Below are 144,179 nucleotides of genomic sequence, written 5' to 3'. Positions count from 1 at the left end.
ATTTTAACAAAGGAGATCTAGTCCCAAAGGTTAATGTGGCTGTCCATTGTGGAAGAAGTAATGCCGGTGACAGCATAATAATCAATAGTTTTCCAGGCCCCTCCTCCATCACCAATTTGGATTGTGTTTTGCTACCGATGTAAAGTTTAAAAAGAACCCTCCATAGAGCATCATGACTCCTTTTCCCACTGTGATCCCACTGGCACATGTCAGCCAACCTCGAGCACCGCAACTGTGAGGTTCTCAGGAATCCTGAGCAGATGCCTCTCTCCAGAGGTCATTTGCTGAACAGCACCTGTGCTCATTGGAAGGCTACACTCTGGCCCCACAGGCACTGGCCCTGGTGTGTGGGTCTTACACAATATTCAATCATGTATTTTATTATTTTAACCAAAGGAAGCATAGCACTGACATTTCAGTAAGTAAACAAAGGAACAAAACCAGACCTTGTCATGGACCTTAGCAGGTACTCCTACCCAAATGAAAAACAGATTGATTAACAAACGGCCTTTCCAAGACAAATCTAAGTCATTATGTGTCAAGACAAGCTACAGTGGTTCTACTTTCAACGACTCCACAGAATGACAAAGAGGTGTTCCAGCTAAAACAAAAACAAACAAAAACAAAAACCAGTTATGTGATTTTCACAGCATTTTCCCAATAGTCTTGTGTTTGAAATGAGCATTTAAAAAGAATTCTTTTATAGGTCTGTTATTGGTAACCAACAAATCATCCTCATTTAGAAATTACAGAGACTTTCAAAATGCATGAAAGAGCTACCACTGGAAGGGTCAGCTGTAAATAAGTCCCCTTAGGCATACAGCTATAATGAAGACTATTAATGGTGGCACTTTACGCTTTTGCGTTCTGTTCACTTATTCTAGACATATTTTAAAGGGCAAAGGGACCCTCACCTAAGAGCTCTGTAATCTTTTGGATTTGTAAAATTCATAATTATGTGACCAACCCTTTCTGAATTGTTCACACCTCACAATATGATGAATCTTTACATAATTAATAATTTTGGGTGCCAATGAAAACGAATGTTTAGCTGGTATGTACAGATTCCCTGGACTTGCTAAAATAATTTGCTTTACTCGTACATTGCTTCAAAATTGTTTGCATTTTTTTGCCCCACCTAAGTTTTTCCTCACCTGCTTTGCATGCGTTCTTCCAATATTTCTCATTAATATAAAAACCATAAAGAAAACTCTGTTTTATTAAAAATGCAAGGAATATTGAGATTGTTCTATTATTCTGAGGTCTGTTATTACACTCGCCAGTATTTACTTTTGAAAACATAATTGAGTTTATACTTACAGTATAATATAAATACAATCAATCATTTTCTCATTTGGAGACTTTATTTTAGGGTAAATATTAGCAATATACAATATATCTTTTGATAAAAGCCAGAACAATTAAGGCAGTAAAAATTCCAATTATATATTCTATTTTTATTTTTAATCTTCATATTTCATTTGTTTCTCTGATTAGCTATTTTCATTTCTCTTTATTTCATAGTTTTAAACATTTTAATGACATTGCTTGTCACAATAAAATCTTCATTTTCTCCATAACATTTACTTGTTCTACTTAAAAGTTTGATTTAGATGGTTTGTTTTAAAAGTGTTGTTGTTTTTCAATTTGTAGGTATCACTGCAGAGTGTACACTAAATTTTACAATATTAGTTGTCCCTGCACAAAATTACACTTCAGCTTAAATCTGCCCCCTGCCCAACTTGCACTTAACTCAATTTTGGATACCCTCATGTCATTAAAGATATTGATTTCCTGCACGATCCTCAAAATTTTGTATAAAGGGACTTTCTTTTACCCACTATTAATCTACTAAATTACACATATAATTCTACATTTGTCTCATGTTTTATGGTTTTCATATTAATATTACAGAAAGCATATGCTCAACATTCACAAGATTTTTTAAAAGGCCAAAGGACACGTGACAGGCAAATTTTAAGCCTCTTAAAGGGAAACTGTTAAGCTTAGAAGAGTATTGATACAGACTGACTTTCTGCACAATGGGTTCAACAAAGCTAATTAATTTACAAAGGAGATTTTCTATAGGGCCATAAATTAATCAGATTGAGACAATGACAACCCAGGAGCACAAGGAATGTGTCTGTGACATGTTAAGAAACCTTCCACACACTTGTGTTCAATGGCACAGTAACACACCCACAGACACACAGACAGACATACAGACACACCTGATAATGAATAATTCTAGGAAAAGCTGTCACATTTTCCATTTAACCTAAACAGAGGAAGGAAAAAAGGATCCTATATTCATTCCTATCTGCAAGTCTGGGAGATGGGGCAGGAGTGTTTGAGGGAGTGGGGTAGACTTGGCCTGAATTGAGGCTGCACAGAAGACAGAATTAAAACAAAACTTGAAAACACTGCGTCCATGAGGTGAGAAGAAAAGCAGGAGATGTCAGAGGTATCCATGACAAACCTGCTCTACTTTTTAGTTTTGCCAACAACACAGGAAACTCAGTTATTCTAAGAAATTATCTACTTATTGGTTCTCTGCATTTGTAAGTATGAGTGGTAAAATATTGTTATTTCAACTATTTCACAGTTAACATCAGAACCATTATCTATCATTTAGTAAATATGGACTTTTTATAACTATTATCACAGATAACAGGATAATGTGTAAGCACAGAAAAATGAAATACGCGATGCTAAATTTTGGTGTCTCCAGTCATCCAATACCTCTTTATCCTTTAGGCATCTAGCAAGCACCCTTTCTCTTTTCTGATCACCACATCCATGCAGATGTAGCTAAGCGCAGATTTGCATGTTTCTCCTCTCACAAGTGTCTCAGTTCCCACAGAAAACAAAATGTACACCATGCAGTTTAACATTAACCAAATGCAAAGTAGAGAGGTTAAGATAAAAAAAGAGTAAAAGACTCTTTTAATTTATTTTATTTTTGCCTTCAAGGAGTTTAAATACGAACACATAGAGAGAACTGGAAATAAACATGATTCTAAATTTTTTATTATTACTATGTATTTATTTTTTAAGCAGACAAGCATAAAACTAAGGAATTGCTTGAATGAGCAAGTCAGGAGCAAAAACACCTGGCACAGGAAAGTGAGAAAATAAAATGTGGGTCTTGAAAAGAAAATTTGCAATGGGTTAATTTCTGCTGGGGTTCAACATGTTATGCCCTAGCAAACAAATAAGAAACGTGCTGGGTCTCGCTTGATTTATCAGATTCCTTTAATTTACTAAGACTACATATTAAACTAAATTGTTAGCAGCTGGTTGTCTACCAAAACTTAGCTAAACTCCTGGGAGCTATTGCATAGCTGCCTTCTTTAAGCCTGTCTCAGTGTGCACCAAATTGATGTTGGAAAGAAAAGGAAAACTCTTCCCAAAGTGCCTTATTTCAGCCATTCAAATTCATCTTCAGAAACCCAGGGGGCATTTCCGCTGAACACTGTATTCTGTATTGCTTAAAGGAAGGGAAGTTTCCTCCCCAAACTTCTTTGTGCTCCCTTCACTCTGGCAGCAATTTTCTTGAATTCCTGGGCCTATGCCCACCATATAGTTGGGCATCCTTGCTCACGGAAGACCACAGCAAATCCCAGGCTTGGATATTGAATCTTTTCTTCTAGAAGAATTCCAGTTTTCTTAATATAGCCATTATCCAGATTTCCTGTTAGCATATGTCTAAATGTCACCCTGATAGCTTGCAACTAGACGTAAAAATAATTTTTCTTAAAACAAGCAACAACAAATGAGGTCACAGTCCAAGCTTAAGTAATAAATATTGAGAAAATCTACAACCTGAAACATATCTTAAGAATTAGACATAGATTTGGCCTTTTTTTGCCTCTCCTCTCCCCTCCCCTCCTCTCCCCCCTCCCCCTTCCCCTCCCCTTCCCCTCGCTTCCGCTCCGCCCCCCCCCCCCCTTTTTGGAAGAGGTCTCCTTTCCTGTTAATAAAATCACTTTATGTTATAAAATTTCGGTTCAGCTTGGCTCTGTCTCTCTTTTGCCCAGTTCAATAGATGACTAATGGAAAATCAAAGTTTAGGGCATGACTTTTCCCATTTGGCAACTTTCATTTCCTGATAATATTGGATAATTAACAAATTGTGTGTTGTAATGCTTTGTCACTTCAAGTGGGTTTGAGAAAAATACTTCTTGTGCCTACTGAGTAATGGCTTAAATGAAGAACACGCTCAAAAGAATGCTTTATCTCCACGTATAAAACATACTGAATATTTATGATTTTAATTGCTACACACCATGTGCATACTCGTTTGTACAATTATGTACATCTTTAAAAGGGGAAAGGATGGCTTTATGACTCTTTATAATACACGATGAGCAAGTCGTTGAAAATTGCTATTAACTCAAGATGAACATCTATAAAAATTCTTTGGAAAAAAGCACCGTAGTATTCTTTATATGGTAACTGGCATTTTTGTGTGTTTGTGACATAACTAGATACTATCGTGCATTTCCTGTGGATAAAAAGGGAACATTGACTATTTCTTAGAGGAGTCTGCTTTTTTGCAAAATGGATAATTCTAAACTGGGAGATGAGGCTCTATTTCTAAGTTGGTTGTTTACAAAAAACACATGCTAATGTAACAGTGTATGAGGAATTAAAGGAAAAAATGCCGAACACGCCTTGACGTGCAAAATGTATTTAGCTGTTTGCTTTAACTACACAGCTTTCATTCTCCAGTCTACCCTCCCCAAGACCAAGGGTGTTTGCGAGTGAGGCTAAAAATAGCCAGCCAAGCCTAACAACTAGCTTCTGATTGGCTCAGTACAAGGGCCACTCAGCCAATGAGAGCTTCTGGGAACAAAAGCTATTCTTTTGTGTGTGAGAGGCTCAATCCACGTCAAAACAGCTTCAGGCTGCAGAAATGATTTTGGTTGAGATTTAACAAGGTAATAATGCATTTCAGCCCTCTGAAAGGTTTGAAGCAGAACAAAGGGGGTAGTGAAATCTACAAAACAAATGGAGCTCTCAGGCTTTGATGGGATGAATCATCCCGGTGCCTGAGCTACACACATTTGCAAACCCAGACAAGCGAGTTAAGAGGTTTTTTTGCTTTCTGAGATTTTACCTTATTCTCCAAGCATTTTCTCTGCCCAAGGAAGCAACTATCAAAGGCGTTACATTCTGACTATGTACACATTTGTTATTATGCTGATTTAGTAATGAATCGAAAGCAACTTGTCCACGATTCCTTTAATGTCACGAAGAGAAAACAAAGATTTGTGTGCCTTAGATAGTACTAGGTAGTGAAGCTCCCGAAACTTTGGACTTTGGTTTCTGGGTATCAAAAACAGCCCATATTCTCAAAATAAATGCAGTTCTTGATTAGTGCTGTGAGAGCTCTAACGATAAGCAAAATAAAGAGCAACTTGATTGCAAGCAAAAAGGCATTGAGCTTTGGGAGGCTTTGGCCACATTAAAGGCATTACGCCTGTAGGGGTCGCTGTTGCACAGCAGAGGAACCTCTTCAGACCGTCTTTCCCCCTTTAATTTTAAATGAAAGGAGAAAATGGGCTTCGTAGGTGCCTTTCAGGTAGGACAAAAGGGAGTAGAGAGTCAGTGTTTGAAACCCTTAAGCATGGTTTATGGTCAATCACTATGGGACAAAGCATCCCATAACAATACAGATTACTTCACATTAGACTGAAATGCTGTACAGGGCAAAATGTTGCTACAGTAACCACTGGAAATGTTACATAACACATAGGAGCTCATAAACCGTTTCAAGACTTTAAACTGGCTTTATTGAACCGGTGATAATTCAAAGATGGCGAGACGTTTCATAGGCTCCAAGTTTTTAGGAAAGACACTTTAGAAAGACACACACTTTAACCTCTGTACAGGTTACCAAGTCCAGAATACTGTTGGCAAAGAAATACAGATAAGAATATTGTTTACATGTTCTCTTTCCAGAAAACTACAGGTTCAGCATATTTTTTTTTGTCTTGAATGTAGTTTTTAAAAATAAACCATTAGTGAATGAAACCTTAATTAAGCTTTATTCTTGGTGTGGCAAAAAAGACCTACAAAAATCAAATGTCTCAGTAAAATGGAACCATACTTTTATTGTGTGATTAGGTATAATCAAGGAGCAATATTTCTTTAAGAATTAACCTGTTTAAGGAAATGCAAAGTCTGTCATAAAATATGGCATTTGCTAATTATTGGTCCCAACTGCATTTATGAGTCTGTAATAAAACTTTTGCTGTAAAACAAGGATGGGTTGGGGGCGGGGAGGAAGGATTGCTGAGAGGAGTGTCATATTCACTTAACAAATACACTGAACGGTAGTTTCCTTTTATACATTTATTATTATTATGATGATGATTATTATTGTTTGCATTCAGTTTATAATAGTCTCCTTTGGTAAAAGGGAAAGAAAAATCTACCTAGGAATTATATTCCTAAGCAATTAAATCCTCAGGGGATTGTGTATATGTCGTTTTCAATAGGCAATGTCTGGAAAGAATGTGGGTTCTGTTCCCTTGAAGTACTTTTGTGAGTTTTATAGTCTTGGCTTGATACATTGGCCCAGAGCCAATTACAGGAATTCATCACCAACTGTGTAGCTACAACCACCCAGGAGGGAGTGTCCAGGGGTTAGTTTAGAAGCAGGATAGGGTGGGCTGTGAGAGCAATCCATGCCTTATCTCCTCTGCCTGTCAGCTGCTGAGTTGCTCAAGCCCCAGCCCTGACAGCTGCCCCTGTGCCATCCTCAGGGTGCTCAGTGAGAGGAGAAGAGATGGGAAGAAGAAAAACAAACATCCTCTCCCATCTGTTGCTGCAACTCTGAAACTAGAGTCGACAGCACCCAGGAGGCTACCTTCCTCACTTTCCTAGAGGCCTAAAGTATCCCTCACAGAACATCCCTCCCAGAAACATCAAAGCTGTTTCTTTCCACAACCGGTGTTCAGTAATATAAAGCCTTACATGAACTTCTGCATCAAATGTATGTTTTTTAAAACATACTTCCCATTACTCCGTTGTTTCTCTTCCATTTTGCACTCATGCTTTCCATTCTGGGGGTAACAGACTCTGTGTCTCAGGTTCATCCCTTCAGAGAAGAATGTGGTAAGGCAAGAAGCAGAAGACTGAAAGTTTCCTTGGCTTTAATTGCCAGGCCTACACCAACAATTTAGGAAAGGGTCTCAATGACAATTGGGCCCCTGAGCAGTGGGCCCACAGCCGTGTCCCCAGACGAATGCTGGAGCAGCAGGGATACTTGATATTCATTACTGAGTTCAACATTCAATATCGGAATTCCAGAGAAGTGAGGTGGATCCAGGGAGATGCGACCATACCCAGGTTCCCAACCATCCAAAGATCCCACCTTGAGAATGTTACCCAAGTACCTGAGAAATCTCTTGTATAGTGAGAAAATCACAAGTGACCACAACAGCCAGGACATGACAGCCTCTTCGCTGTGTTAAGCCTCCCAGTCTCTGGTGCTATTTTAGAAAGGCTAGAGAAATCCTTGGCAATATGGTAGAATTGGATCTTGGAGTTAAAAGTAGGTTAATTTAAGAAAAATAATACAAAGCCATCCCTTGCATAGCTGAGATTTAAATCACACAAAATCTGTATTTTATAATTTCCAACAATTGTGTTATTCACTACTTCATTTGATCCTCAGTACAATCCTATAATGGAGTTAAGTATTTATCATTTAGCATTAACAAAGCAAGCTGTTCTCATTTTTATGTTAGTCTTCACATCATTCTCTGGGATTTGTCATTATTATAATCTCTATTTAATGAACATTCTAAAGGGTTTATAAACACTAAGTTGAGGGATTTGACAAAGATCATTCAGGCTCTGTCTCCTATGCCAAAAAAAATAAAATAAAATTGATAATTGGGGTACTCTCTTGGGTAATTTTATTTTCAAACCCTCCTCTTTTTAAATCACCTGTATCACTCATGTTTTATTGTTCATTTTGGAAACAGAACCACAGGCTCTGGGAAGAGCACTGGCTTGGAAGTTAGATTTTGAGATTAACTGTTACATAAGCATTTAGGATTTAGTTAGTTACAGGTGCCAGGGAAAAATTGGTCATAGCTAGGAAGCTAAGAGATGAAGGCCAAAGGATACAAAGGACACACACAAAAAAACATAGCTACCTATTACATGAAAAGGTCACCAGGACCAGAAGCCTAGTAATTCTACAATCAGTAGAGTTACTTCTTTACAATTATTAGAATTACTCCTACAAAATTATGGAACTAATTCTGCAAAGAAGTCAATAATTATGACATTATGGATAGACAAGGAATCTAGAATCCCAAAAAGAACAGCTAGAATGGGAAATTGTAGGTAATAAATTGGAAGTCCAGAGAATACACACAGGGCCACAAAGTGAGCAGGAAATCTTGGTTAAAGTGGTCTCCTTAGTTAAGAATCCAGGACCTCACAGAAGGAATCAAGGCACCAATAATGGAGGAGGAGTCAACACTGAGGAAGGGAGCATTTCTTAGGAAATTGTGTCAAAGTGTAAATGACTGTGGATTCTCAGTCTTGGCTTAATTGTGTTAGCCCAGAGCCAGTTAAAGGAATTCATCACCAACTGTGTAGCCACAACAACCCAGGAGGGAGTGTCCAGTAGTTAGTTTAGAACCAGTGGAAGATTCCCTGGGCTGTGAGAGTTCAGTGCCTTATCTCCCTGTGTGTTATCTTCCTCTATCCCCTAGAGCAAAAATTACAAATGTGTGACACTCATGGTATTGTTCTTTCATTCAGATTTGTCAGCTGCCAGGCATCACCAGTGGATCAGAGTATCCTTTTGCGTGAAGCCCAGCAGCAGTCAGAGAATCCTTCTCAATAGTGCCTTAAGAAACTACAGCTAATCTATGGAAATTATCATTTGGGATCCATATAAAGCAAACAAGTTAATATAGCCTATTGGGGAATGAGAATTATGATTCTATAGAGTACACTAACTGTACATCCCAGATTTCCCAGAATGGTCCTGATTTATATCACTTGTTGCAAAGTAATTGGCAATAGCATCCCAATCACCCTCAGAAGTATCCCAGTGTAGACTATAATTTATATAGTCCCTCCATGTATAGGGCAAATAGGGAGGCATCCAAGCCTGAATTCTGACTAACCATGTAATCTTAAGGCAGTGTTAGTCAAGTTGGTGAAGAAAACATACATCCTGAGTATTTGGTCCCGTGGAGATAGCACCTGTCTTATGCACACCCATTATCTCTATATGGACTCTGAGTCTCGAATTTCCTTTTAAGGGAAATGAATACCTACATCCAAAACTAAAATGGAGTGAGCTTTATGTACTTTATCGAGACAAAAGGCTCTGAGATGTGGAAAAGAATATTTTATATAATATGTCTGGATGAACTTCAAGTGATATTACTGTTAGGTCTGTTGATGTATTCATTCTCTGAACAAACAGCTGCAGAAAAACTACGATAGAGGAGTAAATGTAGGGCATATGTACTGCCATTCCCAGTATCTTTCTCCCATGGCAGACATCACTAATTGATCATGGAACTGCTCCTCTCCCAGGAAAGGCTCAACATGCGACTCTGCCTCCACATGTGCTCCTGGCAGCCACACCAGTTAAATAGAATTGATGCTAGAATTGAAACCAATCTTCTGTCCATCCCTGGCCTCCTATATGTCAGACACTGTACTAGGAGGTGGGAATACAGAGAAGCCTAAGAAACTATCATAGCTTTAGAGAGGCTCCCTGTCTCTTGGAGAAGGCAAACACCTAAACCATTCATTGTAGTGCTAGAAGGACTCAGGATGCTTGTACAACAGATACCAATCACACCATTGTCTGCCATGATGGACCTACACAAAAAATGCAAGATGCAGTCCAAGGAAAACTTTGCAGTTAGAAGATATTTAAAACTCGAAGGATAACTAGAAATAATCAGACTAAGAAGAAGTGAGGGAGTTCAAAGCAGAAAAAAACAAACAAGCAACAACAACAACAGAATCAGCATATGCAAAGCCATGCATTGTAAAACAGGGTGAGTGGGAGTAGAATAAGGTGGGACATGGGTGTGGTGGGAGGGAGCATGACACGCTGGTATAGAATGGTTTGATTTTAAAGGGTTACTACAAAATACAAATTAGAGCTATGCCCACATTGAAAACAACCTGCTAGGAATTAAAATGTTCACCAATTAATTGAAAGTTCTGCATACGCATGAAACTGTTTTGGATGAAATAGTTTTAAAAAATAAATTAAATAGTCAAGAATTCATTAAGTCACTGAACCCCCACCCATCATGGCTTAATATAGCCACAATTCAGATTCCTTATTTCTTGTTCAGCCTTTTGTTTCTTTTTCTTTTTCAGTCTTTTGTTTCATTCTCCTCAAATTCTCATCTTAAATAAAGAACAAGTAGCCATGTTTTCCCTAATACATTAGTCAGGTTTTTATGTTTGTTGTGTTATGTTTTTCATCCTAAGGTCATGCCACCATATCTGTGTTTAAATCGAAAATATGTATTTGCTGAGGACAAAGTGAAAAATTGCTGTGGTATTTTAACATGTAGGAGATTTAATTCATTACTTCTAACCCTCAAATATTATTGGAGATGCAACTTGTCAATTTTATTAATCACAAACTCACAGGATCTCCAAATCAAACTTCAGAGTATTTTATAGAGCTGCATTCTTTTGAATCATTCTGTAGTTGTGCCTGCCTTTTCCAGTAACACTTGTTCAGCTTTGTTGATTGGACCTCCGCTAGTTTTAAACCCTATTTGCCATAATGTGTATCTATTTACCTTATACAGCTAGCTTTGGGTTCTAAGCTGCTGATTCCTCTAGTCTACCACTAGAATTATCCAGAAATATCTTCTAGAGCACCCAGGGAAGCTCTTTGCTATCCCCTTCCAATATCCCAAGTTCCATCCCAAATACCATGGGCTTTCCTCTTTGTTACCTAAAAATTGTGTCCTCAAGAAATTTTTAAAAAATTGTATATTATAAATTTTCTGAAATATTTGGGTGTATGCCTTTAAGGAGTTATTGTTTAGGTTCATATTTTGAACCTAAGTTTCATTGAAGCAAAAAAATGAATACATGTATACATGTGATATAGTTTATAAAACTAGAGGTAGTTTTTCTCAAGATAAATATTAAAATAAATCATAGTTTGTTTTTTTGTTTTTTGTTTTGTTTTGCGTTTTTTTGTTTTTCTGGCAAAAGGTGTCTTTTTTTTCTCTTCCAGTTATAGTTCTCGGATGGTTGTAACTGATTTGAAAACCTCAAAATATTTTGGGTTTGGTTCAGATAAGCATCTGTGACTTTGAATGTTATTCCAAACTCTTGAGTCCATAAATTAAAAATGTATGAGCAAATGGTTCACACCAGATTTTTGCTCTCAGATACAATCAGCAACAGCAACAAAGCATGCGAATGACAAATGCAACATAAATTTTATCTGACCTACAGGCAATCTCAGGCTTATGAGCAGGTTCTTTTCCAAGAGTTTATTTGTAAGTTGCTGAGAAACCAGAGTCAGTTACTCTTTGAAACGATGCTACACTGTGCGAGGTCCCTAGCCCCTCGGAGCCTGGAATGGAGTGCTAAGGCACCTAAATTTTGTCATGAATTCTGAACTGGAGAACGATGATGATGTAGTTATTGATTCAGTTCTAGATGCATTAGCTCGTTCAGCTACAACTCAGAGATAGACTCTACTTTCACTCAGAGTTTATGAAGACAAAGGTTCAAGTCACCTGCACACAGCACTCAGCTTGTAGAGGCAGAATTTGAATCCAGGCCCTCTGGCTAATGTTTTCAACCACGTTTCCAGAGAGGGCTAGGGTGGGAAAGGGAGAGATATGCAGAAGAAGCGGCTCAGATCAGATGTAGAAGTGAGGGGAGTTGAGACTGGCCAGCCATCCACGATGAGTTACTAATGGTTAACAGGGTAGAATTTCACCTCTTAGTCCTATTTCCTTGGTAAGCTTCTCTATTATTTTCATGTTCATATCCTCTTCTATTCTTTCTTCCTTTTCTTTTTCTTCTTACACCACTGCAGAGTCTACTGTTAAGGGTGAATTGTGTAATAGGAAACACAGGATTGGAGCTGAACTGAATACGGGTGATACACTATCTTTGTTTGCCTGTGCTTCAGGGGTTTCTGGGGACACAGGAGTTTTAGTGCTCAAACCAGGAAAGTCCCTGGCAAACTAGGACTAGGTTGGTCTCTTTAGTGTGTATATGACAGGAAGAAGTCTCTAGAGAGAGACCAGGAGGAAGGAAAATAAGGACCCAAAGTAACTCAGCAGCAGTGACCATGGACCATCTGTGAGCTGAACTTGGAGCAGCGGGTGGACGCTGAGCTTTAAACTCCAGGTTCATTGAAAACATGAAGCAAAAGTTTCTGTTTGAGCATTTCACCCCAGTCTTAAGTAATATTTAGACACATGAAATGTAGCCCCAACCTAGGTCACGAGGTTTTGAGAGAGTATAGTATAGGGCAGAGTGGGAAGCAGCTTTAATCTGATGAAAGCAACTGGAAAAACAACTCTGTTAAAAGTATCTTTGTCCCTACAGGAAAGAAATATTCAGATTATTCAATGGTATTTTATGTTGTTTTCCTTAGTTAGTGATTGAAGGGATAAGTACTGCCATCAACTTAAATTTCATGTGTAGATAATGAAGAGTTTTGTGATAATTACCAAATTATATCTTATTGAGAAACAGGTTGAAATGCCCTATAAAATTCTATGCTCTCTACTATGTCCTGGCTTACTCTATAAGTACAGATTTATTAACTATCATTTGAATTACTGTTCTTATTTTCTTAAAATTGTAATTGGTTGAGAGTTGCAAATATGCTCAAAATACTCAGTTGGAAATATTACACCACAGTAATACAGTCTGTCTAGGTAAAACTTTAAAAGCTCTTAAACAGAAATTTGAAATCACCATTATTCATGATTTTTATAATTAAAATTCTATATTATGTATAGCAAGTTGAGTATTCTACTTATTTCTTCTTTCTGGCATTAAAAAGAAAAAAGAAAAAAAAAAACAACAAAAAAATAAGATAATAAATCTATACAATCTATACAATACCCTCAACAGAAACCTTAGTTAATATATTAGCAATTCTTGATACACTAACAAACATCTCTAAAATGTCAGTGGCTTATGACATAAATGTTAGTTTTTGTTTGTATTACATGAGGATGAGGGTTGACTTCAGCTCTGTTTGGCTCAATTGGACTCAGCTGAGTCTTGCTCCTCATATCTTACCATTCAGGACCTAGACTGAAGAAGCAGCCAGTCTCTGGCACATGCCATTTTCATGGCAGAGAACAGCAAGTTAAATGTGGATTGAGTTTGATGCAAACACTTGGCGCCAATCACCTACACACTCCTTGGTTTTACTTTACTGTCACATTACTACCACACTCACAACCCTTCCAACACCCGACGTGTGGGGGATTTTCACACACCAAGCAATTCTGAGACACCAGCTGGGTGTCCAACGACATAACTCAATTCTGACACTATCTTCCTGGAGGTAGCTTCAGATCCCACAGGTTAAGGGCTCAGTCCCACAGGACTTCCCTGTTCTCCACTTCAGATGCCAATCGCAAGTGTAGGTTGTAACCTGTGCTTCTAATCAATCAACTAGCTATAAGCCAGAGGTTTCCACTATCCTCTTCAGATTCAGTTAATTTGCTAGAGCAGCTCACAGAACTTAGGAGAACAGTTTTCTTACAGTTTACCCATTTATTATATAAGAATCTGATAAAACATACTGATGAATATCTAGATGGAAGAGATATGTAGGGCAAGGTACGGGGGAAGGGACACTGAGCTCTCCTAGTACTTCCACGCGTTCACCAACCTTGAAGCTTTCCAAACCCTGTACTTTTGGGATTTTTATAGAGGCTTCTTCATGTAGGCATGATCAAACACTAACTCCATCTCCAGCCCCTCTCCCCTCTCTGGAGAATGGGAAGTGGGGATGGAAATTCCAAGCTTCTCATCATGGCTTGGCCTTTCTGGTGACCAGCTCCATCAAGAGTTATTCAGGGGTGGTCCGGATGGCTCAGTTGGTTAGAGCGTGAGCTCTGAACAACAGGGTTCCCAGTTTGATTTCTACATGGGCCATTGAGCTGTGCCCTCCACAACTAGAGTGAAGGACAACAACTTGGAGCTGATAGGTGCTAGAGAAACACACTGTTCCCCAATATTCTTCAATTAAAAAAAAAAAAAAAACACAAAAAAAACGTTATTCAGGAGCCCACCCATAGTCCCCTCATTGGAACAAAAGACATACCTATCCTGTCACCTAGCAAATTACAGGGAATTTACCTCTATATCAAGAACCCAGTTCAAATAACAAATATTGGACCAAAAGATGCTCTTATGTGTGCTCTCATCACTTAGAAAATTATAAGAGTTTTAGGAGTTCTGTGCCAGGAACTGGGGGCAGAGACCAACAATGTATACATTTTCTATTCTTTCACAGCCCATCTCTGACTTCCGCAGTTTTGGAGGCGCGGATGACAGCATCCGACTCAAACCCTGGCCATGCTATTCAGCCTTTCCACCTCAGGTCTTTCTCTATGATCTTGGTGGTCAATGCAGTCTGCACACAGTCCTTGCATAGCATTACCTCCAAGCTGGTGCTGCAGCTTCGGCCTTCGGTGGGTCATTCCAATACTTTACCAGGCAGACAGGCAGCTTCTAGATGGCATGGTATGTGATATCACCACTGGATTCCATTTCTATGGCTCACTTCTACGCCCCTTTCACTGTAAAGTGGACTGTCTTTCACTGCATTAATTTGGGCATAATTCCAACACTGTAGATCAAATACCCATTAAGCCTCCTAATAGTGGTGCCATTTGATGAATCAACTCAGGAGAAGATAGCCCACTTAAAATGCATGTCTAATCCTAGATATCCTCTTCCAGGAAGGAAGATGCCCAGTCTACTCAATGTTTAGCCAAGTGGCCAGTTCGCCTTCTCAAAGAATAATGCAATGACGGGACTCAGTGTTGGTCTCTATTGCTGATAGGTTGGGTATTTAAAGGTGGCAGTAGTTAGAATGGCCTTGGCAAGTCGGGATCTATGCTGTGGGGCCCAGGCTTGGCCTCCACATAAACCACTATGGCCACTCTGTGGATATGACTGCTGTGCCTTTTGGAGTGACCGATGATGAAGACTGGCTGATATCAACTGGTACACATTTTTTTTTCTTTTGAACATGGTTGCTCAATGTCTCTTCTGTGGTGAATGCTTTCTATTAGAAATTAATAGGTGGTAAAACAAATTTTACATTTGTGCCTGCTATCATATATCCATCAACATCCTTCCATGTCACCTTTTCACATCTGACATCATTTCACCTAATCGTCTGATCCTTTTCTATCCAGATCCCTGAGCAGTTGGCCAGGCTATTGGCCCCTTTCCATGAATCCTTATCTCTTTTTACCCAAGGCCACTTCTCATTTCTCACAAATTGGATGACCAAATACACCATTTGAAGTTCTTCTTGTTGGGAAAATTTCCTGTCATCAGTTTATTTTAAGGCCATTCTTGATTGTGGTTATAATATAGGAACCATCTATTCTTAGCTTATACTCATATACCAACCTGACATATCCATAAATCAAGTTCAGGTTTCTTCTTCTGCTTCAACTGGTGTTATAGGACCCTTGCACATGACCTTAGGTGCAGTGAGGGAGGGACATTGATTCAACCAGAGTGGATAACATGGGAGCCTGGATTTCCTGTATATGCAACGTACTCACATTTTCTGGCCTCACTCAGCAGGATCCAAGATGTATTATTTCTATTTTATAATAGACTGCTACTGGGCCCACTTGAATTGGGAAGTTCAGGGTACATGGTCACTTGTTTTACTTGACAGTCAAACAAACATTCTATCTCTTCAAGTGCCCAAGGGTATGCAAGGTGTTTTTTCTTAAAATATTTATAGTTCTCGTTTTAGACCGTATGGCCATGATCCAGAACCCCAGAAGCCAATATTGTGATTCTCTCACTAGCCCTTTGTATATACTTCAAATTGAACTTTTTCCCACAACTGACAACTCCAACAGTTCAAGGTCTGTTGGATCATATGGCCCAAGCAGCAGGGCTGCTTGCACTGCAGTGTGGACTGGGCACAGGCCTTTTCCTATTCCAAACCCCATGCATACCTGGCAGCCTTTTGTGTTACACAGTGTGTAGGCCAGGCACTAGTCTTAGATGTGGAATGAATTGTCTACAGAGCTTGAAAAGGCCTATCGACTTTTGTGCTTCCTTCTTTGTGGTAAGGATAAAAAAAATACATCAATTTGTCTTTTACTTTGAAAGGGATAACCTAGTACATTGCAGACACAGGACACGTAAAATCTTAATAAAAGTGACAGGTCCCTGACACCTTATAGGTTTTACTTCACTTTGGATCCTGTATGTCTTACCAAGGCTCTGAGCTCGTTAACCACTTATTTCTTAGTTGCCTTGATCAACTGGAGTGCAGTGGAACAGTGTGGCGTTCTGTGAGATGTCCCGATGGTTCTGTTTTCTTTAGATTATGACAGAGGGCAGGAGCGTTAACATAGCCAATAGAAAAAAAAAAAGTAAATGTATATTGTTAAGGGTTCCATGTAAGTGCAAACTTTCTCATCTTTTTTTTCTGATGGTATAAAGGACCCTCTTCAGGCGAAGCCTTCTTCATTGTCCCTCCAACCTTGCCAATCATTATGGTCATGGCAGCCTCCTGATTTCCAGCACTTAATCATTGCAATCTGGGCTCAGTTTCCTCAGGCTTCCCATCATCTCCACTTCTATGAACAAGCAAAGCTATGTGACAGTCTCTCCTCCCATCAGCCCTGATGCTAAGAAAAGAGCCATGACTGGGTAAATTAGTGATTCTGGTATAAGCCTGGTCAGCACATTCCCCATGGCCTTAGTGAAGTATGTGTCTTATGGGATCTTCCATGGAAAACATGATTGGATGCTCAGTTGGGTTTCCTGGCATGACATAATATATCCATTCCAACATACCCACTTCCCAGAGTCTTTTACTCCTTTTACACCTTCACCGTGTTCCATGACAATTCAGGCATTTCAACTTTCCCAAGACTTTCTCCAGGTTTCTAAGACACATTCCAGCAGTAAATTTTCCCATGACTTGGGGTCCTCACCCGGGCATTAAATCCAATGTTTCAAGAGAATGCCCCCATGTCAATAAACTCTTGCTTTTCCAGTCATAACGACCCCCTGTTGATCAAGTATGCAGCAAATCTAACCCCACAGATGATCTCCTGACTCCTGATGCTACATGCTAGCTAATTCTTGATGCTTCATGGGGTGATTACCTCTTTTCTTATTTATCAGCTCCAGTATGTTTCCATCCTACAACTGGGTTCTGCTAGGATTTAACCATACTTTTCAGCCTGGAAGCCAGGAGAGAAGGTTGGGCCAACTCCTGAGGGATATACTACCTTACATGAGAACAGCCTTTGAAGTGTCATCCTGCATGAGAGAACTGCTAGTTCTTAAATGGAGAAGAGTGGGCCAACGCTACAGGCCTCAGGTGGTAGATCATCAGGAAAATGCACCCAAACGGTCCCATTCTATGTTTTCATGCCCCAGCTTTTCCTAAGCAGAGCTCTGATCTTAGCATAAGAAAACTCCTCAACTGAACATCCAACCACCTTTGCAGTTCAGTGGCCCTAAATATCATATCCTGACCTTTGCAAAAGATAAAGAAGTTTATAAACTACCCAAGACAGCTTCTTGCTTTCACACTTACATTTGAGCTATTTGTTAACAACATTCAGTTTCTCATTATCATTTTAGGTCTAAAATATAACTTAATAATAATCACCCAATTTCATTGAATTTCTATGAGTTCTTTGCTCCGTGTTTTTCAAATGCCTGAATATTGACCTGGCTGGGGAATTCATATTCCACAAGTTCTCCAGTGTTCCACTGATGACAATTTTATCAGTTGGACTTCAGTTCTATGCCAGAAACTATCTATGAACAATACACCCCTTGGGAAGGGGTCCTCATTTTCTGTTCGGTGGCAAATGATCCAGTTGCAAAACTCAATCTTATTCACTGATATCACAGACCACTTGTGGTATCAATTGTGTCAGATGGTTCTTTGGGAAACAAGCCAAGGTTGAGTTAAAAGTGCAAAAAAAAAAAAAAGTATTAGGGAAAAATACAAGTGAAACAAAAAAGCAAAGAGGACAGGAACATCTAAGGAAAGCCTTCAAAATGTGATGAAGGTCTGGCTCCTGTGTAAGAAGGAAGGCCATATGATTAGATACGATGAACCCCACACCGCTGTGCAGCTCTGAGAAAATCTCAGCTAACCTCATGGAAGCTCCACTGAAAAGGCTGATTTTTGAGGATCCTATGCTGCCCTCAAAGTAAGACCCTCTTGTTACACTGCCACACTCATTGGTTGAGCACTGCCCAGGAAACGTGAGGCCTTGGCTCAAAGTTGAGGCATAGCTGGAAAGCACCTGCACCCCTGGAGGCTGTGTTCAAACTGTACTTCCTTTGACAGGGTTTTGTTTTGTTTTGAATGGAAATCTGAATAGCAAACCTCCATGGCTGGCTAAAGACTTCTGACTAATATAAACACATTTTAACAATTTATTCAAACAACTAAAACTTTTTGTCACAACACAAAATAACTCCAAAATGTATGAATTTAAAGAATACCACCAATACTCATTTTTTATAAACTTCTTTTCACAATTTACTATTTTTTTATCACTCTACCTCTACTCATATTGTCTTTTTAATATCCTACTTTTATCCCTGTTTTGTAAAAAATGTGCCTTCTATCTTTCCACATCTTTGAAATAAAATTATATATCATTATATTTCCTTTCCTCTCATATCTGTGGCATTATTTTTGTGTAAAATATAAGCTTTTGTTCATCTTTCTAGTGAGAGAAACCTAATAGCCAGCATAAAATAAGGTTTTTCTTACACACACACACACACACACACACACACACACACACCCCTAACTCCTGTAAGATACTGAATTATGAGAAATAAGAGAAATGTGCTATTTGGTATCTTACTTCAAGAAGCTCACAGTCAGCTAATCAAAGGGCAGAATTAGGTTGTCTTTTCTCACTCTTACTCCCTTCCATCTCCTGCTATCACAAAAATAACACTGCACTTTGTGGAATATGAAGACAGCATTCTCTTTCCAGCCTCCTTCTAGTTCCTGCTAAGAGAGATTAATTTGCCCGGATGTGAGGATGTTGATCTTCATGAAAGCTCATCTCTTGCCTAATTAGGAAAAGTTTTCTCATCCATATTACTAACTGGCTTCCGGCTTCTCCCTAATGATAAATAATTTCATGCTGGGTGAAATAAATTGTTCATTCAAATGTTACCAGAGCAAGCATTCCAATCAGGAAATATAGAACATGATAAAGAGCTTATCTTTTCTAAAGCTCTAACTATACATCTCATCTTAAAGTACAAATCTCCAATAGCCACATCATAACATTTAAAAACACATTTATTCAGAATTTCTTAAAGGTTTTCAAAGTGAATTCATTTTATATTCACTTTATATTCAGTGTATATTTTATGTTTGTTTGTTTTTTTTCAAGTAAACACTCAAAAAAATACTTCCAGGTGAATGATGCTGACTTTTTATGGGGACCCCAACCTATTTCCTAACAAAATTATACTCTTATCCAAATATACAATGGATCCAAATCACAAAACAAATTTATTTTTATAATTGTATATTTATATAGTTCTTTAGTAGTACATGCCAAACATTAGGCTAAATACTCCAAAATTTACATACCAGAAATATTAACTGGATCTAAGACTCTGAAATATGCAGTAGATGCCATTCATTCAATCCATTCTAAGAAAAAAAAAAAAAAAAAAAAAAAAACTAAACCAAAAACTGATGGTCTAGGATAAAAATGAACAATTAAGTTTAAGTTTGTACTAAGTAGGGAGCTATTAAATATGGCTAGTCATGAAAAACGCAAAAACCAGAGATCATACCCCTCAGATAAAGACACACTCATTCACTTTGTTTTATGAGATTAACTTTGCTTTACATATTTTACATAAAACAAATTAATGGGTACAAACTCTCCTCTTGATTTTCTCACCTACCCCAAACCTATCTCTTCTGCTATAACATGACTGATCTACTTTAGCTGGGAAACTGTGGGTTGCCTCAGTCGTCCTAGTGTGACTATCGCATTAGAACATTGAGGGTAAGGGGGATCGAATATATGGTGATGGAAGGAGAACTGACTCTGGGTGATGAACACACAATGGGATTTATAGATGATGTAATACAGAATTGTACACCTGAAATCTATGTAATTTTACTAACAATTGTCACCCCAATAAATTTAATTTAAAAAAAAAAGAACATTGTGCAATAAAAGACTATTCACTGCAAGCCCCTCTTTCCTTTGAAATATGAAATAAACTTCTTCCATTAAAGTCCTGAGGTGATCAATGGAGTCAGTAGAAATTTAACCAGATCTCTTCCCTTTACACATGTTGTTCATTGGCCAGCTTTTCATGCAACCAAAGATAGAGATGACACAAGATTTAGGCCAAACCATGAGTGGAAATAAGAAGAAAAAAGAATAACATTAGCATATGTTTGGAATGTCAGCTTCCTGAGAATAAAGGAATTTTAAATGTAGTGAGGTGACATAGTGCAGAGGTTAAGATGAAGGACATACTGACTACGAGGCTTTGTCTAGTTTACTTAACTGAGTTTCAAATTCCTCATCTATTTTTTATTTACTTATTTATTTCTCTTTCTTATTTTATTTTTGTTTTATTTTTCCTAATCTATTTAAAATACCAATAATACCTTCATTACAGGGTTGTTTTAAATATCAAATTAAATGATCTATCTAAGCACTGACACACAATTTTGCCCTTAACAAATGCTCGGTAAATTATTAACCATCAATATAGCATACAACTTCAGAATTTTACATTTATTAATGAAAAATATTTGGCAAGAAGTGAATCCTTGCTTTTCATGTTCTACCAAAATATACCAAATTCTAGAAAAGTTATTAAAAATGGATGAGGGCATGTAATCGCTTACCACAAATATGCTAAAAGAAAAATAGATTAGAGTCCTGGGGCCCATTTGGTAATTTAAATAATAATTAAGTAACATTAAGATCAACCAAATGAAATAAAAGTGTTTCTAAATTATTGTGTACAGTGATAGGAAATAAGAAGATAATTCCCTGAAGTCATGGAAACATCTGAATATTATTTTTATCTCCTAATTTTCCTATCTGAAGATGGCTATGAAAAGCTGTAACTATTTGAAATTCGTGGTGCACATACTTTATGGAAAATGTTTTGGAGTAAAAGCTAGTAAAAAGCCATATAGCCATATAAAGGGTTTGTGGGTGGGCTCGTCTGCTCACCCTAAACAGTCGAGTCTGACTTGATACCAGAGTTACTGAGGTGTGGGGACCTTGTCTTTGGTCAGGAGAAAAGCTCTGGCAGAAACTTGGGCCTTATTCACTGGATTCAAAGCTTGTGTCCCTAGAGACGTGGATGATCCTTTGACGTATTTAGAAGTTGCGGGGCCTGTCTCAATTTTTATGATGTAGCTTACTGTTATTACTGGCGTCTATGCATTTAAGGTCTAGCAACCTGATCTGATTTGCAATAAGAAGAAGCCTAAGTATAGAAGCCTTATTCTCACACCCCTAAATGCTAACTACATGTTGCAAACCCAGAGTTCACAGACTATGTCTGTTCTATTCATAATGTATTTCTGCCTGCTAACACCTAGGCTTTGAATAAGTAAATGGACTCTTTGCCGCTTTCCTTTGTTGGATTAGATGCCTAATCAAGATATTAAGACTTCAACTCAGTTGAATGTCTGTTGGCCCCTTTGCTTCTTCTGGTGGGATTTTTAGATTATTCTGGAACTCAATGCCCAGGTTTCTCTCTGGATCTGGCCCTTGGCCCCTTCCTTCCCTTTAAGCCCCGGGCTGCATGATACTTCCACCATTAATGAATGATTCCAATACATACTCTGACCATTTCCATTTGAAGTTAATGGCTCAACGTGTTTTGACTCCCTCTCTAATTTGTTATTCAAGAAGCACTCTACTTTATTCCATCTCTGCCCCCTCTACCATGGTAAAGGCTTTTGCAGTTTTACAACTAAGAAACGTTATAAACAAACTGCAAAAGCAGCAGAGAAAATTTATATCTTCCCAGAGCAAATATTAAATCAATCTCTATGCTTAGCTAAACCAAATAATTCCTGACTTTGCTTTTTGCCACCATAAACATAAAATCCATGAATAAAGATAAGTAAAGGGCTCAGCTATATTAATTTAACATGGGCCCATGGTTTGAAATATCTGGTTCTGACATAGACAGAAGAAGCAATTCATTGCTAAATTAGATGATTCTAACTCAGAATTTCCCTATAGGTCTTACTTTCTAAATATATTATTATTTTTATCATCATCATAATTATTATTTCCCTCTTCTGCTTATTTGCCTACTGTAGATCTTATTTGGAGAAGACTCTTTTCAAACTTTTTGCTTGTTTTTTTTTGTTGTTTTGTTGTTTTATTTGTGTTGTTTTCTGATAATTGAATTTTGAAAGCTCTTTATATATATGGATACAAGTTCTTTATCAGGTATGTGATTTGCAAGTATTTTCTCCCAATTTATGGCTGTCTTTTCATTCTTCCAAGAGAAGACAAGATCTTGGACCTCAGTGACTTTAGTATCCTTTCCACAGAAAAAAGTCTCTGACATTCATAGATCAAAATTTGTTTGCTTATTTTTTATTTTGATAAAGCCATATATATAGAGAGAGGGTGTCAAACAATGTATACACATTTTAAGAAAAGAGAAAACTGTGTTAAAATTGTAATACTCAATATATACCGATAACAAAAGAGGAATACAAGTCATGTGTATACATTTTTTTGGCACCCCTGTTGTATGTTTGTGTGTGTGTGTGTCTGTGTGTGTGTGTGTGTAATTTAACATAAATTTTACATAATTTTCTCATTGTATCTAAGAAATCTTTGCCTAAGATAACTTTTATACTTCTAGATTTTACACTTAGGTCTATGATCCATTTTTGTGTGAATTCTGTATTTCCTGTAAGATATAGACAATGTTCTCTTTTCCATATGGATATCCATTGTTCCAGCACTATTTATTGAAAAAAGAAAAACTATTCTTTCGCCACTGAATTGCTTTTGGACTTTGGTTAAAAATCAACTGAAGATACACAAGTGGGTCCACTTCTAGACTCTATTCTGTTATATTGATCTAAGTGTTTAATTTTATGCAAACCCCACACTGTCTTGATGACTGTAGATTTATAAGTCTTGAAGGCAGATAATGTAAATTCTAGATTACTACTCTTTTACAAAAGATTATTTTTAAAAAATGCTGTTCTTGATCTTTTTTCATTTCTGTATGAATTTCAGAATTATTTTATGGTAATGCCAGCTTCACAGAATGTTATGAAGTATTTCTCCTCTTCAATTATCTTGAAGATTTTTATGTAGAATTGGTATTTATCATTTCTTTTATAATTGTTTGGCATAATTCGTAAAGGAAGCCATCTGGGACTGGAGTTAACTTTAGACTTTGAGGATACTTGATCAAGGAAGAAAGAATTCAACGACTTAGAGATATTCTCTGAAGACAAGAGATAGGTACCAATTACAGGTATCGGTTTACCGTTTGAGTTTCAGTCAGCTCAACAGTCCAGGGTTTAGGAAATGCCTGATCTACAAGCTTGCATTCCCAAACAGTAAAACATCCAACCAACGGGCTCACTTCACACCAAAAGAGGTATAGCTATGGACGGCCTCATATATCACACAACTCAAAGTAACCCTAACTCATAGAGAGCTGGACATGTTTCTAAAGACCCAGCTAAAGCACAACTCAGAGGGAACAACCTGAATGTGTGACATCCTTCATAATTCAGTATTAAGTCAAACATTAAATCAGATGTCTCTATACTGCTCTGTGTCCCAAACAGCAAGAATATATGGGATTTTAAATCCAAGGTATGGAAACAAGGTGGCCCCACTTACCATCACAGTTGCAGAGGAGACTACTAGTATCTAGTGGGTAGAGGCCAGTGATACTAACAACCTAAAAGGCACAGGACAACCCTCCTACCACAAAGTTTCATCCAGCCCTAAATGCCAATCGTGCTCAAGTTAACAAATGCGGCTTTCAAGGGTATACATTTACCAGGGAACAAGCAAACTACTTTGCTACCAGGGCACTTAGGACTGCTTGTGGAAAAAAAACAAAAAAGTTACTATCATCATACAGGAGTAATTGACCCTCATTGGTAGAAGAAGGTAGAGCTGCTTTTATGCAATGAGATAAGAAAGAAGGTGAGTGGGACATGGGCACCTTCTTATACTCCCTGTCCTACTATAATTATGAATGGACTTGAGCAACCACTCCTGGTAATAAAGGTATGAATGCCAAGGGCTTAGATCTATCAGAAATGAAGGTTTAGGTCAAACTAACCAGGTAAACCAGCAAGAACTACTGAAGTGATAGCTGAGAGTGAGAAAAATGTAGAATAGGTAGTGGAGGAGAGACTGGATGAACACCAGTTTCTGCCCCAAGACCAACTGCAGCAAGAGGGGTGTGTGGGGGTGTAGTTTATCCCATTAACCTCCTTCCTCAGGGAAAGAGGCCCCTGAGGACCACTGAGGAGTTGTTCCCCAGCACAGAGAGAAGTGGCACAAGGTGTGGACCTTAATAGCTATGAAGGTGCTTGGGGCAGATTTCCCTTCAAGACAGAACTTGCCACAAGTTGTGCACCTAGCTGACTGCCTCTGGCTGCCATGTTGCTGGTTTCGCTTTCTCTCTACTTAATATAAAGTGCTATGCATATGTTTAAAGTTGGAAAAACAGAACACTGATTTAATATTAACGTGAATTATAACAGATCACTGGTAGCGGCTTGTCAGATGTCTATGATTCCTGTTGGCATACAGTTTCCTTAATGTTCCTTTTCCCTCCACGAAAGCAACTCATTTGCATTTCAATTTATATTTCTTTTTGCACACTCAGCAACTGAAAGGAGATGCATATTTAATTGTAACTTTTACGTGTAGAATTTTATTGGTTAACAAGGGAGATGAAATTAATAAAACAACCTTATTTGGAGGAATATATTACCTGCATTTTGCTTACAATTCCCATAGGCCTGACATGCTTTGCCTCTTTTCATAATGGTTCTTTATTCGACATCTGTTTAATCTTGATCATTGAATATCTCCTAGCTGTTTCTTACTCTTTCATTATGTGGCAGCTTACCAAACCTGATTTATGATTCATATTTTATGCACTTGGATATATATCTTTAAATTTTGGAAATCCCCTTTACACATTTCTTATTTAAAAATTAATATTTTTTGTTGTTGATGATATTTCAGGACATCAGTTTGAAGAGTGATCTTTCCTTTTTAATAATTTTAAAAAGTTTCCTTATCTTCCTCCCTCCCTCTCTCCCTGCCCTCCCTTATGATATTTATTTAGCTTTTGCCTAAAATGCTTACATTCTTTTTTCCTTGTCGTGTAGGTCTGTGGAGACTTACGGCTATTAGTTTCAGAGCTTTGATTACCTCTTTGCTCAGGTACATTTATATAATTGTTTGTGTGGTTTTTAAAATTTTCTTTCTATAGTAATTAAAAGTAAAACCTTAAGAAGCAGATCATGCGCAGTATGAAAAAAATAGAATCATCCCCCATGAATTTTACCACGAAGTGGCAGAAAATTGAAAAATATATATAACGGACATATATATACAGAGGGTGCCAAAAATATGTATACACATTTTAAGAAAGGAAGAAAAACTGTATTAAAATTGTAATACTCAATATATACCAATAACAAAAGATGAATACAAGTCATGTGTATACATTTTTTGGCACCCTCGGTATATACCATCTGAAAAAGACTAGGGACATTAGCTTTGGAAGTGATTTAGCCCGATTAACACAGCATTACAAAATAGTTCTAGTGAATATTTTAGTGAATCGATGAGTAAATAAACACTTGCACTTTATAAGATAGAGATATTAACAAAGTTGCCACAAATTAAGAATCCTATACAAATGTTACAGATAACGTTAATCAATGATAAGTTAATTTGTTGACCTGAGTAATATTGTATATTTTAATAAGTTTTTAGGGTGTATTTTTTTTCCTCTGCTGACAATTCACCAGATTAGAGGATCAATATACCAAAAGGGTTTTTTAAAAAATAAATAACCTTGGGAATGAGAATTAACACAAGTATTATTTATCACTGTCTGATTTCAGAATGAAACCCATCTATATCCACATAACTTAATTATTAGGACTGAGCTTACCTGTGTCAACTTGACTTAAGTGTTTGTTCCAGGACAATTCTCACTACAAAGATAAGAATATAATGAATAAATATGTCGCTTTTGGCTTCAGGAAATTTGTGCAAACCAGGTAGTGGAAATAGTTTGCTCATCTAGGCAAACAACTCTCCTGTCAGGACAACAGCTCGCTCCCCTGGCCAACAGCTCACATTGCAAACAGCATTTTATTAATACTAACTGGGTTTGCTTCAAGATCCTTGCCCCATTGGGTCTACCAAGTCTCTACCATATACTTTGTCCAATCCCAATTAATTTCTCATCTCGAAAGATTCACCTTAAGCCAGTAGTGACCAGATCGTAGACCTGACAGATACCCTGCTCTGACCTTCCCCTTCAGAGACAGAGCTAAGACTAAGTGATGTTCTCCTTTACTGTCGTTAGTCTGATAAATTTAGCTTTGCTTGATTTACATATTTTCTGTGTTTTAGGGGGTAGTTGATCGTAAGAGCCATAGCACCTCCCAGTGGTCCCCCACTGCTATCCACACCAGTCACATATTGTCATCAGCTCCATCAAACTTTACTGGTTCCAATTGGATTAACATTTTTTAAAAATAAACACACATTAAAATTAAGATAAGAAAAATTCTCCTCTACAAAAATTTTCTCATTCTTCTGAATAAAGGTTACTTTATTTATGTAACCAGATGCTTAAAGTACAAACCTCGTTAATTCTACACTTACCTGAATACATGTGGATAAAAACAAAATGTGGTCAATAGTCATATCTGGACTGAATAACCTTAGATAAATTATCTAACCTTCCTAAGTCTCAGCTACCTCAACTGTAAAATAACGGGAATAAAAATTTTTGAAAATTGCTAATACATATTTAGAGCTTACTACATCTGACGTGAAAACTGAAATTAACACACTTTCCTGTTTTTGTGCGAAACAATACTGGCAGCAGGCAAAAATAACAGCGACATGGTCCAGGAAATAATTGTTCCTGGAAGATACACCAACTAAAACAACTCATTTAACAAGACTAACTGCTTTTGCATCAATACTTGTACCAAACCCCTTGCCTCACTGTGCCCAATAATTCATACCTCTCATCATGTCATAAACTGCTCAATCCCAATCAATCACCTGCTTTGTAAAACTCCTCCCAAATTCAATCATCAGTACAAATTCTAATACCATATACAGAGGGTACCAAAAATGTATACACATTTAAAGAAAGGAAAAAAAAGAACTATTAAAATTGTAATACTCAATATATACTGATAACAAAAGATGAATACAAGTCACGTCTGACTTCTGCAATTACAAGAGGTGCTCAAAGTGGTTACCATCAGCATCCAGGCACTTCTGATTACGGCGAACTATTGCTTGAGCAACATTGACCAATGTGTCCACTTGTATACAGTTTTTTGGCACTCCCATACACATACACACACATATACACACACATATGCAATATATACATGCATACATACATATGGTATTATATGGATTTTTTATATATGATGTATATGTATTTTTTCTCCTGACTTCTTTCTTCTGAAACTCTCCTCAGACTGTAGAATGATATTCCCTTTACTGCAGTAGGTTTAATAGATTGAGTTCTGCTTGCTCAACTGGCTTTTGGGAGGTCCTTTTGGGGTTTGACAGACAGCAAAGTATCTGTCTCCTAAATATCATATGTGCATTAATTTCTCCTAAGTGTCATATATGCATTAATTTATTTAATCCTCAAAATAGCCCTATGAGATAAGTAGTATTATTATCCATATTTTACAAAAGAAGAAACTGAGATCTCTAGAATTTACATAACTTAGGAAAGTGCTTTTGTGAGGATTAAATATAATAATTAAAAAGCACAACATAAGTGCTAGCACAAAGTAAGGTTTTTGAAATCTGACTATTATTTTTTCTGTCACATTAATAATATAAGGATAAAAATAATCACCTCATCAAAGAGATCCCTACGATGAATACTTTAGTGCTGGGAGAATTGAATACATTTTTCAAATCCTCAAAATGTGTGGCCCTAGAGAAGCTAGAAATTCGGCAATTTTCAGCAAATGTTCATTTCTGACTCTTAGGTGAAAAATAATTACAACATATGTTAGTTAGTTTTCTAATAATATCTTCTTTATTTAAAAAAAAGTGAGACTTTTCTTTATTTTTTTATATATCTTTCTAATCCTTGGTCTAGAATGAGCACATGATACTTAGATAAGTGTTGTTTTGTTGTCAGAGTTGAGAAGCTGAGGGCTATTGGCCACATGTCATCTACATAAGGACTCAGCCATCTTCTCTAGAAGTCCATGTAGCAAATATTTTAGGCTTTGCCCTCCAGGTGGTTTCTGTCAGAATGACTCAACTGTGCCATTGTAGCACAAAAGCAGCTGTAGATTATGTGTAGATAAATGTATATGGGTGTGTTATAATAAAACTTTATTTACAAAAAGATTTGGCAGGCAGTGTTTAGTCTGCAGGCTGTAGTTTGCCAGCAACTCTTGTACATGCAAGTTTGAAAGCATCCATAGAGTCCTGTAGAAAAGATCCATACAGGATTTTTTCCTCTTTGATTTCATACTCAGGAGTGACAACCCCAAGAGGTGCTCATTCACAGAGACAGCATTGCTTCTCCATTTGCATGCCAAATCACTAACTCTTCTGGGCTATCATGACATTTAATATTGCACGTTGGTGGCTTCTGTGACAAAATAAAGATATTATAAGTAAACCCTGCCTGGGAAACAACTCAGCTGCTGTAGTGTGTGAGGTCTGACAATCTGGATGGCACAATGCTGGCGTCGCCTGGCTGTCCTTCAGAGAAGGGGGTGTCTTATGAGCTTAGACAACAATTTCACTAGGGATAAAAAAGGACTTTGTCAAATTCAGCACCCAATCCAGTTTCATTATTAAAAAAAAGAAAAGAAAAAGAAACACAACTGTTTGGTGATAAGCTTTGTTTACACTTGGTGAAATGTTGCTTCCTTTCCTGAGAGAGGAAAAAAAAAAAAGACAAAAAAGCTCATAAAAATTTCAAAAAGTATTTGACTTCAAATAGTTCTTGCAAAACTACATTTGGATGAGTTAAGTGTGGAGGAATCAAAACCATATGTATTATATTTCTTTTAAAATAAACACTGATTTAAGAATTGAGGAAAAATTCTTGGAAAAGTAGGCTTTAGTCTTCAGAGACTCCAAATAGTCAAAAACAATGTTAAGAAATTTGATAAACCCAAAACTGGGTTTACCCATTCTTAATTATAGTGTTTTCATTGTATAACATGTAAAAATAAACAGTCTCAGGAGTGGCCTACATTCGGTTATTTTAGAAGAGTGTGGGGAATTTTTATATATCTCTAGAGTAACCATTGCTCAAATCCTGGATTTGAGGTAAATCACAGCATAATATTTGAAATGCTAAAATGTTAAGCATGTCTCACTCATCATATTTTATTTTCAAATGTTCAGTCTTTACCCAAAATCAGAATTAACAAAATGTTGCTTGAGAAAGATTTATACACAATTCTCAGAAAGTGATGTACTCTGATGTAAATCTATACATTTAAGTATTCATCAAAAAAATGAGAACTTGGTACTCTTAATTAAATGACATTGCTGAATTGGGATTAATACTCATCACAAACAATCAAAGCCAAGTTTTCATAACCACAGTCTTAATTCAAATCAGATCAATTCAACTAGCCATTAATTCATTCCCTGCCATGATGCAGGAACTTTGCTAGGCACTTGAAGATTCAAAAACGTGAAGAAATGGTCTCTTAGAGGAACAAAAGGTGAAATGTAGTCAGACAAACTATTACAATACAATGTAATATTTGTTGTAACACATGGAAATGTAAATCCGAAAGGGTACCTCAGACTTTCCAGCTCATTCATACCAATCTGGGAGAAGGAGGAGGTTTCACGGCAGGGTTCAGTGGCTGTGGGGGCAGCCTCTTAACCTTCTTACTTCCTGTATGCTGCCTCACCTGTTTCTATTTGTTCCCCACGTGCTATGCCCCTGCCTCCAAAACTGTCCTCCCAGTTCAAGAGAATCAGCACTGACCTAGGGAAAATTAAGAAGTGAGGGACTAGAAAGCACAAATTGGTAACCACAAGATTGCCATGGAGATATGAAAAACAGTTTGGGGAATATAATCAATAGTGTTGTAAAGATTTTGTAGGGTATCTGATGGACACTTGTCTTATTAGGGAGACCACTTCATGGACAGTGTAGATGCCTGACCACTGCACTGTACATCTGAAGCTGACACTGAATAATAATGAATGTCAACTATAATTTAATATATATATACACACACACACACATACACACACACACACACACACACACACATATATATATATAGTCACAGGATGTGGAGTACAGCATAAGGAATAGAGTCAGTGGAATTATAACAGCTATATACGATGTCAGAGGGGTAATAGATTGGAGGAGGGTTATCACTTTGTAAGGGGTGTAAATGTCCAACTATTACATTGTTTTGTACACCTGAAACAAATAAAAAATAAAATAAAGTGTCAAAAAGAAAAAAAAGAAGTGAGTGAAATTCTGTCTTGTGAACCCTCATTGTTCCCTTCTTTCCCCTTTCCCTTGAATTACATACACGCCTTTACAGATTATCTAAAAGATGCATGGGACTTAGAAATCACCACTCTGTCTTAACAACAAGTAAAAGGTGAAAAGACTGAAAAATCAAAACTTTTTTTTGGATCAGTAGGAGGGGAAAGGGCACAGGGCACTGCTCCCCCTAAGACTAGAGGGTCAGACTGGGGAACATAGGGAGTTACAGCTTACTAGACCAGAGGCTTCTTAGTGGAAACCACCTCAAGAACCAGTGCTGGGGTAGGAAAAACATACTGTAATTGGTGAATGGCTGGGGGCTCAGTGTGGACAAAGCTGAAAGTTAAAAACTCCTGGGGGACCCAGTCATACAGAACTCCCACGCATTGTGAGATTCACCTCCGGGAACTTGACCAGACTCCCACAGTAAATACTGGAGAAAAATCCACTCCAGCTTCTGGAAGGGAGAGGGGAAATGGAATCATTTTTAACTGTGCTAGAGCACTTTGATTTTGGTTTTTAAATAAGGCCTGCCTTCAAGGAAAACTAGTTAACCAGAAGAAATCATGAAGGATAAATAAAAACAAAAGCAACGTACAACAACAAAAAAATCCTATACCTCGGCATTTATTTTTAAACCAGAGAAAATCAAAGAAAAAATCACTGAAAGAAGCCAGAGGGGTTGGAAAGAGACACCTTGCTATAGAGGAACAAAGGTAAGAATTACATCTCACTTCTCAGGAACCATGCAAGGAAGAAGACAGAGGAGTGAAATATTTAAAGTGTTCAGGGTGGGGGGAATTACCAACCTAGAAATTTTATACCCTGCAAAATTATTCTTCAAAAATGAAGGAGAAATAAAGACTTCCCTAAGCAAACAAAAAGTGAGGAAATTTTTGTCGGTAGAACTGCCTTGCAAGAAATGATAAAAGAAACTCTTTAGTAAGAAGGAAAATAATGTATGTCTAAAACTTAGATGTACATAAAGTAAGGAAGAGTGTCAAAGGAAGGGCAAGTGAAGGTAAAATAACATTGGTGGTTGCTAGGGGTATAGAAGAGAGATGAATAGGCAGAACACGGGATTTTTAAGGAAGTGAAAACGCTATAATGTTCTAATGGTAGATATAAGTCATACATTTGTCTAAACCCATAGAATGTACAACCAAGAGTAAACCCTAATGTAAACAATGGACTTTGGGTGATTACAATGTGGCAATTGTAATGAATGTCCCACTCTGGTGGGAGATGTTGATTATGGGAGAGGCTATGCATGTGTGGGTACAGGAGGTACAGGGGAAATCTCTGTACCATCTCCTCAATTTGTCTGTGAACCTAACATTGCTCTAAAAAAATGAAATCTTGAGAAAGAAAAAAGCAGTATGGGACAGAGATATGAATACAATCTTTGTTGACTTTGTAGGTGTGAGTTTCACTAAGCTTCAGTTTCTAAATTAGTAAAATTAACATAAAATAAATAATAGCTAATACGAAAATATTTAGTTTGATAAGAGAATGGTCCTCAATAGGTGTTAGTTCTCTTGTCCACTGCTTTCCCCTCCATCTCATAGCCTGCTATGTGCCTGCTCATCTCTTCTTGTTCAAATAGAAACAATGAATCTTCAGTTATAGGTGTTTAAAATGGAAACTTACATTCAATTGTTCACAAAGTTTGAAAACTTTGTGTCTGTGCAATACATTTATTTTCTTTTTGTTGAAAAATAATTGTTCCAAAGGTCATCTTATCTCTCCCTAAAGTAAATAATACTCAGTGTGACTCCAGACTAAAGCCCTAATTAGGACAAAACAAAACAAAGAAACGTTAATTCTGTAAGGGCATAGGCTAGCTGAAGTATGTAACTGAAGAATGTGACTCACAGCCCTCCAATTATAAGCAGCAGCTGTGACCAAGGGCCCACACACTGTGTCATAGGTCCCAAAGGCCACACCCATTGAATTACTGAGCATTGTGGGGAGACAAGGGGGACACTCCATGGAAGACAAGGAATTCCTGGGACAGTCAACTTGCACACAAGGACTTCTGATGGTCTTGAACATTCCTTAGATTGTAGGATAGTTTAGGGTGCTGCTGCACAATCTCTCCTTTCTCTCCTTCACTGAGGGTCAGATCAGCATCGTGTTCAGACAGATCTCCCAGCCTCTTCTAGCTCCCTGTCCATTTTCTTTTACACAGTTTTGTTTCCTGATGAAATCCTTACAAATTTAATTATACCGTGGTATTTGTTTTTTAGGAGACTGGAATAACATGCTAAAAGGGCCCAATGAGAGATTTTTTTTCCACTCCAAAAATACTTATTGATGTCTCCACCTTCAAAAATCAAACTTACTAACAATCTTTACATGATAGTTTACATTTTCAAAATTAAACCAACATGCAAAGCAGGATCTAGCATGGGTGCTACAACTACACATGGGATGAAGTCCACTCTGCAAGTCCATTTCATATGTGGTCTCCTATCTATTTCCCTACCACCCACATACCTCACACTATAAAGTGAAGTAAATGTTCACCATTCCTCACTCACAACCTGCAAATGCTTTTGTCTTTGCCAGTTTTGCCTCTTGTGTTAAACTGATCTTCACACTTCCACCCCACCATTCAAGTCTTAGCTAAATGGCTTCTTAGTGCCAAGGCCTCCTCTCAATCTTTCAAGGAGTAGTACCACCAAAACAATTGCTTCATCTACAGCTGTGAGCATGGCTGAATAACAGAGCTAATTGTATCTCTGATCTGTGTGATTCTTTCTTGTGTTCTCCACAGGGCTTAAACAAAAGCCTGATACATTGCAAATGCTAAGTTTAATAAAAAAATGAATCAGTCAATGGTATGTAAAGAAAATGAAATGGATTTTGGAAATAAGACAATTTAGGTTTAAATCTCAGACCCCTCACTTACTGCTTGTGTGATTTGAGGTAAATCACTAATTTCTCTGAAGTTTGCAAAATGGGGATAATAGGATTCATATTACAGAAACTTTATGAGGATTAAATGAGACAGTCCATTTGTTTATATTCATCCCCAAATTGTGCATCTACTATGAGCCAAGCCCCATGTTAAGTCTTAAGGATATATCAATGATCGAGTTCAGTTAACTTAACCTCAGAAACTTTTAGTTTAGTTGTGTAGATAGACAGTAAAAAATTAAATGAATAAAGTACATATTGTCATAAATTTTATAAATAAAATTGATGCTGTGCTAGATAATGATGGCAAGGGAAGGGTACAAACGTTAGGATGATCAGAAACAGTGTCTTTGAGGAAGAACTGGACAGTACATAGAATATGCTCTGTATCAGTCAGGGTTCTATCAGAGTAACAAAACAAATGGAACACACACAAACACACTCACACACACACAATTATAGTGTGCTATTTATTATTCCTCACCAAAAAGAAATGCATGTATTTCATAATCAAACACAAAATCCTCTAACTGCAAACACACACACATATATATCAATAGTGTGTGAGTATGTATATATGTGTATTTCTATAAATATATATAGTATGAATATATATACTTATGTATAATCTACATGATTTACTACAAGGATTTGGCTTATGCGGTTGGCTACCTAGGCAAATCCAAAACCCATATGGTAGGCCGTAAACTCTAGTGCAAGCACTAAAGCTGCATTCACAGGTGATATTTTTTACATTTTCAGTGACATCTCTGTTCTCCTCTTAAAGCCTTTATGGTTGCACTGGGCCCACCCAAATTATCAAAGATAATCTCCTTTACTTAAATTCAACTGATTGTAGATGTTAATCACGTTTATCAAAAACCTTCAAAGCAACACCAAGATGAGTACTTAATTGAATAACTGAGTACAAAAAGGCTATCCAAGTTGACACATAAAATTGACTGTAGCATGTTCTAAGATGTTAATTCCTTTGCCATAACATGTGTAACTTAAAACATACTTTGGAGGACCTAGATGTATCATCAGCTTTCCAATGAAAATTATTCTCCCAGGGATTTTAGAACATCCCTCATATCAAAACCACAGTAAATAATGGTTTTAAAAAATAAATTTGTTGAATTTTTCTGAAATAAAACAACACATTAGTCAATCTTTCCTGTTGTGATATTTTATACCGTGACAGCTGAACAGCCTGAATTCTAGGCCATTCATTATTTTTAAATTAAAAAAAAAAAGTAGAAAATATTATATTGCTCTAAAACACCCAGCAGGCAGTACAACGATGAAATATCTTTAAATTATTAATAGGAAAAAACTATGTTTCCTTCCTTGTGGAACCTCATATTTTGGTTTCTAGATAAATATGTCTTTAATATTCATTTAATATTGATTAAATACCCACGTCTTCCATATTAAAACTAAATTGAAAGCATATTTATTTTGCAAGTAAATATTAAGCAACATGTGAGCTGAAAAGCCCAAGTTAAAAATCAGTATAGAAACTTTGTTAAATAAATCACATGGAAAATGGACTCAAAAATATCAATCCTTATTACTTTGTATTTCTCAAACATAAATACCCTCATTTTTTTCTTTACATGAAAATACAATTTGAAATTAATGGATGTTCATTTTCTTTTTTCTCTTCCCCCTGGGTTCTTAAATTCCAAATAGTAGAGTCTAACCTCTTGGTTTCATACATGTGAATGGACCGTGGTGTTTCTTGTGAGCTTTTCCCCTGCCAAACAAGGAACATCACTTCTGGCAGAGCTCCACAAAAGTGTCAGATATCATATTGATCAAAGAAGGCAGAGGAGCCCCTGGGCTCATTGCAATTTATTATTGATTAGGCTACTCTGTCACATTAACTGGAAACGAATGCTTTCACTAGATTTCAAAGTCGTTCTTCTTTGGGGTGTGAGGGAGTTTGGTTTAGTCCAACCATGGAAACATTTTCTGTGCATACCCAGCTCCTACTCTGACCACAGTGTTCCGTAGCCTGATGCAGACCGCTTACAGCGATCTTGAACATACCAGCTATAACCCCTAATTGGTACTTTGAGATCCAGTTTTTGCTTCTGACCACAGAATGGAAGGCTAGAATATTGCTGCAATTCAGAGTTATGCTCTCCTCCAAGGTGATTTGGCTTTCTTAACACCATTTGAACCCCTATGCTTGCCCTCAAAATTATTTTTAAAACACATTTTAAAATAAAAGTAGTCCCATTTTCTGCTGGAAGGAAAATATCTATCAAGTTAAGGAATATTGTGCTGAAATTTTAGAATTGCTGTAACTGTTATAATGATGAATAATAGTTCAGCAAAGATGAAAAAGCATAAATTTATATTTCATTGAATAATAAAATATATATTGATTTTTAAAAATTAGACTGGAAAAATTGTGCAAAACAGATGAGGAAACTAAGAAATGTGAAGAAACATATTAGTCAGGTATCCCTGCTAGGTGTGGAAATTTTTAATGCCTTATCAATTGCTCACGGCTTCTATTACCAGTCTTGCATGTTTGGTCAAAGCCATATGTTGTAATATTTTTTCCCTATGACACATGATGCACATTAACATATTAAAAGTTCTGAAGTGAAGAAACTTCTGCTTGTTGACTAAACTTATTTGATTACCTTTCTTTTTTTTCTTTTTTTTTTTTGCCAGTTAATATCCTGAGGAGCTAATGCTTTCTGGAATACATTTTAGGAAATACTACACTAGATTCTGCAGCAGATATAAAGGATGGCCAAAGAGAGGTGGGAGTTAAAACCAGGAAAAATATTGTCCCTAGGATTCGATGGAGAAAGTTTTGCAGAGGAGAAAGACAGTGGTGAAATACACTGAAAGATCAAAAAGAGGACTAAAGAAAAGGACATTAGTTTTTTATTGGGATAGGAACACTAGTGACAAGTAGTATAAAGTCGGTAAAACTAGCTCTCAGAGATACAAGTGATGAAAATGTATTAACAGCAATTTGGCTCCATTTAGCTGGTTGTCAAAGAAAACAGAGAAGTAGTTAAGAAAGATGACTGTATTAAGTGAATTGGGTATTGCTTGTTTTAGCAACAGTTGAAACTTTCTGTATTTGAATTTAGAAGGGGGAAGACTGATTGAGAGAAAAAAATTAGAGATCAGAAACAAAGCTCCCAGTAAAGAGATTAGATAAAAGTACAGGTTCATCTTCTCTCCTTTCCAAAGCCCAATATTCTTAAGATTGGTTTGGAGGACCCATTATTATTAACATACAATTCTTCCCAAATTGATCTGTAGATTCAATGCAATCCCCATCAAAATCCCAGCAGGCAGTTTTGTAGAAATTGGAGAGCTGATTTTAAAATTCATATGAAAGTACTAAGGACCTAGAATAGTCAAGAAAATTTTGAAAATGAACCAAGTTGCAGGAATAATACTACTAGATATCTAGACTTATTATAAAAGTATAGTAATCAAGACAGTGCAGTATTGGTGTCATCACAAGCAAATAAATAAATAAGTTAATATTCCAAAGATAGAAAAGAATTTGAATCTTTATATTGAAAAAGCTCCCTGGATATCCAGCACAACCCATTTTATGTAAAAATTGCAACATTTTAGACTATCCCAACCCTAATTCCTAATAGCTGAGCATAACATCCTGATCCTAACTTTTATTTGCCAATAACATCTGGGCGTTCTAAAATTTCCTATTTTTTTTCTATAAATTCTATCAGGAAATAGGATTATTCAAAATCAGAACACAAGTGTAAAACAAGTATAGAAACTGCTTTCCTTTCAGGAACGAAAAAAATAAATGACGTGTAGAGAAATGGCTGATATTCTAAGTATCTTCTCTCTCCCCCCAAACAGGGAAGATTTTATAGATGATTTCATGCTGGGTGACATGAATTTCAGTAAGAGTGTAAGACTCCCAGTTGCCAGTGAAAATGGAAATTCAGAGAAAAGAGATGTCCTGATATGGTCATCATTGGAAAAGAGCCGAGTCAATTATGCCAAATGCAAATACCTTGGACTAATCACAATGTGTTTCTTTTGTGACACACTATTTTGCTGGGCTGTTGTGGTACCACAGTTAAAGTGAATATTGCTTATTGCCCTGTGAAAAATGCAACCAATGGAATGGTTTGTTTTCTCAGGTCCTGGTTGTGTCTGGCTCTGCTTGACCATACTGGCAGAGTGCAGAGCAACTGGGCAGGGAGAGATGGCAGCTCAGGGCAGCCCTGCATCCTGCTGTCCTGGGAGCAGGAAGCAGCTCAGAGACAAGTCCTGGGCTCCACATACCAGCTCAGTGTGCACCGCCCAGAAATCAGGCTCAGCTGTGCTTTGAAATCAGGGCCTGGGTGGCTTCTTTGTCATTGTTTTTTAAGGCATCATATGTTCTAATAATTGCATGCAATACTGAAGAAAATTAATTTAGCACAAGTGTTTGGTATTCTCGTAATCCTTAACTGCCGGCATTTCCTAGAATTTGGATGACTCTTTATCACTGCTCTCCCTCATGGATGAGAGGATTTTTCAAACTCGATTATTGGGAAAGATGTGCAAATCTTCTCATTAAGACAGATGATGTTATTTTCAGTTACTGGATGGCACTGCCTCCTCAGAGCGTAAATTGTGTTCAAAAAGAAAAATATGTTCACTCAATTAAAAACTCCATAGGGTTCCTCATTATTGGAGTTCTCTTGTTAAATAATGTGTCATAAACTGACCTTCCTCAAAAGAAACTTGTTAATGAATCCATGAAATATTCATTCATTTTTATTCCATCAAGATACATTTATAGAGCACCAAAATTATGCTTGGTAATATGAGATGTTCTGGAGAAGGCACAAAAAAGATGAAGAAGAAATAGAAAAATCATAAAATATTTAAAATAACATTGACAAAGAGTGCTACAATAGAAGGATATAAAAAAAAAAAAAATGTTACAAGATCGCAAAAGGAGATCATTGGGAAAAGTTGCCCTGAGAAGAAGACACTTGAACTGCTTCCTGGGGGAAAAATATGAGTTTACTGAGATGGAGTAGAGTGTGTCACAAACAGAAAGACAAGTATGAACAAGAGTACAAGATTATAGTTTTGGTATTTTTAGAACAGCATGGAGTTAACTGAAGTGGAAACACAGGTGTACCTGGGTCAGGTGGGGAATTTAAAGGGACAGGATGCCAGAGAAGTCAATTTAGAATAATAATAAAAAACAAGCAATATATATATTTTACACTGAAAGTAAAAGGGAACCAAAGAAGGTTTCTAAGAAAAAGATTAACATAATTAAACAAATTAATAGCTTAGAAATATTACTATGGAAGGGTGAGAGAGATGGCCTGTAAAGAATGGTAAACAGCGGGTGAGAGACAAACAAAAAAATGTAAATCTCTGAATTAACATTTTATCTCCTCTAAATATTTATAATTCCTGAAAGATAAGAGCTTTGATTTTGAGAGGCAATCCCTGAGTCATTCTGAAGATCCAGAACTAATGATAAATGCACTTCTGGACTGTTCACTTGCTAAAGGAATATCCCCAGCATATATAGGGTTTGGAGAGAGCTGGTAGCCCAGAACCAAAGAGAGTAACATTTCTCCAATCATTCAAAGACAGTGGAAGAGAAATGTTTCCATAGTAAATGGTTAAAATTTTGGATGGCTAATCTATTTTGTGTTAGACCAAATGCATTCCAAGAATTTTTGTTGGTGGAATTGCATTATATGTTATGAAAACTTTGGCAAATCTCAGGTCTGATACTGTTTAGGCAAATACCTTCAAAGGCTAATTAGGAAAGATTGCTGCTGTTTTGCAGTACTATAGAAGTGGGAAAACGTCGTAGTATTCTTTAGGGAAAAATAATTAGATTTCAGCTGATGAGATTTATATTTATAGTTAAACTTTGCAAAGCTCTGTGCTGGAATATTCCTATATCCTGACTTGTCAATAAGCGCTGGCATGATCACTCTAAAGGTATGAACATACTTCCAATACATCCTATGTTGGCCCTTTGAACTCCCAAATTGGATTGACCAGGTGATTGACCCAGAACTGCTTTCACAGAGCTTGATCATTTAAATACTTGGGGGCCCCAATGCCTTGTGAAATGCAGATCTTGTTTAGTTTAGCCTTCTACTCAAACCAAACCCAAATTGCAGCATGTAAGAAAACCTCATATTTTTATTTTTCAATTTATTTTCAAGCGATTGCTCACTGAACATTCCCCAGAGGTTGTTGCTTTGTTTGTTCTTCTTGATGGAGATGACTGGATAAAGAAGATATGGTACATATACACAATGGAATACTATTCTGCCATAAGAAGAGATGAAATAGGAGCATTTGTGACAACATAGATGGATCTTGAGATTGTAATGCTAAGCAAAATAAGTCAGACAGAAAAAGTCGAGAACCATATGATTTCACTGATATGTGGGATATAAAACTGAAAGCAACAAAGGAAAAAGACAAACAAATGAAGAAACAAAACCTCATAGACACAGACAGTAATTTAGTGGTTACCAGAGGGTAAGGGAGGAGGAGGGTCGTAGATGAGGGTAAGGGGGATCAAATACATGGTGATGGAAGGAGAACTGACTCTGGGTGGTGAACACACAATGTGATATATAGATGATGTGTTACAGAATTGGACATTTGAAACTTATGCAACTTTACTAACCATTGTCACCCCAATAAACTTTAATTAAAAAATAATAATTCAATTAAAAATTAATACTCACAATGAGTTAGACACCATGCTGGACACTAATTCAAGACCTGCCAAGAAATCATCTGTAAATGCCAGTGGATATGTGACTGGTGTGCCATCTTCCATAATCCCTTAACTACAAGTCTGAAATCCAAAAAACACCAAATACAGGTTCGCCTGCAAGACTTGCCCTGAAATGATATGAATTAGGTTATTTATGCTCTTTATGCGATTTAATGGCAATATTCACACATTGTGCTGTATAGGTATTAACATGTTTAATTACAGGGTGCTGCCCCAGACAGACAGATACTCCTAATGATGTCACATGATATACGAGCATGGCATATGTGTTGTATTACCGTTCTTAAATATGTAAAATTCTGAATTTTGAAGCACATCTGACTTGGAAAATTTCATATAAGGGATTGTGGATCTATATTTCCCTCTTACAATATTGTTAAACCCTCTGACATGTGAAATCAGCTGTGTAAATAAAACTACTAGCGTTTCTCCCAAATCTTTATTTATACACTTCATTTAAACAGTAAAGGCTCCTCAGATCTCCTACACAGTTTACTTGGCAATATTAAAAGAAAACGTAAAAGAAAAAAGACTCATTATATTTTAAAATAAGTTTTGCTATACTCTTTAATGCTTTTTTTTTTCTGTAGTACAAGTCATTTTTTAGAAATCAGTCCTTTTCCCCTTTGTTACTTGTAGTTGGTACTATTATGCAGATTGCTGTGGAGGATTTCCGTGGAATTCCAGTGAGCTAGAGAAACCATGTTGAAAACCATCATTTAAAAGGACTATTTTAGGTGGTATATTAAATAGCACAAATGCAAGACAAAGCTCTACCCCTCATTTTTGTATATGGCACAGAACCAAGACCTTCTTTCATTCTTAACCGGGACCCAAGTTAAATTATTTCCTTATGTGCCTCGTGTTTTTCAGTTTTCAGTTCATCTTGTGCAGTCACACAAATGAATTCTAAAAGCTGGACTAAGTCTAACAAGAAAAAACACAACAGGATTCAAAAGAAGCTAATTAAATCCTTCAAGAGCTGTAAGGCCAGTGTTAAAAAATATGAAGAAATCGGTCTCCTTTTAATGTTTTAGTATATCTCTTCTATTATCTGTACAAATAGAGCTCTTCAGCCAGATATTAATCAAATGAAAAAGTACTTAGAGGTTCAATTCAAAGGTTCGATTTAACCATATTCTTTGTTTATACAAATTGGTCCATACAATATTCTTGTCTTTGGTATGGCACATCATGAGCCATTGGCTCAGGAATTTCCCATATTTCTTTGCAACCCCAGAATCAAAATATATTTGAAACATATCAAATATATGAGATGTGATCAAAAAACACAGTGAATGTTTAAATAAGAAATGTATTGCAGTACAAGACACATTGCCATTAATCCCCTTCAAAATATTCCTCCTCATGTCAAACACACTTATCTCCTCATTCTTGCCACTTTCTGAAGCAGTTCTGGAAGTCCTCTTTCGTGAGTGTCATTAGTTGCACTGTCATAGCTACTTCAACATCCTGAATCATTTTGACTTTGGGGAAGAACCCGAAGTCCCATGATGCGAGATCTGTTGAATAAGGCAGATGAGGACACACCATAATGTTTTTCTTTGACAGAAATTGCTGTAGCAGAAGTGATGTGTGACACACAGCATTGTCATGATGGAGGATGAAACCATTTGTCCATTTCTTAGGCCATTTACTATGCACAGTTTCTTAAATACCAGTAAAGACACAAAAGAGGACTTCTAGAACTGCTTCAGAAAGTGGCAAGAATGATGGGATAAGTGTGCTCAAAGCGAGAGAGAGTATTTTGAGGGGAGTAATGGCAGTGTGTCTTTTACTGTAATAATTTTTTTTAATTTAAACATTCACCATATTTTTTTATCACACCTTATATATTTTAGATATGCATTAGCTATAGATTGTTTGGGAGAGAGAGAGAGAGAGAGAGAGAGAGAGAGAGAGAGAGAGAGAGAGTTTGACTTCCCTGATACACGCAAACTATCTGACAGGAAGAACTACAGGCTAGGCAGACGTTAGAAAGGATTACAATTGTTAAATAAAGAGGGCTAGTTGTGGATGTGATGCTTTAAGAGGTGATTATCAAACTGTTTTCAACGGAACCTTAGTTCTTAAAGGATTCTTGAGAGGACCATTAACATTTGATTCTAATTTAATAGTTTCATTGTAATAAATTGTTAAGACACACATTCAAATGTGTTATATACTACATTTTAACACATTGTAGACCACCAGCATATTGACTTCTGCTGCCAGGTTAATTCATTTTGAGGAAGGCCTTAACAAAAAATCTTTCTTACCATCTCTGGGACTATATTTGGATTTGCAAACATGTGTCCTTGATTAAGACGCTTATAGCTCTGGGCTTTGTAACACATCTGTGCATGCCTGTATACACACACACACACACAAATACAAGGTTGCAGCCTCCCGATTGTAAGAGTCAAGATGTTCTATTTTTCTAAACAACCCAGTAAATTACAAAATATATTAAATGCCAAGGCTGATCTGACTTCAGCGGTCAACTAAATTGCTGTCTGAAAGTTTTGTGTTTGTCAACCAGGATTTTCATTTCTTTTTCATGTTGTGCAATTTAATGTTTATAAATGTATATGCATTGTTATTGTAAAAAAAGAAAAGAACAGATAAAGAACCATTACACAATAAAATGCAATTTTAATCTCTTTTTTATTAGATTTATTTTTTAAAAGAATATTTCACTGGGAAAATATTTGGGCCACACTACTGGAGATGAAGTGATTTTAAAAATTGTGCTTGAAGTAATGCTGCTTTGCAACTGATAAGTACTCAGGCAGTTGATTCAAATTGTTCTGTCTCTTAAATTTACTAGCATTGTGTACTTAGGTAAGGAATTTAAGATCATTTCTAACATGCTTCCTCAATAGCAAAATGAAGTTTATAATAGTTACCTCCATGGTCATTGCAGGGTTAAATTAGAACCCTGAACACTGTTCCTAGCTCACAGTAAGTCTTCAATATATGGTGCTTTTTTAAATAAAATATTTTGAAAGAATTAAATTATTTTTCAAACTAATTAATTAAAATGTATAAAACTTGGTTGTTTATGCTGTAAACAAACTATATTACTTAGGTTTTTCCACAGCATTTATTCAAACAGATATAAAGTAGTTAAGAGCTGGATTTTACTGGAATATGTTAAGATCAATTATATTTCACATTTTCTCAACTTTCCTAAATTGAATCTCCCAGTATACAGATGGCATTAAGCTTTCTCTGAGTAGTGAAATGCCAGGCTGGGGGTGGGGAGATGCACACTGTTATTGTGAGTGGGTGGATGAGTACTTGGATGAGGTCCAGGCTAGAAGGTAACCAGATGAAAGGGGAAAAAAAATGCACTATGGGATGCCCATGAAACGATTCTTTCAGGCAACCCTCAGAAAGCAGGAGTGGAAAGGACAGCCACTATGGGAGGTTCCCAATTAAATAAGCTCTCAGCACTGCTGACAATTAAATGATGGGCATCAACAAGTTTCCTGGAAACCAACCAGAGAATTTACTTTTACCTGCATTCAAAACCATGGCATCTCTACCTCTGGAACACAATTTGCAAAGCTGGCCTCTAGGGAAAACAAACAAATCCAAGGAACTGTCAATGGAAGTAATCATGTGCTTAAGGGAATATATATTTGATAATAAAATTGAAAAAGACTCTCCCATTTAAAATGGGATATCTACATCTACATTTACATCTATATCTATATTTACCTGTATCATCTATATAGATATACATATACATATCTATATCTACATCGTCTACATCTATCTACACACACACACACACACACACACACACACACACACACACACTTACAATAATCACAAGAGTTGTCTGGAGGCAAAATCGTGATATAAACAGAATTTGCTTCATCTTGCCCCTTAGGGAACCCTTGATAATGGCCTGCCGTGAGGCAAAACAAGTGAAATTTGACTGGTGTATGACTGTTTACAGAGCGATTGTATATCTGTTATCTCATTTAGTCCTCAAAAGAATTCCTAGGAGCTCCTGTGGAGTGAGAGGAAAGACTGGCTGGCAGAGAGTTATACAGAAGGTTCTGCATGTTTTACTCAGACATTTATATTACTGAGCACCATCAATGCTGACAGCATTCAGTGGAGAAATAGATGCCACGAAGACAAAGTATTTTTATAGATAGATCTATGAATTCCTTTTCTCATTTTAAAGGATGTTTTTAAAATGTTTTTCCCCCTCTAAGTCCATGTGATTGCATGCTTCCTGTAGATATTTTAATTATTTTTAATTTGTTAAATGCAAACATAAATTCACTTCCTATTGCATCTGATTACTGATGTGCAGCTTTTTTTTTTTTCTGGATTGAAATTTTTATTGGGGGAACTTGTTTCCCTCTCCCATTCCAGTTTTAAGCTTAACAAACAAAATACTATATATCAGAGGTTTTCCACTTCTTTATATTGTCAAAGATCATTTAGAATGCTCCGTTATAGAATTTACCATTACATCAGTTCATTTTGATATTTCATTTTTGGTGGTTCTGAGTGATGGGATCTGAACTGAGATTAAAAACAATTAACCTTGAGGTCAATGTAATGCAAATCAGAATTTTTCCAGGACTAGGCAAATGGCCACAACTTTTTGTTTATTTGGATTTAAATAATCTCTGACCATTCGTTTTATATCAAATTGATACAGTACAGGTGGAAATAACTGGTCTGATTAAAAACCTTTCATTCTTATTCAAAACTGTCATTCTGTAAGGACAAAAGATAAATATTCCCTGGCATTAAAAAAGGAAAAAAAGGAAAACTCTAGGGATGTTTTACCAGGATGCATGCATGCCAGGAGAATTAACCTTTATAAAGATGGGACTTACAAACAACCATCTCCCTGTGGGCCACCTTTCAAAGTTCCCCTTTCAATTGTCAGAATCATACCAGAATTGTATGGAAACTCTCTTTGTTCTCCACTGGCTGATGCAGCAATTGCAACATAATGGAATATTTAATGGGGGTTAAAAAATGCCAGCCAGCATGCAAACACACAAACCAACCAAGAACGACAACAACAAAATCCAGTCTGAGAATGTCAAATGCAATGTTTTTATGAAAAAATGTACCCATTTTGTCTGTTTGTTTTGCCTCTGTATTTTTTCTTAACTCATTTTATCTGTGATTACATGCCTATTTTCTAGAACTTTGACCCTATTTTTCACATTAGAAGCTTCACATGTTCCATTTACTATGCAACGACATTCAGATCACCACCAAACCCTGAGAAATAGATGTCATATAGACGAATGAAAAATTTATTGTAAAGGTGAGAACAAAGAAGACTGAGCACAGGCAGCTGAAATGATATATTCTATATCAGGGATTTTGGGAGAACTGAATTTGATATTTTGGTCATGAAGATGTCTGTGGAATCAGTTAGCATCCTAATGTTTCCAGATCATGTAAAGCATATAAGGGCAGAACTTGTTAAAGAAAACCCAAACTAGTTCTGTGGTACTGAGGGTAGTTAATTCTTTTCATTCTTGAAATCAGGCACAGCAATAAATAATGCACATGCTTTTCTTTTCTTTTTTAAAGCACAATTTAATTAAAAAAATGAGTTTTGTGTCATTGTCTAAATGAGGAATACGCTGTGTAACATACATAATATACATTATTAATTGCCCATTTTGGGATAAAATTAATTACATTTGGAGTTATTTTTCCCTTAAGTCAGCAGTAAGTATAATTAAACACATTTTAAATAAAGGTATATATTTTTTATTCATGCCCAGAGTGTTAGAAATTATAAAATATTAAGATATAAGTAAATTGGGAATAGCATGGCAAAACAGATAAAAGTACTGGAAATGCCCCGCTTGAATAAGCAAGCATTCATGAAAAGTGTGAATATAGACTCTTCTCCTGCATAGTAGGAGGAAACACCATGAAGGAAAAGGCTGGAGCTGAACCTGCTAACAGGTGTAAATAAAGGACTGATGGGGTAAAAGGATGGTTTTGGGCTTGGGGATGGGAACCAAGGTGAAGTATGGAGGGAGGTGTGAATGAGAATGTTTCACAGAACTAACTTGCCTATTTCCTATTTTCTGAGCACGCCTCGTGTTTTCCCACCTCTGCACCTTTGCTGGACACCATCCAGTAGATCGTGGATGTTTGCCTATTATCTCCTAGTGATCTCCCACGTGGAAATGCTATGCAGATGGCAAAATCAAGCTTAAATGCTACATTCCCCGCTTTCTAATCCCTCTAGCAATGAGCTCTACTATCTGCAATCTCTTATATAACACTTTATAAGACACCATAAAATAATTTGCCATTATTCTATACTAGGCAAGACCTTTACATATGCACATTAGCTCACTGAATTTTTGCCAAAAGACTTATAGATCCAGTATTCTCTGCTTAAAGATAAGGGAATATGACTAGAAAAGATAATAACATGTAGCTAGGAAGTGGAGGATTGGATTCAAACCAAGATCAACTCTTTTATTTTTATTGAATCCTTCTTTTATGTAACAATTTTCTGTGAATTCTGTTTCTTTACCAAATAAAACACGTTGAGTTGCAAGCAAAGAAATCCTTTCAAACTAAATTAAGCTTAAGGATGCTCTGATTGTAACGGGCATTATATCACAGAATTTAAGGGCAAGGAGGACAACGGAACATCATGAAGGAGTGATATGAAAGTTGACCAATCACAAAATGGATTGAGATCTCTAGCTCTTGGATTGTTCCTTGTATTTCTGCTACCCCTGCCACAATGTGATTTGGATGGGATCAACATCATTCCCTAATTCAGGGTTCAACCTGTTGGTCTAAGTCACCCAGGGTGATCTCCATCCGAGGTCTCAGACAATCAGTGCTTGTCTTTCCTGCCCACAGTGGTGATTTCTGGGTTCAGCATATGACTCAAGTGGGCCAAATCAAAACGAGACTGAAACCTTTTTTTACGATAGTAGGAAAGTGAGAAGTTCTCTTCTTTTGGTGGATGATTTCTGGATGTGAGTCCGAGAATGATTGTCAGTTTACTACCATGAAGAAAGAGGATCTAAGGTCAAAGTCGATAAATGAAACAGGGTAGTGACTCAGGGAAACAATGCTGGGCCCTGATCAAACTGCGTCTGAACTTTAAGTAGTAGGTGCATTATTATTCCAGAATATTCACTGCCTATTCTTCTAAGAATTATATGTACTTACCTCACTGACATCAGCCTTTGCCTTATAACCTGCTTTGTGAGTTGAAATAAATGCATGTGATTCCTGAGAAGCTTTAAAAGCCTGTGTCCCAATGTTTCTCTGTGTGTTATTCCATGAGATATCCTAGTTAAGAGCTGCTCCTCCAGCCTGCATACATAGACACTTGAGGTAGAGAAGTAGTTTGCTTCAAAGAAACCTTTGTTGTAAGCTACTGCAATTTTGGAATTCTTCCTATAGCATAGCCTAGTGAAAAGCGATTACGGCTGTCTCTGACCTTTGACATTAAATAAGTCAATGCATGCCCTTTATTGTTGAAACTAGGATGAGTTTTTCTGTTATTTTTCTATTGAAAATATCTTAACGGAAACACCCACTTTAGTCAGTTGAAGAATTTTATTAACCTAAGTGATATCAGGAAAGCCTTTTACCATGAAAACTTCCTAAAGATGCATCATTATATAATCTTGCCTCTGTAGTGACTGATACTTAATTGAGGGTGGTTGAGGCTCCAAGGATGGAAGTCACCACCTCTGCCAACTTCCACATGAAATGGAAAGATCCTTTTCAAGTTTTTTTATTTTTAATGATCTTAATGAAATCATGTAGAATGCGTTGAATATAATACATAGAATTTTACCATTTGTATGTCCTAGAATTTTTTTTCTTTCATGTAAAATATGTTCTCCCTCATAACAAATAAAATCAAAAGCCAAAGCACATGAATGGATCTCTTTGATGCTTATTTCAAAGCATTTCAGAAGAGTTAATTACAGCAATACTCTCAGAAATAGTTAAGTGCTATTATTTCTTTTCCATACATGGGGAGGTGAAAACGCTGAAAGTTTAAATACCTTTCTTGAAGACCACACAGCAAGTCACTGACAGAACTCAGTTTTCCTCACCCTGTTGACCTCTGCAATCTCAGTGTGGTCTGTAAACTTTTTACATCAGAACATTCACAGGAAGAGGAGACTTAATACCAAAACACTCTATCAACAGTAAACCACAGAATTTTTAGTGCTTACTGCCTGCCATTTATAGCCTGTTTTGAGACCACCTTTAGGATCAGCAAGATACCTGAATTAAGTTACTGCAAGTCCAGCAAGCCAGCGTCTGTTCTAAATGTCTTTGAGTCATCAGTGGAGACGGGAAAATGCCCTGCTCAAGTATCCCTCTGGAAACCTCCTCTTCCCTCCCTCTAATTCAATTGAATTGCCATAGCAGAGCTGAAAGAATGAGTTAGAGAAACAAAAAGACCTACTGATAAAAAAAAAAATCATTTTTTCCCCAAAAGAATGATTACCTCTACCAAAATAACAATAATAATAATAACAATAATAATAATAATAATAATAATAATAATAATTGCTATACCTGGTCAACATGACAAAAATTTTAGCAATTTTAATAACTATATCAGATATATTACCTGACCATTCTAATAGACTACGTAAATAGTAGAGCTATAGATATCAAGAAAAAAAATGGATGCAATAAAAAATGATGTTTCACCAGCCATTTACAGAGATACATCTCAAGTGTCAGGGTTGCAACTAAAACTTGTAACATTTCACACTAAGCTTTGAGCTCACCTTGCAGACTATGTGATTTCTTCTAGGCCTTATGGCAAAACATGACAATATGAATCTAAAAATGTATACTATTTTGCTTTGGCAACTTTTCCCGAGACTATGGATGTTCTCTACATAAGCATAATATGTGTAATGCTTAAATTGTCATAGTTATACATATATTTAAGCCAAAAGACTATTAGCTACAGTATTCTAAAATTTGAGATTTCACTCTTAAAAGAGAAAAATTCTCATTGTTGCTTTAGTTTAATTTTTGAACTATCGAAAATATGCCAAAATTGTACTACTGAGCCTACTTTTGACATGTCTCCCCCCAAAACAGATTCAATTCTACTTAATTAATTCAAGGAAAATAGAACCGTTCTTAGATACTTAGATCTTCCTAAGAGAAACTAGCAGTTTTTCAAGCTCTCATTAATCCCATGAAATATTTCATACAACGTTATTTGTGTCTTGCTTTATTATTCCCATTGCGTCAATTTAACAATTAACCTAAGTATATTTTGCCAACATCATCATAGGAGCCAAAGATAGGATACCTATCTGTATATAAAAACACCGAAGCCCGAACTTTCAAAAAGCAGTACTTTCTGCAAACCCACAAAAACAGTGTAAATATCAAGCCAAAGACGAACAGCTCAAATATCATTAATCTTTTTTGATGCCAACATCTGATAAGCAAAACTGGAATAATTGGCACAAATAATTACACTCTGCTATGTTATTAATTGTCAATTTTTATCATCTATATATTAAAAATCAATTATTATTCCTTCGTTCATTCACATGTGCAAATATTCCATACCATAAAAAAATTCTCAGTCTAAATATAAGTTCTTGCTGTTGACATGTCACTTTTGGAAGAGCTAGCTGTTACATAACACCTTATTCACTTCAACTAACTCATCCATTATTTATATATATTTTCTTAAAATAAAAATCCAAGCAAACAGCTCCAGCCTGTGGAAGTAATGACTAAGTAACAATGGCAAATTTTAGGAGAAGTAGGAGGCCTGCTGTCCCACAGCTTTGTCAATAGATGCTTATCTTAGATTTTGGTGAATTTGCAATGCTATGAACTTAGACTTTTGTTTACGTATTCTATGAAATGTATGGAATTGAGCAAATTATGAAATGGGCTTATGGTAAGAAGACAATACCCTCACAGGAGAAGCCAGGCAAAAACACTGGCATTTAAGTTTAAGTTGGAAAAAAAGTCTTGTGATATTTGTAAAATACATTGCCAAAACTCCATGTGTATTTTGTCAAAATATAATAGTGGCTTTGGCAAATGTGGATGCAGCTGGGGATATCGTTCTTTCAGTGCTTTTTAAATATTTACCACTTCAAAGAATGAGGCTTTCTAACATTTACCTTTCAACACAGCCCTGAAATGCTACTGTTTATATTTGAAAACAAAGATCATAACACATTCTCTTGGAAAAAAAAAAGTTATGATGCGAAATGCAATTTCAAAATAACATCCTGTGAACACTGAGGAATTGAAAAAGAGACATTGATTTTACACACACACACACACACACACACACACACACTTTATTGAAGTTACTGATTCTTTCAAAGCCTAAAGTGGATCTTATTTTTAAACATCTGCATTTTAAAGACATTTTTCATAATTCTCTAGGCAAGATGAAGGTGGATGAGGATAATAATGATAAATATCATTCATGTATGTATGCATTCATTCATCAAACATTAATTTATCTCATGCAATGTGTCAGGTTCTGAGAATACAAAATCAACTATCACATGATCCTTTGCCTTCACAATCCATTTGGGAGAGACACAACTCATTATAAACATTACAGCATGAAAAATGCTAACTCAGGCGTTTCTACAGATTGTTAAAAGAGACTGGAATAGGGACACCTTAATCAAATTTGAGTACTAGGGAAATATTCAAAGAAAGGTTGTTTTTATGCTGTTTTTTTAAGGAGTTACCTTTACGCATTAAAAGGGCCCAGCAGGATTAGCAGGAGAGAATTCCAGGCAGAGGGAATAGCATGGGAAGGCACAGAATAGCATAACATGGTAGGAGAGGTACAAAATGATGTTGCTGGAGTGGATAGAGATCAGGCTGAAAGACAAGCAGGAGCCAGATTAGGAAAGCTGTTGCATCCAAAACTAAGGGGGCAGACATTTGAGATAAGATTCGCATTTTAGAAAGGTTACTCAGGGAGAAAAGTCAGGAGATACACCATAAGAGGACCAGTCAGTCAGCAGGCACTTCTCTGTTATTCTGACTCTTTCTCCTATCACATCAGGCAACACACCCAGTTGACATCCTGTCTGCAAGAGAGAGTGTCTCTCTATTTATTCAGATTCTGCCTTTGACATACAAAACCACCTACATACACAGAAGTGCCCAGGGCCTCCTTTCTGAAATCCCCTTCATTAACATCAACCTAGAAGGTTAATTTTAGGAAACTGAGTTAAGGTATGCTAATACCGATGAAAGTGGTAAATGAGTTGATTAACACATTTCTGCCCTTGCCATGTTTCACAGATCAGAATTCATAGAGAAGAGAATTTGTCGTTCACTTTTTGGCCCACTAGAGTTGCGAATAAATGAAGAGAGAGACGTAGAAGAAAAGGATAGTAGGGAAATTAGAGAGCTTAGTATCGTGAAGTCTTCCAAGTGATGGAAAAGAAAGAGGGTGGAGTGGGGAAACTAAGAAGTGTGGGCCCTGAACACAGACGTAGGGCAGGTGTGGGGCAGGCTCCAAGGAATGCTTGAGTGGTGTGGTGGAAAGAGCTGGGAACTTTTCATTGTGATTTCTGTTTCAGAGTTATTTTTATTTTCTACCATGGGCAAATCATTCTCTTGGCCTATTTGTTTCTTCAGAAAAATGATATAAGATTAAAGAATTTCTGAAATCCCTTCATGTTCTAATATTCTAATGTTCAACTATTTTACAATTTTGTCTAACACTGTTCCTAACACATTTACTCTATTCTTGGCCTTTTTGTGAAAACCAAAACCAAAAACAAAAACAACTTATTTTATGGTCTTCTTCCGGAAAAGAACAGTAGTAGACAAAAAGCATTAAGCTCACTTAGTGACTATTTCAGTGATATATATGTATAAAATTGAGTTTGCTGTTAAAAGGAGAGCTGCTATATATAATAAATTGTTTGGTCTTTGTCTCAGGGTCCTGAGAGAGACCTTCTAAATCCTTGGAATTTCCTGAGTGATAGGAGGAGTATGTTTGTTTGTCATGGTTGGTTCTGGCCATTCCTGACTTTATGTAAATCAGATGACTCATTTTGGGACTCTAGATAGTTTCAGGATGGTAGCTAGTCATATCAAAAAGACCAATCAGGTACAGGGTTGGAGCTTTGAGCCATGTAATATCAGCCTGACCTCTGATCTCCAGGGAGTGCATAGGAGTTTGGGATTGAGTTCAATCCCATGGTCAAAGATTCAATCAATCATCCCTACGTAATGAACCCCCAATAAAAACTCTGGACTCTGATGCTCTTGGGTGAGCTTCCCTTGTTGGTAATTATCCATCCACAGGCCAGGAGGGTGACGTGTCCTGACAACATGGAAGCTTCACATTTGAGACCCTCCCACACTTTACACAATGTGTCTCTTTCTTTGGTTCAGATTTGTAGCTATTTGCTATAATAAAAGTGTAGTCATATATAGCATTTTCCTAAGTTCTGAGTCATTCCAGTGAATTATTGAATCTAAAGGGATAGTGGAAACCCCCAAATTAGTAACCAGTTGATCAAAGTATGGCTGGCCAGGACACCCCTAAGCTAGTAGTTGATATACGACATACGGGCAATCTTATCAGAATATTCCTTTAATCTGTGAAGTCTGCTCTAGATGTGGGTACTTAGCATTGGAATTGTATTGTAAGGGTTTGTTGAATATTTTTGCATATTTTCAAAATTAAATTTTAAAGAAACATTTGGTGACATATTTTCACAATTAAACTCTCTGGAGTGCCACTGCTCCATTACAGTAGCCATGAAATAGTTAAATGTGGATGCAACAGAAACACATAGCCTACTCAAAGGAAAGAATTAACATTATTGAGTTGCTGCTAAAAGAAAGGATTCAGTGAAGACAGATCTTTTGAAACGATCAAACAGGGAAAAAGGACCAAGAAAAACATAAAGGGGGAGGGGGCATCAAATTTCTTATGGTTTTTTAAGAGACTCAGTGATGCACAGTAAAAAGAAAAGAAAATAATAAACAAGAAAATTTGATACCAGGATTCATTATAATATTATGTAAGATCCAGAAGTTTAGCATATAGCTCACTAGAAAAACACCAATCATATTTGAAAAATCTGGTGAAAGAGAAGTGTGATAAGCTTTTATGAAAAGTATCACTTAGTTACTAATGCATAAAAAATGTTGAAATTTATCACAGTTAAATGTAATTGTGACCCACTTAAAAATGTGATATGGCTTTTTCCCAATGAGAGTATACTAATTTCTAGGAAAAAAAAATAATGCCAGGACAACTAATTGCTTTTTCACAGAGCTTATATTTTCAATAATGCAAAGAAGTTGGCATAATGCATATTGACTTTCATAAGACAGTTTGGATTTAGTTTAACTTAAGAAAATGTATTGAATCCTCATGTATCCTTTTCATATTTTCAAATGTTAGCTTGTTTACCTGGATAGCAATATCTTGTTAGCATTTAATTCAGAGGAGAGGGAAATCGTGTGATACGCAATTGAAATCATTGGAAAATAGAGGAGGAATACATAAAAAGATGAATCCTTAAAAGTACTATCAGATTCCTTTAGGGTTTCTTTCAGAGACTCTACACAAGGCCAAAGAAACAGAAAGCTCTTTGAAACAAAACATTCGGCACTCAGGTGACTTAGTTGTGCTAAAGCACCTGTCACTTCCAGAAGTCTGGTGATCACCCTGGTGTGAGGTGAGCGCAGCTAAGAGATTTGGCTAAACAATAACATTCCTCTGACACTGATGATTTGTGTAGCTACCATTACCTCTTTCTGGATGAGAGCCTTTGGAGTTGTGAAACCAGAGAACAATCTTTCATTCGTTCATTAATCTTCCTGACCTACTCTTATTCATCATTTAAGGTCCAGAAACCACATTGGCAAAATGAATTACTCTATTATCTAGGTCCCTATAGCTTTTTAAGTAAATATTTTAATATGGACATGCACCTACATATATATTTTTCTTTCTAAATGTCTTGCTAACCAGAATTTTGCACATTGATCATATGTGTGAGCATGTGTATAAAATACATATGTGCATGGAATCGTGCATAAATTCTATATATGTCAGGATTCTAACAGATAGAATCTGAAAGGCTAAGTTTCTGTAACAAAGAGAAACAGTGGCTTCAATAAAGTAGGAGTTTTTATCCTTTATACATAAGAGTCTCTAGCTGGGCAGTTGAGGCTGACGAAGCTGTTCTGTTGCACAGTCAGTCAGGGAATCTGTCATTAAGTTATTCTATCCTCTTGTTTTCCTGTCCTCTAGGATATTGCCTTTCCTACATTGTTAAAGCTAGGTCATCCCTGTCCATGTTACAGCTCACAGTAAAAATGAAAGGAAAAGTAGTAAAGAGTTTACTCTTTATTTTAATACCAATGCTTAGAAGTGGCACTAATTGCTTTACTAACTTACTACACTCAGTCATATGGCCACATCTACCTGCAAAGGAAACTGGGATATGTAGTCTTCAAAGGTGTAGCTATGTGCTTCCATTACTATGAAAGAAGGAAGATGGTTGTCAGGGGAAGTCCAGCCATTTGCCATGTTTACTGTATATATGACATAAAATAACAAAGGCTAATACAGCACAACTCCAAAGAGTAAAAAACAAAAAGGCACCTGAATGGTCTTTAGAAGTGTTTCTCAATTAGGGGCATTTTGCCCCACCATGGATATTCTGGCAATGTCTGGAGACATTTTCGGTTGTTGTAACTGGAGAGAGGTTGCTACTGGCATCTGGCACACAGAGGCTAAAGAGTGACTAATCATCCTACAATACAGAAAAGAACAGCCCACATTACAAAGAATTATCTGACTCCAAATGTCAAGTTGAGAAACTCTACATAACAAATTTCATCTCTCCAAAATATTGCATGCCATTTGGAACAAATTGGTAACATAAAAGTTATATGAGGACAACATGTAAGAGATATTTATGGTTCTTTTGCTGGTTTACCTGTTTCACCCCTGCTTGACTTTAAGCAACTTGAAATTAGGAATCTTGTTTTGTTGTTTTCATTACAATCACAAGGGCAATTTGTTCATGTTTCTGAATAGATAATGATGAACATAGAGCATCTTTTCTGTGCATTGCCCTATTCCAACTTCTGCGGTGATTGCTGTAAAACTCATGGACCCTGTTTTCAAGGTCCTTGCCATTGACAGCTGTTGTTTTTGCCATTTCTCCTTCCTTATTCTCTCCCCCCACCAGCGGTATCTCTACTCATTTCTATCACATTTGCAGAGATGTCTGTGTTTGAAGTTTGGGTCCTACACCTTGGGCCACCTCACCTGGAAAGCCTGTTAGTGACCCATAGCCATGCCACCACATTAGGAAGTACCTTACCTCAAATGTTTTCTGTCAAAGCACCCCAAACCAGGAAGCAGCTCTTAATCATTAACTTTTTAACAACTTGGCTCAGATGGAAACAGAATTAAGATTTACAGGACTATAAAGGAGGTGGTTATTATTTAACAATTCAAAATGAGAAATGGAAAGAAAATCCCAGGCTTTATAAGATCCTGTGGCATACCAGTATATTCAAAAAGCTGAAAGGAATGAATTAGGGTAATGTGCATTTGATGAATTTCATATGAACTTTTGACCTTCTCAAGGGTTGCAAAATTGCTTTTCTACCCCATGAGCCTTCAATTTTTTTCTTTGTCTTCTCTGTCTGTGTCCAGTTTTCTGTTTCTCTGTTTGTCTGTCTCTCTCTTTCTCTCTCTCCCGTTCCCTCCCTCTTTTCCTCTTCCCATTTTTCTTCCTCTCTCCCTCACTTCATTTCTAGGCTATCAATTCAGGCTTGCCTCTGTCTGACCTAGTGCCCTTTTGCAAACTTTCTTAATCTAGGTCAGAGATAATATAATATGAAAGCTTATCTCTCTCAATCATACATCCCCTAATTTGCCCAGAGACAAAATTCGATTTTCCAGCACTGCCTCAGTGTTCCCCACTGGGTAAAAAAGTATTATGATTATTATCGAGCACACTGTAAGGAATCACAAGAAAGGCTACATTGTGCATGGAGCTTATTGAATTGCAAACAGCTTTCTCAGAAATCAAGACGCCCCCCACCATGCAAATCAGATGCTTACATAATGCTAGCTCCTTAGAGGGTGACAAAGGAGTGATGGGATTAAGATGCCCCTTTGTGGTGTGGCAAAGCTGTTCTGTCTTCTTGCTTAAAGCAGAACATTTGAGGTATTAACTGGATCGGCACAAAATGTATCTAAAGCTATTGAATGCACCTATTTTTCTTGATAGAAATTATAACAAACCTCTTTCCAAGGGATTTAAAGCAGCTGGAAGCTACTATGACGTGTCTGCCTTTTTCCCTCCCTGTCCTCTGTCTTTCCATATCCTTCCCCACACTTTCCGTAATCCTTAGATATGCATATTTGAAAAAAAAACCAAAAACTGGTCACTGCATGAATGAAAAGAAATCCATCTCATTCTCACAGGATTTCATAATTTAGCATCATTTCATAATACCAATTGTGCACACATGTGCTACAGTGCTTTTTTTGTTTGTTACAGATGGCACACTGAATTAGGACCAGTGATCCAGCAGTCATTTTGCATAAAGCTAGATTCCAGTTTGACAGGCGCTATGCATCACCAAACATCCTTAAGAAAAATACTCTGCTGTGTTTACACGTGTCTTCCCAGCAGCTGATTTCTGAATATGGGTGCTGATGCATGGCATGTATTGGAGACTGGAATATACCTCCTATTGTGCAATTCAAATGAAGCCAACTGTATTTCCTACAAGATTAACCTACCTTCCTTTCTTTTCTCCTTTTGTCTTCTCTCCACTTTCTCCTCCCTATTTCCTCCCTTAATATTTTCCTCTTGATAACAGTTTTTTCCTTTCCTAATAATCTAGAGAATCCTTGAAAATAACACTGTAACTCAGTCTTTATACCTTCAGGTTCTGGCCTTAAATGGATGTTAGTAAATGTTTATTAAACAAACTGTTAAGGTTATATTTCTCATAGTTAAAGCATATTCATCTAAGATGATGGCATAATGCTAATGCACAGAAATTTTATCTTTGTCACTGTTATCAAAATCACCACTTGTGTCATCATCATTGACATAACATCATCATTACTATAATGAGTGCCTACTCTACACACAGAGCATTCATTATAGGTATTATTTTATTTAATTCTATAGTGACCTTATTACTGCCTCATCTATAAAATGGAGAGAATAACAGCTCCTTCTCCATAGCCTTCTGGTGAAGACTAAATGGAATGATATGCAGAAAGTGCTTATTATCTGAAAAGAAGTATTCTATAAGTGTCAGCTATTGATAGGGTGATTATTATTTTAATTTTCATCTATTGTTGAAGAAATAGGGACACAGAGGTTAGGTGCTTCGCCAAAAGTCACTCAGCTGATAAGTGACAGAAATTAGAAACACACTCTCAATTCTGGTTCCATTGATAAGGCCATACCAATACTGCTTTTCCATTACCAGAATCTCTAAAGTTCTTGACAAGTGTAGCAATAATAAATCAAATAACAAACAGTGACAAGTTTAGAGAGAGAAATATTTTTTTCTTAGAAATAAAGGTGGAGTTTGACCAAAATTTTAAGAGAAAATTAATAGTTCAAAAGTCTTTACCCTTACCACGAAAGCCTTCTTTATCACAGGTTGAAAGCTCAGGGCAATTATACTTATGTCAGAAATTTATCTATGCAGTTATTCTTTTTGCTCAAGCATTCCATTTTATAATTTTTATGCTTTGATGTCAAACAAAGCTTTGAATAGTGGATGAATCTCATTTCTATGGCAATATCTATAGGATGAAATCTGCTCTAAAGAAGAAATGCCAGCCTGCCTTTTTCTCTTCCTCCCTCTCTGTTCTTGCTTCGATGGTCTCTGATTTTGGTTAATGTTTGTTGGAGTTAATGATAAAATTTTATTTTCTTATATAGGCAAAATATATAGATGATTATAGGTTAAAGTGAATATTTAAGGATTTAAGTAAATATTTACATCAGGGATGAGGAAGTTAACACATTTAAAAATTATAATATATTTTTTTTTTCATTTAGAAGAAAGGGTTCACAAAAATGAAAATAAATAATTATTAAAAAATTACTACATATGAACACAACATTTCTGGATGATCATGTTTTAGTGACTCTCATAGCATCTCTTATAAGATGTAACTTATTTTCTGCACAGCTAAGAAAGAAAAAAAATTAGCCAATCAATTGATGCAAGGCCTTCTTATCATTTAGACTTTTTAACTTCAAATACCAAAAGAGCTTTATTAAACTTATTTAAACATTAATTTTGAGCATGGTTTTCTTGTGTCTACGTAAAAAGAAAAGATCAGCAAATTATATTGGTTAAGGTATTCTTAAAATGTCTTCCTATTCAGAATCTGAGTCTTCCCAATCACTTGTTGAGTCATAGCCATTGATGTCCATGTTTCCCTACGTGATATCATCCTCTATATCAAAAGAAATTGGTGATATAGCATTTCTTAAGAGAGTCTATATAAAAAATTAAAGCTATCGGTGCTCAATTTTTAAGCCATCTTGCCATTATGTAAGATCACTCTGTTTTTAATGCTGCTGTATACCTCTGTTTTATCACTCCTGCTGCCCCCACTATATTATGTATTGAGTATATAAAAAGTGTTCCACTAGTGTATGGTATCCAGGTTTTGGGTTTTGTTTTTCAAAATTACTAACAACCATTCTGAAAGTTTTGCTCATAGTACTTTTACTACTTAACCAGGCTCAGGCAACGATAATTATATCATTACTCAGGCAATAAGAAACAGGATTACCTGATCAACTACAGTTGAAAGAGATCAGTTGCAAGACATATCTTAATTTCAGTGTTAAAATAAGAAAAAAAATGTGTGTCTTAGAGTCAATGAAATAAATAGAGTAGTGAATAAATATGTGGAACAAAGTTCAACATTTCTAGGAGAAAAAAACACACAAAAAACAACTTAGAGCTAAACCAAAATTCTGCTTTCACTTAAGATGTAAAAAGCCACAAAAAATGTCCAGCTCCCTTTCATAATTAATCAACACCTTTCTATGCGACACATGGGACAAAGAAGTCTCACGGGAAATTAAAAAAAAATCAGTTGAAAACTAAAATATAAAATTAACAAAATTTTGTGGAATACAGCATTAAAATCATATATTATAAATGAAGAAAGATCTAAAAGCAATAACCAAAATTTGTACCCTAGTAAAATAGAGGAAGAGTCAAATAAACTTAAGAAAAGCCAAAAAAATAAAATAATAAACACAAAGACTTTTTCAAACAAACAAAAGCTTAGAGAACATATCTGCACTCTGAGAAATGTTAAAGCATGTACTTTAGGCAGAACATAATTAGGATGACATATGAAAATTTGAATTTACAGAAATAATTAATCCCGAATATTATATAAATTAAATTAAGTATAATAGACTTTTTCTTATTTTAATTGATTGAAAAGATAAGTAAGTAAAAAATAGTAACAATGCATTATGACTTTTTTAACATATACAGAAGTAAAATGCAGCACATAAGTAGCAAAATTAATGAAAGTGAGGAAATGAAAGTATACAGCTGTAAAATGAAGTGGAATAATATATTTTGCAGAGGGATAATATAATTTGAAGGTAGACTATATTATAAACCATAGGAAAATAACAAAAAAGGGGGAAAATTACAAAACTACATGATACTAATAGAAAATAATAGCAAGTTAGCAGACTTATATTCATTCATTTTAATAATTGCATTTAATATAAATGGCCTAAACCTCTCAACTGAAAAGCAGAGATTGTCTGCTTTTAAGAGCAAATGCTTCCCACAATAGTACACTTTATATGTAAAGATATTGGTAGTTTAAAAGTAAATGATGCAAAAATATATGCCAAACAAATACTGATCAAAAGGAAGAGTGAGTGGCTACATTAATACACAAAATAGAATACAGAAATATGTCCAGGCATAAAGAGGGACATTGTTAGGAAACAATTTTCCATGAGTCTCTGACATATCCTCACATCTTATGATAGTTTTTATTATGGACAATCCTTTTAAGGATGTTTGTGTAATAAACAGCCTTAAGAAGGAGATAGTGTCTCCCTCCACTTCCAGGGCATAGGGAAGATTTGTTTGCTGTCCAGGATAGTAAAGATAATGTCCTCCAGGAATAATATTGAGCACGTTTCCTAGCAGTCCTCTTTATAGTATTGAAGTTTCCTAAGTTAGGGTTCTTCAACTGGACACAAATCCACTGTGTGTATACTATCTACTTGGGTTTACCCTTGCCTTGCACTTATGAGATTTTAGGAAAAGAAAGAATTGATGTAAACATGAGGTTCATGCTATTTTCTGGACTGTGAGTAATAAAAGGCTTCGTCTCTGACAGGGGTCTTGTGTATCCTGCCAGAATCTGAAACTGTGGCATTGTGCTAGTAAAGAAATCAATTTGTCAAGAAGACATAAAAATCCTAACCATGTATTCACCTTATAGATCTTCAAAATATATAAAACATAAACTGACAGACTTAAAAGGAGAAAGAGGCAAATCAACCATTATTGTTGTTGACTGCAATTTCTTTTTACTCAGAAATAAAACAAGAAGACAGAAAATAAATAAGGATATAGAGGATATAAAATAATAACACTATAAACCAATTTGACCTAATGGACATTTTTAGAAAACACTACCCCCAAACAACAGAATACACATTCTTTTAATGTACACAGAGAATATCCACCAAGATAGACCATATTATGGGTTATAAAACAAACATCAATATATTAAAATAATTAAATCAGATAAAGTAATTTATCTGGCTACAATACAATTAAAATAGATATTGATAGCAGGAAGAATCTGAAAAATTCCCAAATATGTGGTTCTAAATAATTCAATTTTAAGTAATCTATGATTCAAAGGGGGGAATTACAAAATATTTTGCAATAAATAAAAATGAAAACATAACATTGAACTTGAGGGATGTGCTAAAGCAGTACATGGAGACAATTACAACAAATGATTACATTAGAAATGTCTCAAATCAATAGACTAGTTGATCATCTTAAAAACTACAAAAAGAAGAGACAATTATAACCAATGCCCTGGAAAGAAGGAAATCATGATGAGCAGAAATTAATGAAATGAAGAAAAATTAATAAATCTAAAAACTGGTTCTTTTAGAAGTTTAATCAATTGATAAAGCTTTAAGTAGAGTGCTGAAGATTAGCCCAACCAATTTTGAAACAGAAGAACAAATTTGGAGAAAACACAAAGCCTAATTTCAAGACTTACTATAAAGCTTCAATAAGACAGTGTGGTTTTAGTGATAGGATAGACATACTGAGTTATGAAACAAAATAAATAGTCCAAAATAGACCCACATGTCTATAGACAATTGATTTTTGACAAATTTAATGTTCCAAGGTAATTTGAGAAAGAAAGTATACTCTTTTTAACAAATTGTGCTGGGGGTGAAAAAAAAACAAAACAAAAAGAAACACCTCACCCTTTTCTTCCCACTGATCATATATAAAAAATAGATTAACTTAAAATAGATCATAGACTTAAATGTAAAACTTAGAAAATATAAAACTCCTAGAAGAAAATATAAGAGTAAACCTTTGTGATCTTGGGACAGGCAAATATTCTTATATAACACACAAAAGCACAAACCACAAAATAAAAATTTATCATCTGTATTTCACTAAAATTAAAACTTACTGCTCTCCAAAGAACTTTTAAAACACAATAATAAGACTCACAATCCAGTAACAGTGAACAAAAGTTTAAAATAGAAGTTACATACACACAGAAAAAAACTATAGATGTGAAATAAACACATGAAAAGATACTTAGCATCATTAATCATTAGGAAAATCCAAATTTAAGTCACAATGAGATATTTTTACTACATACCCACTAGCCTGGCTAAAATTACAAAAAAAAAAAAAACACAAACAAGAAGAAAAGAAAAATTACTGGTGAGGATGCAAAGCAGCTGCAACTCTCACAGATTGTTACTAGAAATGGAAAATGGTATTGCCACCTCACAAAACAGTTGGGCAGTGCAGTATAAAGTTAAATACATAGTTAATATATTAACCAACCATCCCACAACAAGATGTTTTTACAAGTGTTGAAAATACAAGGACCTGTACCTGAATGTCCATAACAGTTAGATGCATAAATACCAAACTGAAAACAATTTAAATTCTATCAACTAGTGAATGAATACAAAAAAGTGGTTCATCCATAGAACACTTCTAAGCAAAACAGAACAAGCTAATGATACATCAACAATATGATGCTCTTAGCATGAAGCTAAGTGAAAGAAGCCGGTCAAATGGTTACATACCCTATGTTTTCATTTTGTGCTATTCTGGAAGAAGCAAAATGATAACGACAAAAATCAAATGAGTGATTTGCAGGGGCTGAGCGTAGGTGGAACCTTCCTCACTACATAAGTAAACAAGATAACTTTTTAGGGAGATGGAAATATTATACAAATTGTGGCTGTGGTTGCACACAGTATAGAACTGTCAAATTCAACAAGCTACAACTAAAACACACAATTTTTGCTGTATATAAGTCACATCTTAACAATAATGAAAAAGAAAAGAAATCTAAACCAAAATAAAGGAAAATCAAAATGATATTGTTAGTGTGTTACATATTTCAGCTGTGACTACAAAAACATTTTGGGAAATAACTTGGCAATATATGTCAAGAGCTGTAAGTATGTTCCTACATTTCACCCATACATCTCCATTCTGATATTCAAAGAAAATAATATAGCATGTAAGAAAAATTATAGCCATAAATATGTTTACCACAGAATTATTTATAATAGTGGAAACAAAGAAGTTAACTTAAGATCTAACAACATGTGAATGACCAAGATTTAGAGAAACATCTTTGTTCAGACTTTCAATAAATAAGAAGCCTACTGAATAAAATAGAAAAGATCATGATGCAGTGTAGATTAAAGGAAGTAACATACCCAGTTTTATTTAAGGTCTTGTGATAAATGATGGCAAACCAAACACACACATACTTCTCATTCCCCAGAGTTGTTATAATTCAAAGTACAGAACTAGTAGTGAAACCTTATCAATGTGATCTCACATTTTTATTGCTTCTCTTTTCCCTCTTAACTTACTCTCAACCCCTATTTCCCTTGGACCCCACCCCTGTCCCAGTCACTGGCAACCACTATTCTAAATTTGAATTTTTTTTTTTTTTTTTTAAGATTCCACATATGAGAGATGCCATACTGTATTTGTCTTTCTCTGTTTGGCTTTCTTCACTTAGCATAATGCTCCCCAGACCCATGCATGTTGTCACGGGGGCAGTATTTCTTTTCTTTTTAAGGCTAAATGATAATCCATCGTTTGTACTAGGTGTGATCAAAAACTATGGTGAATACTGCTGCCAAATGCCATCCAATAGAAAGGCAGGAATCTTCAATATGCGAAGTGGTGCATCAAACCTTAGACAGTGTGTGACAAGTTTCACCTTGCTCAATGCTGTCAGTCAGGTGTGAGATATGGTTGAGAAAACGTTTGTTTTTAAAGTGTGCCATAAATCATCCTCCATCATGACAATGCTCCATGTCACACATCACTTCTGGTATATGGCAATTTCTGTCAAAAAAAACCATTATTGTGTGTCCCCATCCACCTTATTCAACGGATCTGGCACCGTGTGACTTTTGGCTCCTCCCCAAAGTCAAAATGACCATGAAAGGTAAATGTTTTGAATTGATTCAGGACATCGAGGCAGCCATGACAGTGCAACTAACGACACTCACGAAAGAGGACTTCCAGAACTGCCTCAGAAAGTGGTAAGAATGATGGGATAAGTATGTTCAAAACGAGAGAGAGTATTTTGAGGTGGATTAATGGCAATATGCCTTTTACTGTAATTTTTTAAATTAATTTAAACATTCACCATATTTTTTTACCACATCTCATACATACTATATTTTCTTTATCCATTCAGTGGTCACTGAGGTTGTCTCCATAACTTGGCTATTGTGAAAAATGCTACAATGAACGTGGTAGTACAAATACCTCTTCAAGATAGTGATTTAATTTATTTCAGATATATAACCAGAAGTGGAATTGCTGAATCATATGGTAGCTCAACTTCTAATTTCTTGAGAAACTTCCAAACTGTTTTCCATAGTGGTTGTACCACTTTACATTCCGCCAACATCACAAAAGAGTTCCCTTTTCTCCACATCCTCACCAGCATTTGTTATCTCTTATCTTTTGGATAATAGACATCATAACAGGTTTGAGGTGATATCTCATTGTGGTTTTGATTTGCATTTTCCTGATTAGTGACGTTGAGCACCTTTTCATGTACCTGTTGGCCATTTGTATGTCTTTTTGGAACAATGTTTATTTAGGTCCTTTGCCCATTTTTTAAAATTGGGTTATTCATTTTGTTGCTATTCATTGGTATGTTTTCCTTGTACAAGGTCTGACAATTAAGTTCGTGAACACATCCTAGAAAAAGTGCTGCATGCTTCATTGCTGAATATCACTAAGGTCACCTTCAAAGTACTCCTCTTGGGAAGCAATGCACTGACACCAGTGCCTAGTCCATCCTTCAAAGCAATTTTGGAGCGCTTTTTCTGGAATGGCCATCAGAGCTGTCGTCATGTTACCCTTGATGTCCTGAATGTCATCAAAATGTTTTCCTTTCAATATTTCCTTTATCTTCGGGTATAGAAAGAAATCATTGTGAGCAAGATCAAGTGAGTAGGGAGGGTGTTATAATACAGTTATTTGTTTACTGGCTAAAAACTCCCTCACCGACAGTGCCATGTGAGCTGGTGCATTGTCGTGATGCAAGAACCATGAACTGTTGGTAAAAACTTGAGATTGTCTAACTTTTTCATGCCGCCTTTTCAGCACTTGCAAATAGTCAACATGGTTACCTGTTTGTCCAGTTGGTACAAGTTCATAATGAATAATCCTTTTGATAGCAAAAAAGGTTAGCAACATCATTGCAACAAGTTCGCGACTTAATTGTCAGACCTGGTATATTCTGGATAGTAACCCTTTATCAGCCTGGCCCGAGCTCCTGGTTGTGTCTCCAACTTTTGTGCTTGTCCAAGCAGCTGTCTTTGCTTTCAATGGCTCTCAGTAGTCGAAGTTGTGCCAAGACCAGTCAGTGTCCCCTAAATAAATAAATAAATAATAAATAAATAAATAAATAAATAAATACTGTTTGAGTATTTGAAACACTATTGAAACGCTATTACATTATCCATTGACTAAAGATGGGCATTTTTATCTGTTCCCTTGAGCCCACGAGGCGTATAGGCACGGGGAAAGGAGGTGGTAGGAGAGACAGGGGTGGGGGGGAGGCATGGGAGTCAGAGTGTGACGTTCCTGTGCCCATTTAAAACTGCTTTTTTTGTTTGCCGTGGGACTCATGAATGCAAGATCCCTTGGATCCATCCCTCCGGCAGCAGTCTCAACAGCTGGGTGCAGTACAAAATACTTCCAGAGACATGTTGCTGATCTGGTTTTATCATTAGAGAGAGCCAGAGAGTGTGTGTGCATGTGTGTGTGTGTGTGGGGGGGATTGCCTCTAGCTCCCCCAGGCTCTGGGGTGGATTGCAGCCAACCCCTAGAAGTATACTACATTTGAAGCTGGATACTCAGGCAGTATGCAGTCAAACCCATTTCAGGGAACTACTGGGAGATGGTCTGCTCTCTCTGCCCTGAGCCTTGAGGGTATAACCTCGAGAGTGCTTGCAGACTCAGCTTACAGACTCATTAAGAACTTCTTGTTTGTTATAGTACTGTAGGTCTCGTGGACAAAAGCCATGAGGGTCTTGTCACCACTGTATTTCCAGCCCCCACCAAATGCAATACTGGCACATAATAGGTGTTCACATAATTGTTTAACAGATAATTGAACTGAATCAAGAATATCCTAAATAAGTGGAGAAAAGTTTGTCAAGACAGCCGTAGAAAAGGTGAATATATAGCTAGTTTATATTGTACAAATTAACTCCAGAACAGTAGTTTCTAGTGCAGGTATATATCAGAATTAAAAAAAAAAAAAAAAGCTTTTAAAAATACAGATCCTTGAGCTCTGCTGCATATCTACTGAGTTAGAATCTCTCGTCACAGATATTTAAACACAAATGCTTTGCGGGTTTTCTAACATGGTCAATTACCTCTGCTCTAAAATGAGTTTTCCTTACATGATTTGAAGTGTTTTGAACTTTCAATCTTAACTCAGTTATACAAAACTCTCTTTAGAAAATGCTTTAGAAAAAAAAATAAATAAATAAAAAAAAAGAAAAAGAAAAAAGAAAATGCTTTAGGATCATCTAGTTCAGATTTTTCATTACAAACACCCTCCCAATGACTTGGAAAAACTACTACGAATATGTAAAATTATTCCAGCATATTTCCTATGTAAAAATTCTACTAGTTTAATCTTTTTTTTCTTCTTTTTCTAACAATTACCATTTTATTCCCCCATCCTAGCCCCTTAAAGTATAAAAGATTTCAAGATTTAAAATGTGCCCTTGACATTCCAAAGCAAAAGGAACCAAGTAAATTCAGGTGATGACTTACAGAGTAATTGCCTTCCTTTCATACTAAGAAAAGTGGTCTCATGCCTTTTTCTCCTCGCTCGTACATATAAGATAGACAACTGTACTAACATTTAGCAACCTTAAATGTATGCCAGACACTAACATGCACATAATAAACATTTCTGTACTCAATAATCATCTTATAAATGATTCTGTGCTCAACATGCATATTAAAATCCCAACCAATGACATGTGTTCAAAAGTGCATAAATACTGAATATCTGCTATGTATGTTGGCCATTGATAAAACATTGACTAAAATGCTTTAAATGAAATCTAATGAAAACGCCATTTCATACCAAGCTCTTTCTACCAATAGCATGCTCTAACCCTCACTCTGAAAAGATATGACCTCTGGGTAGAAAAGAAAAAACATCACAGTTAGAATATGGTGGGAAAAAGAAGCTGTAAAGAAAGAGACTGAGGGCATTCATTTTAAAATGTGGATGTAAATGGTACTTTTCCACCTTCAATTTTAAATTAGGGCATATGTGTCTAGAGTTGACAATAGACTCTAGTAATAAAGGTAATTTACTACTATACAGAGCCATTTATTTTCATAGTAAACAAAGCTATTTTTCTCTGTAATTTTAAGACTGGTAAATGATCTTTTTTATTTATTCTTTAATCAATCAAGACAGGAATGTATAAAATAGACAGCGAAAGTGCTTCCCTTCAATACCCCTATTATTGAGTCAGCTAAATAATTTTCTAGTAATTGAAAATTTCTAAATAAATTTATAGTAGTTCTCTACACATATATAGAGACATGTATATGCATGTGTGTGTGTATCTGTGCATCGTGGGTATATATCTGTGCATGTATCTGTGTGTATCTATGTATATGTGTGTGTGTCTGTGTGTGTCTGTGTCTGTGTGTGTATCTGTTTATGTGTGTATATGTCTGTGTATGTGTCTCTGTGTGTGTCTGTGTATCTCTGTGTGTGTGTCTGAGTGTGTGTGTGTATCTGCGTATGTGTGTATATCTGTGTGTGTATCTCTGTGTGTATGTGTGTATCTCTGTATGTGTGTATCTCTGTATGTGTGTGTATCTCTGTGTGTGTATATATGTATATCTGTGTATGTGTGTATATTTGCTTATGTGTGTGTATTTGTGTCTGTGTGTATCTGTGTGTGTATCTGTGTATGTGTGTGTGAGTGTGTGTATCTGTGTATGTATGTGTATCTGTGTGTGTATCTGTGTCTAGGTGTGTATCTGTGTATGTGTGTGTATCTCTGTGTGTGTATATGTGTATCTGTGTATGTGTGTGTATCTGTGTATGTGTGTGTGTATATCTGTGTATGTATGTGTGTGTGTATCTGTGTATGCGTGTGTGTATATCTGTGTATGTATCTGTGTATGTATCTGTGTATGCATGTGTGTGTATCTGTGTATGTGTGTGTGTGTGTATCTGTGTATGTGTGTGTGTGTATCTGTGTATATGTGTGTGTGTGTGTGTGTGTATCTGTGTGTGTGTGTGAAAGGTATCCAATACAGAAATCCTGATGGCTTCAATAGATTTGGTGGTGCCTTTCTGGCAGTATGTAATAGAGATACTCACATCACTGAAGGGAGAACAGAGAAGCTCCTAATTGCCTATCACATTACTTTTGGACCTAAATGGATGTTACATTATTCAGGATTAAGAGATACATTTCCAAAGCACCAAGCAAGATGGATGTCTCAGAATCCCTCATTTACCCCCAAAACTGTTCACTGTTTGCCTTTTCATTGCTTTGTCATTGCCACGGTGAAGGATACCTTTGATGCACGATATTGTTTGCAGGATAATTTTTGCCACATAAAAAGGATTACTTTTTTTTCTGCCATTTTCCATTTTCATCACCAATTTCCAACTGTCATGAAAGTGAGCTCTGTTTTTACACAACATTCCATTCTTATTACCATCTTTGTCCCAAGAATGAAAGTCTGTAATGAGAGCAAAGCCATAGCTGGCATAGGAGGGCTGTTATAATTCACTCTCATGACAAAGATAGTAATGAGAAATGACAGTGGCACAAAATGAATCCTTTCCGATCCCAGCCCCTTGGATGATAATGAAAACAGAAGATGGCACCAACTTTATTCATCTTCATGACACCGATTGTGACAGGATTGAAAGCTGCAGCTACAAACCCATCTGAAGTTACAATTCCCTGGTCTCATTCCTATCATGTGTTTAACAAACAAAACAAAACAACGACAAAAAACCCCTCCATACTATCATTTCTCATGGGAATCCAGTTATGGGGAGGCTTTCAGAGATTGCAGAATTTCCTTTACTGTTTCCAAGTAAAAGCATTTCAGAGAGGATGAAATGCTTCCACCTTCTAAAATCATGTTTTCTTTTCTTTTTTTTTTTATTATGAAATCATCTTAGCAATGCCTGTAAAAGGAGGGATGGTAAAGAAGAGGGAGATAATATGGAAATAATGACTCTTTTGGAAGTTATAATTCAATCCTCTGACTCCCCTGAAAAAACATAAATTTAAGGTATAAAATATTCAACTAATGCAACTAATACAGACTCTAAAATGCTCTTGCCTATCTTTCCCCTCTCCTTCCCGCTCCTTTCCCTCTATCTTTTTGAACTATGATTATACCTGCATAAAATCTAAAAGGAATTCAGAGTTAAGTTGATCCAATCCCTGCATTTTACAGATGAGAAAATAAAAGGCTTTGAAAGGTGAAGCAGCTTATCCACCATCACCCAGATAGTGCCAAAATACTCATTCACAATTTTTCAATCTGATTTTTCTAGGATGTAAGTTGAAAATGCCAAAGAGAAAGATAGCAGGAAGTATATGTATTCTGCTCCATTTCTTTGCAGCCGCTCTATAAAGGGAAGATGACATTCCCTCATGGAATTCATTTTGGAGATACTATGTTTCCCTGAAAATAAGACCTAGCTGGGCCATCAGCTCTAATTCATCTTTTGGAGCAAAAATTAATATAAGATCCAGTATTATATTATGTGATTATATTACATTATATTACTATATTATATTATATTATATTATATTATATTATATTATTATATTATATATTAATTATATAAGACCGGGTCTTATAGTAAAATAAGTAAAAAAAAAAAAAAAGTAAAATAAGACCCGGTTTTATAGTAAAATAAGACCTGGTCTTATATTAATTTTTGCTCTAAAAGACACATTAGAGCTGATGGTCCAGCTAGGTCTTATTTTCGGGGAAACACAGTACCTGACTCTGTCTATGCCTTTGGGACAATCATGTTTCTGAGTTTCTATTATAAAACAAGTTTAGAAAATTACCAAGTGGTGCACTAAAAGGTCTACCTTAAATATGGTAAACAAAGTCATCACTTTATTCTTTTTTCTCCCCACTGTCTTCAAATGGGACTTTCTTTCACCTCCTTCTCACTGTTTCTAACTATTCTGTGGTCATCGGCTAGGCAGGGGTGCAAAGTAAAGTGACAAAAGCTTTACTCTCTTGCTGGGAATCTCTGTGCTATGCCATCTCATGGCACAGGCGATGGACCCTTTGTATGATTTCTTACAATGCGCCCTCCACTTCTGGCAGTAAAGCAAAATGGTCCATTTTCCCTCTTGGCAGACACCTGAGTCCTTTAAAAAATATTTAAGCCTGGCTGCTTTTCTAGGTATCCAGGCAGTTCACGTGAAAATGCATGGCACTGGCCCTGACATGCTCCAGGAGTGAGGCCAATTCACTGCATCCTGTAAATGGGGCCTGTTCTAGGCAATGTCCTGCATTCAGAATTCTTCAGGCAAGACACAAGCACCATTTTCTGCCTCTGCAAACTCCAGGGAACACATGCTATGCTAAGCTGAAGGCGTCCATTCTCTACAAGCATGGGCAGGTCTATGCACTTTTGCAGCTAACAAGCATTTGGCAAGGAACTGGGAGTGTGTCAGTGAAATGTCAATATCCCCTTTTGACAGATATTCTAATCTCTAGTTGGTTATTGGGAGATGCCCTTACTTGAATGGAGGGAAGAAAGAATAGGATAGTCAAACATATGTATATACACACACACACACACACACACACACACACACACACACATATCCATTAAATTTCTTCACTGACTTTGTTCTGCAACAGATCTCTAACCTTTGTTTACATTGGCTATTGGGAATCCAGCTATTGATCACTGGGGCAGTTTGGCCATTTGGGGATGAATCTGTTGCTTCTATTTAGGTAAGTGACACAACTTGTCCCTCATTGTCCCAACTTTCAGACTTTAGATAAAATTGTGAGACCCAACAAGACTTATTTCATTATTTATAGATCTCACATGGTTGTTGTAATAACTTTTTAATATTATGATTGCTTATTTTATATTTGCCACATGCTGATATAGTAACTCCTGAGTTATGGGCAGCTGAAGTATAGAGAGGGGGAGTACCTTCTTCTGATGCAAGAAATCAGTGCTCTAGCTAAGTCAAATATTTTAACAAATATAAAGTGAAAAATGTATGCGACAAAACACTGTAATTTTTAAGCAATCAAAAGATCTAGGAGTCCTAGATCTTTCCATGTTTTATGATTTCTGTGACATTATAGAGCGCAACTATAATCTACATTATAGCTACTCTACACTGAGGAGCCAGCATGGCTTCCATCCAGAGTTGGTCAAAGCTCTTGTTCTTGGGAAATTATTACCTTGTAAATACCTCTTTGTACATAATGAAGCATTCATGGTTCCAATGGCAGCCAGGATAACACCAGATCTGTGCAGCAGTGGTACTTAGACTGAATTTTTATAGTTCCCTTAAGATAACATGCTGAAATCTCTTCCAAAATTTTGTAAGTTCCTTGACCTACCCATAGGCTTTTGGGGGCTAAATTTTATAACTACCATTCTCCTTTTATGCCTTCCTTCAAACAGTTTCAGACAAATGAAGCAATTTCAGACAGATAAAATAGAAAAACAACATTCTATTAAACAACAACAGTAATTTTGATGGGAAAAATGCTCCAGATTTGTAGACCTGTCTCTTCCATTGATTAGTATAACATCTACCATGGTAACTATATTTTGAGACCTACTGTGTATAAGACTTTGGGTTCTGTAACCTCAGACAATTAGCTTTATTTCTTTAGGCTTTTGTTGACTTGTCTATAATATGAGCAAGATCAGCATTAGATTTGTAGTTTGCAATCTGTTCTAAGGACCTCTTGTGTTCTGTTGAGATACTCAGCAGCTCCAACAAAGAAAGAAAGGATAGGATTAGTGAATTGTAGCGGCTACTCTGCAGTTTCTTAATCAATGGAGGAGTTCTGCTTTTATCATTTTATACCTTGGGCTTCTACACAAGATTGACTTTTGAAAATGAAGTTCAACTCTAAAACTAGTGCAATAGAATTTTCTTCTGACTCTACTTAACTATGATTCTGTGAAATAGTACATGAATGCGAAATACCCAGTGCAGCAAAAGTTAACTCACCTTCCCTTCCAAGACATAGGGTAAGGTTGCAGCCATATGAAATTGCTTTGGTACTCAGCTTGACATCACTTGTTCAATTTTGTTTAGTGAGCAAGTAATACCACAAAACAGGATGTGCCCTTGCCATTCTCATCCCAGGCAAAAAAGGCTTTATCTGAAATGCATATCATGGGGCTCAGAGTAAACTTGAAAATTTGTATAAACTTGCCAAACAGGCAAGCAAGTATTCTTCAGACCTTACCATACTATGTTTTTACATAGTAAGAAGTCAGCTATGATGTAACTGTATAGTTGTTATGCCTCAATGGGAGTTATTTCTATGGTTTCTGATCTTAGCACCTTTAAGAAAGGAACGTTATTGTGCAATTTATTTTAGCTTAAAAATAACTGGGTGTTTTTCCAATAATGCAGGTAAAGACAAAAGTTGATTCAAACTACATAAAGTTAATATCAAAAGACAATGTTAGGAAAAAAGATTACGTGCATATAAAATATTTGATTCTATTTATAAACTTATGTTTGTAGTCAAATAAGATGTTTGCAAGGAAATAATTCATATTGGTTTTTAATTTTCATATTTTCCTGTTTGTAGTGTAGAGGATTTGCTAGAGAGTACATGAGATCTTCACATACTTTTGATATATTAATCTTACTTTTGGTGATTAAGGCATCAGTAAGATTAAGAAGATGACTCAAAAATTCCATTCCTGATGACTTGGAGTGAAGTCACAATTACAACTCTGTCTTCCTGTTTGGTTAAATACAGAGTTCCCACTACATTTGGATTGCTATAGCAAGTCAAGCTTAAGAAAAATGCATATACGAAAATCTGCTTGCAATTACTTTGCCTGACAGTGAGGCAAAATGTAATTAAAAGGTTTGAATTGTACAGGTGCTAAAAAGAGGCATATAACAAAATAAGCAAAGCATAATGTTAGGAACTCCGGTTGGGTTATTAACATGTTATAATCTTAATTATGACTTTCTAGTGTTATAATCCCAGGTCTATTGCTCATGAATGGAGCTTATAAAAGTAGGTTGTCAAAATCTTTATCAGAGAGTTATTTTAACATCATTTTGAAAGAAAATTTATTGTTTAATTATAAAGGTAATATAACTACAATCTAGAAAATATTGTAAAATGATGAAAATAAAAATAATTGTCTATGATTCCAATACTCAAACTACCATTATTATTATTATTTTGGTGGAGTTCCTTCCAGGCTTTCTTCATTTGCTTTCATTGATTTTTTGGTTGTTGTTTACAATTCTAATGTGTGCACATAACACTTACTACCCTGCCTTTTCATTTTATTGGACATATTTAATAGAGTTTTATATTTTCAAAATGCTCTAGTTTATATCTCAGGAAATTACTTGGTAAGAGAAATTGGTCATCTTGGCACTGAGTCTCAGACCTGGTCCAGAAGGTATTTTCACTTTGCTGTGAGGCTTGCAACACTAGGTCATTTTCATTCCCTGGAACCATTTTACGAGAAATGCTTTCCTTTATGCTGAATACTAAATATGGGACAAAGTCTCCATCAATTAAGGCTTGGAATGGAGCCAGACCTAAATCACTGGGGTAGAATCTTTGCATCTCAGCTTCACAGGGATCATGATATAAAGACACCAGATGATATAGGACACCATAATTGCTGCCCATGGAAGCCAAAGAAAGGCATTTGAATCCACCGAGATGAAAGCATTTCTTTCAAGGACACCTGAAGGCATGTTATGAAACCAAAAGCTACAATAAAATCAAAATTACCTAGAAGACTAACTGTAATACATAAACCATTGTACGAATGAGTGTTAACTTGAATTAAAAAACAAAAACAAAAACAAAAACAAAAAAACAGCATATAAGTAATCCAAACACTAAGCGCCCCTGCAGTTTCATTTTTTTGAGACTGAAAAAGGTAAATATGGAAACCTATAAAATTTGGCTTAAGTATGCATGGGAACGCTATCTTAGTAATGTCCAAATTATAAACTGTACTTCAAGTAATCCAAAAAAAGGCCAAAGTACATGAAAAGTTTCAGAAAGTTTGAGTATCTTCAAAACTTCCAACAGTTTCATTCAACATTCAGAAACCACATAGATTAACTATTAAGGAGGTTACAGATTCTACCACTTAGAAAGTTAAAGTCACAACAAAATTTGTGACAATATTTTCAAGGGTGTGGGGAAAAGTAGAACTCCTAGAGAACAGAATGAATGTTCACTTCAAAATCTTTTTAAAAAATCATAAACTGACCCTATAATTGTACTTCTTGAACTTCCCCCTGCCCCCAATCTGGCTTCCTTTTAATATTTCACTCTATCTTTAGTTTTCTAGAAGTTTGACTATGAGGTCAGACAATTAAGTTGTGCATGTTTAAGAAAGATATATGAGGTCTGACAATTAAGTTTGCGAACTCATCCTAGAAAAAGTGCTACCCACCTCATTGCTGAATATCACTATGGTCACCTTCGAAGTACTCCCCTTGGGAAGCTGTGCACTGATGCCAGCACCTAGTCCACCCTTCAAAGCAGTTTTAGAACTCTTTTTCTGGAATGGCCATCAGAGCTGTCATCGTAGTACACTTGATGTCCTGAATGTCATCAAAATGTCTTCCTTTCAATATTTCCTTTATCTTTGGGTAAAGAAGGAAGTATTTGGGGGCCAGATCAGGTGAGTAGGGAGGGTGTTCCAATACAGCTATTTGTTTGCTGGCTAAAAACTCCCTCACAGACAGTGCCGTGCAAGGTGGTACATTGTCGAGATGCAAGAGCCATGAATTGTTGGCGAAAAGTTTAGGTTATCTACCATATTTCCCCAAAATAAGACCTAGCCAGACCATCAGCTCTGATGCATCTTTTGGAGCAATAATTAATATAGGACCCGTACTTATATTACATTATATATTATATTTATTATGTTATATTATATTGTAAAGCCCCGGTCTTGTATTATATTAAAATAAGACCGGGTCTTATATTAATTTTTGCTCCAAAAGATGCATTAGAACTGATGGTCTGGCCAGGTCTTATTTTTGGGGAAACATGGTAACTTTTTCATGCAGCCTTTTCAGCACTTCCAAATAGTAAACTTGGTTAACTGGTTGTCCAGTTGGTACAAATTCATAATAAATAATCCTTCTGATATCAAAAAAGGTTAGCAACATCATTGCAACAAGTTCGCAAACTTGTCAGACCTCGTATGATGTCCTAAGTGTAGTTTTCTTTCTATTCATACCCTGTGAGGTTTGTAGATCCTCTTGAATCTATGGCTTGATATCTATTCATATCTAGGAAATTATCTGCCACTATTTCTTCAACTACTGATTAAGAATATGTTAAATATTTCCCTTCTGTCTTACATGTCTGTTTGCTTTTTGCTGTATATATTTTCTCTCTCTGCATTGCTTCAGATACTCTATGGTTCTATGATCTGACTTATTAATTTTTTCTCTTTTTTTTTTTTTTTTGCTATTTCTATTCTGCTAATAAACTTCTCTAGTAAATTCTTCATTCTAGTCACTATATTCTATACCTATGGAATTTCCTTTTGACAAGGTGTGTGTCTGCGTGTATTCTAGCTAGTCTATTAAAATTTTCCATTCTTTATTTTCTCTAATTAAACATCAGTTGTGTTATTTAGACATCTCTGATAACTCTCTGATAACCCATGAGTCTATTCCAATTGGCTGGTTTTCACTTGATTTTGTTCAATTGGTCCTTTTATTTCAGTATTCCTTTAATTTTTAATTTGATATAGAAATGGAAGATTAAAAAAATGTCTATCTATGGATAATGTAATTGTGTTCCAAAGAAGACTGATTATTTATTTATTTATTTATTTATTTACTTATTTATTTATCTATCTATTTATTTATTTTTGTAGAAGGCAGATAGAATATCAAAAGATTACCTTAATCCTTTCATTAGTCTATATTAGTTTTTATTGTCTTTTTAAGATGGTTATGTTTCCATTTTGTCCTTATTATTCTGTCATGGCTCTTCTGGGAACTTAGGGAAAAGTCCTAGGTATTTAGTAAGTCCTTCCGATTTGGTAGAACTCTTAGACTTTAATCTCTTAGAAGTAGACAAATACTGAAATCTCTGTTTTTTTCTTTCCTTTTTTTTTTTCCCTCTCCTAGCTGCTGTTTCCATTGGTTTTCTTGCATGCATAATTAGAAATCCATCAATATCTTTAAGAGAATCAGTAGGAGATTTGGGGATTCATCGGAAGCCTTCCTTTTGGGGATATTGTCATTCAATTAATACCCTCTCTGTCAGTCTCAAATTCTGTCTTCTGTCGCCTAAGCCCTTTCCTGTTTGGACTCTCACATACAAAAAATTCCAGCTAAATATGGAACTCACCTTATGTTCTTTCCTTCTTGCAATGATTGTTGTCCCTCCTGTCCCTAACTACTTTAGTTGTATTCTAGTCCCTTTAAACAGTTGTATTTTATATCTTATTCAGCCTTAGTAATTGTAACAGCAGTAAAGTTAGTCCAATATGTCACTCCTTCATAACTAGAATCAGAACTGCATTTCCAGAAAATAAAAAGTATTAAAGAAATAATTAGGGATATGGCAATTTTTTAACCACATGGATAATCTGTAACAGCCATTTTTCTATAGGTGAAACATTGGAAACAACCTATATATAGGTCTGACAGTAGGGGATTATTTAAATAAATTACAATTTATCCACTGTAAATCAGAATTGCTCTCACCATTAGGGGTAATTGAGATAATGAATTATAAGTGTGTATGTGTGTGTGTGTTCTTCCAGTGACATTTACTCCACAGGTACAAGGATGGATAGGTCAAGAGTCAGACTTAACTTGATAATACCTACTCTAAAACCCCAACCAAGGCCTATTTCTGTCTAACGTAAGATAAACAGAATGTGTTGAGCACATTGGATGGCTCACAGAATTCAGGTAGGACAGAGGAGTAGGGATGGGGGCTACACCGCTAGGGATAGCTTAAAAAAATCATATGCTCAACTGCTTCTGTGAAGACACACTGCTGACATCTCTCAGCAGAGACATTACTATTGGTCCCCTTGGTACCACTGATATTTGACACTGGAAGTTACTGGTAAAAACATCATGACATAGAAAACTAAAAACAGCTTTCACCGCTGTGGCACCCCATTTCTGAGAGATTCTAAATTGTTTCTTAATGACTACGACTCATTTCTCAAACAGGTACATCCTTCTAAAACCAAATATTTTCACAGAGTTCATGTAACAGTAGAGCCAGCATCATACGCATGGCTGTGAGTAATTTTTCATATAATTCAGTATTATACACGTATGTTATTTAGCTTTTGATTCTCTGAGCAAATTGAGCCTGGAACTGCGAAGATGCTTTCCACGCATCATTCCTGTCTTCCATCCTTTCTATTTGAAAGGCTGTTTCCTACAGACATGATTTGTCTGTGCATGATTCTGCATTAGCTCAGTATTTCCTTGCTCCTCAAGTGTTCAGGCCAAGCTGGGTCCAAACAGTGAGTTGTCAGATTTCCCCCTTAGTCTAAGTTTAGGCTTCTTAACTTGGTAAATGGGCCAGGTTTTTCTGAAATCTGTAGCCATGAACATTATCGCCTGGAAGTCTTCTACTTTCCTTTATTGTAGTTATTAAATTTAGCAGTCCCTTCACATATATTGTATAAATTATATAATGCTAAATGTCCCAACACTGTGATAGCTCATAAAGAATATAGAACACTCAATAACCATTTTAATAAGATTTTATAACATTTTTCGCAAATAATGAATAAATCAGATGTCTCTCGAGTTTCTTTAGTGATTCCATTTGTATTTCTACTTCTCGTTCTCCTTATACTTTCATGTGGCTTCCTAGAAGGATGAAACTGCCATCTTTGTTATTTTTAAAACCATGAAAATAGCCAGTTAATAAATGTTTATTGAGCTGAACTAGTAGATAGGCAATAATAATACTAAATAGCTGTCTGTAGGATAAGTCTAAAGGACCCACATTTATACTTCTAATCAAAAATTAATGTCATTGATTATGAAATAATGCATTTTTCTTAATTTGTAACCAACTTTAAGAAAGAAAGGACATGGATACCAAATATTCTGATTGTTGAGTGTTACTGACTACTGAGAATGTGGGAATAGGAAGGTGGTTTCCTCTACATAAATTTTATTTTGGGGATATACCTTTTTCTAACTATATAACAACAAATTATCAAGCTACAACCATTATGGTGCAATCTGGAAATTATTTACTCTGCCTCTAGTTTTGTGAAGTCTAATGGGAGCCAGAAAAAAGCAAATGAACAAAATCAATCAAATAAACATAGAGATCTCAGTAAGTTAAGACTTGCACAGAATTTAGGTGAAATCACAATCATACTATGGAAAATTCTGTGTTAATAACTTGTGCATTAAAAAGACATAGAAAACTATTGAGCAATGCTGGCTGAACCATTAGGCCAAAAAACAAATTGATATTTGTAGACTATCATATTTGCCCTCTGCAAGGAGGCAACACAGAAGACCAAATCTCTCAAGTTTATACTTCCACTAAGTGACTCTACTGTTGTCAATATTTGGAATTATCAGACTTTAAATTTAATCTCCCTGGTGAGTCTTTAGCAATATTTTATGTGGCTTTATTTGCATTTTTTTGATTACTAAAGAAATTGAGCTCCTTTTCATCTGTTTATTTGACTATCTTGTCTTCTGAAGTACTTGCTTAAAACTTGTATATATTTTTTCCATTTGGATATCTTTGTTAATCTAAGTGATGTGTAGGAGTTCTATGTATCCAAAATACAAGATCCTTGAAAGCTCTATGTATTGCAATATCTTCTTTCACTCTTGGGTTTATTTTTCTGCTTTCTAAATATCTTTACTAAGCTGAAGCCCTTAATTTTATTGAACAATTGCAAACATTTTATTTTATTATTCTTTTTGTATCTGTAAAGGGAAAACATACTATGGTTTTCCTTTACACTACACAGAATACTCTGAACACTTCTGTACTCTAGTCACCAGATGTGTGTGTGGAGTTCCCACACCAGATAATTCTGTGATACCAGCTGTGTGTCCTAGACTTTATAATTCAGTTCTCACTCTGCCTACTGGGAGACAGTGTCATATCCCACTTGTTAAGGATTCATCCTGTAAGACTTCCCCCACTTCAGATGCTAATTGCAAGTCCAGTTTGTTACCTATGCTTGTAATCTACCAGCTATAGATCAGAGGTTCCCATGAGATCCTCCTTGAGTTTGATTCATTTACTAGAGTAGCTCACAAAACCCAGGAAAACATTTTACTTACTAATTACTGGTATATTATAAAAGGATATGACTCAGGAATAGCCAGATGGGAGAGGTAGATAGAGCATGGGGTGTGTTGCTTCTATGCCCAATATAGGTAGACCACTCTCCCAGCACCTTCACATATTCACCAACCCAGAAGCTCATAGAATCCACTCCTTTTAGGGTTTTATGGAGGTCTCATTACACAGGCATGATTGAGTAAATCACTGACCACCGGTAACTGAACAACTCTTGGGAAGTGGGGGGTGCGGAGGATGGGACTAAAAGTTCCAACCCTCTAAGCATGTTTGGTTCCTCTGGCAACCAGCTCCCATCCTTAGAGGCTTTCAAAAGTCACCTCAATAACAAACTCAGGTGTGGTTGAAAGAGACTTGTTATGAATAGCAAAAGATGCTTCTTTCACCTTTATGTCTCTGAAGCCATTTCAGGAAATAAACGACAAAAACCAAATATTATAACAGAAGAAACCCTTACTGCTCTAAATCGCTTAGGGAATTAGAAGGGTTTGGGGAACTATGTGCCATGTTAGACCAAATACATATTTCTTATTATAAGTCACAATATCACAGTACCCTATTTAGGAAATTCTCCCTCCAAAGCTTTTAGTGTCTTATATCTTTTTTCAGGAACAATTATTATTTTACCTTGTATATTCAGAAATCTAAATATACCTGAAATAAAATTTTGTGAATGCTATAAGTGACAATTAAAAACCAAAACCAAAACAGATATCTAAATGGTCCAGAAACCTTTCTTGAAAAGAGATATGTAATGTTAGCTTTGTAAGAAATCAATTGCCCATATGTGTGTGGTTCTGTTTTTGGAGTCTGTATTTTTCCTTTGACTAGTTTATATATTTTTTGTACCAATATCACATTGTATTAATGAAACTTTATAAGCCTTATTAAAAACAAGACAACAGGCCCCAAATGGAGCTGCTTATGTTAAGCCCCCGTCACCAAACCCAGACTTAATTACCGTTTTGGTTCTGTCAGAAATGGAATCTTAACCCAGTCAATCAGGAACAAGCTGGATCAGCACTACTTACTAATCTGCCTGACAGACCTTACCATTCCCTATGAAAGGTAAACCTGCAATAACCAACCCACTTTTTTGCCTTGTATAACTTCCTTACTCCTGCTCCCTTCTGCCTATAATAGTGTCTCATTTTGTACAGTTCCTCAGAGCTCATTTCTATCTGCTAAATTGGATGTAGCCCAATTCGAAATAATGTTTGCTCAAATAAATTATTTAAAAATATATATACCTCGGTTTACCTTCTAACTGTACTTAGCGTCTAAGAAAGAACCGAAGGAGACCCCTCCCTCACAGACCCCAGGAGCAAAGAGCAACCATAAGTACATCCCTGCGGAGCTCTGAGCTCTCTGCTTTCTCACTGCCTCAGGAGGTGATGGGTAAGAACCTCTGGGATCCCACATAACTCCGCAGCTTTTGTGCCATTAGCTTTCAGAATTTGTTTGAGCTTTTCTTTTTCCAGACTGAAAACCATTGGAGTCAGACTGGGTCTGATTTGAAAACTGGAACTGGTCCAGGTCAGACTGGGTCCGTCCTAGAAACTGGACTGCTTCGGGTATCGAACTGGATCTGTCTTAAGCTGGATGGATCGGACAGATTGCTTATGACTGAAAATGGACTGGGTCCAGTGTGAGGCCTCAGGTGAATAAAATTTTGTTTTAAGGTGGAACAGGCAGATTCACTTTACTAAAGATAATCTCGAATTACAGTGGCCACAGCTGAGAACTTTTAACCTAGATACGTATATTCATTTGCAAGGTATCCTAGAGAAAAAGGCGTCTCAGCCAAGCACTCACTGTAAAAGGTACAGGGAAAATGTTTTTCTTCCTGTACCCTTTCCTGTTACCAGGGTGAGACCCATTGGGACACCCCACTCGCTCCGGAGCCCGCAGACTGGATCCTGGGAAAACTGGAAGAAGGACAGTAAAAGGTGAGCATTCTTAACAGATCTCTCTCTCTCCTTGGTGCAGTCGGAGAGGAAGGTAAAATTTCATGTCATCCCTTCCTTTCCAAATTCAGATTATAAGGAGAAAACAGTTTTAAGAATTACAACTTTGAATTGTGAGTCGTGAATTTGTTTCATTGGTTGTTCATCCTTTCTGTCCCAAGAACAGCTGTTGCCTTCTTGTCTTGTGACCTGTGAAATTGGCTCGGCAACTGTCAGGTTGGCAATTGTCAGTGTTTTACCCCCAAAATATGGCCAGGTCTTGGGGACCAGTACTCTGAACTACACTCCAGACATTGGGAATTATCCTGGTTATAATAATCATAGTCTTTGGTACACTATTCTCCCAAAAGCTTTACATGCATGTTTACAGCTGTTAACAACCAAGCAAATGATCTCCCTAAGAATATAACTTCAGGGGGGAAAAAAAAACAAAAACCACAAACAAACAAGGAGAAAGACCAACTTAAAGAATGTAAACCTTGACCTCATGACCTGTGAATGCCACACAGATTCTGCAAAAACTGTGAGAACTCCAGAGTGGTAGCTGGGAGTAGCACTTAATGCCTTTAATTTTTTATAATGTATTTCAGTTAGTGTGAAAGTCTTATCAAAAGTGGTGAATTGTTAACAACAAGACAACAGGCCAAAAATGGAGTCATTTCTGCTAAATTCTAAGTCATCAAACTGAGACTTACAGCTTTGGCTCTCCTGGAAATGTAATCTTAAACCAGTAATTCAGTAATTGCCTGCTCAGCTCTAGTTAGTTCATGTGTCCGATAGGCCCTACCATCCCCTAAATGAAAGTAACCTTGCAATAAACTGTTTTGTTTTTTCTTTACCTAGTATAACTTCCTTGTTCTGGTTTCTTTCTACCTATAAAAATCTTTCATTTTGTAGACTCAGAGCTTCTTTAGAAGATTAGATGATGCCCAATTCAAATTGATTTTTGCTGAAATAAACTCTTACAATTTTAATGTGCCTCAGTTTACCTTTTAACAGTCTTAATAATTGTTAAAGCAAGTCCTTCATCATTGTTATTATTTAAGAGTGCACTGGCTATTTTCCTTTCTTTATAAATTTTAGAACATGTCTGTCATGTTTCACACAGAGATTTGTTGGGATTTTGGCTGGAGTTATACTGAATTTTAATACCAATTTGAGTAAAACAGGTATCTTTACAATACTAAATCATTCAAACCATGAACATGTTATGTCCCTCCATTTATTTATGTGCTCTTTAATTTCTAATAATAATAATACTATTTTGTAGTTTTCAGTGAAGAGGACTTGCATATTTTTTGTCATACTTAGTTATTTGATGTTGTTTTAAATAGTGCCTCTTATCGTGTAAACATTGAATTATAACATACCTATAGAAAAGTAAAAAATTAATATGGGCACAGCTCTATGGATATTTACAACCCACCATACTCATATAACATGAAAGCAAATCAAGAAATAGAACATAACCAGCACCTCAGAAGCCCCCAGTAAACCCCACTCCAGGCACTATCATGAATTCTCAAACAAAATTTAGTTTTGCCCGTTCTTCAGGTTTATATAAGTAGAACAACACAGTATGTATTATTCCAGCATCTTTCCCCCAGGCCTGTTTGTAAGATTTATCCATGCTGTTGTTTGTTGGTATAGTTTGTTCATCCTCGTGCCAAGATAATATTCCGTTGAATGAATATACCATAATTTATTTATCCAAATTACTATTTATAGACATTTGGATTGTCTCTAATTTTTAGTTACTAAGAAGAGTGTTGTTATAAACATTGTTATAAACATATAAAAAATTGTTATAAACATATAAAAATTTTTAAATTTTTGCTGTTAGGAACAATGCCATCATATGTATTGTTGTACATGTCTTTTGACAGATACACACGTATCTGTATTTCTATTGGATATATACCTAGGAGTAGAATATTGTATCATAGCCTATGCATATACAGGAAACCCCCATATAACATGGAACTTCTATAACATGGTTTCGCTCTAACACGACTTGAGAATTAGAGAAATCCCTGAACAACACAGAGCATAATAAGAACTTCTTAAGAGCAAAAAATATCTCATTCAAAATTAGGGAATGAGATCACGGAATGTAATAAGAGCTTTTAAGAGCAAAAGATATCTCATTTGAAATTTTTCATTTGAGCCTGGATGTTGTATCAGGTTTGACTGCAGAATTTTAAAATTTATTAGTATTTTAAATCCATTTTATTCATGGAGTATTAAGTTCGAGGATGAAGATATCTTGTCAAAAAGAAAACTCCCTCAGTTAATGTTGCTTTGTAGTGAGGACAAAGAAAACATTACTTTATACATATTAATATGTTATACTTTTGGTGAAAATTGCTTTAATAAAGATATTTCTCTTAATTATAAAAATATAATAGTATATTTAAAAAATTTTTGGAACCTAACCCCCTTTTTTGTACTAGTTCTTTGTTTCATATAACACGGATTCGCATAACATGGCGTTTTTTAGGAACCTAACAACCGTGTATACGGAGGTTACCTGTATGCATCTTTAGCCCATACTTACAAACTGTTTTCAAAAGTTTCTATGACAATTTGCATTCCCATAGTGCATGAAATTTCTAATTACTCCTCATCCTTGCCAATTCAGCATTGTATGTCTTTTTCATCTTAGTCATTCTGGTGCATTTATGTGTAAAGTGGTATTTCACTGCAGTTTTAATTTTTATTTCCTTAAAGACTCGTAAAATTAAGCAATTTTTCATTAGTTTATTATTCATTTATTTTTCTTGTAAAGTGTCTATTCACGCCTTCTAACAATTGTCTATTCTATTGATTACTATTCAATCTATTGATCAATTTTCTATTCTCTTTGGTTACCTTTTAAATTGATTTGTAAAAGTTCTTCATACATTTAAAATATGAGTCACTTGTTAACCAAATATCGTGAAAATATCTCCTCCCACTCTGAGTTTCCTTCTTTTCTTTTTTAAGGATTTATTTTGACAGATTTTTAACTTTAATGTAGCCCAGTTTATCATTTTTTCTTTAGAGTTATTATTCACTGTTTAAGAAATTTACAACCACCTCAGGGTTATAAGATATCCTTTATGCTTTCTTTTGAAAGGATTATTATTTTACAATAGCTGTTTATTTTACTCTATCCCTGGAGTTAAGTCTTAACATAGAGGGGGGTTGGTATCACTCATTGCAAAGACCAAACTTTCCACTGCATTGCATTGTCAGTTTTATCATAAATCAGGTGGCTGTATATGTGTGGTTCTGTTCTCTCCTTCTAAAATCTGTATTTGCCTTTTTGCTTTTTTTTTCTTACCGAGATTCATTCTGGATATTTTCTGTTAGGTTCTCTTCCAACTCACTAATTTATTTTTCATTTATGTCTATTCAACTGCTAAACCCATCTCCAGAGTTCTTCATTTTAATTATTACATTTTAAAACTTCTATAATTTTATTTTTAAACATCTTTTCTTTAGCTTCCAATCCTCTTCTTAAATTTTCACTAATCCTATTCATCTCCTTGAACATAGTAAGTGATTTTTATTTGAAATCTGCATCTGACAACTGCAAAAGCCTTAAGCCTCTCTGTTTCTGGCACGTGCTGTCCATCTCTTTGTGTCTTGTCAATTTCCTTTGAGACCTGAACATTATGTATGAAAAATAATTAGAAGTCAAGAACAATGTGCAATTTCTCCAAAGACAATAGACTTTTCTTTCTGCCAGGTGTCTGACTCTAGAAATCTATGATCTCTTTAATCTGATTTCAGAGACTGAAGTGATTCCAAGCTAGGTTTCCATCTTTTCCAGAGACTGAAGTGATTCCAAGCTAGGTTTCCATCTCTTCCAAAGGTTTCCTAGTCAATCTTTGTGGAGTGAGTATCGCGTTCTGGTGCTATACCCATCCTCTTGGATCTGGTACCTCTTGAATTTTTATCCCTATCCCCATGAGGCACACAGTAGTACCATTCCTCAATGAGACAATTGTTTTGAATTAGTCCATAATTACTGGAAACAAAACTTTTTCTCAAGAACTTTTAAAGTAGTTTTCCAAACAAATCAAGTTTCTCCCTGAAATTAATCCTGTTGTTATGAATTCAGGCATTAACAAACATTTCCAGATCATTAGGCATCAAGTCCTTGATTTAGAGGCACTAGCTTCTAATTCTACCTCCCACTAGCTTCTTTCTTAAGATTGTGTGCAAATTTAGTTATTATGTACAGCTTTACAATGTCTTAAGCAGGGAAAATGTACACAATTTGACTCTGTGAATGGAAAGTACAGATAGCCTCGCATTCAAGGTAACAGAATGTAGGTGCCAGAAATGTCTGAGGTGATGGTATAGATCACACGTTCATGGGAGGCTTTGAGGTTTCAGAATAAGGATCAGGAACAATAATATTATACAGGAAGAGGGTGCCAAATAATGTATACATATTTTAAAAAAGGAAAAAACTGTATTAAAATTGTAATATTCAATATATACCGATAACAAAAGATGAATACAAGTCATGTGCATACATTTTTTTGGCACGCCCGGCTTTTTCAGGTCTGGATGACATAGAGGGAAAAGGAAGCGACTTGCCTTGCTGTGAATCTGTAATGTTTTGTGGGGAAATGGGAAGAGATGAACTGTTAGAATGATGTATAATCAGAATTCTGCCTCTGCGTTTTAGCCCTCAGTGGTGGCTTTTCCCATTATTTAGAAAACTAATGTTTATTGATATCTAATTGGCATACAATATCCTATTAGTTTCAGGTGTACATCATAGTGTTTTGATATTTATATACATTATAAAATGATCCCCACACTACATCTAGTTACCATCTGTCACCATACAAAATTGTTATAATATTATTGACTATATTCCCTATGCTGTATATCGCCATGACTTCATTATTTTATACCTGGAAGATTGTACATTTTAATCCTCTTCACCTATTTTGCCCACTCCCGCCTGTGGTAACCACTGAATTGTTTCATGTATCTATGACTCTCTTTCTGGTCTGTTATGTTTAGTTTAAATGCAGCATTAATCAAATAACCTTCCCAGAAGAGTTTGCTTTTTAAGGCTGACACTCCCTCAGCAGTTGGGAGCTAGCCTAAGAGAGAGGATAACAGGAGGTCCGGAGAGCTCTGAAACGGGAGTAACAAAGAGCTCATGAGCCCTGGTGTACTCTGTGGACATCTAGAAGTAACTGGTTGGAATGGAAGGGATTATGGAGGGGAGATGTCATGCGGGGCAGCTCGCGGGGTCTCTGCTCCTGCTCCCCACACAAGAACGCAGGATACGGCTAGGCCCAAAAGGAACACCCACGGAGCCATAGGTAGGGAAAGTCATACCACTATGGTCTCACTAGAGGCTGGGTTCACCTGCTGTCCGCTTTTCTGCCAACCGACCGATGACTCTCCTCCACTCTCCTCAACTCTGCTCCTCTATTCTCCTCGACTCTCCTCGACTCTCCTCCGTAGCCGCAGCAGTTATATTAGTGGCCAATGGCTCAATGGTTACAGCTGATGGCCAACCAACCACAGCTGAAGGCCATCTACCACCAGAGCCAGCACCTTTCCATATGAGGCCGAGAGCCTGGGAACTGCTCTTTGGGGCTCTGTCCCCACAGGAGAGCTCAGCCATACCTATTGATTTTGTTGCCTTAAAAGGAATATCCACATCAGTTCTGTTTTTCTTTGCTGAGCTAGTAGGCTAGGACAAAGCTGTTAACAATAAAGCAAATAGGTAGCAAGTACTATAAAAGAGGTAAATGATAAGCTCCAATGAAAGTAGGGGCATCGTGTCTGGCTTTGTTCCTAGGACAGCCTGCCATGCATCATGCTCACGGTAGCAGGTAAGAAGGAAAGAAGAAAGGAAGGGGGAATGAAGGGAAATTTGTTTGTGTGTTCAGGAGTTCCACTAATTTGAAAGCATCTGACCTAACATGTGTTATTGAAAAAGGACAACAGAAAAGAGAATCCATGAATTGCAGGTCTTTATTCTTGCTATTCAGCTCAACTAAACATGTCTGCCTATTACTATTAAAGAAGTTTTGTGTTGTGTTTTTTTCAAAAGTAGCTCTTCTATTACTTCAGGTCAGTCTGTGGTCCTTTTCTGGTCAGAGCAATAAATTGGTAACTTATATTTTGTCAAGTAACATAATAAAAGTAGTATTTTAGAACATACTTTTCTCTTCCGTACATTGAAGCATAGAACTCCCAGCTATCTAATGAGTGTTTTATACAATATTTGAGCTGACTTGAAGGTCTCAATATGCTCCCCCTTTCCTGCTTCCTTCCCAAGTCCCCCCATCCTGCCCACACACAGATACATACCTACCTTCCTACATCCTACCATTATGCTTTCTGGAAATTATATGGCTTTCTATCTAGGTGAGAATGCAAAACAGGCTTCAGACATTCCAGAAGATTTTATAAACTGCCATCTGCACATCTGGTATATAAGAGGCCTGTAGTACCTTTTAATCAGCAGCACACATATCTGTGCTTTGGGCACTTGTCAGAGAATTACACCACAAATTAACGGCAAATAACTAGGGCTTGTCAAAATTTACTTGAACATGGGATGATTTAAAGAGACAAGCTAACCAGCTACCCTTACATAGTTTCCAAGCTCTGACCCCTGTTAGGAAATACAATCAGGACACAACATTGCTGAATAATGTCATTCATCTTCCTGAAGTTAAAATCAGAATATGTGTAATAAAAGAGAATTCATCTTAACAAAGATTCTTTGTTATTATCAGTAGCCACCCTAAACACACACACACACAGACACACACTCACACACACACATGCACTTTTTAGAACTGTTTTATTTCGTAATAAAATTGAGGGGAAGGAACAGAGATTTTCCATGTACTTCCTGCACCAGCACCTACATCACCTCCTCCATTTTCAACATCCCTACCAGTGTTACAATTGATTAACCTCCATTGACATAGCATAGTCACCCAAAGGTCATAGTTTACATGGTTTACTCTCGGTGTTGTACATTACGTGTATTTGGACAAATGTAAAATGGCATATATCTGTCATTATGGTATCATACAGAATAAAAATGGACTGCCCATTTTTCCCTCCACAGCTCCCCGCCTCCCCAAACCCTGGCAACCACTAATCTTTTTGCCACCTCCATAGTTTTATCATATACTTACAAGCATACGTTATACAACCTTTTCAGAATGGCTTCTTGCACATAGTAATATTCATTTAAGGGTCCTGCATGTTTTTTTTGGCTCAAAAGATCATTTATCTTTAGTGCAATACTATTGTCTGAATGTGCCACAGTTTATTTATCCGTTCAGCTACTGGAAGATATCCTGGTTGCTTCCAAGTTTTGGCAATTATGAATAAAGCTGCTATAAACATCTATGTACAAGTTTTTGTGTGAATATTAAGTTTCAACTACTTTGGGCAAATACCAAGAAGTGCTATTGTTGGACCATATGGTAAGAGTATATATATATATATATATATATATATATATATATATATATATGCCAAACTGTCTTCCAAGGTAGTATTTTGCATCCCCACCAGCAATGAGTGAGAGTTCCTGTGGCTCCACGTGCTCTCTGGCATTTGGTATTGTCAGTGTTCTGGATTCTGGCCATTCTCATAGCTGTGTAGTGGTATCTCATTGTTGTTTTAATTTGCATTTCCCTGATGACATATGATGTAGAGCATCTTTTCATGTGCTTATTTGCCATCTGTATATCTTTTTTGGTGAGGTGTCTATTAATGCATTTGGCTCATTTTTAAATCAGATTGTTTTCCTATACTTGAATTTGAATTTTAAAAGTTCTTTAATACATTCTGGATAAGAGATTTTTTTTTAATCAAATAGGTCCTTGGTAAATATTTTCTCTCAGTCTGTGGTTTGTCTTTTCATTCTCTTGACAGTGTCTTTTGTAGCACAGTTTTAATTTTAATGAAATCCATCTTATCAAGTTATCTCTCTTTCACGGATCATGTGTTTGTTGCATCATGTGTTGTATCTAAAAAGTCATCACCAAACCCAGGATCATCTATATTTTTTTCTGTGTTATCTTATAGAAGTTTTATAGTTTTGCATTTTACATTTAGGTCAGTGACTTATTTTAAATTACATTTTATGAAGGGTGTAAGATGTGTCTATATTCATTCTTTTTGTGTGTAAATATCCAGTTTTAACAAAAATTTTTAAATCTTTTGGAAAACTGTTTTCACTTGTTGTCCAATTATCATGTAAAAAACATTTTATATAATGATCTATGAGATAAATTAATCCTAGAAATTAGAATAAAATATATAATCTTTCCAATGACTTTACCATGATTTATTTAGTGGACAACTAAATTATTTAATTATTTTTCCCCTGGGTTGTCAGGAAGCTCAGAGAATAATTTAGTGTTATATATCCATTTAGCAAAATTTAACTAAGCAATAACAACATAAAAAGGAAGGTACTATGCTGGGTGCTGCAGGGTATATAGAGTAAATGGCCCAATCCATACTTCAGTCAAGATTACTGTCCAGCATACTGCTATAGGGAGAAGAGAAGCTAAGGCAAGCTTACAGATAAGACTGAGTAGGATACTATTCGTTCCTAAGGACTGAATTAAGAGGAGGGCAAGAGGAAAAAGTAAACATCTAGATCTGGGACTCTACAGTCTGTATGAAGGACATTAGCATTTTGGCTTAGTTTTTGCTGTCGATTTGGAGGGGAGGAAAAATATTTCAGGTAGAAGAAGTAAATGACGTATATAGGGATTATTGAATGGCCTTGTTTGATTGGCGCAAAGGGTGCATGATATCGTGAAGTGTGAAATAAGCATGGAAAGGTATTTTGTATATTGTGCATGGCTTTGAATGATACAGTGAAGAATTTCAGTTATTAATTCCTGTCATTTTTTTTTTATACTTCTGGGGAAATGTAACCTGCTATGTTAATTTTTTTAAAAATCAATAATTTTTTGTTCTCTCTGTTTTTTAATTATGTAAGCTACCTTATTCATTTTGATGGCAGCTAAAAATAAACATCACAATGTATGAATGTTGGTAAGAAAAACAAAACCCCAATACCATTCATGTTTAAAATATAATTCAAAACAGTTATCTGATGTAAAATAGAAAGGGAATAAAATGACAACTAAATTTGTCTACATTCTCTATTAGCAAGGCAAAATGTAAATTATTTTTCCATATTTTATTTATTCATCATAAAAATCAATAGGCAGTTTTATGTCAATTTTATAGGTAGTACTTTGAAGCCCAGATAAATTAAATAACTTTACCAAAGACTCAGAGCTTATAAGTGTTCAAATTCAGATTGGAAGGCAGAACTCTAAAGCTCATTTTCTTCCCATGACACTGTGCCATGCCTGATATAACTTAGTGATCATTTCGTCCTAATTTTCACGTTTCAGTTGATTATTCTGACATAAATTAATGCACTTTCATATAAATGTAACTTCATTAATACAAATTCTGATTTAAAAAAATACACAAAACAAAATAAACTGGTAGAGAGGAAAATCTAGAACATGAAATCCACTTTTTGTTTTATTCACAAGAGTGTTTAATATAGATATTTGTCAACAAAGTCAGCTGGTGAAAATGGAAACTTGGACGATGGTTATATATTTACTATTTTATTTTTTGAAAAAATTTGAGACAATTCATTTTGAGAATAGGAGCTGTACAGTTTCTGTCCTATGCCTATGCCTGTCTCTATCCCTATGCCTAGCCCTATGTCTATCCCTACCCCTATGCCTATCTCTATCCCTATCCCAAGCCTATCCCTATCCCTGTCCTTATGCTTATCTCTATCCCTATCCCTATCCCTGTGCCTGTACCTATTGAGGCTGCTTTGTAATTGTTCTCTGCAAATGTTGATTGGCTGCAGTCATCCTGGAAATAGCCAAATGGCCCAATCTTGTTGGCTCAGACATCCTAGCATTTGATAAATTTCAGATTTCAGGGACACATACTAAGAAAGATGCAGGAATCCAAGGCTTTTTGGAGTTCAGAAAAGAAAGTCTGACTTTCTTTTGAAAGCTCCATGCTGTTCATCAAGATAAAGTAAGATCTTTGATGTTAGTTCTTCTCAGGGCTTATACCTATGACTGGAAAAAAGAATTAGTCTCTCTTGATGCAGTACATACATCACGACTGAAATACTCAGTTGTGTAAGAAAATCCCTTCTTTTGGTCACTTATTTACATTTCAACTAAGAAGAAAATAAGACTTGCTATAAGAAGTGTAGCTGGAAGAATCCCAGCCCTCCTCCATCACCGTCCAGTTCAACACTTTCAACAGCTATCAGTTAATACAGAAGAAAACTCACCTCTGTACCTTGACCTTTACTATTCTCTATGTTCTGTCTTCATCTGGTCATTCAAATATTATCCCCACTACAATTTTTTATGTACCCAGCACACCATCTAAATGGAAATATTTGACATTTACCAAAATATCCCTGTATCTTCTTGGTATGTCATTATAAATAAGACCAGCCAGGTCCCTGCTCTCATGGAACTTATGTTTCATCTTCTAGATATGCAACGCAGGTCTTGCAAGGCTTCATCAGCCTGGGACCACACTAGTTGCAATAATAATTATATCACCTACCCCTGCTAACGAGCTCACTGTTACAATCCCTTCAAAGTCTCCCTTAGTTCTGTCTGAGGAGTTTCAGAAGGTTCTCACTTAACTCATAAATTTCCTCTTTGCTATCACATGGCATTGACTATACTTTCTTTTGGCTTCTGTTGTTGACTCCCTCAAAGCTGTAAATTATTCACATGTCAAAGCAGCACTGTATTTCCCCAAATCCTCTGTGGTCCAAACAGAAACAGAATAATGTCTCTATTCCTCTACATCACACTTTTCCATCTAGGCATGAAAGTATGTGGCTTGCAAACACATGTCTCAAAGAACTCTCATAAAATAATACAGTTTCTTTCTTTCCTATTCATAGCTCCTATCTGCATATAGCTGAAGTAATTATTTTTTAATAGTAAGCAACAGGAATTTTCACAAGAAACATATGTTTCTGATTATGTTTGGACAATATTGAACACAGACATTTTCCTTAAAGTTGTCCTGTGATTTGGTTATGAATGGTCTGCTTATCTTTTAAATCTAGTATATTTATGTATCAGACAAATCATTTCACTTTTCTTAACTAATTTGAAAACAACCGTAGGAGAATAAAAACCAGAAAGACTTTCCTGTATTGAGAGAATTTAGTAGAAAACATATGATGTTATTTGAATAGAGTAGGCTCTTCACAAATTAAAATGGTCACTTACTGGATTTTTTTGAAATCCATGGGGGCCAGTCTTGGGGACCAGTCTTTTTTTAAAAGAGTCCAAACTGCCCTTCCCAGCCCCATCCTTGTCCATCTCAGCCTAAAGCAGTGTGAGAGCCTGCATCAGCTCCTCCCTGCCCATTCAGCCCTAACACCTCACAGACAGGTGGTACAAATTAAGTTCTGCTGATTCATTCTAACTGCCCTAGAAAGTACAAAATACAGCCGTAAGCAGAGGCGAGGCCATTGCTGGGATCCTTGTTTCAGTTTTTTACATACATAACTTTTCATCCTTTCTAGTCTTAGATTTTTTAGAAGAAAGAACCAGGTTTTGCTCATCACTATAATTCCCAGGATTCCTTGCACATAGTATACACTTGAACAGTGATGTTGAATTGGCTCCCTTTGACCATGTTATGCTTACTAAATCCAAGTATCCTAAATTAAACATTACCACATATAGTATTTTGTGTCTAATCCCAAATCACTTAGGAAGGCATATATACTCTTAAATAACTTAAAATATTATATTACTCAAAGCTAATTATTTTTTGTTTTATAAAGATTTTCCCACTCTTTAATCAAATGTATGTTGTGTAGACACTGCTTTTAAAGCAGCTGCTGAAAGCACTTAGATTATGTTACAAAGCCATCTGATAGAAAAACAATTATATTAGTGCAACTCACATGCTATTAGACAAGGAATGATTAAACCGTCAGTTCCTGGAGCTACTTCTGAGCTACTGCTGCTAGAGGGATACAAAGGAAATATCGCAGTGGCTATATTTTGCACAATAGGGGGATTCATTTTTGGTGGGAACTCTTCCAGGCAAATTAGATTTAAGATATCATTCTCATCAGAAATAATAAACCTAAAAGAGAATGCAGACAGCAAAGGAAATTGATATTCAGAATTCTCAGAGAAACAGAAAGCTGAAGCCTCACAGTCTTCGCAATGTTTTGCAGAATGTATTAGAAGGAAGCAAAGCTTCCAGCAGAAATAAAAACATACAACTTTTGCAGTCAAAGTTGGTACTTTGAGGCTAGGCATAAAAAAGCATTAGGCTTAGTAAGACATACCCTGAATCAACAAGTAGACATACCAAGGAACGTGTAAGTTGGGATAAAGTAAGCTTCATTCACAGAAAGATTCTCCCAACTTAAATGAAAACAGCCACTCTGGTCACATGTTACTCGCCTCTATTTATTGAAAGGGAATGGAGAATGGTCTCAGAAAACAAGGCATGTATTTTTGAGTATTCCCTATTGTAACTACATATATTCCTTATTCTAGTATATAAGTTTATTTTTCTTAACAAATGCTTTCGTTGCCTGCATAAAGTCCTACGCTGATAAACACCTCTGTTTATTATTATTAATGTATAACAGACTGAATGGAACTATGGAAATTTCTAGAGTTAATACATTAGTGTGGGTGGAGTTAAACCATTGCCCCTTAAAGAATAGGGTCTGAATGAGGCTTCTTTCTCTCTGAATATGACATATTTTAAATGAATATAGGTCAGAAAAGATTGTTTTGTAAAGAAACTGAAAAAGCAGCACACATAAAATTATTCCATAAGGTCAAAAATAAAAGAGTTATAAAAGATGTAGCCCAGAGGCAGTGTGCTACAGAGAAAGAAGACCTGAGAGGGACGCAAAAAAGAAAAAATGAATTATAGTCTCAGCTCATCTCTAACTAGTTCTTTGGCCTTGGTTAAATTTCTGAACCCAGAGAGAATCCTTACTTGTCCCTTAGTGGTCAGAACAAGCCACCATTGAAAGCCTATAAAGTTATCCTTTCACCTTAAAAATGATACTGCAGACCTTTCTTGGCTGCCATTGGTACCTGGGGACCATTTCTTCCCCCATTCTCTGGACTCAGTAGGGTGCATAGTTGATCCATACCCTATTGTGAGCACTGATCTTATTCAGTAAGCTGCTCCTGACTAATAGGGTACCACCTTAATCCCCCACTGAGCACCACCCCACATGAGGCTTAAGCCAGGTAAGATGTACCTTTGAAAGTAAAACAAAAAAATATTGTCTTTATATAGCTCCTCTAATCCTTTAGCTGCTCTTGTTTCCTGATTTGAACTTGTTAAAAAATATTTCAGATAGAAACACACTAGTGACACTTTGAAAAGGGCAATTGTTGAATTGATGACATAATTCTAAGAATATGGAATTAGCGATGGTCCCCAAGTGGGTAAACAAATATTATATAATTTTTTTCTTTACTTGCACATTAAAATGTGTTCAGCTGTGTGCTATGTAAAAGCAATTTTCCTTTCTAAAACAAAGCCTAGCTTTTTTCCAGAAGTAGGTCCTGGATATCACCACATTTGGATATTTTATCTATAAAACTATAAGTCTGGCATCCAGATATTTTAAAATATCTGTCTGTGAATACTTAAATGTGACAGCTTTCAGAAAAAAAATTTAAAAGCTTTGACATAAAACTATAGAATCAATAGTACATCTGAGGATGAAGGGACTAAAAGATGATCTAATCTAAACATCTGATATTATAAATGAGAGTATATAGATCCAGAAAAAAAAAAAAAAAAAAAAAAAATATATATATATATAATGTCCTTCCTGAAAGATTTTTTTATCACAAAAGCCTCAAAAGTGTTGTCCATCTCTTGACTTACTGTTACAAAAAAACCCTTCTAATATAATAATAGCATTTATTTCAAAGATCATTTGTTGTGTAAGCTCAATTAACTGTAATAGAATTGACAATTAGTAATTAAAACAACAACAACAAAGTACTGTAGCACTAAAGCTCCTTAATGAACCAAAGTTAGCTCATTAAATTTTGACACTAAAGCTTCTTCACTTTATCCATAGGTGATCCCTCAGCCCCTCCCTCAAAAAATATGTATAATTGTTTCAGACCCAGTGAAAATAATCTCACTTCTCAAGTTTGGCAAATTCTATCACATTCAAACAACAAATGAAAAAAGATTAATTAAGCACATACTATGGGATTGCATGTAGTGCATATGCAGAGGGGATAAAAACAGCTATCACTCCTGCTTTCGTGGAGTTTACAGCCTGGGAGAGGAATAGAGAGAACCCGAAGGAACAAGCACACTGCCAACAAGAGAAAGAATATCTGCAGAATGACAGAATGCAAGAGAACAGAAAATGGAAAAGTATATGCAAGATTCCAAGTAGCATCATCTTCTGGACTCATTTAGCTTATGTTCTCACTGCCCTGTACCCGTCATGCATTCCTGAGTACATATTTCCAATACAGTATCTTCTAGTATTTGATGTTCTAAATGGACTTGGCCATCAAGAAAATATTCAGTAATCTCTACCTGAAAAAGCCGAAGAATGTGGTCATGTTGTAGACATCTTTAACAGGGATCTCATCCTGAGCCAGGTCTGTTTCTAATGATAGAGGTTCAAGGATATTTAGTTATATCTGGGGAATAGTTGAGGGATCCCACAATGTTAACTTACTAGAAAATGTGTCATGTAAGGGAGCTCAAAACAAAGAAAGACGTAGCTAGGTACAACAAATTGACACAATAATGAGCCTTTACCTGGCAACTCAGGCACCAACTCTCATGTCACTTCGATATATATTCCATTGCTTGAAACAAGTCACATAGCCACATCTAACTTCAAGGGGTGAGAGAGTATAACACTACCTATACCCAGGAAGAGGAAAATCAGAAATATTTCAACATTCGTACTTTTCCAAATAAGGTGGAATGCAACTGAGTAATGAAGATAAAAGAATATATATGGAAATGGATACATTTGAGAGGAGCTTTGCACAAATTAGTGATACAAGTGATTAAATGAATGATCTGGACCGAAGATCCAACAAAACAGAACAAACAAATAAAACTTGAGGCAGTTATTTCAGCTAAACCATAAAACAAATCTCCACCCAAACATCATTTTAGGGTCCCCCACTATGTTGTACGATACCCTTTGGCCTTGGCACAGTGACTGCATGGGCAGCTCTCAATAAGTCCCAGGAAGAGCAGCAGTAAAGATTTTAATACTCAAAATAGCAGTATGGAGTGGCAACGGGACCCCCAGAACTTAGTGGAATGGCAGTATCAGGTAGGGGCTGGTGCTAAGGAGAGGGGAGAAGGCAGAGCCTGTTTTCTGCTCTAGGGGCAATGGCATGGTGATATCACCATCCAGCAAAAACAGTGGAGCCCATTGAAGGGCAGGGTACATGCACCCAGTGGAGAAATAGCTCCAGGGGTAGAAGATAAGTGGACTTGTCATTAGAGCTCAGGGGAAAATGCAGCGGCCACTGGAACAGTGTGAATACTGTGTTAGATGCCTCTGGATATACCGTGTTTCCCCAAAAATAAGACCTAGCCGGACAATCAGCTTTAATGAATCTTTTGAAGCAAAAATTAATATAAGACCTGGTCTTATTTTACTGTAAGACCAAGTCTTATATAATACGATATGGTATCATATCATATCATACTGGGTTGTATATTAATTTTTGCTCCAAAAGACATATTAGAGCTGATTGTCTGGCTAGGTCTTATTATCGGGGAAACAGGGTACGTAGAAATAATTGGCAAAAACTACAGGAGTGAAGGTGGGTCATAAGCAGAGCAGTAAAGGGGTTTATAAAACTCAGGTATCTCCAGCCTCATTGGCTTGAGGGCATTTGTGTTATAAATAGTTTTTTGGGTTTTTTAAAGGTTGAGGTACAAAGGAATATACTTCAGGTAACCAGAAAACCCCCAAACATAAAATCCCTCATTTTATGATGATGCTCTGAGTATATGTAAGGCATCAATGCAGTTGAGTAAACGTTTCAACTATTTTATCCTGACCTTTCCAGTGAGATGTGAAAATGCTGCCAATACAAGAAAAACCCTAACAATCAGTTTGTTGGAGATTACAATAATGAGAGAGGAAGGATTGAATCTTTTCCCGAGAATATAAATCAGTGCAAACTGGGTGTCAGTCTCCAGATTAGCACTTCAGAGAGGAAAGAGGAAGAGACAGCATAAAGTAACACAGTAAGAAAAAAACATGATCAGATTAATCCATTTGATATGTCAAAGAGAATTAAGAGGGGATCTCAAAATCACTGAGGCTGAAATCTTCAGTTACAGGAAGAACAGGTCTATCTTTATCACTAAGATGGAAACAAAGAACAGAGGGTGCTTGAAGAAAAATATTGTAATTTCAGTTTTGGAAAAAAAAAAATCATCCTTATCTGAAGCTAAGGACACCCATAAATTGAGATAATTGAAAACAGAAGGGAGGGATATCAAACAGCAAAGGTATTACTTTGAAATGATGAGCTCTGTTCCTTGGATACTTTCTGCTACCACAGATTCTGATATTAGAAAGTTGGGGGGTGGGGGAGTCTCCAATTTGCCGGACATGTAATTACACATGTCATTAAATATATAATAAACTCATCTACAAATTCAATATTACAGGATCTAATTTATATATGAAGAATAATGGAGTAAGGGAAGGAGAATAAGATATGGAGCAGAAGATACTAGAGATTTCACCATTGGCCAACCGTTGCATGTCCTCTGGCCAAGATTTCTGCCTCTGACCTTCAATTTCCAGGCCTATAAAATGGAAACAAATATGATACTATATCTTCCAGAGTTGTTAACTACTCAAAGGAAATCACATATTTTAAAATGCTTTCTTAGTGGAAATGTGCTATAAAGCCTTATTATTCTAAAATGTTCTTACATTATTTATTTTCCTAATAACTGCATTTAGTAGGAATGTCTACGGCACAGCCCAAAGAACATTCAGGAAGCCAAAGTGACATTGCCTGTCATTGTTAACAAAAATTATTCCTATTAAAGTGACCACTGAACAGAAGAAAGATAAGTTAGAAAAAGTGTTTATACCAGGTATCCATAGACAAATATAAGGTGAAATGTCTTAATTCTTGAGCCAAAATACAATCATAAAAGGGAGCTATAAGATTTTTGTTTTTTTACGGAATCTGACATATATTTAATTTTGGACTTTTACACTAAGCTTTAGTCATTTTGACACTTGAAGTTGAACATTTATATTTCAATAGATTTTTGTATATCCTTGATATGGATGAACACATCATATTTTACAACTGCATGTTTGCCAAATTTGCATTTTTTTTTTTTTTAACCAGACCATATGTTAGGTAATCACTATACTCTAGGATGAAATTCAGTAGAACAAGTGGTTTTGAGAACCACAAAGGACAAAATTAACCGTAAGGCCAATCTGGCAGATTGTATAGAAATTAACAACAACAACAACAATAATAATAACAATTTAATTAAAGCTAGTTGGTTTGGAAAATATATTGATTATATATTTCAAGCAAAACAAGATGTGATTGGAACACCTTGATCTATTATATTCCACCTACATTGAGATTCTTATTATGGTCCTGTTGAGTCTCATCTGCATTTCCCGATTCTCATCTTTTCTCACTTAACTCCAGCCATAATGGCCTGCATTAGGTCTTCTCTGTGCACTATACTCTTTGCTTTTGAGAGACATGAAGCATACTCTGTTCTTCCACCTTCACCGTAGTCACTCTGATTCTCCTCATCAGATCTCAAGGTCACCTGTCATTGACGTTATCCCTAACTCTCCAAACTTGGCTGGCTCCTGCTCTTTTCTCACGGTTTTCATGTTTCATCCTGGCACTTATTTTTATTCTTATCAATATCTAGCTTGCCCACACAATAATAAATTTCTTAAGGGTGGATACCATATATATTTTTCTCATTATTTTATCTCTAACACCTATAAAAGTGCCTGCATATTATAGGCAATTTGTACATATTTATTAAATGACGGACTTAATATTTAGCCTCTAAATGGCAGAGATCCCATACAGTTTTCATAAGTAAATCCATTCATTCATTCCCTCTAGAAAATCCAAGTGCTGAAATTTGTTACATAATATTTTTGTTGGCCATGTTGAACTAGTTACACAAAATCAGTAGTAAAAAGAAAATGACAAAGTTGATGTTCAAGGGAGCAGTTTAACTCAATTTGTAGAGCACATAAGGACAGTCTGCTCCATTCTCTGTTAATATTCACTCCCATTCCGTTACCTCTGGTGAGTGAGTATTCCTGTACATAAGCTGACGACAAAGTTCTCCAAGTGTTTCAACTCTGCTACTGTGTGTGTGTGTGTGTGTGTGTGTGTGTGTGTGTGTGAGTGACATCAATCAACCATCTGTATAAAGCTCTTGCAACAACTTCTAAAAACAATTTGTACTTAAAAAAGAAACAATTGGTACTTTAATTTGTGTGAAACTCAAAATTCTCACAGCAGTCAGCACATAAAAACTAATCGATACCTGTGTTCCCTCTGAAGATCTGCTCCCGAGTTTTATTATACTGTGGAGCCATTGTGGTCAGAGTAAAGTAAGATGTCCAGTTTATGGGCAGGCTCTAGACTGCAGGACACACCAGCCGCAGTGGTATAAGATCTCTTTTAGAGAAAGGAGTGATAATAATACAGATTCAGAACCATGTTGAAGTGTATGAATCATTAAGATTGTATAAGGAAGATAATCTTTGTAGGACTATGGAGTTTTTGAAAGGTCATAGATATGAAGCAAAGTTGAGAAACATTTCAACTGAGCCTAGTGCCTTGTAGTTTAAAAATAAATAAGGGACAGCAGCATGGTGAAGTAGGATTTACTTGGAATCACAAGATCTAATTGAATCTCTATATCCACTTCTTAATAGCTGCATGACTTTAAGTACATGTTTGACCTCTCTGGACTTTACTACCTTTATGTGTTTAATGGTGAATATAGAAATTACCTCACTGGGTTCTACTTAGAAAAAAAAGCTTAATGCCTACTCTTTTCTGAATCTTGTGCCAAATACATGTACCTGTAAATTTTATCTAAATTTCCTATAAAGTCATATTAACATCTTCAGCTTACAGTGAAGAGCAAAGAGGTCAAAGTCACACAACTGATAATTCTGAGAGTGAATGGTACTGAATGGGATCTTTTGGAGCCTCTGTTAAAACTCTGAGACCCTATTCCACAGCTCCTGAAGCTTCAGGCCAAATCTCATCAACCTTGAACTAAGAAATGATTGCCAGTGGTCTCTGACCTTGGCCAACAACATTGCTTGCTTTAATTTCTGTACCACTTTTTTTTTCACCGTTTGTCACAGGAAGCTCCCCTGTGGTTCCTTACCCATTGATTTCAAGTTCAGTTTCTCCAACATGAGGTAAATAGGGCAGGGGCCCTCTCCGAATATGGATATCAGAACCGTCATCATTACTGCCCTTATACTTGTATGTTGAAGAATTTGTAGCATTGATTTAAAAAAAAAAAAATTGCATGAAAGGTATGGATGTCCTTTGGATTTTGAGAGGCTGAGCTCTTTATATTTAAAAGTGCTTAAAGTTGAGGCTTGCACTCTTCACAATGCCTGCTCACCTGCGTATTCACTCTGTCTAGACCAGCAGAGATAACATATGTGACAGGAGAAGCATAGAGTAGGAGAACAATAAGTTAAATTTTCTCTGTGGCAAAGTAAAAAGTTATCATAAAACTCTGGCCCCAAAGCTTTTACATAGAAATTATTCAGAGCACACGTTAGACATTTGACTAACACTTTTAGCGGGAAAGTAGGGGTTTAGGAGGGAAGATTCTGGCCTGGATGTTAAGATACCTGGTTGTAAATCTTATTTCTACTACTTATAAGCAATGCCATTTTGTTCAGGGTCACAAAGCATTACCCTCCTTTCTTATTATGAAATATTTATAATGATATTTTTCTAAGTTCAAATGAAATAGGATAGAGAATAAAGCAAGGATATGATTCCCATATTATTGTTTCGGTTTTATGTAGTAAAGTCATTTTTTTTTACTATAAGTAGTATTTTCCAAAACATTCTGAAGAATACAAGTTTTGTAAGAAAAGTAAAGCAAGTTATTTTTATAAGGCTTTCTGTTCAAACATGTTTGGAAAATTCTCAATTAAAGTTATCCTCTTACCCCATTCTTCTCAGAGCCTCTAATGAGCTAAGGCAAATCTTCAGAAAGGGAGAATTCAATTCAATACTTTTTCAAGTTTATTTAACCTCTTGCCTTTTATCTTCCAGGATTAGTATTATCCAGAACACATTTTGGAGAATCGATAAATATAATACCATGTTGAGATTTGTATTATCAGGTAAAACTTTTTCTATACATTACAATTATCGTTACCAAACATTGAGAATTTTCTATGTGCCAAGAACTGAGCTAAATCTTTTAAACCTTGTAAGATGATTTAAATTACTTAACAATCATTTGAATTGCATGGCTTATCCCCACTCTATAAATGAGGGAAATGAAGCTTATCGAGGTTAAGTAACTTACCCAAACTAATGAGTCAAAAGGCCAAGATTTAAATCTAAACCAAGGTCCATGCCCTTGTTTACTACTGAGCATTTGTTTGAAAGACTAAATGGATGAGTCCTGGGAACATATACAAGACATATTTCAAACTGCACAGAGCAACGCTGTGAAAATTGACAGAATTTAGAAGGAGATTCTACCCCCTTTCTCTGGCAGTTCAATTCCTCTAAGCTTCCACTAGGAAAAGAGAAGTTGTCCAGCTCATTGGTCAGAGTCATGAACATTCCCTGAACCCACTCAGAACCGCTTCTGAGGCATTTTCTGCCCCCATTTCCAGGTTTGGACCAGTCTGGTCATCCAGCCAGACATAGCCTTCCTCTTCTCCATATTGTTTTGCCTGTCAATGTAATGAGCAGGTTGGAGCAGAGCCTGCCTTACAGTAGAGCTGCCTACATCTTTCTCTCTCCATTTCATCTTTTGCACACTTGTAATCAGGATGGGCAGGTAGGCTCTGTCTGTACCACATAGGAAGAGGGCTAGGACGAGAGATGCTCTGAGAGGCTTCAGGCACGTGCCATGTGTCTCAGTGCCATCCTGCCAGAGTTCAGAATTGTAGAACTAGGTTTGTTTTTTAATTTCAATATTCTTCTTCAGCAGAGAATTCCATGCAACAAAATCAAAGTTGGACCCTGCTTGATGAGGAACCACAGCAGAGTCAAAGTACAATGAAAAATAACTGAAACTTGAATAGAGAATATGGAGATAAAGATTAATCATTCAAGAATCCAGGGGTGCCAAAAAAAATGTACACAAGTGGACACTTTGGTCAACATTGCTCAAGCAGTAGTTTGCTGTAATCAGAAGTGTCTAACCACTTTGAGCACCTCTTGTGATTGCAGAAGTCAAACATGACTTGGATACATCTTTTGTTATCAGCATATATTGAGTATTACAATTTTAATAGTTTTTTCCTTTCTTAAAATGTATATACATTTTTTTGGCACCCTCTGTATTTGTGTAACTTAATTCAGCAATAACTTGAATACAGAATTTCAGAATTTTTGGAGCTATATATTTTATATAGTGTGATCTATTTTTATTTCACCCAAACTAATTTAATTATTTCTATAGTAAATTTTTAAAGAAATTGGTGTGACCCATAAAACAAAATGAGTTAATATTATCAAATCTCTTAAAACATACCAAATATATCTATATTTGAGCTTGTCATAAAATCAGACGTTTATCATTCAATCAAGTAAGAAAGACATTGAGTATAAAATTATTCCATTACTAAGGATGATACACTCCTGTCAAATAGCTTTAATCAGCAGTTTTCATACTTTAAAAGTAAAAAATAAACACTTTCTGTAAATAATATTTTACACAGCGCTACATATGTAAAGTGGAAAGAACGAGAACCTGTCTGTGAGAAGCAAGAGAAGAAGTCTGGAAAAGCTGTCTGCTCAGAACTTCCCTCTACTAACTTCTGCAAACCCTAAGGTCCAAAGCGAATCCCTAGGAGTTTACAGAGCACTGCCTGCCTAGAAGCCGTTTGTCCAGAGACTGCTTCAGGCACAAATTGGGGAAAGGTGATTTTTCTCTGTTATTTAAGTTGACAGGTAATACTAAGCACATGCATTAGGCCATGAAATAAAGAAATAATTTTATTGCTGCACAGGACCTTGATAATATACAGTGTAATAGCCACCAATTTTATAAATGAAGAAACAGGCACAGAGAATTTAATTGACTTGCCCAGTACCACACAGCTAACTAGTAGCAGAGTCAGGAATAAAATTCCTGCCTCCAAATATATGGTGATAGAAGGAGAACTGACTCTGGGTGGTGAACACACAATGGGATTTATAGATGATGTAATACAGAATTGTACACCTGAAATCTATATAGTTTTACTAACAATTGTCACCCCAATTAAAAAAAAAATTCCTGCCTCCTGACACAGTCCTAATACACTGCATGGACTTAACATAAACATATGGAGGTGATATGTTTTTTTCTAAAACACTTTAGCATAACAGGGAACATATAAAATATATTAAAAATTGATCAGGCCATTCCTTCAATAGGAGATAGAAGTATAATGTCTTCAGTGAGCTGTCAGTAATCAACGTATATTTATATTTCCTGAAGTCACTCCCTGGTGTTCAGCATGGGACAGCACTGAGAGGGTATCTACATGCCATTCCCTTGCCTCTAGTGGAGAAGCCACTGCCCAGCTGAACACTTTTGTCATTAGTCCTTTACCATCCAGCTCAGATCCTGATGAACCGCTGCCCAGCGGAAGATCCTTTAGCAGTTCCAAAGGTTTACATTTGTCATCATCAAAGTATTAAAAAAAAATGACTATTTAATATTCTCATGCTTGATCTGGTAGATCCATATTAAATTGTCACTTTTTAAATCAAAAGTAGCCAAATACTGGCAATGTTATAGGATGAGCCTATACATGGTAGCTATGTATTGGCAATTTCTACAGCTTGTTAGCTACAAAAGAGGTTTCACAACTCCGGAAGAGACAAAGTAGCAAACTTTAAATCACACCTCAATAGTTCTTACATGAGGGCATGTTGGGAATTTAAAAAGGTGCTCCACTGTATTGCTACACTTTATGTGTTCTTTACGTATTTGGCCTGTCCAGCACATAGAAATGTACCTGTAATTCTGCATTGTTTACAGATTTATTTCTGAGCTAGCTGTCTTCACTATATCCATACAATGAAAATGCTCTTTTTAAAAATTATTTTCTGAATACGATCTTATGATTGATCTTTTTGATCACTGATCTTCCTTCAGGAACCACTGTATCTGATATTCTCTCTTTTTTAATCTGAAAATATCTTCATTTATGGATATCTAATATACTGACTTATTTGACTGTTTAGAACTTTGTAGTATGCAAAATGACATCACACAGTACATGTAATGGTAGATATGTAATTTGATAATAAAGTCCTCAAGATGTAATTACTATAGAAGAGTTTCTGTAGGAGACTAGGATTGACAATACAAGATAAATTGTCACTTTCAAAGTTAGAATGAGCAAGGTTTATATAGACCATGCAGTTACAGTTCTAGACACGCTACTGTTTTTAATAGTGATGCAATGACAGTTTGGAATATCATTCAAGGTAACTGAGTGAAAATTAAACTGGGCTTTGAATAAATTAAAAAGAAATTGGGACATCCATTTATTAATATTTATCCTTTCCTGATAAAAAATGTGGAAAATCTAAGCCATTTTCTTAAGATAAACTTTGAAAACAAGTGATTCATCCTTTAAAACCTATTTCAAAGACTAACCAAACCTAATGTTAAAGCTGCTTTGTTTCAACTAATTCCCTCCAACTGCAATTTAAGATTCTTTTAGTAAATCTGTTCTTTTTCATATTTTAATTGGTGTTCACAAAGGATATTCTTAACATGGATTTCCAAGGACCAAAATTCCACTCAAGAAAGCTTGGAGGCCTGAATATTAAAGGAGAACTTCAAAGTAACAGTGAAAACAGCAAGATTGCATTTGCGTTTCAAGATTATAAGAAGAGAGAACAAATGGTCATAAACATCTGATGGGAGAATTATGGCATTCATCATGAACTTACATCATGAAATGTTTTTTTCTTTTTAAATATCTTTCCTCCATGTCTTTGGACAAAATTTGAACAATGCTGAGCCTCCAAATACAGTCTATTAAGTGTGCATTTTAAAGGCGTTTTGAATGCACAAGGTATTGAGATTCTACAACTTGACGAGAAAGGAGCTAACTTCCTCATGCCTTTAACACTCCTAAAATTTCTTGTGTCTTGTTTGTTGCTTCCCAACTCTAGATGGAATCCAGCCAGCTACTGGAATGTTTAGAAATTAAGGAAGTAGTTTAAAAAGACGGAAATTGAGGTTTTTTATCATAAAACAGGCAAAATTGAGGTTTCTGGAAAGAAGTGAAACTTCTATCTTTAAAACTGGTTCAAGAATTGGAATTCTAAAGAACAAGTGTTTCTGAAATTTTTACTCTATGCAATAGCAAACAAAATTTTCTAAAAGAAGTCTTCCTCGGTATTTTATCAAGAAAGTAATGCTCTTATTACCTCACAAGAATTCAGTCTCACATACAAAGTCATTATTTTGAACACTTATTATATCCAAGAAATGTATACATTGATTTTTAAAATCTTACCCTTCAAATAGCTCTAGGAAGCAGATATTCTCATACTCATTTAAATAAGAATTTATAGAACCATAGAAATTAAATGATCTGACCATAGTTACACAGAAAATGAGTGACTAAACCACAATTCAAATCCCAAATGAATGTTTCTCATTCCCACTCTGTGAAAGCAAGCATACTTGGATTCAATTATGTCCCCAGAAAAAAAAGACTCTTCTAATATTATATATTTAAAATAATTAGCCTGTGAGTAAGAGTGTATTAGTTTTGTCCCTTGAAATCTTTATTATTTAGGAGGCTCTGTTTTGCAATTAATGAGAGTATTTTCACTATCAATATTCCAAAACTTTAATTTAATTCTCATTATACTAATTTACATAGTAATTTTATTCCAATTTCTATTTTGCTTAATTTGACAAGAAAATTCTAGTACTAGTAAAATTTACATCAGAACTCATCTAGGAATACACTTCACCATATTGATAGTCTTAGGCATCCATTATTATGGTAAAGCATAGTGTTAAGCGAATACTAGAAATAAAATCTAGGACATATATCATAATGAAGAACGTAAGAAGCTTTGTTTATTTAGTGGTAGGAAAGATGAGTTGTATCAGTGATACTAAATGTTAGGAAGGAAAATAAGAGTATTGTAGTAACTTGAATAAATAAGCCCTAAAAATTATATTCTTATAAGAGTGTGTGTGCTCACAATAATAATCAATAGTCAACTCTGATAAGAGAATAGTAAAATGAGCATCTTAAATACTGTTATTGAGAATATAAATAGTTTTAGTGTCAATGAGAAAATAAACTACTCCCCTGTATATTTGCCAATAGTCTTAAAATATTTAAACTTTTTGCCCATATAACTGGATTTCTAGAAATCTCTTAGGATAAAAACAATCACAGATGCAGATAAAACTTATGTACAATGTTGTTGATCATGGTCTTATTTTATATAACAAAAAGTTAGAAATAGTTTTTATGCCCCACAATAGGGTAATGGCTAAAAATTATGCTAGTTTTACACATTAGATAATTATATAGCAATTGAAAGTTCTAGTTACACAAACATTTGATGGTATGATGAAGAGTAGATTTTAAAATTACTTACATAGGAACTCAATGATATGTGTACACATATACTATATAGAGAAAACAGGAAAAATCCCAAAATGTCAATAGTGGTTATCTCTAATAAAGCTTTTTTTTTTTTTATTCTTTGTTCTTGTCTATTTTTATTCCAAAAATTGTTGTGACTATGTATTGTATTTTTACCAAAATAAATCATCTTTAGAAATAGATAAGTTCTTGGAAAATTGTGCCCTTAGAGGTTTGGATGGAGGCCTCAGTACCTCGCTAGGGTGATTCCAAGGAAACCAACACCCACTGTGAATGTCCATCCCAATGTGGCTACAGCTGCTCAGGTCCACATTCAAGGTTCAAGGACATTGCTTTATCCCAGTCCGACAGTGCCTGAGCACTTTGCACCTGCCTCTGTTTGGAAAACTTCTATAAGAAATAATGCTATAGAAAGTGTGATGATTATTTTCTTTCTTATTTATCTCATAACAACTGGATGTAAGTATTGTGACTTAAGTAGAGCTAATGGACTGGACAGAGTGGTTCTAAGAGTTTTTAGTTTGCAATAAATACTTTATATACATTATCTCTTTGCACCTGCATAATAACACATTGTACAAATTAGGAAACTGAAGCTCTTGGAGACTATCTGATTTGCCCCTAGAACCATGGTAAGTGAGAGGAAGAGTAAGAAGTCTGTACTCTTTCTACTACATGTATTGGGGAATGCCTTTGAGTTTCATTATGTGCATAGTGTCAGAAATATAATCACCTTGATGCGTAACTTTTCAGAGTAACTGAACTGACAAGGACTCATGTATAGGGTAAAATGGGGTCAAGCTCTGCTTTCCTAAGACAGTCCTCACACTTTAGACAGAGAACATAGAATGAATGTGTTGTTGAACGTACGTGTGTAGTGGAAAGCATTCTGAACTCACTCATGCTTGAATAAATAGAGGCAGGCTCACTGCATTTTCTTTGTTTTACATACACAAATAAGAGTCTAAAATATAATTGAAATCTAAAATACATTCAGGCTTAAATTAGTAATTACTCAAACTCATTTGCATATTACCTCTACAAATCCAGATGGTCTTAATATAAAACTATATACAGAAATGGTTTTAATTTATTTATGTCCACAAATTTATGTTGGAAATACAGATAAATTCTACACCATTACATTCAAATAAGCTAAATAAAATACAAGAGTGACTGCAAAGGGGCAGATGATATTATATCTGTTAGAGTTATGCTTTGGAGAAATCTACTTTTCTGTACACAGTGGGACTCATTCCAGGTAGCAATTCAAAGCTGTATTTTTTTAGTTCAGAAAAATCACAACAAAATCTCTGTTTGCTAATTTTTTTGTTTTTGAAAAAATCAGTCCCATATATATTTATATATTTATATATTTATTATTTATCAAATAAATGAATATACAGCCCATTAAAGAGCCACTAGGTCTAAATCCACTATTTTAATCAATGCTGATAGGAGCACTTGGGCTGATTTCAAGGAAACTTCCTGTTATAATTGACAGCCTTCTCCAAATACTCCAGAATGTTATTTTAAAGGCCTTAGGAATTAAAATTAAAACAAATGCTTTAAGCCTTTTCAAAACTGTCCCAGAAAGTAAAAGCCAGTAAGTGCCTGCTCTCCAGAACATTATGGAGAGCTGCCTTTGGCTGAATTTGAGAATATCTCTTTAATGTGAGCAACTAGAAAAACTATGATTGAATAATGCTAAACAACCCTCCTCTGAAGATTCAAAATCAAACTTAGGGTTATTTAATCAGCAATACTAATTCTAAAACAGAAAATAGTCCTTATACATTTAAAGTCAGTATATATTACTTTTAAAATATAATTTGGCACACATAGCATTATGATTAAGTAAAATTAATTCTCCTTTAATACTGCTTTAACAGAACAAAGCAAAGCAAAACATTGTTGTCACACAGCACCCTAACCATTTGTCCCTACCATCCTTTCCTTAAGGAAAGAGGGTTGCGGGGTTGTCCCTCTTAGGGGTTGAGTTTTATAGGTTTCCTCTCTTGGTCCCAGTATGCTGGGTCTGCAGTCAAAGACGAGTAAGATTCCTCAAGGGAGGAACGACTTAAGCCAGACGGGACCCCAGGGACCCCCATGAGCTAATGTGAAACTAGGAGGATGCCCCTCCTCCAATGCTTTCTGGAAGCTGCTGACGCATGCTTCTGATGTCCGGCACCCTATTGTGCTAAGGAACGTTAACTGAGCGAACTTATCTCGCTTCCTGCTTAGCTCATGAGGTAATTGCTCTGAGAAACCTACTCCCCCAGGGGTTGTACACACCGCACCTTGATCATGTGGGGACAGCATGCACAGGTTGCTTTGGGACAATATGATTGGGTATTGGAAATATGCTAATTGTATCAGTGGTGTGAGAGTCTTGCAGACCCTGCCCAGAATCATGTGATGCCTATTGTAAAAAAAACAATAAATACCCACGACGACCCGATTCGGGGCTCCAGGCCCTTGAGGCTGTGAGTCCCTTGGTCCTCTGTGGTTTCTTTGCATTCAGTGTCTCTTGTCTCTTTATTTCTATAATAGAATTTAGCCCTTGCCGCCTCCCTCGCTTTCCCCACTGCTTGTGTTGTGCAGGTCGCAACAAAACATGACCTATCTCAATCAACTATTACTTTCATTAGCTTCTTTTCAAGAGCTATAGCTTAATAAATGTTACTTTTCTCCGATAAAATTCTAGACATTTACGTAAGTATAAATGGCGACATTTTTCTTAAAAGATTAACATAATTTAAATTTAATATGCTCAGTGTATATCAAATAAAGTTACCTTAAGAGTCTCACATTTTTTCCCATCTTATATTTTAATACACAAATAAATATATTTTAAACCTAATTTTTTTTTAAGAATTAGGTTTAAAATGTATTTATTTAAGAACTGACTGTAAAGTTCTGAATAATAGTGATAACTTTTCCCAACAAAATATTTGTAGAAGTGATTTGGAGTAGGAGGTCCAAATGGATTATTCTAGTCTAATCCGATGCTTCAGAGAAGAGTAAACTGAGGCTCCAAAGTTACGAAACTCAGAATATGGTTCTCAGATCCTGCCTCTCTATCTTTTCCCTCCAATGTTGATCTCCAGCTACACAATAAATACTAAAAAAAAGTTAAATTGACTTCATTTTTAAAAGTAAATGCCTTAAAACTTCAAAAGGGTAAGGTTTCTGTCTCTTTAATACCTCCGTCCCGCATAGGTATGAGCTGAAAAGAAAATTCCATAATGCAATTTCCATAATGCATTAGAGAGGCATGCCATAGATCAAAAGCAAGTATAATATACATATTGTTTCTTTCTAGACTCTGAGTTCAAGACAAAACTCAAAAAAGCACCAATCTGCCTTTTACTCTTTATTCATTACAATGATATACTGAAATAATAGATGTCAAAATAATTACATTTACAGAAGATGCTCTCAGTGGAGTGCAATAAATTGATATTTTTGAGCTAGTAATATATGTTGTTTTAGTTCATATGAGGAACTGCATTATTTTTCCAATGTTTTTAAGAAAACCTAGATAAGATATAAATTAAGGTGACCATCTCAATGAGGACCTAGGAAATTAATTAGTGGCCTTTACTGTTCCATTGTAATCAGTGAGACTTTTTTATTATAATTAGATATTGGTCAGTGTTTAACATGCCAATATAAATATTACCCTATCTCCATGGTTCTATTCACCTATTTGATCAAGTAACAATGGCTTATCTAGCACCACATATAAAGCTTTCATAAAGAGGGATATGAGACATTACTCACTTATTTTTATATTTCATTCTCAAAAAGTAAGGTGGAAGATTTGAATTTTTGTTTAGAGAGAATTAGAGGAGAATGATTAGATCTCTTAGCACAGGAAGCTGCATTTGGCTCTTTTATTTTCCTCTAATTTTTCCATGAGATGGGGATAATTGTAGGAAGTTGAAAATAATGGCACAGAACTTCAGAGATTTCTGATTTTTTAATGTATTTTGTATTTTGAGCACTAGAACTTTTTCTCAATGAAAATCTTAAGCAGAGCTCCAATGTGTAACAGAGGTAAATGTTGAGCTGTCATCTCTGAAGTGAATTGGGAGAGATCAGAGTCCAGGGAAATCCAACCCATTGTCTCTGTTGCATTGGCATCTTTACAGAATCTCAGTTCTTCGTAGAATGAAACCTTACAAGCATGCTTGTGAATGATACAAAAGACTAGGAGAATAAGTGAAGGAGTTAGTCTATGAGTGTTATTACCTTGCTATGTTAATACATATTATTTATAATAGATAAACAAATCTGCAGGAAGTCTGAACCATAAAAACAGAAATTTGAGATAGAAAATGGCTAAGACTATTGACTTAACCTAGAACTGAAAATGAATTAATGAGGAACATTCTAAATGAAATATGTACATATCATGGTTACATTAAGTTTAGAAAGAAGGATTAGTAATAAGAATTATTAGCTACTTTAATAGTTGCTCAATAAGTCTACTCTAGTAATTAAACATCTCTTTTTAAAAATTAATTATTCATGTGTTTGGAAATTTTTGTGTCTGTCTGAAAATGATTGAACAGAAAAAAAAAGGCCTAAGATCTTAATATTTGGAACTACTTTGTGTTAGTAGATTAATAAAAGTCCAAGCTATAAAACTAAAAATAATGTGTTTATGAAGAATCATTCTTTATATTCATTTTAATAATTAGTAGTAATAGGAAATGCCTCTCTATTAAGAAGAGAAAGTCATTTTCACATTAGAAATGATTTATATTAATGGAAATTGTTAATATATTTACTAAATTTAATCAGGATATTGGTATATTAGCCCGTATATTTAGGTCTTAAGAAGACCTTCATTATGTTTTTCTCCTAAAAAAAAAAAAAAGGTAGAAGAGAAAGCGTCACCAAATGTCCATTCTAATTTTTTTCTCTGCTTCTCTAAATTGAATTTGGTAACCAAGACACATGACCATTTGGCTAGAGATTGTATTTCCTGTTCTTCCTTGCACTAAATGACTATGTTTGGGCCAGTGGGGGCCTGCAAAAACATGTGCAACTTCTATATTATTTTCTTAGAGATAAAGCTGCTGTCCCAATATATCCTTGTTTCTCTTATTCTTGGCCAAGAACAGCAGCTGTAGTAGGTCTTAGAACCAAAGATGGAAGCCATATGTTAAGATGATATAGCCAACTGATCCATCAGAGGCCTTGTGGACCACACACTTACTATTAGGGAAAAAGATTCTCCTAATTCAAGGCCCTGTATTTTGAGGTTTCTTTGTAATAAATCTTTAGCCTATGCCTTAGCTATGAGGCATAGTCTAAGTGAACTTTGTGTCATAAGAGGTGTGCTGCCATAAAAAAAATAGGTGGCATTGTCTTAGAGGTTGAGTTGTAGACTACAAGGAGACGAATATTACAAGCTGGAAAGCTCGTGGCCTTTATTATAGGATGGCAAAATATTTAGCAAAGCTGTAAATAAAGGAAGGTGATACCTATGAATTATTTTGCTCTAAGGGAGATTATCAGGAAAAGTCTAAATGTTTATTTATGTTAGCAATACTTTCAGCCAAATACAAGAGAGGAAAGCGTGTGTAAGGATGCCAGTGTGAGAGATAAAAAGGAATAGACCTTGCTTAGAGAGTTTGTCCCTGACAGAAATCTAAACACTAACTTGAGATGCTTGACTAGTACCTCTTATAAAAGAAAAATCCCTTGATTATATGTCCCAACTAGCAGATGATAAGACTTTGTTATAGGCTGAAAGTTTGTGTTCCCACCAAATTCATATGTTAAAACTCAATATCCAATGTGATGGAATTAAGAGATGGGGACTTTGGGAAATTGTTAGATCAAGATGGTGGAAACCTCCTGATTGGGGCTGGTACCTTTCTAACAGTGACCAGAGAGCGCTCCCTTTCCCATTCCACCATGTGAGGACACAGTGAGAAGATAACTGTCTATGAACTAGGAATTAGACCCTCACAAGACACCAAATCTGCCAGCACCTTGATCTTAAACTCCCTAACCCTCAGAAATGTGAGAAACAAATATTTGTTGTTTAAGCCACCTTGTCTATGGTATTTTGTTATAGTGACCTGAGTAGACTAATACGTGCTCAGAGCCTTTCTCAAGAGCTTCCCATTTGTGCTTCTCAGATAGATGGTGGGAGCTCTGCCCAGTTACAAAGATCAGATAAAATTGTGTTAACTTTTCACCATTACCTCTATTTTCAGTGAAATAATCGTAGAACAGAAAGCAGAAAACAGGAGTGAAAACTTTCCAGGTTTTGGAGAGATCATCAAGTATGACAATTTTTATGTGGAATCTGAGTGGAAAGCAAATAGAAAGAAGCCTCACTTTTTAAGGGAAATCAATATTGAAAAAAGAAAACAAAAAAAACCTAGGTTTGGCCTACAAGCAAGACCTTATATTCCCAAATGTGTATCAGCAAAAAGCAGGCTATGAAAACTATACAGCCCCAAAGAGAGTGTACCTTCCAAAACTCATTTTGAATTTGGCCACAAAGTACAATGGTCAAGGGAAAACTTCCAGAGGGTTCCAGATAGCCTGAAAGACAGTGGTCAAGACAGTGATCCAGGAGAGCAAAATCAGAGTGAGCTAATCAAGTAATGGGGTATTTCAAAGCTTCTACACATCAGGATATAACTACTATCAACCACTAAGTGCTCTGTGTTTTCTAGTGCTATCTATTAATGGATTATTTTTCGACTCCGTTGTATGTTATATGATGGTTCTGAGGAAGGTGAATATGATCTGTCTATGTGAACAAGACTATGCAGAGGGGCAGACTATTGTTAACAATCTCTCAACATCTGTTCTGCTTTTATCTCTCTTAGTACTTCATGTGTGTTTAAGGCACAGAGCAGGCACGAGATATCCAGGAAGAGATTGCACTTCCTAGCATTGCTAGCAACTAGGGTAGTCATATGATTAAGTTTGGGCCAATGAAATGTGAATGAATGCTACATGTGAATGAATGAGTGAACATTGAAAACTATCCCCAATTACAGGAGGAAAATGCTAAAAGCTAAAAAGGAAAAGTATATGAATTAAAATTATGATATAGTGAGAAAAACCACAGCTTCCCACTTAAGATTGAAATTATAACCCAAAATTCTCTTTAAATTGATACTAAATCTCCACAGTGAACTAACAATCAATAGATAAGTTAGAGTACATCATATAACTTGAGTTACTCCTGATTTCTAACTTTAACCCAATTAGAAGGGAAGGTATTTGATTTGAAATTAAACATTTTTATTCTTTTTGTTTCTTCATGTTCACAAATTGAGCATAAATTATTTAAAAAAAAAGGCATGCTAACATTAAGCAGCTAATCAGAATTAGTTTTTGCCAGTTCAAATTTTTGAACATCTACTCTAGATATTCAGTGTCTTATTTTTACTGATTTTTAGAATTTATCAATATGCTTTTTCATTTTGCTTGTCATGGCTTATTTAATTACACGTTTCTGAATTTTAAATTGCAAAACGTACTCAGTATGTTCTTTTTCAAATTTTATAGAAAACTGCAGGTACAGATGGTCCATTAATAGCAATAAAAAGGCAAATTAAAATTATGTAAAACTCTTTGGAAAGCAATTCATTCCACAGCTATCTCAAGGAAAGTGTCTGTGTTTAAAATCTAATGTGATGAGACTTCCTGCTGATACAAGAAGTCATCCTAAAAGAAGTGTTGTATAATCTGAATTTTCCACTTTTGGCAAGAAGGATAGACTACCTAATTAATTTTAATAAACAATAGCTGTGAATAGGATTGCAACTTGTCATAGTTAGGTCCTAATTCTTTATGTGATGTGATAGACAATGACACTCAAAACCACACATTTCTGAATCCTGTGTCTATTAATGCCCTATTGATGCGATAGAACTTTGCTGTTATCCAGAATTATTATGCTTATTAATATTTCTGTAGGAATAGTGGTTTCAGAAGCTTTTGGTCGAATGGGGCACTGAGATGCAGTGGATACCAATAAATTTTGGAACCAAAACACACGGGTTCAAATCTTCCCTACATTCTTTTTTATTTGTGTCTGATTGGAAATATCTCTTAATCTTATTTTTCAGCTATAAAATGATAATTAAGGACCAGTCTTTAAAGAGTTGTAAAGATATCATTCTAGATGTAAAAATACTTTATATATTTTAAAGTTCAAGCAAATATTAATTAGTATTATATATCTGAATTGGGAAGAGAGAAGGCAAGATAAACTATTAGGTTGTTGCAAAAGTAATTGCTGTCTAAAAGGTTAAAAATAATTGCAAAAACCACAATTACTTTTGCACCAACCTAATAAAAGACTTGCCTTCTGATGCAACTGATTGTGCCATTGAATTAGTTTGTCTTAGAGGTGTGAAGAACAACATGAAGAAAAACTGTGTCAGTGACAGAAAGGAGAAAAAATGACAGCTTTCTGAAGAGGAATAGAAGAGATAGAGTAGCAAATTGGAGAAAGACTTGGGAAGGAAGAAAGAAGGTGCATGTTTAAGAAAGATATATGAGGTCTGACAATTAAGTTTGTTAACTCATCCTAGAAAAAGTGCTACATACCTCATCGCTGAATATCACTACAGTCACCTTTGAAGTTCTCCCCTTGGGAAGCTATGCACTGATGCCAGTGCCTAGTCCACCCTTCAAAGCAATTTGGGAACTCTTTCTGGAATGGCCATCAGAGCTGTCATCATATTTCCCTCGATGTCCTGAATATCATCAAAATGTCTTCCTTTCAATATTTATTTTAGCTTTGGGTAAAGAAATAAGCCATTGGGGGCCTGATCAGGTGAGTAGGGAGGGTGTTCCAATACAGTTATTTGTTTACTGGCTAAAAACTCCCCCACAGACAGTGCCATGTGAGCTGGTGCATCATTGTGATGAAAGACCCACCAATTAATTACTGGCAAAAAGTTCAGGTTGTCTAACTTTTTCACAAAGGCATTTTAGCACTTCCATATACTAAACCAGGTTAACTGTTTGTCCAGTTGGTACAAATTCATAATGGATAATCCCTCTGATATCAAAAAAGGTTAGCAACATCATTGCAACAAAGTTCATGAACTTAATTGTCTGACCTCAGTATGAGTAAATGAATAGACCTCCACTGATGCCTTGTCAGAATACTAACATGGAGGAGAAAGACTATGGCCCAGTAAAGAATTCTGATAGATTACTCTCTTTCAGAAATTTATTCTGTTGATACCCCCAACTGTGAGCTTACCTATATGAGTGAAAGGATTAGGTTAAAACTTTACAAGATACATCCATTTTTAAAGTATTTAGCCAATAGGTGTGAAAATGTCATTCTTCAATGAGAATTCATTTTTGGAGATTGAAGGACCAAAAATATTTCAATTAAGGAGCATAATCAGGTTATATCTGACCAACAAAGAAGAAAGCAGGGTACCTAAAATTTTCTAAAGCAGCTGTGTGGTAATTATACCATAAGCATGTGTGTGCGTGTGCATACACACGTGTGTGTGTGTTTCTCAGTATTATGTCTTCATTTTATTCAGCAATTTAAAAGAACCTTAATTTCCTGGCAGCTATTGGAATTTATTGTGCACCAGGATGCTGAAATGCTGAGTTTAGAGCCACTTCCTCTGTTGCTTTTTAATAATGTTGCAGTTGAATTGCATTCCTCGTACACAAATCTATGTGAGGTAAAAAAAAGAAAAAAAGAAAGAAAAGAATAATAAAGATAAACCATTCTGTATTCATAGTACAAAAGGAACTGTATACTGAACAGCCTCAATTCATAGTATGACTCTGGAATTCTGATATGAAGTCAATCCAAAGAACGGTGTTTTTCCGGGGACCCATTTTCTCTTAGCTTATCACTTAAAACCCTTTGAAAGATTTCACAGGGATTAATGGTCAGTGCCTGGGGAGGAATTGGGGCTGTTACAGCACTGCTGAGCTCTGCTGACACAGACTTCATTCTTTTGCGTTCTGGTGTACCAGGCACACATTTTTAGCCTTCATCACTACCCTAAAGAGATAAAAGCCTCTTGAAGTCAGTGGGAGATTCATTTTAAAATTAGTTCTGTAGGAAGCAGAGTAATTTGAGAAACTGGGCTGCAGATAGTATTTGAATAAGGCAGATATACACAATGACAACTTTATTATTTGAACTCTCATTTTGTTGTGTGTGTGTGTGTGTGTGTGTGTGTGAGAGAGAGAGAGAGAGAGAGAGAGAGAGAGAGAGAGAGAGAGAGAGAGAGAGAGAGACATTGCATTTGAGCCCTTTTTCCTTCAGTAACTTCCATAGTTCAGGAAGCCTCCCAGTATTTGTACAATACCCGTGTGCATATAACTTTGCATAAATATCAAAACAGATGCCCATCAGAACAGACTGAGAGTAAGCTCTCCATGTACTTACATGTATTCATGTCCTCAAAATATGGTTTGTTGATGTTAGTTATGGCATGGTCTTCATTGGAAGCAACTGATGTATTAAAAGGGTTTTTTCTGAAACTGGATTTTAAGAATCTAAAATGGAGCAAAAATAAGGAGTATTATGCATTGGGAAGAAATCAAGACATACTGCCCTTTTCATACCTCAAACTTTCAGCAATAGCTAAGATAAGGGAAGATACCAGGAGCCCACACACCATGTAATTCACCTGTTGCTACATGTCAGGAAGGGGGAAAAAAGTTTTCTTTTGAAACTCCCCAGTAATTGACATGTTATGCAAAAAATGAAAAATGCATTATTTCAGTCCTTCACTCCACCATGGATCTGATCAGTCTGCTTTCATAAAAGTGTGTAACCTGTTTCTCCACTTGGAGTAACAGTTTAGTAATTGCAGGGGAGCATCTCCAAAGGGTGAGTTCTGGGGGAAATCAGAATCACCAAGAGATGCCTTGCAAAAGAATTACAGAAGAGACACCTTCACAGATGCTTACTATGAAAGCAAGTACAGGTGGCTGTGAAGAGGAAAATGTGTAGGTCTTCACTTACCAGATTAATAAACGGCAGACCACTGAAAAATTTAACCCAGTGTCTCTGGTTGCCACTAGCTCACTCTAAAGAGAGGAACAAAGTAAAACTCAAGGATTAATGTGGCTGTGAGTCTCTATATTTTCCAAACTTGGCTTTGTGGAGGATTTGAGTTCAAGGAGGAGTATTAAAGGATAGGAGACAGTTACTCTGGAAGAATGGGTTATTGTGAAGGGCTTTGGGCTTAGAGTCAATGGTATGAGCATGTCACATAAGCAGGAAAGAGGACAACAAGCAATGCAGTGTTACCACCTGAATGTGGCAAGAGATTAGGCTGGAGAGCCAGAAGTCTTATAAGCTATCGTATGTATATTTACACAAACGCATGGATACATGTATTTGCATATAAGGGACACAATATGTGCACATACGCAAATAAGCATAGCTTCCATAAATCTTTACTTTTGCTCTCACTTTCCCTTGCATCCAAATCTCTTCACACACAAGAGCTGAATGATTTGCTTACTCCTTGCCATCTCTTTCATTTCATAGATCCTTGCATAACGCTTTATCTGCAGTAGATTCTCCATCAAGATATGTTTACTAACACTGGGGCCAAAGTGTCTCCAAATGGTTTGGATTTCACCTTGGGAGACAGCAACACAATTGACATGCACTGGCACAGCTAAGTGATAAAGAAAAATCAGACACACTTGCAATTAGCCAAGAAGCATGAGTTACCTCCTACAAGGGGCCAAGGACATGGCTGGGCTCCTCGCATCATTATTTAATTTCCTATTTATCAGGTGGTCTTTGGAAGAATCACCTGACTTGTTTGTAGAAGAAAATGGATGCCTTTAGGCCAACAAGAAAAGAACTTACACACACAATGCAACATATAGATGATGTATTATAGAAATGTACACTTGAAACCTATATAATTTTACTAATCATTATCACCCCAATAAATTTAATAAAGAAAGAAAAAGAACTCACTCTCAGGGGGAATAAAGGAAAAGATATAAAAGTTTGAATCGAGAACAGTGAGCCAGATTTGAAGATAGCAAAAGTGTTTGTGAATACAGCATGAATATATGATGAGTAGAAATAAATGCATGTTACCTTACAGTATGCAATGGGGTTGCGCACACTGGGATAGCTGAATTACGTATATCAATGTACTCAAAACCTCTACGAAAAATTAGGATGATATTTCTGTCAAGTCACGTATGTCTTTCCGTGGAGAAGTTAACTCCCAAAGAGCCTACACTGATTTATTCTTTAAGCAAAAATGGCAGAATAAATACAACTATAATGTTAATTAACAACTGGCTCAAAGTTCCCTTAGGGAGAAAACTATCTAGTTTAGGAAAACACCTTAATAGTCTGCTTTAGATGTATGAGCCCTAAGGGCATGTTTTGGAAGGATCCTATAGGGAAAAAAAAAATTATCTGTCCAAAAATTTAAAAGGAAACAAAAAATAGGAGAAAGCAGAAAACAACACCTTACCCTCTCTGAAGGGGGCAGGGGAGAGAGCCCACTGCTAGAGATTTGGGTAGTGATTAATCGCCATTACTTTTGGAAGGTCTTTATGACTACAAAAAGTGACAGACAATTGTCGGTCACAAATGTGCCTTGTGGTGCCCTGTTTGTCCTTGACCTATGACCCTCTAGATTCAGTTCTTCACCCTGGCTGCTGGACATTCTGACCAACAGTGTCCCCAGGACCACCAACAGATGCTTAACTAAGGACCACCTGTGGTGGTAGCTACACAGAGACAACAGCTTCCAACAGACCTCTCTACAAACATCCCTTCCATAGTCCCATCTCCGTGGCTGGACTTGCATGGCTTCTTGTCGTGCAGGGCATCTTGTGGGGTCTCTGGTCCCACTCCCCACATAAGACGCAGGACATGGTGAGGCTGAAAACGAACACCCATGGATCCATAGGTAGGGGAGTCATACCACTATATTCTCGCTGGCGGCTGGGTTGGAGACACAGGAAGCAGGAGCCACACTGTTTGCAACCCTCACTCCGCCGCTTGTAGGCTCAGCCACCATCTTCTTGCTAGCCCCCATTTTTCTGCTAGCGTTGCCACAGCAGTTATATTAGTGGCCAATGGCTCACTGGTTACAGCTGACAGCCAACTAGCCACAGCTGATGGCCATGCAATCACAGTTGGCCATTTACTACCTGAGCCAGCACTTTTCCACGTGAGGCTGAGAGCCAGGAAACTGCACTCCTGGCTCTGTCCCCACACTTCTCCAATTCTCTTTGTAAACTTCAACTTGTCCTCTTGCACCAGTGCTTCGAGAAACTGGTTAAAGACTCTTGCTGATCCTCTAACTCACTGGGTAAGACCTTAACTTTTCCAGCTCTTCAGAAATTATGTAAGACCTATTTCTTATAACAATTAATTCTTAACATTCAAAATGATTCAGCTTCCTTGATGGAACCCTGGCTAATTTGTAATTCAGACTTTTAGAAGTGGGGTGTTTTTAGTTCAAAAGCCTAAAACATGTGGCAATGGCTTGAGAATTGGTGGCAGGTGGAGGCTGGAAAGGCAGCGAGAAATGTATTAGGAAAGGCTGGGAAAATGGCCAAGACACATTTTGGAGGATGGAGAAAAGATGACCCATATTATGTTGTAGAGAACAAAAAGTGTGAAAAGACTTGCCTGCAATAATGGGCAAGTCAGAAAATGTACCTCATGAACCTGTAGATCTGGCTATCTATCTCCATTTCTACATAGAATGTTGAAAGTGCCAACTGGCTTCTAGCTATAGATAAGGAATGGGAAGATAAAGATAGATCAAAGAAGTAACCATTCTGTTTATAAGCAGAATGTAGAAGAAATATGGAAATCCCAGAACTTATTAGGCTGAAAAATAAAACTGTCTTTCATTCTAACTATTGGCAGCCAGTAAGAAATTCTCAAAGTGAAATGAAGCCTGGGGCCAAAGATCAAGTCAAGGGCTTATCTCTAAGGCCCCTTGTTAATACCTCTGAAAAATTTAAGGTGACATCACACATGTAAGCCCAGGCAATATGATAAAGAAACACGCTGCCAACCCACAGAATTGTGAGAAATAATAAGTCATCAGGTTTTTAAGCCACTACATTTTTGGAGTGATTTGTTGCCCAACTCACAAATTCAAGAGTTATCTCTAATTAATTTCCTTAATATAATATATTTTGAACCAAAGTCTACTTGATACATAAATCTAAACATGGGCAGCCTGACTTTCCCTTTCTTTTTACTCCAGATAAGTTAAATAATTCAATTTTCATAAAGGTATTACTTATATTTTAATTTGTAACCCAATTTCTGCCATCATTATACTATGCAATTCTTCATAATGACGTACCCCTTGCAGATAATACATATTTTCATTGTAATGGGAGGTTTCCTAGAGGTAACGTGTCCAGTGGTTGAATACATCATCACTAGACACTGTCGTGCACGGTGGCCTGTGGGGTCTCTGCTCCCACTCCCTGCACAAGAACACAGGTGTTCTGTGGGGTGGCATGCGGGGTCTCTGGTCCCGCTCCCCACATAAGAACGCAGGACATGGTGAGGCCAAAAAGGAACACCCATGGAGCCATAGATAGCGGAGTCATACTACTATATTCTCGCTGGTGGCTGGGTTGCAGAAACAGGAAGCAGGAGCCACACTGTTCGCAACCCTCACTGCACCGCTTGCAGGCTCAGCCACCATCTTCTTGCTAGCCCCCATTTTTTCTGCTAGTGTAGCCACAGCAGTTATATTAGTGGCCAGTGGCTCACTGGTTACAGCTGACAGCCAACTAGCCACAGCTGATGGCCAACCAATGACAGTTGATAGCCATTTACTACCTTAGCCAGCACTTTTCTATGTGAGGCCAAGAGCCTGGAAACTGCTCTCTGGGACTCTGTCCCCACAGACACCATAGTTTGAATTAAAAAAAAACAACAACAACACAAAAAAACTGCTTGATATGTCGACTGCTGATGAGTTGATAGTTTACCATGTCACTTACTTAATCTTTATATTTCCCTCAGAACCAGAATATAGATAGAGACTTTGAAACTAATCAAAAAATGTTCATTGCTTACTTTTTAATTCTTAGACATGATGAGTTTCATACAATGGCTGAATGAATTGTTGGAGCAAGTTAATTCTTAATTGAAAAAAAAATTTTCATCATTGTTTATCATCCAATATTGGACTCAGTTTGGAAAATCTTTACAGAAAATGCAGATGGAAGGTTGTCAGTGGTACCCAAAAGATATTAGGTATGGTTTTTGATTTTTTTTTTAATTATTGAAGCTTTGCTATAATCAGGCTGACAGTATTTTTTTCATGATAAAAATGTTATTCAAAGGCAAACTGCAGGTGAAGAAAGTTGGATGACTAGTAAATCTCTATAACACATAGATGCTTTTCACTAATAAGGAACATAAAGAAGATCATTCTTTGTGTTTCAAATGAATTATTTCCAAATATAAATGGCAAAGAGTACCATCTAAGTAGAGGTAAAATGAGAAACTTCTAGGATGATTTAGAGGAGAAGACAATTCACACATGTTCATGGTTACGAGTCAAAGTGTTCAATGAAGGAGCCTTAGCCAGCTAAGTTCCATAGCTGTTTCAATGCCTTGTCTAGTTTCTAAAACACTTGAAAAAGAAAAACAAAAAACAAAACAAACATATATTAGTTTAGTAAATGTAGAAGAAATTTAAACCTATAGCCTTTGGTGTGAATTTCTGGAAGAGTTGGGTACCACCCTCATACAGTTATCAATTATCACTCATGACATCAGTCAGCCTCTTGGAAAAGTCTAAGGGAGGCTTTTGGAAAACTAAGTGCCTTATGTGAAAACCTAACTTATTTGACTTAGCTGGCACAACAAGTATGAGAACTTAGAAGTCATTCTTACAACTGATTAATCACATTTCTTTCCTTGAAAATCCTCCTAATTTCCAGAATTCTTTTAGATGAAAGCTATTTACATAAGGGAATATTTACAGCTATAGAAATATTTATAATCATAGACTTGAAAAAGGAAAGGAAAAAATATTAGAGACGATGAAAGAGGGATTAAGAAAGTGGTAATGAAATGAAAAGTCAGTGAAATGAAATAAATTTATGACACATTCATTCCTTGAGGCTGGCTTTCTTACCTTTATAAAAATATCAGGGATGCTCCAGGTAATGGCAGAACTCTGGTGACTCTAGGTCAAGTGATTTAGCACTTACAGTGTATTGATTGGGCTCCGCGTCTAGGAAGATGGAACTCATGACCAAAATAAGATGTATATTTTCTACCTCTAAAAGAAGGAGATGGACTAGTTGATGTTTTCCATTTCAAGCCCCAAAGTAGAGGCCTAGCCCAAAGTCAATTTATCTACACTGGAAACAATAATCATTTTTAAAATTCATCATTCAACACCATTAGGGATCTCCTCTGACCACTGATCATAATGGATTTCTTGTTATCATTTTCATCTGGAATCAATGTCCAATAATCCCCTAAGTTCAATGTGCATCCCTGTCATGCGGGAGACCCTGCTCGCTGCACCATTTGTCGTGCAGGGAGGCCTCTGCTCCCGCTCCCCACACAAGAATGCAGGATATGGTGAGGCCAAAAAGGAACACCCACGGAGCCATAGGTAGGGGAGTCATACCACTATACTCTCTCTGGCGGCACTATACTCTCACTGGAGGCTGGATCCACACTGTCCGCAAACCGCCATCCACGCTTGCCAGCCCAGCCGCCATCTTCTTGCTAGCCCCCATTCTTTTTGTTCTGCTAGCATAGCCACAGCAGTTATATTAGTGGCCAATGGCTCACTGGTTACAGCTGACGGCCAACTAGCCACAGCTGATGGCCATGCAATCACAGTTGATGGCCATTTACTACTTGAGCCAGGCACCTGTCTATGTGAGGCCGAGAGCCTGGAAACTTCTTTCTGGGGCTCTGCCCCCACAATCCCTTTTACTGGTTTGCAGTTTCCCAAATAACTATTTGTACATTCCTTTAGATAAAGCTATTTCACAGGTGTACTTGTGATGTGATTTTAAGGTCCTGCATGAGGTATGTCCATTCATACCTTAAATTGATACTCAGGTCTTAGATATGAGGAAGGGCCATGATTTTTGAAAATGGTGACTCAAGTCAAGCCTCTCTTCAAGTCAAGGTGGTTGTACATTTTGCCCATGAACTAGGACCCCAGTAGGCTGCCTACATATTTAGTTCCTGGGAATGCCATAATTATTAGTCATCAACAAATCTCTCTAAGAACCACATTCAGACTACCACAGAGGCTGTGCTGACTATTAGAGAATTGAGCCCTATTTGCCTTAGCTAGGTAAACAGCATGTCATAGTCTTAGCCATCCCTGAATCCTCCTATCTCCAATAGAATTAGGGACCCTATTTTAATTATAGATTCTCCCACCTCCCACCTGCATGGTGATGCTTCCCTTACCAATGTAGATCTCAAGGTCACAGTGAAGGAAGTGGTCTGGACATTCTAACAATATAAGTGGTGGGTTCATGATGATTCGAGCATGATAAACCTATCCCAGCTTTGTATTTTATCCAGTACATTATACCAGAGAAATTTCAACTTTTTTTAGGATAAGCTACCATTGAATCACAGTTTCTATTAGGTTGGTGCAAAAGTCATTGCGGTTTTTGCAATTTTTCAACCTTCTAAACCGCAATGACTTTTGCACCAACCTAATATCAGTCAGAACTGCAGCATTGAATTCAGAATCTCTGATAAATTCATCAGCTACCAATAAATTAATCCAGATCTTTGTTTGAGAATCCTGGAAATTCATTCTCACATTCATTACTAATGAAATTTAGCAAACTCTTAAAGGTTTGTTCTATATATATATGCCTTCTCCTTCTCAACTTAAATTTGTAATTTGTCTTTCATGTTATGCTGATATTTCTCTACAAAGAAAATATAAGCCACGTGAAAAAGGGGTCCTATTCATCGCTGCATGAAGGTGACATTTAATGAATATTTAGTGAATAAAATAGCAAATTAATATTTTGAGTTGTAGAACTGGAAACAATTGAAAATGGTGGAACAAGAGGAGAATCGACTCCTCCTACAAGCATGACTGTTCTAGGGGAGAAACATTGCAATGTGTTAGCACTTTGTATAGCTTATATGCTGAATTACTCTGTGTTAAAGTCTAGTTGACACCCAGAATGTGTATAATACAGCTTCTTATTACTAAAGATTACCCAATCATTATATTCATTAGTTTTAATCCCAATGGCTTTTGCTCTCTGTGAGAAGTAGATTAAGTAATAATTTTCTTAACAAAATATAGCATTATCACTTTCTAAATAAATGCAATGCTGGCATTCAGAGCAATAGGTCTGAAAATTAGAATGACTTATTCTTAAGCAAGGGTCTTTCTATTGAGAGTCTCCTTAAACAAGTTTTCTGATATACATCCCAAGATGATAAGTACATTGAACAATTTCTTTGTGTTATGTATTAAGATGATTCTTTGAACTCTTTCTACTGCCCCCTGCAAGATACTGCATTTTTCTCCAAAGCTAAGATCTGCAGAGAGTAAAACTTGACCTCATTTAGTCAATTGCTGTATATTTAAAATTGGAACTTCTTAAATGAAAGAAGTTGCTAAGTTCCTAATTCTTCCTCATGGCACTTTTGCTAAATTAAGACTAAACATTATTCTGTGAAGAATAATGCTTTCACTGCCCCCTTCTCTACAAAATAGAAGCCTACACTGGAACTGGGAAAAAACTAACCAACAAACCAGACTTAGGTCAGTGTCATACCATCGCTTGGCACATTGCCTGGGCTTGTGCTACCTATTTAGTGGTAAAGGGGACTTAATCTTTGGTTTCACTTCATCTTAAACCAAAAAAGCACTGTAGTTCCCTAGACTACCATCTTTTCCTTACATCAAATAAATACAAAAACTTCTGTTGTAAATTAAGCAGTATTTCCCCCTGAAGCCTCTCTCTGGAAACTCCCCTGTTTAGAAGATGATAGATAATATCTTCAAAAGCTTCATTCTCCATGAAATTCCTTTCTCAATCTGGACAATCTTCCCTGTGATTTCTCTTTGACTAAATTGCTTCTAATTACGTTCCTGTTTGCTTTTTGTCTCATCTTCTGAATTAAATTTAGCATTAGTATGATGTGTCCCAACAAGCCATGCAGTTTTATTACTTTTGCAATCTGGATTTTTTTAATAGAGAGAAAATTTAATGACCCATATTTCTTCCTACCTTCATCCCCATCAATGAACATTTCCGACCTGACTTGAATATATAAAACAGAATAATGTATTGAACATTCAGAAAAATTTCCCATGTTAGCTAAAAGTTAAAACATTTAAAGTTGCTATTAAAATAAAAAGTACTTCTCAAAATTGACAATTGACTGAAAAAAGAAAAAAAGATGATTTTTAACATCCCAAACAAGCAGTTAATTTGGAATATTTAATGCAAGTTAGCTCAAGCTTTTTTTTGGAGGAAAAGCGTTTCAGTTTCCTAGTGCTGTGTAACCAAGCACTGCAAATTTAGCAGCATAACACAGCACTTCATAGTCTGTTGGTCAGTAGTGTGACATGATATAGCTAGTTCTCTTGTCAGGGTATCACAAAGCTAAACTCAGAGCGTTTCAGGGCTGACATCTTGTGTAGAGGCTCTGGGGGGTAACTCACCTCCAAATCCACTCCTGTTGGCAGAATTCAGTTCCTTTTATTTGTAAGACTTAGGTCTGTGTTTCCTTGCTGGTTGTCATCCAAGGGTTGCTTTCACCTCATAGATGCCTTCCACATTCATTTTTTGCTATGTGGCCTGCTCTGTCTTCAAATCAGCTACATATTGCATCTGTGTTCAAACTTCTGACTTCCTCCATCTCTGTCCTTGAGACCCATATTTAACAGGCTAATGTGATCAGATAAGATCCACCAGAATAATCTCCATATCTTCAGATCAACTGATTTGGAAACTTAAATACATCTGCAAAATCCTTTGTGACATATAATGTAACATAACTGTGAGAATGATATCTGCCAATAATCACAGGTTCCACCCACACCCAAGGAGAGATTATACAAGATCAAGGGTCACTGGGCATCCTCTTAGAATTCAGCCTACCACAAGGGGCCAGGCATAAATTTGAGAAAGCCTGCTGAAAATTGCTCATTTTTACTATTTATTTTTAGACAATGTCAAAGTGATTATTTAATATAAAGCATTATTGAGTGATATGGAAATTTATATGGCTATTGATTACTAAAGTGAAATTGTAGTTTTAACCATAAAATATTCATAGATGTGTTGTCATAATGGCTCTCAAAAACCAACTTATTTTTAATGTTTTTAAATAATATGTTTCAATCTATTTATTCGTACTGGTTTCAGCAATCTCATTCATGTAGAAATAAAGACCTTGACAGCTAAGGAGCTAATGAATGCAATAGAATTTTCAGCACCTTGTCATTTGCTGCTATCTCTACTACCACCTCTGCACTCCAGAGAATTAGCTATTTGAAGAAGGGTTAAAGGGCCTGAAATAGGGTTGGAGCTTGCATGTGAAATGACACCATCTTGGCTCAATTCTAAATATTCTGGAAAGAGTGAATAGCCAGAATTAGTCAGCAGTTCAAAATAATAAATTTGGAAAAAAACGCAGTATGTGCTAAGTGCAAACATATTAATAAATGCAAAATTAATAAGTGCAAAAACTTATTGCTCTAGCTTCATGAGATTCATTGCAAGAATAAGAAAATACAGGTAAATTAGAAATGCCTCTATAAAAATTTCTATTTTTATTTAATAAAACTTATCCTGCCAAACTAGTTTTTTATTTTCATTTTGACAATTTAGTGAGTAGGTATTTCAGTCATTTCAAATCATATTTTTATGTGAATATTTTGCACTACCTCCTATTTCCGAATTCATTTGAATTACTATGTCATGAGAATCTGATATCAAACTGAAATTCCTCATTTGGCTAAGATAACAGACATCACAACAGGCTAGTGTCACTGCAGAAAATGAAACTAATATTCATTATATATCATCTTACATGTTTTAGGGTGTATCTGTAAAACACTTAATGCGAGAATTTTTATCTTATAAATTCTTAGGCACTTACAAAGTAGCAAAATATGTTTATAAATATTCTTCTGAATTTGAAAACATTTTCTCCTTGGCATCAGAAATTGGGTTCTTTCCTCCTAGAACTCCTAGGGGTACTGCTCAGCAACTTGGGGTTGTTGTTACTTAGTTTTTCGTCCAGGTACTATAATAATAGCTACCACTGACTGACTATTATTATGTCCAAGAAACTGCTCAAAACTTTCCTCCAAAAACTATATAAATATTATCATTTTAATAAAGCAGGTGAAAAACTGAGATCAACAACATTTAGCAATTTGCTCAAAGTAGTAAGTGGCAGAGTGGAAATTATTTTAATTCAAGACTTTTTAAATCCCTCAGGCTAACCAATTAGAAAACAAAGTCCTAAAGCAGAAGAAAATGTAAAGATCAATTTATCTAATCTCAATATGGCAGTCATGATTCTATTTTAGTGAAAACATTTTATGTTTGCTTCTCAGTGACCACTCATTGTCCATTTGTATCACTTTTTTTCCCTTCTTCAAAAATATTGTCGGTTTGTTTTATAGCTATTGACTCACAAAGTGCAGTACATTTTAGATCTTAGAACAGAAAACTTTCTTTCTAGAGTAATTAATGCATGAGAATTGCTCCTTAAAATAGGATTAGAGCACTCTGCAAGTAAGGAGCTCTGCAGTTAGTCTCCATGGCAGCTAGATAGTCTGCAAAGAGAATGGTGAACATGAAAGAGGATTTGAGAAGTGGGAACAATCTGTGTGAATTGTGAAGAGTCCTATAAGAGAACCAGACTGCACGTGGGGTCTCTTTTGGGGCAAGGAGAGATTAATGAGGATACAGATAAGGAGTATGCCTCTTAACAGGTAAAATGTTTATTAAAGTGACGTCATGATAGAAAGGCTGTAAAGAAGAACTGTTAAAACCACAAAGGCAGTGGAAGGGAAACTTGAGATTTGGAAATTTTGAATAGTTTGATCCTAGAGCTAATTGTTTAAAATAACTTTCCATGTATTAAAAGGGGTCAATCTATTTATCAAATGGATAGCGAATAAATGTGTGAATGAATGGAATGTGTGTATATATATATATATGTATCTATATCTGTAAATATGTATCTATATCTGTCTATATCTATCTATCTATCTCTTTCAAATTCTTATATTTTAAATGTAGTTTTTGCTAAATTTGCTTGCTTATATGTAACTCACTAATGAACATACATGGTAAACTGAAGAAATAGGAAAAAATAACTATAAGTAGTAAAAATTCACTTCTGTCACAAATAAGTTTAGATTTGCTTTGCAGCCTATAATTTACAAATTTAGAATCCCCATTTTACTGGCCTAAGGAATCGGAGTCTGGCCTCCTGCTTCAGTCACAGGCTGGTGATGGTCATGATCATGATTACTATTATTTTGCTGTTTTATTCCAGGGAACCTAACTACCTTAGGTTAACAAATTATTATACTTTATGGTAGACATAGCTACATTACCTGGCTCTCTACATGACTTTGATTCTCCACCTCTCTGTGGACATTAGCTGGCAGTCAGACAGATAGGTATGCTCTCTGACAATTAAGTTTGTGAACTTTGTTGCAAAGATGTTGCTGACCTTCTCTGATAGCAGAGGGATTATTCACTACGAATTTGTACCAACTGGATAAAGAGTTAAGCAAGTTGACTACTTGGAAGTGTTGAAAATGCTGCGTGAAAAAGTTAGATGACCTGAACTTTTCACCAACAATTAATGGCTCTTGCATTATGACAATGCACCAGCTCACATGGCACTGTCTGTGAGGGAGTTTTTAACCAGTAAACAAATAACTGTATTGGAACACCGTCCCTACTCACCTGACCTGGCCTCCAATGACTTCTTTCTTTACCCGAAGCTAAGGGAAATATTGAAAGGAAGACATTTGATGACATTCAGGACATGGAGGTCTTTTGATGGCCATTCCAAAAAAAGAGTCCCCAAATTGCTTTGAAGGATGGATTAAGCGTTGGTGTAGGTGCATAACTTCCCAAGAGGAGTACTTCATTCAGCAATGAGGTGTGTAGCACTTTTTCTAGGATGAGATCATGAACTTAATTGACTGACCTCATATGAGAGATTTAACAAAGAAGTAAAACTATGGCGCCTAAGTGATCTTCTCTTTAACATTGATTTCTGTTTTCAAATAAAATAAAATATTATTAAGCTCAGTTTATGTTTTCAAAATAAGAACTACTTACAAGTTGTTCTTACAAGCATTAAGTATAACTTTTATATTACTCAATAGGATATGTGTAAATTCACAGTAACAGTTCTTTTCAAAGGAGACAAAGCTACATTTCTACTCCTATTCCTGTCTGAATCAGCAAGCTTTTCAGACTTGATTAATCATGTACATGAATTTACCATAAGAGGCTGATGCTTCTGTGCAATAGAGAGGACAATAAATTTTATTAATAACTGATAATTTTATTAATGATAAAACTTCTTATCAAGTTAAATTGTAGTACCAAGCTGAAATATGCGATGCGTAAGTATATAACTATTTTTCAGCATGTTTTATGTGTTACAATTTGGAAAAAGGCCTAGATCTCTATGTAATACTGAAATCTTTCATCTGTATTTATATATAAGATTAGAGGCAGAAGTTTTAGCAAAATACTTCCTTTAATTTCAATGAATAACAGAAATATTAACTAGAAAGTTAAAAAATAGCATATAGACAGTATTTTCAGAGAAATACCATATTTAGTCCATAAAATTAGGTACAATTTTAAAGATATATAAAACTCAGTCTTGGGAATGATGTAGGAAAATGAATAGTGACACTGTCATGCCTTGGTTGTAGAAGTATTTTTTTCAGCTTAACAACATTTAAGACATTAAAGGGATGTATAATTTTTATCCCAGCAATTTCATTCTAGAGAAATATTTGCATTTGCACACTTAGATATAATGCATGCAAGGAAGATCATTGTAGCACCATTTGTAACTTGTAAACAGCTATAAGATAAGAATTTATCCAAAGAGCAAATATTTAAACAGGTATCCTGTGTCTATACAAGTAAATGCCTTGTAATCATAAAGACTTAAATATTATACTTTGCAATCATTATAAGAGAAAAGGTACATCTATTGGTACTGACATGAATAGCCCTTCAAGTATGTGTTGAGTGAATAAAAGCAATACATACAAAAGAATATATAGCATGGCCTCATTTGCTTGAAATATCACAACTGGACTTATTTGCATATGTAGAGAATTAAAACAGCAATCGTCTCTGACAGAGGAGTTGGAAAGCAGAAAAAGGAAAATGAGGAATCTCACTTTTCATTTTATACATTCCTGTACTGTTTGACTTTTTACAATTAGACTGTATGCCTTTTGGGATGTTTAGAATAATATATAGTAACTATATAGTTTCTATATATAGTTTCTAATTGTAAACGGTGAAGTTTATACATTTAATAGGGACATGTTATTGATTTCACCTGGCTTTGTGGTTCAGTACTGACATCTCAACATGAGTAATCTCACAGAAATCTTTTACTCTCCTCCCCCAGCCACCGTTTATGTGAAAAACTAATTTGACTGGTCAATTATGTGATTTTTCCTTTCTCAGTTGAAGTGATTATTGTATTGATTGACATTCCTCAAAAATCAGTTAGAAGATTCAAATAAGCAATATGAATAGTTTGTTTTCAGGTTGCTATAGGTGTTTCAAATTTTTAAATTATAAGTACAAACAAAACTTTTAAATATTATGGAAGTTATAATTATTAGAGTAGATTTGTAAAAACTTTATGAAATTGTCTTTTAATGTAAAATTAAGCAATTATTTAGTGAAGTAATAAAACTACATTGGTTCAGGGTTTAGTTTTATCTTATAAAATATTCACATTTAGTCCATTATAACAGGTGTTTCATAAAATATTCACTGGCATTTGCCCAGAAGAAAGCATAGTACTGGGTACATTATAGACTTTGAATAAATATTTCTTGATTTATTTATTTTTATTGACCATCAACAGGAAGCTGCCTTTTGACATCTTTTGTATTAATTAAAAACCTAACTTATTAGAAAACTAAGCATTAGTTTCAAAATCATAAAAATAGAAACTCTACCTGTGTTCAGATATAGGATTGTGAAAATAATGACTGAATATGTATTCTTTCCTTATCTAATCATACCTCTTTCTTATAACTATGACTTAGAACTTGATAAGAATTAAATAATCAGTGTACTATGACTTTATAACATCGGTGTCTCATGTCTCTTTTCTGCTTATAATTCTTATATTTTTATTGACTTCCTATTGCCATCTGTAAATGTCAAACTCATTGGCATATCAACCAGATTCTTGGTGTGGGCTTGCCAAACAGTAGATCACTTCACATCCACACATGCTAGCTGCCTTCTAACCTGGTGCATTGCAGGATTATTCCCCTAGATAATCTGGTACCGGAGAAAAATCAAACCTATACCCTTCCCACTCCACAACCCCCAGATGATAAGAGATTAATTTAGGTAAATATATCCATAATTTTGCCATCAGAAAAATCTAGAAAGAAGCTGTTTTAATTTCAGCACAAATGTGTATCTTGTGCCATCTAAAAAAATAACATTTTGTTTTGAGTTTTCTTCTAAAAGTCTTCATCTAGCCCTACCCCACTAATTTCACATGTGTTTTTCTCTTGTCTTTAAATCCATCTTCTTGATCCATTGCACCACAGCTCACCCTACCCAGGCTGTTTTTCATCTTACCCTTCACCTGGCTGACTTAATTCATTCACCATGACAAAGCTGCTGGCATCATCTCTGCCAGGAACACACTCTTGATATCATCCTCTTGGGTTAGGTGTCCTTTCTTTGTGTTTTCAGAAGTGCATTATGAACATAAATCTATTATTACATGTACTCACTCCATTGTAACCATTTATATGTCTCTTCACTAAACAAGAGCTGGTTTACTGAATAAATGAAAGAGTGAATGAAGAGTAGAAGAATGTTTATTTCAACTTTTTGCATATTTCAAATTCTTAAAATGTCTCATTTCTCAAATTTTTACAAGTATATAATATAGTATGCTGTTTGTACAATAAAGTGCTAGCTGCTGAACTAAAAGACCAAATAGAATAAATTATGTTCAGCCATCTAGTAGAAGGCCATTAATTTATCTTTCTGAAAGCACCATTGATGAGGCCAAAATTGCCAAAAGGAAGAGTGGCATTGAACAATAAGCAGTTTTCACTTAATTGGCATTTAAGTCATTTTCAAAGGATGCTGGTCAAAGAGATATATAGTAGCCTTATGCTGAGCACTATTTAATTATTTCAGTCCTCGTCTGTCACATTAGCACTCTCCTGTCTCATTTTCAGTGCCCCCAAAGCAATGCAGCTGATGGATTATGGAAAATAAATCTAGTGTGGAAATACTGATAATTTGCTCAAGGTCAAAAAAAAAAAAAAAAAAAAAACAGGCAAGAGTAATTTGCAACTACTAAATTGCTAGATGTAGTGCTTTGGCTTGCTGCTCTGTAAAAGGTGGGAGGGAGACTTGACAAGAGTCAAGACTCTTGAGAGTAATATGCAAATCAAAAATTTGCCACCTTTTTAAATCCTTGTACTCCATCAGTTAATCTCAGTAATGACCTACTTTTCAGAACATTAAATATGCCTGGCTATCTAATCATATTATCTCACTTCTGCAAACTTTGAAGTGGGAAAGAGAGAGAGAAAGAGTTATAGATATCTGGAGATCCATGTATATATATGAAAACATTGATAAAGCACAGCTGCCTGTCATAGTTCCAGTCTTCTCAGAAAAGCACGTGATTTATGGCATGATGAGATCAAATCTCCCTCTATGCCATACTAATGGCTATATTTTAAAACTCAGTTAGTGGAACTCATGCAATAGCGCAGACTGATGACATTAATGTCAGATCTTTGAACAAATCTAGTTAATGTGAAAGCAGAAAAGAAAGATGATCTCATTTTGGAAACAACAATAAAAATGACGCTATTCAGTAAAGAATTGAGACCATGAGGGTTTAGTATGTTATATTGTTGAGCTTGTCTTTTATATTGGCCAACTTTTCACTATGAAATGCATTAAAAATTCATTTATGGAGACTATAGCTCAGAACTGATATAAAGTGGGTGTTTTGCTGAGAGAACATAATTAGCTTGTTCCTGCCTTTACATCCACAATTGTTTATTGAAGACCTACTATGTTCATAGCATTATGCAAAGGGCTATAAAAAGACTAAAATGGTAAGGAAGAACAGGTCGTAGATTCAAGGATTGGTAAGTGGGAAATACAATATATATAAATATATCTTATTTAACATGTGTATATTAAATATAAACATATGCATATTTTAAAATAGGTAATTTGTATGATGAATGTTTTACTGCAGGTTCTCTGGAAGCAGAAGCTAATTAATATATGAATTTTTATTTATATAATTTATTGGTGACTCTTTTCAAGAGGAAGAAGGTGAGGGAAGCACGATAGAGCAAGGGGGAAAAATAGCAAGGATGTAGTCTCAGACGGAGACTAGTTTCAATTTGACCACATGGCAAGTTTTGGAAAAAGATTGCATGGCGGAATTGTTCCCACCTTGGGAGAAAGGGGCCAATCTTTTGTACCACATGCCAGTCAGTCATGTACCAAGCTCTGCCTCCAGAGATACAGAGGTGGGTATCAGTGCCACCTGGGCAAAGTAACTGCAGCAAAGGGGACAGCTGTGAGTTGTCTTCAGTCAACACAACAGTAGGGAATGGGTTTCAGGGTGGGGCATCAGCAACATCAATATAGTTCAGTAATTCTACCACTCGAATTCACTTGCTTTACACATGAAGTTCAATCCATCCAGGCACAGCTTCTATGAGCTATTTGTTGGTGACAATTTCTGGGGGAACTTTCAAGAGGAGACTTACTGGGACACACTCCAAACTGTGCTGCTATAGTTGGTCTTTAGGCCATAACTGATACTACTCGTGTCCCTTCTCTAGCATCTCTTCTAGACTGCCCCCTCCTCATCTAACACTTTGGTTGGTAAGGATACCTTGCCTTATGTGTTCATTTAGATCCTCATCCCCGAGAGACCTGAGCTCTTATTTTCATGCTCCCAGACACCATGGTCAATGTGCTTGTACATTTGGAATTATAACTTGGCCAGGGAATATCATGTGCCCACCAGTAAATCTCCTAAGTGCTATATATACTTATATGTGTCCTCTTTATGAAGCAGCATTTCCATTGCCCCAAGGTAATCATAGTCAATTACCCATGCCAATATGGCAACTCCTCTCTTTGCTTTATGCTCTACTGCAGGGGTGTCCAAACTGCGGCCTGTGGGCCAACTGCGGCCCGCAATCCATTTTTAATTGGCCCACAGCAAATTCCAAAGATATATTTAGTTTACTTAAATAAACCAGGTGAGGGAATACGTACTTCACCTCGAGTGAGTGGCCCGGCTGTTTGTGTATTTTACCTCATATGGCCTTTGGTAAAAAATGTTAAAAAAAGTTTGGACACCCCTGCTCTACAAGAACAAAGATCCCAAAGGAAATGAGGTAATAGTCAAAAATCTTTGATTTACGGGGACTCCTGATACCTGGTAGAACCCTATTTTCTGTAGAAACCAGAAATTCTAGACCCACATCACTTAAATGAACAGACAGAAGAAATGGTAGTGAGTGCTGGCACACCCTTACTTCCTAGACCCATAGAATCTGTCTATTGGTGACGTAACACCATATGATAGATGTTGATTAAGGTATAGACTACTCTGTAAAGGATAGAGCTCCATCTCAGCACTACATCATCTCAAATTGAAGCTTCAGCTTTTCCTTGAAAAGGTTATTTCATCACTCTATCAGCCCAGCATCATCTGCTTCTTGATAGTGCAGTATATGGTAGGATAAATGGATCCTATGTTTCTATGCCCACAGCCACATTTTGGCTGTAATGTAGGTATCTTGATCTGAAATAATGTTATTTTTCCATTCTAGTTTTTAAGATATGGGCTATCAAGGAGAAACATCATTCAAGGATTTTTTTAAATCTCCTCTTAGGGGAAGAGATTAGTGTAATTTCAGTTTTACACAGCAGTTGTATCATGTTAGGTGCAATTATGACCGTGTTATTGTCTTTACTTGGAGACTGAGTATGATTTAAGGACATGTGTATGAGCACCAATTGACAAAGGGTGGGCTTATGATGGTTAATTTTTATGCATCAACTTGACTAGCCATGGAATGCCCAGAGTAAACATTTCTGAGTATGTCTGTGAAGGTGTTTCTGGAGAAGCTTAGGATTTGAATTAGTGGACTCAGTAAAGTAGATTGCCCTCCCCAATGTTAATGGGTATCACCCAGTCTGTTGAAGTTTTGAATAGAACAAAAGGAAGAGAAAGAAGGAATTCACCCCTTTTTATCCTGCCTCACATTTCAGCTGGGACATCTCATTTTATCTTTTCCTGCTCTTAGACTGTGATTACACCATAAGGTCAACCAATTCTTAGCCTTCAGACTCAGATTGAATTATATACCACTGGCTTTACTGCATTTTCAGCTTGCAGATTGTAGATCACACACACACACACACACACACACACACACACACACACACACACACACAACAAGGTCTGACAATTAAGTTCATGAACTTGTTGCAACGATGTTTCTAAACTTTTTTTATATCAGAGGGATTATTCATTATGAATTTGTACCAACTGGACAAACAGTTAACCGAATTTACTATTTGGAAGTGCTGAAAAGCCTGCATGAAAAAGTTAGATGAAAATGACCTGAACTTTTCGCCAACAATTCATGGTTCTTGCATCACGACAATGCACCAACGAGCTCACATGGCACTGTCTGTGAGGGAGTTTTTAGACAGTAAATAAATAACTATATTCGAAAACCCTCTCTGCTCACCTGATTTCACCCCCAATGACTTCTTTCTTTACCCGAAGCTAAAGGAAATATTAAAAGGAAGACATTTTTATGACATTCAGGACATCAAGGGTAATACAATGACACCTGTGGTGGCCATTCCAGAAGAGTCCCAAAATTGCTTTGAAGGGTGGACTAGGTGCTGGCATTGGTGCATAGCTTCCCAAGGGGAGTGCTTCAAAGGTGACCATAGTGATATTCAGCAATGAGGTCTGTAGCACTTTTTCCAGGATGAGTTCGCAAACTTAATTTTCTGATCTCTTGTGTGTGTGTGTGTGTGTGTGTGTGTGTGTGTGTGTGTGTGTAAAACTACTATTATTCTTTCCTATTGGTTCTGTTTCTCTGTAGAACCCTAACGAATACATCTGTGAATATTACTTTTCATAGCAAAGGAAATTTGCAGGTGTGATAAATCAATGATTTATAATAGGGAGATTATCTTGGATTATCCAGATGGGGACAATGCACTACAAGGATCTTTAAAAGATTAAAAGAAGGCATAAGACTGAGAATCAGAGAAGGAAATGTGATGATGGAAACAGATATCAGAGTGAGTGTTCGTTTTAAAAATGAAGGGGCTGTGAGGCAAGAAATGCAGGCAATCTCTAGAAGTTAAAAAAGACAAAAAAAAAAGGATTCTCTCTCAGAGCCTATAGAAGAAACATAACCTTATGTCATCATATGTGATTTTTAGTCCAATGAGATCCATTTCCAACTTTGGACTTCCAGACTGTAGGAAAATACATTTTTGCTGTTTTAAGGTCCTATAATTTTGTAATTTGGCACGGGAATAAAAATGTTGTGATTTTTAGGGTACAAGGGATCTGATATAATGTCCTTGCCAACATATAGCTGGCTGATTTATTTAAAGCATGTTACCCCATTTGAACCTAGCTTTGGTTTTTGTTTCTGTCAGATCAGACATGTAGCGGCAACAATCGTTAGGACAGCCTTGGTGAGAAGGAGCCAAAGCTATTGAGTCAACACATCATCTCTGTTTCTACATAGTTATAGTTATAATATGCATGAATCCATTTTGCTAGCACTGCGATGTCTGAGGACAGAAACTGATTGATATTAACTGGTAGATTATCCTCTCCACTTGGTGGTTTAGGGCCTCTTCTACAGTAGCAATAACAAGTAATGTGCCAATGCTCACACTTTGTGTTCATTTTCATAAATCCATACACGTGTCTCTTCCCAAAATCTCCTTCCCCCTGAACTTCTAATCTCACTTGTTATAAGCCCTTGACCAACCAGCTAAATCATTCACTTCTGCCCTTGAGTCTATGTATAGCCTTATATAAAGCTTCTATCTCACATAAAATAGATAACCAGATGAACTTCCCAATGCACTCCCCATTGGCAGTATTTCCCTTTACCACTGTCTAGTCAAGGAGGACTATCCTTGACTAGAACTTTGTTGCAAGAAAAACCACTTTCCATCAGATACCTATATATCAAGTTGGCCCATTCATGAACTCAGTTTGGGCTTATTCTTTCCTCCTCTGTTAGCTGGTCATAGTTCATAAAGCCATAGTTGCAAGCTAAGGTAGTAGTATAATGCAACAATTTGTGACATGAATTTCTGGACCATCTTGTGGTACAGATTACTGTCATTTCTGGCCTGCTTACTTCTGATCTCTGGTGTCCAGTATCCATCTTATGATAAATAACTGAATAGCTTGCTTTATCTGACAGCTCGTTAGGTCTCATAGTAACTAGCACATGAAAGTTACTTGATTTTCCACAGTCAGGCACTCAGTCTCTATCATAGCCCTATAGCCTGTCATGAGCTATTTTTCAAATGATATATAAGTTCTTTGCGACATATGGTATGGCCTAGTTTCATAATGTTAGAGTTCTGTGCTGGAATTCTCCTATTGGTCTTGCCAGAGGCTCCATTTGCCATCTTTCCCTACCATAGATACCTCCAGTACCATGGTACTACCAGGTCATATGCCTCAAATTCATGGATGCTTCTATTTGTTAGAGTGGCTGTTCTTGCTCTGACCCCATTTGAAATGAGCTGTCTAAAATGTAACCCAATAATTGGGTCAGCAGTATTTCTAAGTTTGCACTGTCCTACCTACCAATGGACGTCAACTTCAATGAGCAAAGGTTTGAGGAAAAGTAAGATATTAGCATAATCTCAAAGTATCATCCCCTAAATATATTTATCAATTATTAAGAGAAATACAGTAACTCTTTAGTGGGCAAGCTCAGCAAACACCACTTGTACCAAATGATCAAGATTAATACACTAGTAATTAGACATAATCAAATCTTGTATTCCTGGATGTTATGCACTGAGAAGGATATAACACTTCTGTGACATTCTTGCCAAAAAACGCATAACCTCAATCTGATTATGAGAAAACATAAGACAAATCCAATACTTTACAAAACAACTGACCAGTGATTATCGAAATTCCAAGATCATAAAAATATAAGAAAAGACTTAGGAACTATTAAAAATTGAAAGAGATAACTAAACGCAGTATAATATCCTGAATTAGATCTTGGAAGGGTAAAAGGAACGTTAGGAGAAAAACTGGTGAACTTCACATAAGGTTTATAGTTTAATGAGCAGTATTCTACCAATGTTAATATTCTGATTTTGGTTAATTGTATAGTGATTATGTAAGTTATCATTAGAGGAATAAGACTATAAAATATATGTGAATTCTCTGTAGTATTGTTATAACTTTTGTTGTAAATCTAAAAATATTTCAAAATTTAAAAAAAACCCATACAAATGTAAATAAATTAAATTGTCCATTTTTATTCAGATTGGCTAGAACAAACTCCAACTATATGCTGCTTACTAAAAAGACATTTTAAATATAACACATCAATAGGTTGAAATTAAGATGGTGTAACAATAAGTGAAAAAGAGCTAGTGTAACTAAATATTAGACAGAAAGACTAACCAGAAATATTACCAGAGATAAAATGGTATCTTTCATATTAATAAAAAGGTAAATTAGTCAAGAAGCCACAAAAATCCTAAATGTGTATGCACCTCATAAAAGAGTTTCAAAATAAATAGAGCAAAAATTGACAGAAGCAACAGAAGAGTAGAAAAATCCACAGAGTTGGAGATTTTAATAAGCTTCTATAAGGAATTTTTAGTAAAAGTGGACCAAAAGATCGGTAAAAATATTAAAGATTGACCTAACTGACATTTTTAGAACATAAGACTCAACAAATGAAGAATACATGCTTGCAGGTAGTGAATTAGGAAGAAATGCCTAAAATGGGAAAAATCTTAAGAGATTGACCATGTAGTAGGTCTTTTACATCAATGCAAAGAATTTGTATTTTATCCAAGGGGCAATGGGAAGACATTGAAGAATTTTAGCGGGGATGTGAATGATATAAATGAATTACATATTTTTTACTTACCAAAATCCACCCCAAATATCATCAAATGAGTGTTAAGCAAAACATGTACACAGATTTGGGCCATGAAGAAGAAGATTCTAAAAACCAAACAAAAAAAGTAGGTTATCAACACCTAATTATTTTTAACATGCAAAAATAAAATTTACAGGAAAAAGGAAGGAGATTTTTGATAATGTTTAGGCATCTACTAGGCACAAATATGAATGAGAAATAAAGAAAGAGATTCAATCTTAGTTCCACTCCCAAAACACACATACACAGGCTCACATGTGTACACACACACATACACACACACACACACACACACACCTGAGTTAGCAGGAAGAACTTATCCTGGCTCAGAATCTTCCAAGATATTCTGGTAGTATAAATGAGGTTTCCTAATTCTGTTGTTTTCTCTTAACCACAAGCTCCTCAATTCAATCTCTATGATTTTGCTAAATTGTAGTCATTACTATAGTAAGGGAATCTAGAGATAGTGTACCTCTGCTAGAGATTTACATTTTCAAGTACTAGATATTTCTAGGCCACCAGTCAGATGGATAACCTCACAGGCCACTATGTAAGCTGGAGGTATCCGTTTAGACCAAGTGCAGTTACAAAACAAGGGCTGAACACAGAGATTTAATAGTGAAGAGTTAAAGTGAGTTTTCATATACGTTTAGTCTCATAAATTTAAGGGCAGACTAAGATAATGCAAAACATGAATTCTTCCCTGTAATTTTTCTTGCCTCTATTTGTGTCTCACATTTTCATGGGAATATCCAGTGGATCCATTTCTTGGCTTGCTTACCCCATGCCTGAAAAATCTTTTAACCTTTAGATTTCCAGTCTGAAGAACCTGACAAAGCAAAATCTAATCTGACTTGAAATGTAAATGTTGACCCAGTTTTCTCTTTCATGTTGCTCCCTCAATAATGATTTGTGTGAAATGGGAACAGATGGCAATGTGCTACTTGTGGGGGAGAAAAAAAGCTTCTAAAACGCTCCTCTTCACTCAATAACATATTGCCATCAATAAATGTTTTATTTGCTTCATTTAATTACTCTAGCCCAGAATCCTTCAGCCATTGCAAGTCTAATAAAAATCCAAATAGATGATATTGTTCTGGAAGGAAAGTGGAAAAATCACAATAATAGAAACTATTTAGATAGAGAAATATTAGAGACTAAAAGCTTTGTGTCCCAGACTGAAGAGATGGTTTCAGGGGCAAGTTGCGAAATAAGCTGTGGAATTAATAACATTCGCTCTGTATGTTCAGCAGCCAACACAGAGCAGGCTTGAATTAAACTGAGGAATGGAGAACGGGAGAGCTTCAGGAGACCAAAGGTGTGCAAGTGTTGGCTGACCATCATAGACCCCTGAGTGGTTTGCTATGCATAGAAAATAGTTTACTAAAAACAAACCGGACATTTCAAAGTCTCAAATATAACTGGGGAAAAAAATGTTGAACTGAAAATTACAAGAGTTCTTTTGGAATAAAAGAGGAATTCCTAGAGGGATGGACTAAAAGGAACAGTCAGTTACTTCTGTTTAAAAATCTCCCTTATATACGGTCTGACAATTAAGTTCGCGAACTCCTTAAAAACACACACGCCACATACCTCGTTGCTGAATATCACTACATTCACCTACTGAGTACTCCCCTTGGGAAGCAATGCACCCACACCAGCTCCTAGTCCACCCTTCAAAGAAATTTTGGAACTCTTTTTTCTTGAACGGCCACCAGAGGTGTCATTGTATTACCCTTGATGTCCTGAATGTCATAAAAAATGTCTTCCTTTCAACATTTCTTTTAGCTTCAGGTAAAGAAAGAAGCCATTGGGGGCCAGATCAGGTGAGTAGGGAGGGTGTTCCAATACAGTTATTTGTTTACTGGCTAAAATCTCCCTCACAGACAGTGCCGTGTGAGCTGGTGCATTGTTGTGATGCAAGAGTGATGAATTGTTGGTGAAAAATTCAGGTCTAACTTTTTCACGCAGCCTTTTCAGCACTTCCAAATAGTCAACTTGGTTAACTGTTTGTCCAGATGGTACAAATTCATAATGAATAATCCCTCTGATATTAAAAAAGTTTAGCAACATCGTGCAACAAGTTTGCAAACTTAATTGTCAGACCTCATATATGCTGTCCCCTCCAGAGAAAGAGCATGGAGAAATGTTTTAAAACCTCCAGTTTCCCAGGGCTTATACCAGGGTGGGAAATTGACTCCCTTCTGCATCCCTTGCTCCCGCGCTCTCTCCCTCCCTCGCTCCCTTCTCTCCTTTCTTCCTCCGCACCTTGAGTCTTATGAATAACTCCCTTGATTAGTGGCACCACATTAAAAAGCAGGATCTCTCTCTGTACTGTTGGACATAATGGACATAAGTTCTAGATGACTTATGCATGGGTGTCAGTCTGGATCATGGTGGAAACTGAATTCTCCCCAAATGGTTCCAATTAAGAGAGCTTACAGAAAGGACTACTCTTAAGAGTTCCCAAAGTTGAATTTCCTGATCACGGTCCCAAG

The 144,179-nt window shown here is 36.0% G+C and overlaps 1 long non-coding RNA gene across 1 annotated transcript; it reads right to left on the bottom strand.

The window, feature by feature from the left end:
- Nucleotides 1–64,147: 64,147 nt before the first annotated feature.
- On the bottom strand, nt 64,148–141,748 carry LOC141568515 (uncharacterized). Its single transcript, XR_012491671.1, has 3 exons — nt 141,670–141,748; nt 118,608–118,717; nt 64,148–66,024 (listed from the first exon to the last, which is right to left on the bottom strand). It is a non-coding gene; the product is annotated as an uncharacterized LOC141568515 (long non-coding RNA).
- Nucleotides 141,749–144,179: the final 2,431 nt, after the last annotated feature.

Source organism: Rhinolophus sinicus, linkage group LG02 (genome assembly GCF_036562045.2).
Source record: "Rhinolophus sinicus isolate RSC01 linkage group LG02, ASM3656204v1, whole genome shotgun sequence".
NCBI lineage: Eukaryota > Metazoa > Chordata > Mammalia > Chiroptera > Rhinolophidae > Rhinolophus > Rhinolophus sinicus.
This window is presented reverse-complemented; position numbering and strand designations above follow the sequence as displayed.